The following is a 133,974-nucleotide window of genomic DNA, read 5'->3' as shown; positions in this document are numbered from 1 at the left end:
AGGAGACTAGTGAGACCGACTCATCTGTTTCATAGTTAGATCTATGCATAAAGATTCAAAGTGACAAAACACTCTTCACACGACTGTATGACAAGAGGGATGACTTCAACTTCCCAATATTCCAGCAGCTCCCGTCTTTGGTGTTTCGAGGCACAATCGAGTATGCTCTTTTTACCAACACGAAGATTCAAGTCCACTGCAAAGATTTCCAATTGTTTAATGGCAGACAAGTTGGGGACATCTTTCACAAAAATTATGTCCTATTCAATTCACTGTTTTGACTTGTACCACATGTTCCCGTGTTTTTTTCTGCAGAACAATTGACTTGCCTTGGCACCTTGTGTTTGTGACGGGTGCCACCGATGGTTCAGGATACGCTGACCTTTTCGCTAACACGTGGTGTCATAATAAACACATGCTCATGATACAGTCGGAATCGTACAACTGCCGCTGCGTTTTGCCGAAATTTCTTATGAATATGGAAAGTGTTTTGTCACTTAAATTTCTGCGCTCTTGGTACCCTGTTTGTTGTTTTACTATTCTACGGGTCTCTTTTCTTTTCCCGGGTCTTCTAATTGCCCAGTTTTGTCTTCATACTATTTTACGGGTCTTCCGACAGTACTCCGGCTCTTCTTATTGTGTGTTTTGTCTGCTTACTTTTTCCGGGGTCTTCTGACAGTGCTTCGGTTCCTCTAAGTGTCCATTGTGTCATCTTACTTACTTTTTCCGGGGTCTTCTGACAGTCCTCCGGCTCTTCAAAGTGTCCATTGTGTCTGCTTACTTTTTCCGGGGTCTTCTGACAGTGCTTCGGTTCTTCTAAGTGTCCATTGTGTCATCTTACTTACTATTACAGGGGTCTTCTGACAGTACTCCGGCTCTTCTAAGTGTCCATTGTGTTTTCTTACTACTTCAGGGGTTTTCTGACAGTCCACCTGCTCTTCTAAGTGTCTATTGTGTCTTCTTACTACTTCCGGGGTCTTCTGACAGTACTCCAGCTCTTCGAAGTGTCCACTGTGTTTTCTTACTACTTCCGGGGTCTTCTGACAGTCCACCTGCTCTTCTAAGTGTCCATTGTGTCTTCTTACTACTTCAGGGGTCTTCTGACAGTCATCGGGCTCTTCTAAGTGTCCATTGTGTCTTCTTACTACTTTAGGGGTCTTCTGACAGTCCCCCGGCTCTTCTAAGTGTCCATTGTGTCTTCTTACTACTTCAGGGGTCTTCTGACAGTCCTCCGGCTCTTCTAAGTGTCCATTGTGTCTTCTTACTACTTCAGGGGTCTTCTGACAGTCATCGGGCTCTTCTGAGTGTCCATTTTGTCTGCTTACTACTTCAGGCGTCTTCTGACAGTCATCGGGCTCTTCTAAGTGTCCATTTTGTCTTCTTACTATTCTACGCGTCTTCTGATTGTCCCGGAGAGAGAAGAGCCCCGTCGGCGAGAAATTAGAAACCGATCATTGAATATTTAGCTGTTTTTATATCCCGACGGCATTGACTGGTTGTAATCTGTCTCCAAGACCCCAGAAAATAAATTAAAAAAGGAGTCCCACTCGAACTAGAATGATTTGGTAAGTCTATATTGCCTCAGCTCTAGGAAATTAAGGATTATTCTGGGTTCCCTTTTGATAGCTTTGCTTTTTTTTAATTTTGTAGATATACATTTTTGAATAAGATAACTTGTTTCTGGGACTAAAAGTCAGTCTAGACTGTTTGGTTCGCACTCCGTTACCTACAGCCGCCGTGGTATAGCTATAGGCGTAAAACTATATTCACACACATATGTGAATGGCAAAGGGTAGTGACAATGGGTATGGGGAAAAACCTCAGGAATGTTGCACAATAGGATGTTGCACAATACTCGCGTTTGCTGACTGGGAAATTCAAGACAGGCAATTTCAATGATCCCACCCTAAGTGATACTGCAGTAATAGATCACCCGTTTAAGTGCAACACAGTTAAATAGTTAATGGGATGATTCATGCAAACACATAAATAAACCAGTCGTGTAACTGATAAATAACGCAGAGTTTAGTGTAATGAAAATGTTGTTGCGAATAATAAACCTCATGGAATATTTACAGTTAACTATTGACGACATTAGCTTGCGTCTATGCAAAACCCTTTCTGTAATTAAACGGATGTCACGAGAAAAGGTTGAAACGTTTTCCCAGTAAACATGTTATTCGGGAAGACTTAATCAGCTTGAATTGTCGGTGTTACAAACCTTTATCTATTACTTAAACCATCTCGACTTGAGCTGGGAGCATAAAGCAACCTGCTTATATTTATATAATTAATTACACTGAAGCATAAGAAGGCGATCTATTTTGGGACTTGGTCCTGTGTACAGTACACAGGACACACATCAGACGAAGTGAAGCAACGTTGGCAACGCGTAGGTCGACGGGTGACACCGGGTGCAAGACTCCGGAGGGCGTCCAGGACATCCTGAACATCCTCGATCTCGTATTGCTGCAATTTACGGCAACAATTATCAATCCGTAACAACCATTCCTAGTACGTGCAATTTTTTAAAATAATATTGACATATTTTGTCATAAACGGTTCGACGAAGTAATCAATTTAATTTTTGCAGTACGAAATGCTAAATTGATATATTAAGTGAGAATGACGAATCCGCATTTGTGTATGATAACTCTTTAGGTTTAACATAATATTATCACCTGTGGCGAGTGTTTGGAAGCTTTTATCTCTGGTACCCTTTAAGCCTCAGCTAAAAATAAACATCAGTTTCGTAACAGTTGCTTTTCACATAAATCACGTTTTCAGTCAATTTAGAAGGCGCAAAGCTCTTCATCCACGAGGCTGCCTACAGAACCAGTGGTGCGAGGCAGGCCACTGTACGGAGGGTAGAGAAGCGAGCCCTAGACCCTGTGGGGAAATGTCTACAGTCATTATCCAAGGAAAGTTTTGACATATTACGCTGAGTGAACACACGCGGTGCGAGGAGATAGCTCACCATCATCAACATGTTCAGATTCAAGATTAGAAAAATGTTTTCATAGTCTATTCTGTATCGAGAGCATATGTGCGTATGTGCCTCTTAAAATATCTGCCAACCGTTTATATTTAGGACTTGTCTTGCTTGGGTGTCACCCTCGACAATCAGGGTGTGTTTATCTGAGAGTTTATCCGCTCTGGAACCCATGATTCACAGTTGAGATTTGAAATCATTATAGAATCTATTTTGGTTGAATCTTAACAGTCGGTAGTTGTTAGCAAAGCCCACACAAACGAAGAATAAAATTCATAAAACATGTTCAAGTATTTATTTTTTGTCAACTGCTCACGCCCCTCTCATCAACAACGCCAGAAGTACCTTTCACTCAAGGTTCATAAACATTTGATAATATTGTTTATATGTGAATAATATATCATCGCTGTAAAATGTAGAGGTACGCGTGACTCATTTAACTATGAATATAGAGTTTTATATATTATGATACTTGTCATGCGGTCAATCGAATATTTGTGGGGTTATCCGTAGCTCGAGTCCCGTGAAGATCCGAGGTAGAATAGGTCTTCAGCAATCCATACTTGCTGTAAAAGGCAACTATAATTGTCGTAAGAGGTGACTAACGGAATCGGGTGGTCAGGCTCGCTGACTTGGTTGATGTATGTCATCGAACCCAATTGCGTGGATCGATGCTCATGATGTTAATCACTGGATTGTCTGGTGCAGACACGATTATTTACAGTGCTGAGTGCTGCGTTAAACAACAAACCAACCGTAGCTCGAGAAAAGCGGAGCGAAGATGGAAGGCCAACGGGACGATAAGGATTGTTTTGGCCATAAAGTTACATCATTTTTAAAGATGTCATTACAAAAACGGGGTTGGAGGTTTTACTCTACAGATATTCACTGCCAGACGTGGTAGGTTTACTGCTCACTGTAATTATCCACTGGTGGGTTCTTACATTTGCTTAGTGCAAATCGATGTTACAAATCAATTCGCACCATATATTAACCCCATTTAACCATGCAAGCATTCAAAGTTACTTTTACCATTCTATTTGTTATACTTACACAGCTTTGCCTATAGTCATTTTTTCAGTGTGATGTCAATGTAATTATACTCACTTGTTTTTTAAATAATGAACACGACCAATGTCTTCCCGAAGATGTAATTAAAACAAAATGAAACCTGAAACATTAAAAACTGAAAATGACTTTTATTGAGGAAAATAAACGTTGGAAATCTGATGGGTTCAAGCAAAAAGCTGTCTTTTGCAGAGACATTACAAATGCATACATTGTGAACAAAAAAACGATATATAAAAGGTTTGCCTTTCAGGTACTCAAATGTTACTGCAACTAAATTGGCGGGTCCCAGAAATGTCATTCCTAATGCCAAGATGAGTTCAGACTGACACTGCTCAGTAACGTGTATTGGATATGTGCAGAAATTACTGATTGGGCCCTCAGACATTGAATTGTAAGTTGTGGCACACGCTGTCACTCATGACGTAAAGCAGCATCCAGTTCTGCTACAGTCTGGACTGGGGGGTCTCTACGTCGGATTTGCCGCCAAGAATGTCCCACGGGTGCTCCATGGGATTAAGATCCGGGCTCCAAGGAGACCAAGGCCGAGTTGTAATGGCCTCCAGGCATAGAAACTCTACCGCGGCTCGTGACCTGTGTCACTATCGTCCATGTACACAGGTTGTGAAAGTGAGGAACCACGTATGAATACCTTTGTCCATCTAGGGTACCACGTACAGTGACCAGATCCAATTTACAGTCGTATGAAATGGCACCCAATATCATAATGGATCCACCAGTGAATGGAACTAGATTTTTAAAAAATTAATGTTTTTCTGTCTCCAAACTTTGACCCGTCCATCCACAACATGCAATAACACCCTGCACTCGTTCGAAAAATGAACTTTGCGCCAGAAAGCCAGATTCCAAAGTCTCCGTGCTCTACATGACTGACGACGTTCATTGATGTGTCGATCAGTTAATAGTGGCCGTTTAACTGGTCTGCGAGCATGGTGACCTGCCACCTTGAGACGGTTTCTTACCGTTCCTACAGATAGCCTCCTGTGGGTATTCCACTGATTTCTAAGACTTCTGGTCTTTTCAAAGGGAACACGTCGTACAAGTCTGAGAAATGCTCTGATTTCTCTTACTGATGTTACGATGGGTCTCGTTTTGTGGTCAAAGACTGATAACAGCATGGTGATACCCTAACTGTCTACCGATGGCCCTGTGAAACATCCAAATGTTTATAATGTCAACTGTGGTCCATCTTTCACCTACAGATACTCGCCGGCGAGACACTGGACAAACGTGTGTGTCAAACAACATGCATTGATGAAATCACCTGGAGAAAGTTGAATTTTGAGTGTGCCTCGCCTTGATCACCACGTGCACCGTGCAGCAAGCACTACACACTAGAGCTGTGGGATAACTATCGAAATCTAGGTATGGTAGACAGTTTTTTGTTTCACTTTTTAAATAGCATTGTTGGAGACTCTGGTGTAGATGGTGCATAACTGTTTGTTTTTGAGTGTGCCTGTGCTAAAATTCAAGGACTTTAAAATAAAAAAACATTTTAAGACTATGGACCGAAAAAATGGTTATTAATAAATGTTTTAGTATGCTGCACCGATATATCCTTATGTCTTGACACTAATAGCCAGGTATTATGCACATACAAAGGAAGCTCCTATCTGTGCAGTACACTGAACAGATATATAACCCATGCAAAAAATACTATCAGCTGTGCAGGTTTATCCAGCACCATCACCTGCACAGAAATTATTCAACGTACACTATGATGGCATGCCTTGCCTTATGCTATACACGCACGGCTCGTCTATAGCAATACCATTACTTCCAATAAAACAGAATCTTCATAACGCTTCTCTGTTTGGGTGGCCGTTATCAGTCCTCATCCAAACCTTCATGGACCGTAATCAGCAATAACTGCATTTGTGAGCGAGGACTTTTTGTTAACTCCGCTTGTACTGTAGTTATATCACGGCGTGTCAGCTTAACGTTGTGGTTGACCATTGGTTAAAACCAGAAATCTCGGGTATGGCCTTGACATAAAAAGGATTTTTATAAGGTCGAAAATAAAATTCAAACCCACGATTAATGGATCTTGATAGAAAATGTTTTTTGCATCTGATGGGATTATGATCTATATTTAAGTAAACTGACCTTGTCATATGCAGACACAGTGGCACCTCTTTAACTCGAACTGCATTATTATCATGGGAGTGAGTGAGTATGGTTTTACGCCGCTTTTAGCAATATTCCAGCAATATCACGGCGGGGGACACCTGAAATGGGCTTTACACATTGTACCCATGTGGGGAATCGAACCCGGGTCTTCGGCTTGACGAACGAACGAATGAGCCAATAGGCTACCCCGCCGCCCTTATTATCATGTAGATGATGTTACTGTATATTCACCTGCATCCTTATTAAACACTCATATCTGTATTCTACCGGTCTCGAACTAGCGATATTTATCCAGAGGTCCCCAGGAATACGGAATAAAGAGGTTTTATGTCAAGGTAGTATAGTAAATACTTCGTCAACCTGTAGCATAGACTAACATTTAGTCTCTGAAATCTTATATTACACAATATCCTTCTTGACTCTAAAAATAAAAAAAAATCCCTATGCTGTGGAATAGAGCTAGCTTGAGCTGGCTAGACTTGCTTTTGTATGCATTTCTAGATTATTATTTTTTCATAAAATAAATATATTCCATGGTCATGGTGCAGGACTACCTGTAGCACTACATCCAATTATACTGCAGTCAAAATCAAAGCCTTGTCTTGTCCATTTTGGTTAAGGAAATGACCACATGGGTTCGTGGGGTTAAATAGGGCTGATTAGTTGATGGTATCTTGTAACACGGTGCTGGTGGGCACACACGCCCTCGTCTAGTAGTTAATGAGGAGACTAAGTTATATGGCTTCCTGCCCCTCCTCCACACTGTGAATCGTTATGAGTGCTGACATGTGTACCAACTCCCTATCAGAGGGAGCAATAAACAACGTTAGGATCTCATCTACACTGGAATTGGTGTTACCATATTGAAGAAGGAAACTGACAATGTGGTGTGACTTTCTTTTTTACCCCATTATCCATTACTGCAGCATCAAGCTACCTTGGACTGTCTTCATTTATTACACGGTCAGGAGATTGTTACATCTGCAATTTCACATAGTTCATCATAATTAGGAAACACAGGGGGCCCAGTCGTCCAATTCACTTGTATCACTTTCAGGAATGACAGAAACATTTGACTGTAGGATCTAATACCAGATTCGCCCTCCTTTATTTCGAGATTTGTCAGCACCACCTACCCATGCTTGTCAGTTCACCAAAGTGCTTGACTCGTAAGACCTGCAGCAATTCCGGCTTTCCTCCAACAACAATATGGCATGCAGTGATATAACTTAAATAGAGTTCAAAGGTCAGATTTCCCTCACTCTATTTCTCATTATTCACGAAACGCGGTGTATATGTTGCAATTGTAAACAATATCGGAATGTATCGAGAACAACATCAGCCCCAGTGGAATGTTCCACACGTTGATTTAAGTGGCAGTAACAAGTACAGCTGAGTGTGGGTAAATAAACAGAATCTTTATAAATAATATTGTTTTCCTTATCAAAACAATATCATTAACCTGTAGGAAAAAAGAGATTTGTTTTCACTGGTTCCAGGATTCTTTCGGAACTCGATCTGTCATCGGTATGAATTGCCAGAATGATCTGACAGTTAATGCATTCGCAGGCATGTTTAAATGTTATGTTATTGAAATAACACAAAACATTTGCTCATTTGTCTGATCAGTGTTTCATCATAACCAATTCATTGACAAAACTCATGCCTGGTTACAGGAAACAGAGCAACCCTGACATATACTATGGGGGAGAGGTCTGGAGAAACAGGAAGGATGTGCTGCCTCAAAAGTATGACGTTACAACATGTGCAACCTGTGGGCAGGCAGTATGCTGCTGCAACGTGACATGGTCTCGAACATGTCCTCCCGGTAGCGTGAGCCATCCAAATTGCCATCAACAATTATATGTTGTGTTCTCTCGTGAGCTGTGATGCCATCCCATACCGTTACACTCTAACCCCAAAACTGACAGTTAAGAGTGTTCTACCGAACGAACGTGAATGCGGTCTGGGATGAGTCACTTCCCTTTATATTTCCTCACGGCACTGAATATTTCTATCTTGTTTGTGTTATTTAACAATTTCGCTCGTCATAGCGAAGGTTCTGGTTCTATTTCACGTGTGAAGCTGAATCTTTGTGTTGCGCGCCATGGTTTGGAATATCACTCACTCACTCACTCACTCACTCACTCACTCACTCACTCACTCACTCACTCAAGATCAGCAGTCTGACCCCACACTGTATAGATGTCCTGTAATCAACACAAACATTCTCCACTGTTTTCATCAAACTGTTATTCGAATGACTCAACAATCAGATTAGTCGTATCTGAAAATAACGTCTCAAAGCGTTTAGAGGTCTTTAAGGGGCGGCATATGTTTTGACAATTCTGAAGTGAGGATGGTGTATAAATACTTTGCAGGTGCATTTTACGACGGCGGGTTAATGGCACGAGAAGTGATTACATTCATTTCACCCACCAGTAGACCTGGCACATACAACCTGAGCTCGCTTTGCCCTTTGTTCAGCGGAATCACAGAGTTGACAATAGCTTCCTCCATCACATGAGATTATCGAATATTTTCTGAGCCATGTGTCGGGCAGTTACCAAAATGGAAGACAAATATAATTATGAGTATAAAGTCAACAATATCCCATTGGACATGTCAGTAAATAATTAATATCCATCTAAAAAGTGTTTTGCCCGAGATACCCAAAACAGATTATCTCGCTAAGCGTTCCAAAATGTTGAATGATTAGTTTATCCTCAAATGCAGAATATTAATGAGTATGTGTTATTGATGTGATTTCCAAATTAAAGGTTAATCCGGAAGTCGGTACATACAGAACACACTCAATCGTGATGTCAGTAAATGACCACAGAAGATCAATGAACAATCAAAATATTATTTGGGAACTCATTGTTTTAGGTTTACAATCGAACAAGGCAAAACAATGGGTATAATGAGTAAAATTAATGTGCACTCACGAATTTTTGGCACTGTCGAATGTCTTCTGACAGGCCTGTTAGTCCATTCTGGTAGTCGGTATTTTTAAATAGGTATTCAATCCGCATTTGGCAAGTAGATAACACACTTCAGGTCGATACAAGGCCCCGAATCGCCCCCGTGTCGCTCTTCTTTAAATTGGTTAAAGTCAGCCTTCTAGAAACAGTCCCATCCCGAAACATCTCGAATATCAAGCCAGTCATGTCTGTAAATAACCAGGGGTAGATAACTCTAAATTACGCTGCCGACAGCGCTTGACATTTTACCAGCACTTCAATCAGTTCCTGCCACCGACAATTAATACAGACATAGTTACAACAGCATCTACTGACACATAGCACAGCTACCAATTTTCAAACTAACCCGTAGGCATTCCCGGTCAGAAAAGGTTTCGTTTGATCAGTGTGGGTGTTTAACATAGGTTAGACATGTCAAACAACTACTAGTTACTTTTGAATTTGGCCATGGTTAGATTCCATAGGAAATTGGAAACCAGACACTATTTACAAGTAAAAACTAAAAGATTGTATTCAGCAGCATTGTAAAGGTAAAGCACCCGAATCTACCACGTAAGTCATGTGTAAAGAATAGGAATCACTGTTAGCTGTTGAATATTATTTGCAAGCATGTCGAGAATGAAGACGTTTATTGTGTTTGGTAAGAGTGGGAGGAGTGCGAATTATGTTAAATATAGGTGGACGACATGGTATGGAAAGATGAACAGACTCTGTATGTTATGTATCTGCAGGTAGTAGAAGATGACTTTCACTTTTTGTGAATGTGTCCATGTTTGAATGTATCGAGACAAAACTTCATACCACGCTATAATGTTAACTACCCAGATGTACAGAAACTCTCTATGGTTATGCCATAAAAAGTTGTTACTATAAAATATGTTAATATTTTCAGTACATTTCGTCTGTTACTGTCAGTATTTAAATGATAAAGTTGTACCTTAGCCAATAGCCTTTCTTGAATATAAAATCTGATTTAACCCAGTGGTATTACAATGAGGGTCGGGTGGTTACAACGTGTCAACTGGCTCTCAATAAAATAAGCTCTAGTTGAATCGTTTTCAATTGAACATGCACTCGTTACATCATCTCTCAAAGAACTAAACAATCGCCACGTCATCTCTCAAGGAATAAGCACTATTTACACTATCTCTCATTGAGCAAGCACGGGTTACATCAGCTCTCATGGAACTAAGCGCTATAATTACTTCAGCTCTCGTGGAATATGCACTAGTTCTGCCATCTGTCAATGGAACCAAGGACCCGTTACTTTATGTCGCGCCGTAAGTAGCCTTGTGCATTACTTTACACATAAAATGTCAATGTTATGTACCCAAGGTGTGTTTTGTATCTCAACATTTCCCGTGTTTGCAATTGTGTTCTGTCTGGTTGTTTTACCACCTGTCTAAAATGCAGGCAATGGTCTAATACTTTTTCGAATAGTGTCTTAAAAAAATGACCTTCTCCTGAGATTGTTACTCGCCGAAACACCTGAATCCTTCATGTTTAGTAAGTCCAATGATTCTGACAATTGTTCGAATATGGATGCCATTCAGTTGTCGATGAGCTGATGATAATATATCGATGTAGTAAAATAATATCACACTAGACTCATATTCATAACTTTATTTCAGACTTTCAGAGACAGCTCCTGAACAATATCCCCGGCAATCTATCGAATATGGGAAAAGGTGGACATAGTTAAGACGGATTGGTGGATTGCATATGACAGTAGGGACTCAATGGTAATATTGCAACATCGGTTAAAGTAGTAAGTGACAAAATGATTATCACATAGGAAAGGACCAAATACTGAACATCTGTTAAGGTATCAGTCAATATAAATATCAGTAGGACGGGACAGTTCTAATAATGGCGTTCTAAAACGTCAGGAACACTGTTCCAGGTCGGGGACAATGAGATAGATCCTCCCTGTGATAATGGTCTTCTGATACTGCAGGGACACTGATAACTGTACAAGTTCAGGGAACATGAGAGAGATACTCGCTGTGATAATGGTATTCTGATATGGAGGAACGCTGGTAACTGTACAAGTTTAGGGAACATGAGAGAGATAATCGCTGTGATTATGGTATTCTGATACTGCAGGGACACTGATAACTGTACAAGTTCAGGGAACATGAGAGAGATACTCGCTGTGATAATGGTCCCCTTATACTGGAGGAACGCTGGTAACTGTTCCGGTTAAGGGAAAATGAGAGAGATACTCGCTGTGATAATGGTCCTCTGATACTGGAGGAACGCTGGTAACTGTTCCGGTTTAGGGAAAATGCGAGAGATACTCGCTGTGACAGTGGTCTTCTGGAGGAACGCTGATAATTGTTTCAGTTCGGGGAAAATGATAGCGATCCTCACTGTGATAATGGTCTGTTGATACTGGAGGAACATTGATAACTGTTTCAGTTGAGGGAAAATGAGAGAGATCCTCCCTGTGATAATGGTATTCTGATACTGGAGGAACACTGATAACTGTTCCAGTTCAGGGAAAATGAGAGAGATCCTCACTGTGATAATGGATTTCTGATACTGGAGGAACATTGATAAATGTTTCAGTTGAGGAAAATTAAGAGAGATCCTCCCTGTGATAATGGTATTCTGATACTGGAGGAACATTGATAACTGTTTCAGTTCGGGGAAAATGATAGCGATCCTCACTGTGATAATGGTCTGTTGATACTGGAGGAACATTGATAACTGTTTCAGTTCAGGGAAAATGAGAGAGATCCTCACTGTGATAATGGTCTCCTGATACTGGAGGTACATTGATAAATGTTTCAGTTCAGGGAAAATGAGAGAGATCCTCACTGTGATAATGGTCTCCTGATACTGGAGGAACATTGATAAATGTTTCAGTTGAGGGAAAATGAGAGAGATCCTCGCTGTGATAATGGTATTCTGATACTGGAGGAACATTGATAACTGTTTCAGTTCGGGGGAAATGATAGCGATCCTCACTGTGATAATGGTCTGTTGATACTGGAGGAACATTGATAACTGTTTCAGTTCAGGGAAAATGAGATAGATCCTCACTGTGATAATGGTCTTCTGATACTGGAGGAACATTGATAACTGTTTCAGTTCAGGGACAATGAGATAGATCCTCACTGTGATAATGGTCCTCTGATACTGGAGGAAAACATTGATAAATGTTCCAGTTCAGGGAAACTGAGAGAGATCCTCCCTGTGATAATGGTATTCTGATACTGGAGGAACACTGATAACTGTTCCAGTTCAGGGAAAATGATAGCGATCCTCACTGTGATAATGGTCCTCTGATACTGGAGGAACATCGAAAACTGTTTCAGTTCAGGGGAAAATGATAGCGATCCTCACTGTGATAATGGTCTTCTGATACTGGAGGAACGCTGATAACTGTTTCAGTTCAGGGAACATGAGAGAGATACTCGCTGTGATAATGGTATTCTGATACTGGAGAAACACTGACATCAGTCTTCAAGTATATAGGAAGTTAATTCCTTATGCGCATGCCCAAGTTGATAGCTCTATCCGGTTCTTGTGACTCTTGTGTCACGTTAGATAAGCATACAAACTTTGAAGGAAGCAAGTTCTACTTAAATCTAAGAGGTAAATAAATGTCAGGTATTGGAAGTCTCATGCAAAGATTTTTAAAAAGAATATATGTACGCATATGAAATACCTTATGCAGTTTATTTTAATACAGTTCAATTTACTTTAGCAAGCGCTTAACTATGCTGAACAACAAAAGTTCCTGTGACATTGAATAAGATTTAATGCAAAGTTATGTTTTTTACCAAATCTGAAACAATTTCTTTTTTCAACAGATAAAAGACTCCTGTAAGTGTTCAAATGGTTTGATTTGCCATACTGACTTCAGAAAATGCGTGATTTCATAAAAAACACGAACATGCCAAAATGTCTCATCCCACATGTGTTCGATTGGTGAGAGATCAGGGGAGCGAGCCATGCCAGGGGATGACATTCACGTTGTTTTGTTGAAGAGAATCCTGAACAAGTCGAGCAATATGAGGCCGGGCGTTGTCATGAGGAAAGGTAATGCCTGGGCCATGACGACACAAAAACGGTAGAACAACAGGGCCGATGATCTCGTCGCGGTAGCGCTGTCCATTGAGATTTCCCTCTTCCACTATCAAACGAGTCCTCTGTCTTGCTGCAATCCCACCCCATATCATAACGCTGCCGCCGCCGAACCGATCTTCTTCCATGACACAATGGTTGACGTAACGTTCACCTCGACGTCTCGACACTCGAATCAGTCCATCGCTGTGGCTGAGGTGAAAACGAGACTCGTCAATGAATAGAACTTGTTCCCACTGCATGGCCGTCCAGCGTAGACTCTGTCTGCACCACTGTAGACGTGCTTGACGGTGGTTTCCTGTCAAAATGGGACGTCTGGCGGGTCTTCTGGCGACAATCCCTGCACATCTGAGGCGACGACGTACGGTTTGTGAAGATATTCTTCGAAGGCCAGGGATGCTTCTTGCAGTCACTGTTGCTGGCTGGAATCGATTTCGTAGGTGTGTTGTTCGAATCCAGTTGTCTTGTCGATTATTGGTTACGCATGGCCTGCCACTCCGAGGATGGTCTCTGACTGCATTCGTCTTTTGCCAACGTTGCCATTAACACCAAATGGTGTTTCTGTTGACGTTAAATTGTCTTGCAACATCACGTTGACTCAATCCTGCTTCAAGCATACCAATGGCTCGCAGACGCCCATTTTCGGACAGGCGTGGCATTTCGTAATGTTGAATAATTGCGTAATTTTGTTGTTTGTCTGAGTGGTTGTTGTCAGCACGATGCTAAACAATGCATAAATTATGGAATTTATACCCATTTTTGGGTAGTGAAATGCATGGGGCTTGCATAAAAGTCAACTTTTGCATGGAATGCATGCTTTTCTGTAGCAGTTGATTTTTATGACTTGATTCCATACATGTACTACAATATTGAAAACCAAACATTACTTGTTTGAAAAATACACTAAATATTGGTGTCACAGGAATTTTTGTTGTTGAGTGTATTTATCGCATGGTATAGGTAAGATAACGTAATAATACACCAGAAGTGACAAACTTATGGCAGCAAAAGCAACACGTATTGTTAATCCTATCGCCACCCCTCTTATTTGTGAGTATGGCGCTGTTCAGTCTTTGTAGCATCGCTGTTTCCAAGCTGCCTACATGGCCTTCGTGACACACACCGCTGTTTGCCGGAGCTTGACAAACCGATGTTGAGTATTATATGTTCATAGTTGGGGCCTATATACAATATAACCTTGCAGTGTATGAAGCGTAAATTTAATGAATTCACCCTCCCCTCTCCCCACCCACCACACCTTCATTCGAAACCGTGAAAGCTTTGGTTTCGTTCTTCATCGCAGCATCGTTTGACTGGAAGATCGTTGGCGAATCGGACAAAAACCAAGGAAAGTAATTATTCAGTATGTGTGTTGTATTTAGAATGTTTGGCTTATAAATATTGTCTAAATGATTAGAAAAATTCACCAAGACAACAGTATGTTTCGGCATGCAGGTATACAGTGTACCGGTATAGCATTCGTTGCTATCATATTCATATGTATGTATGTATGTATGTGTGTGTGTGTGTGTGTGTGTGTGTGTGTGTGTGTGTGTGTGTGTGTGTGTGTGTGTGTGTGTGTGTGTGTGTGTGTGTGTGTGTGTGTGTGTGTGTGTGTGTGTGTGTGTGTGTGTGTGTGTGTGTGTGTGTGTGTGTGTATGTATGTACTCATCTCACAGGGAATAGAGTATTCAGGTATTTTGTTGATGACATTCGGACATACCACATTTGCTCTGACCCTAGAACATTGTTTTATGTATCTTTATAATTCCCATTGTAGAGATTCCCAGGGACAATCAAGCGAAAATAGGGCATGCGCGCTCTCGGCCTTACCTGATATTCAAGCTTTGGTTACTTATACTAAACACACGTATCCGTCAGAACAATTCCAAGCAACCGCACTTAAATAAGAGTAGCAAATTTACAAAGTAATGTCACAATGAACATAAACAAATAAAAAAAGCAAAGGATAACAAAAGACCCAAACGGAAGAGAAAAGCTACCCAACATCCATTTCATGAGCATGGTTATTGTTTAAAAAATCAAACGCGATACAAAAGACGTGCAATGAAATTGAACACATCGGATGGTAATTTCATCAGTTTGGAATTTGAAACAAACTGTTTTGGCGATGTAGAAAAAGATAACCTCACGTACAATATGGACACTGATTTATCTATTTGCAGGAACTATATCTGTACAGACTAATGACACAAATTATATATGGTCGAAGTATACTGCAAGATCTTTCAAGAAATACACAATAACTGATAGGCCGACATTCCATTGCCAGTCTTGCAATACGTTTCTGTTTTCTGAAAATGGTCGATATTCTAAATACCAAACTAAGATAATAGATCTGTTTGAATTGACCATTGACGATAAACTATGCTATTATTGTCAAATCAAACAATATGGTATGTAAGAAAATTGATTTTTCCAAATACAACTACATCCCTGAGATGTTGTATAATGCTCCTTTAATTTGTTTTATAAAGTTTGGTTGTCATCGCATTATTACTATACGGACTCTAAACTAACATCACTGCTGCTACATTGTTCCATGATAGACTGACAGACTCAAGTAATTAATTGTTCATATATCCTTTTCTCCGTGTTGGTTAAAGAAGATGCCGATCTGGTCGACGTACAGCTGACACCTGATAACGAGACAGTGGTCTTCCATGGTGATAACACAGACTGCACATGGACCACTGGTGTCTTGAGTGTTGTCACTGCTACTTCGGATGTCACCGTGCCGTAAGTCATTCGGCAAAACTAAAACTGAACTAAATGGCCACAATACACCAGCTTCACTTCGTTTTGAAAGCTGAAGTAGATTAACAAGTACATTAATTCATTAATATTAATAGTTTTTCGTTCTAAAAATATATCCAGCACCCCAAAATAAGATGCTTCTCCACTAATGGTTCTTTTTGGAAAGGCAGCCACTCTTGTTTTCCTAAACACAGTTTTGTCCGAATAACACTAACACCTAATCATTGTATCTTTATTTCACTGTATTCACGCCTCATATTCGACATATACATATTTAATAGTTCTCTCTGTATGTTTATCCTGCAGACGAAATCCCACACACATCCATCAGCGATATGGATTAAGTCAACATAAATAATATCGCCACTGTCGGTGTCAGCTGTGTCTACCTCGGCGGGACGTCGCCCCCACGCTCCCTGTTGACTGATGGGATGTTTGTGTATCTGTTGGGTGAACATATATGAACTACGTCTGGTCGGAAGTTTGTTGAAAAACAGTTTTATCAGAGAGATTTGTCTTAAAGATCATCAAGCTGATATATGTGTTCCTAAAAACCATAATACACCAGAGGATAGTGTGTATTATCGCACTTTTGTTTCAGTTTTATAAGTGTGTGCTTGTTTTTGAATGTAGTTCACCACGGCCTGTAGATAATCCAGTTTGAGCTACGCAACCAGTGGTATATATAATGGCAAAATATTTTAAAGGCAAAGGCAGTATAGGAATTAGTTATTTTAACTGAAGAGGTATAATGTTGACGTATGTTTCTTTCAGAAAGGCGAAGGATACGCAATGTATTCATCGCGTTGTATACATTAACGTAAGAAATAATGACAGTCAAAACAACTTTGTTTTCAAAATAAGCACAAGTACATGTGGGTTACGTTTTCTATGCCTTGTTTACAGTTTACAAATGCGTTTATGAGCGGAATCATGTCATGCTTACTTCCCTGCTAAGTAGGGAACCGGTTGATGTTTCGCGCAATAATTGTTTCGCGGAGTGAAGGTTTTGCATACCAGCTGAAAGCTTCTAGCTACATGAAACAGACTCTATTGCATCTGTTAGCTGTTCTTCACCTGAAACGAAATCTCTCGGTCTTTTTTGCGCTTTTTCTTACGACAGAAAGCTTAAAAACAACTGTTGCACAAAAATGTTAAGGCGTAGTATGTCGGTATATTTATCTCATGCCTTTTGTTTGTGCAAAGAAAACACAAATAAATAGAATAAATTGAGAATAAGTTCATTGTTACAGTTGGTTTAACAGTAGCCGGTGTAAGATTCACTACAAAATAGGGTGTATACCAGGGGGACATTATAAACACAATAAATAATCATCATGCCTGTTACATATACTATACCGGTCATATGTTACGCTTACACATAGTCTGGGAGTCCATACTATACACACAGGCCGACATGTTTACTACTACTACTACTACTACTACTACTACTACTACTACTACTGCTGCTGCTGCTGCTGCTGCTGCTGCTGCTGCTACTACTACTACAATAATAATAACGATGCACCCAATAATCAAATGATTGCTCATGGTGTTACATACGCATGCCAGGTAGACATCACTAGACATGGTATTCCTGGAACAGAAATGTTTTACAATCGAGTGCAAACTTTAGATTCCTCTTGATGCGGAGAGGTGGACTTATATATCAAGATTTCTTAAAAATTGACTTTGTAGGACTAGTCTGCATTTTTTTTTTACCTCCTTGCTCAAATGTATTGTATTCCAATCCAATGTTTACAAGCACTGATGAGAGACAACAGTGTGATGTAGGTGGCATTATGAACTGTCACTGAATTATATTATCACAGCTAAATATCACGTGTTCGTGAATTGCGCGGTGAAGTTTTTGAGATATAGTCTTCATTCATTAGAATATGAATTTACACCAGGCGATCAAAGGGTGTGATTATTGAAAGACCCACCAACAAAAGTGCTTTTATTATATGGAGTGTGTTGATGGTATATGCTAGAATATATGTTGACCCTGATATTATTACTGACCCTCTGTTTCCGTGGGCACACAATGATAGACGGCTGTAAATGAACATTAATATAAAGGCCTTCTTTCCTGCACGATATCTGACTGCCAGAATTTATTTCGGAATCTCTATTGCCTGAACACAGTTTTGTCCGAATAACACTAAAACCAGATCACATTATCCTATTTCACTGTACAGCAAACTCTCCTCATATTCAACACACATACATATTAGTTCCCTCTGTGTATTTTTCCTGAAACTGAAGACAAAATCCCACACACATCCATCACCGATATGGATAAAGTCAACATAAATATTATCTGCACCGTCGGTATCAGCTGTCTACCTCGGCGGGTCGTCCCTGTTGACTGATGGGATGTTTGTGTTTCTGTGTTGGGTGTGGAACATGTATATGAACTTATGCGCCAAATAATTCCCCACTGCCTAGTGCGATTCATTATATTATCTTCAGAGTAGGGGTGGTTGTCCCACCTATAGTTAATATCATCTATATTATTGTCGGAGTAGGGTTCTGAGGAATAGATATATTGCCGATCGGAAGGTTAAAAAAACTAGTTTTACGAAAGAGAGAGTTGTCATAATGATCATCAAGTTTTGATATATATGTTTTAGAATATTCCTAAGAAACATAATACTCCAGAGCATGTATGTTTTATTTGATTTTTGTTTTAGTTTCATAAGTGTGTGATTGTGTGTGAATGTATTTCACCACGGCCTGTAGATAATCCAGTCTGAGCCGCGCAACCAGTGGTTGATACCACATGAAACGTCAGGGTACGATGAAACGCTGTCAACCAAGTCACCGAGTCTGAGACGTACCACCCGATCCATGGTAACCACGTCTTTATGACAACCAATAGGAGCATGGGGGTATGGGGCGCATGCCCAGTGACGAGGGGAATGCTATTTTCAGACACAGTCGTCAGTATTCCATCACACCTGCCTGTAAATAATGGAATCTTGGCAAAACAAGCTGGTGGGTGAAAGCATGAACAACGATCTACGCCGTCGGGGCACAATGACATGCACTCAGCCCAGACACTGACATGACCACCCGATCCTCTTTAGCCGACCTTTACAAGCAGAGGACACTGAGGCCATGTTTTCTCCTTATATCAGTATTCGTTCCATTAGTATTGGGAGTTCGACTCTGTAAGTCATCTGTTGGGTATCCAGAGGGTATTCTCACTTTCTTGACATAGTTTTCTAACCTAATTTTCCTATTCACAAAATTAGATGGAGATAGTATTTCGCAAGACTGTATGCATATGTTATTGAAAACATTTAAATAATATTTGACAGAGTAAAACATGCTTCAGAGAACATACTGTATATTATGACTGTTAGATGTTCATGTAAACATATGACGTCGTATTCACTCCAAAGTGAAGCCATTGCTTCTGCTGAAAGATATATCAGTTTATCATCACTCCGCAGTGATGCGAGATGTATTCCATGTATAGATTAGGTTATCTCACTGCCAGACATGTAATAAACTTTTGTTACAGTTTTATCATCCATCTAAGAGCTTTATCACTTTGAGCGTAAAATTAGTTTATCCAACTGACAAATACCCATCATCCTATTCTAATAAAGGGCGTACATTATTTGGGTAATGTTGCATGATGATATTCACCATTGCACAAATGATCCCTCCATATATTGTTTCTGTAGCATTTACAACTTTTATCACAATAGGGACGGTAGCGTAGCCTAGAGGTTAAAGCATTGGTTCGTCACATCGAATGACCGAGTTTGATTCCCGACATGGTTAAAATATGTGAAGCCCATTCTTGGCATCCCCACCTTATATTCGCTGAAATATTATCAATCAGTGGCACAAACTCCATTGTTACAGGCCGCTGTCATCGAGCTGGAGTAATGCAGAATGTGACGTAAAAACAAGAAAGAAAGATGAAGTATCTCTTAAAGCGACGAAAAGCATAGTTCATTAAAGAAATATACATTTTATTAAATGGACTTCGGTGTATACGCTGACTAGTTATTTCAGTACATAACTCACGCAGGAAATGCAGGACAAAAACGAGTTATTTTAACTGAAGAGGTACAATGTTGACGTATGTTTCTTTCAGAAAGGCGAAGGTTACGCAATCTATTCATCGTGTTGCATACATTAACGTAAGAAAATAAATACAAGTACATGTGGGTTACGTTTTCTATGCCTTGTTTACAGTTTACTAATGCGTTTATGAGCGGAATCATGTCATGCTTACTTCCCTGCTAAGTAGGGAACCGGTTGATGTTTCGCGCAATAATTGTTTCGCGGAGTGAAGGTTTTGCATACCAGCCGAAAGCTTCTAGCCACAGGAAACAGGCTTCCATTGCATCTGTTAGCTGCTCTTCATCTCAAACGAAATTTTATCTCTTGATCTTTTTCTTGCGCTTTTTCTGACAACAGAAAGTTAAAAAGAGGCACAAATAAGGTTAACGCGTAATAAGGTCGTCGGTATTTTTCTTTTGCATCTTTTTTTGAAAACACGAATAAATAAAATAGATTCCAAATACGTTCACCGTTACAGTTAATTACAATTAACTTGTCGGGTCCTTCGGCAACATTCTTCATCTGAAACGAGGCAAGGTAGAAGAGGGAGGATCTGTCAGTTTACTTGGGGGAGGAGTTATTGACCATCTCGTGGAAAGTCAGGCCTATACGTACTTAGGAATGCAGATTAGGGACAAACTCCAGAATGCCCATATCAAGGGAAAACTGCGGGCAGAGTACAAATGTAGACTTAAGAAAATATGGAGTTCAGAGCTGAACGCTCGCAAAAAAAGTTAAAGCCACAAATAATTATGCTGTACCCGCCCTTTCATATTCTTTTGGTGTTATTGATTGGACGAAATAAGAAATTCAGGGCATTGACACCCTCACACGAAGAATCATGTCAGACAATAGATCCCACCACCTTCGCTCTTCCCTCAAATTGCTTATACAGTAAAGTACGTTTATAACGAACACGCTTATAACGGACTGACGGATATAACGAACTGATTTTTTTGTCCCGACTATTTGCTATTGTTATAGTGTATATATGCTTATAACGAACTACGGTTATAACAAACTAAAGTTAGTGGTCCCTTTGAGTTCGTTGTAACCGTAGTTAACTGAATTTACCAAGTATAATGGGAGGGCGTGCTTTGATTAACGAGGAGGCTCTTCATGGTAGAATTATATAATGCACTTTTGCACATATTTATTTGTCTGATGATCTTCTTGTGAATCATGTCAAGACTCATGGTGAAAACAAGGCATTCCACAGTTTTCACATCTCATTACCAGCACACGATACCACACACTAGCTCACATCTCATTACCAGCACAAGGCATTCCCACTAGCTCACATCAAATTACCAGCACACGGCCTTCCCATTAGCTCACATCTCATTACCAGCACAAGGCATTCCCACTAGCTCACATCTCATTACCAGCACAAGGCATTCCCACTAGCTCACATCTCATTACCAGCACACGATATCACACACTCGCTCACATCTCATTACCAGCACACGATATCACACACTAGCTCACATCTCATTACCAGCACACGATATCACACACTAGCTCACATCTCATTACCAGCACAAGGCATTCCCACTAGCTCACATCTCATTACCAGCACACGATATCACACACTAGCTCACATCTCATTACCAGCACACGATATCATACACTAGCTCACATCTCATTACCAGCACACGATATCACACACTAGCTCACATCTCATTACCAGCATACGATATCACACACTAGCTCAAATCTCATAACCAGCACAAGGCATTCCCACTAGCTCACATCTCATTACCAGCACACGATATCACACACTAGCTCACATCTCATTACCAGCACATGATATCACACACTAGCTTAGATTATAGTTTTAATGAAAGTTTAACTTCGTGTAAAACTCCTGTGTAGCAGACTGAAGGAAAACAGTGAATGAATAGAGTAAGTGCAGTACCATGTTAGTTATTTTTTCCAAATTCAGCTTTTCCGTCACGATGTATTCCAGCTACGAATGGAATGTTTACGAACTTAGTCTGTCTGTCATACAGACTCTGAAACAAATATATCCAATACAGCCCACGCAAGTCTATAATATTTGGCATGTCTAGATTACTGCAGTTTCAGGAAAAAGGTCTAAAGGTTCCTTTTTTTTTTATTATGATAATTTAACAACTTCCCCCCCATCCCACCCCCCCCCCCCACCCCCCCCCCCCCCCCCCCCCCCTGTAAAATATGTTCCTTTCGGAGACTATCTGTTAGTCTAGCATACTTGATAAGGCAGTTTTAAATATACATAAAGAAAATACAGTTCATATATATTATATTTCACTCAGTTCAACTCAAATTGCATTGCATTTTCCTTCAGTGTTTAGAATCAGTGATGAGCAACAAGAATATGACGGCGACATCATGTCAATCTTCCATGATGTTACTCTGAGCTCAGCTAAATATCACGTTAACACGTTTAGTATGCGGCACCGCTTGATCAAGACCCTCCAATAAATGGGATTTAATTACAGGGAGTGCTTCAGATAGTATATGCTGGGTTCTTTGCGTGCATGTCGGCAAGTCATCTGCTATCACATTAGTGGTTCTGCTCGTGGCAGTTCGGACGTATCACAACTGTATTGCTGTGTGTTTCGGGTGCCATCTGCACCATTGAGGAAGTTAACTGGTTTACATAATGTCTCTGTTGTGTATAGTAAACACTGTATATATAAGAGGGACTTTTTGCACGTTCGTCATAATGTTCAACACTGCCGTACACAAAAAACAGTTTATAGAAGAGGGAGTGCGTGCATGTTCGTCATAATGTTCAACACTGCCGTATACAGTAAACAGTTTATATACGAGGGCGTGCATGCATGTTCGTTATGATGTTCAACGCTGCCGTATACAGTAAACGGTTAATATACGAGGGAGTGCATACATGTTCGTTATGATGTTCAACACTGCTGTATACAGTAAACAATTTATATAAGAGGGAGTGCATGCATGTTCGTCATTATGTTCAACACTGTCGTATACAGTAAACAATTTATAGAAGAGGGAGCGCATGCATGTTCGTCATGATGTTCAACACTGCTGTATATAGTAAACAGTTTATATACGAGGGAGCGCATGCATGTTCGTCATGATGTTCAACACTGCTGTATACAGTAAACAGTTTATATACGAGGGAGTGCATGCATGTTCGTCATGATGTTCAACACTGTCGTATACAGTAAACAGTTTATATACGAGGGAGTGCATGCATGTTCGTCATTAAGTTCAACACTGCCGTACAAGGTAAACAGTTTATATACGAGGGAGTGCATGCATTTTCGTCATTATGTTCAACACTGCCGTATACAGTAAACAATTTATAGAAGAGGGAGCGCATGCATGTCCATCATGATGTTCAACACTGCCGTATACAGTAAACAGTTTATATACGAGGGAGTGCGTGCATGTTCGTCATTATGTTCAACACTGCTGTATACTTTAAACAGTTTATATACGAGGGAGTGCATGCATGTTCGTCATTAAGTTCAACACTGCCGTACAAGGTAAACAGTTTATATACGAGGGAGTGCATGCATTTTCGTCATTATGTTCAACACTGCCGTATACAGTAAACAATTTATAGAAGAGGGAGCGCATGCATGTCCATCATGATGTTCAACACTGCCGTATACTGTAAACAGTTTATATACGAGGGAGTGCGTGCATGTTCGTCATTATGTTCAACACTGCTGTATACTTTAAACAGTTTATATACGAGGGAGTGCGTGCATGTTCGTCATTATGTTCAACACTGCTGTATACAGTAAACAGTTTATATACGAGGGAGTGCGTGCATGTTCGTCATTATGTTCAACACTGCCGTATACAGTAAACAGTTTATATAGGAGAGTGTGCATGCATGTTCGTCGTGATGTTCAGCACTGCTGTATACAGTAAACAGTTTATATGGGAGAGTGTGCATGCATGTTCGTTATGATGTTCAGCACTGCTGTATACAGTAAACAGTTTATATGGGAGAGTGTGCATGCATGTTCGTCGTAATGTACAACTTTTTTTGCTTTTCTTTACGCCACAGGGTTAAGCAAAAACGTCAGAAATGTCATTATACCCCACTAACACAGGATTGAGAGCCACCAGGCAGACAAACGCCTTTGTGAAATGTTTGTTTTCTAATATGTGGACAAGGTTTCTATGTTGAGAAGGTTTTTTTTAACCAGGCATGTGTGTGTAAAACGTTACTCGACATAATCGAACCGTGTTCAATCTGCTATTCTCCATAGGGGCGCGCCTCATCTTGACAGGCTTGAGTCGCACGAACAGGTCCAAATATGTTCCAGATTTTGACCAATGGCGTCACGCGCACCTCCTCGTGTGGGATCAGGGATCCAAGAACACTGCGCCAAATAATCTGCAATTTACACCCTTTTAAAATTAAGATAGGAAAAAACGGAAATGTTTCTTTTTTAGGAGTTTAGCTACATTTAGATGTGGTATTTTACCTTTGTATATCAAAAACGGCAGATATGCCAGCTCTTGATACCACTTGCCGAGAGACACTTAGTCCTGCACCATGACTGTGGAATATGTATATTTTATGAAAACAAAACTAATCTAGATTTATGTAAAAGCAATTAGGTCTAGCCAGCTTGAGTCAGAAATCAGCATCAGAAAAATTAATTTGTGGAGATAACTATATTGTGTAATTAAAAAGATATCATAGACTATATGTTAGTCTAAGAGGCACTGCATGTAATATGGCATTTTGGAAACATTATACACATTAATATGGTAGAGGATGCATGTCATTTCTTAATCCAATGTACCTTTTATGACAACTTGCATTTTAATCTTTATAATGTATACTCACGCGCAAAAGAAACGCAAGTCGAGTATGCAGTATACATGTTATTTATTTTCAACAGTAAAGACAAAAAATATTTATAGGGCAAGATTGACAAAAACTTGACTGAAGACAGTTTAATGGATTAAAAGGCAGATGACATAATTGTTTTTTCCAAATGTTAAGGGCTTACGCAGTTTCGGATCAATACCCAAAATGTCAGTCAATACCTGGTGTGACCATCATTAGCATTGATCACTGTCACACATCTCCTCTACATTGAGTGGATTAGGCGATCTGTGAACGCCCCAGGGATCCTCCTGCACACATCCAGAGCAGCTGTGCGTAGTTCATCGGCAGTTGTAGGGACTGGGCGCACATTGTGCAGACGCCTTTGAACCTCATCCCACAAGTGTTCGATGGGGTTCAGATCAGGGCTGAGGGCCGGCCACGGTAGAACACGGATGTTGTGTTGTTGCAGAAAGGCCATGGTAGCTCTGGCAACATGGGGACGAGCGTTGTCCTGCTGGAAAATGTGTTGTTGATATTGTGCAAAAAACGGAACAACGTGGGGTCTGATCACTTGGTCGATATACCGCTGAGCAGTGACGCCCTGTCCCCGACCTTGACCAACATTCAGAAGGCACATGGGTCCAAGTCTCGCACTAAGTCCAATCCCTGCCCATATCATGACGCTAGGTCCACCCCATGGATCCCTTTCCACAACGTTTCTGTCAGCGAAACGATCACCTAGACGCCGCCAAATTCTGACTCTTCCGTCTGCATGGGAGACACAAACGCGACTTTCATCAGAGAAGATGACACGCCTCCACTCACGATGACGCCAATTGCGATGACCCTGTGCCCACTGAAGTCGTGCTTGTCGATGCCGTGGTTGGAGAACAGGACGACGTGCTGGTCGGCGACATCTGAGGTTGTTGGAACGGAGACGTCGGATCACAGTGTCCCGGCTAATGTGTCGATTATGTGTTCCTATGGTCTGTCGAGCACTGTGGGTTGTGCGTTAGCTCGTCACGTACAAAGTTCGAGTTTGACATTATTGCCAGAGATTCCAATGTTATCCCCAAGAACACACCAAGAAATGGGCTTCACACATTGTACCCGCGTGGAGAAGTCACTCCTTTTAACGTTTAGCGTAAGGCTTAAAACGCTGTAATATTTAGTTACTCCCGAAATGGAGCAAAGTTAATATACATGTATTTTCACTATAATAAGATTATATGAAAGGTTCACACTAACAAATTTAGTTTGAGTCATGTCAAACGCCTTTATTTCATGAAAACGATGCAATGACAGTATTTATACTTAAGAAATAAACGACGAGTTGGAATTGTTTATTTCTTATAATATGAGATATCAACATTTTGTCCGGACTCTTTAAAATTAAGGATGATGATAAAATGAACAACCTTTAAAAATGTTTACCCGTGTTTGAATAATGATGACTCCCTCAATAGAATCCGACCTCGACAATGTCGGAAAAGTCCATGTTATGCACAGGTGGAAGTATACAAATGATACAAATGCACAAATATCAAATACAGCCCATGCAAGTCTATAACGTTTTGCAAGTCTAGATTACTGCATCTGAAAACGAAGTGAGTCTCTGGGTTCCCTTTTATTATATTTTATTAAGATAATTGAACAACTGTTTTTTTTTCTGTACGATATGTTCATTTCAAAGACTGGATGTTAGTCTACACAGGTGGGTATTTCCCGCATATTCCCGCAATATCCTCTCTTCAATAACCTGAACATTTTCTCCCAAACCGATTGTCATATCTCACCAAATTGTGGATGGTATCTAAATTCATGTCATTCATCACCACCGCACCACCCTGAAACTCTCATTGCTCACCCCTGAATCCCGAATACTATTAACACAAATATCAAAATTGTAAAGTACCTAGAAAATGGTGAGATGTGATAATATATCAGCAAAAAAATACATAAAGGAAATGTCTACCTTGACCAAACGGAAGGACTAATTACATTGTCAATTCTACACATTATTATTTTGTAAACGTTGAATCTGAATAACCAAATACGATCTTATTTACTTCCCGCGTACCACATGTACACTGATAGTTCCGAGGACCCTCTAAAATTGTTTGTTACTATTATTGTTAGTTACATGGTCCCGCGCCTCAATCCTACATTCACGACAGCTCCAACGCTTGAACAAAAAACAACATATACATTTCACTTTAACAATACACCGGATCGTCCAATCGAAAGATGCAAAGTTAGTTTATATTGACAACAGCACTATTTTTAGAATTATACGTTACCCTCATTTTTCTGGGTTTCTTCAACCAAAGCATATTTTACTTCCGAGAGTGTGTGATCTAAACTGCATTTGCAATCTTATTTAAATTCTACATTTATTGGGAAAAGCACATTTCGGCTGCTGTGGAATGATAAAAATTTACTTCCGATCATGCGCAGATGGAATATTGAAAAGAAAACACGGAAATATTAGACGGTGTAGGTTGGTTCGATGTAAGCAACTGTTTTCGTGTTTTTCTTTTGTTTATGTACCAGTTTTTGTTGATATTGTTATTATTTGGGCTATGTTGAATCATGCAGAAAGGATACCAGGAACCATATGTATGATATATATGTGATGGAAGGACAGAAACGTCACGGCTCAGTGCTTTCTCGTATCTAGGGAGTGACATGTCCGGTTTTCGTTATACAAGTTGGCTCAAAACTCCTACCATGTATCATTATATAAAGAATAATTCAGCCGTTTGACGTTTGAATATACTACCCTAATTCTGAAACAAAGGTGGACGTTTTATTTGGGAGGTTAGTATTCACTACCCGTAATATCTACATGCTGATGACCTGGAGGACTGACACGATTGTCTATCGAATGTCATAATCTTGCTGTCGTCAGGACTATAAAAGAAAAAAAACATATTTTCGTCTTTTGTACTTCCTGGTGATATTCTTGATATATTTCCTCCATTAAGTTGATGATGTTATAGCAATATTGCCATCCAATGTATATGATGGGCCAAGCCATGGATGCTCAGGGACCATTATCCATCAATGGCATGCACAGGAACTCGATGATAGAGTGTATAGCATAATATATTCGTATAGAAAAAAAATCACACCCGTACATATAGACAAGGAGTGACATCCGCCGTCTTGGTCCATATTCAAGATTTCGGACTCTGTTTGAATCACAGCTTGATATAGCATGAAATATGAAGTCACTTATTTCAACCCATTGGTACTTGCTAAACAAACCATAGGTTACATAATCATGTTTATCTGTGGTCACTTTACCTCGTATTTATTTTAAAACAACCATCAAATCTCAACCCTAAGCTTTGCCGCCGAGGTGAACAAGAAAAAGGTGGTCGGAAATTGAGGCGCTACACAAGCTTGAACTCAGCAAACGTTTCTGAAATATTAGGACATGGTGAAGGGAGGGAAATTAAAAACTGTCAATGGTAAGCCTGCTTTCAAAATGTTGGGGTTGATAACAGCATAATTAAACGTTTCGAAGCAGGTTTTCATTGACGGTCTTGAATTTCCCTCCCTTCACCATGTGCTAATATTATACTACAGATTTTAACCAATCAGAAACGTTTGCCGAGTTCAAGCCCATATAGCGCTGTAATTATTTTCTATACGAATATATTATGTTATACATGCTATCATCGAGTTCCTGGATGGCATGTCACTAGCTCTAGGAGTAACCAGCTCATAATGAGTTTCAGGGAAAAAACCACAAGCTTATCTCAAGAAATTGAAATGTGTACAGCATGTTAATCTATCAGTGACTCTCTGATGCCAGGGTCTGGTAATATTATTTGGATCCAGTATAAGATCATTTTATAATAGTCTATGTATTGAGGCTAAAATCTACTGAAAATAGTGCCAAAATAGATCTCAAGATGAGAAGATTCAAACATTTTATGCATCAAACTGGTATGAACTACAATAATGGTCTTGATACTGGTTTTTGTTTTCTGAGCAACCAGTTAACCCCGTAAGACCATCTGACAACATAGAGACATATTAGAGAAACTGGGCTCGTTGAGTGCCCTACCTAGTTTGATCTGCTTACTTTGTGTACAAGATAAAGTTTTCTGATGTATATTAATCTAGCGGTGACCTTGCCACTTTTATGTCATAAGAGGCAACTAACGGGATCGGGTGGTCAGACTAGCTGACTTGGTTGATGCATGTCATCATATCCAAATTGCGTGGATTGATGCTCATGATGTCAATCAATGGATTGTCTGGTCCAGACTCGATTATTTACAGACCGCCGTCATATAGCTGGAATATTGCTGAGTGCAGCGTTAAAACAACAAAGAAAAAATACCAAACAAATTCTTCCACTTTGCTGTATTTTGTTTGCTAACAATTCAATTTTCTTAATGAGGAAAGTCTAGGATAAACATATGATCATGATGATCAACAGTTCAACATAAGAACCATGATAACCTGGCTGTCCTGAGGTAGAATCCTCCATTTCTTGATGTGCGCAAACTCTGAACCATAAAAATAAATATAATAAATGAGTGTGCATGAGCTCCTTTCAGTTATCTATCATCTCTACACGCAATATCATTGAATAAGACATGGGATCTTGGGAGTTTTCAATATTTGTTTGTGAAACTTGTGCATAAGCACAGTTAGCATACGTTTTGGTATTACACAATGTGTAATACAGCTGTATGTTTATTAAACAGGTGATGTCTTCATGGACTAAGATTGATCATGTTGTTGGAGATGTACAACATGTTCAGTGATGTTAGTTGACCACATGGAGTTAACAGCATGCAATGCTGACGTATCCTGTTGCCTGAGACAGGCAGAAATTGAAAATGACTTATAAAATGCTCTGTTACAACTCTCTCAGCTACCTAGATAAACTTGTCATGGTCATTGATTTTATTGTATACTTTACACAAATTGACTATTTTCATCAAGTGTATGATCTACTCAGGTTTTAGTCACATTATCCATCAAAAACAAAAATTCAAAGTACACATTAGTAGCTTCTGGTTTTTAATGTTCAGTTAAATATTTTAGGTGCCAGTTCTGTTACGGTAGTTCCTCCAGACCGTATCCCATCTAGAGCTGTAACAATAGACCTATATTGCAGGATTATATGTATTTCAATAGTCAGGTTGCAATATCATACACAATATTATACTTAATATCATACACAGTATGATACTCAAAGCAAGTCATCTTCAAGTTCAAAGAAAATGCTAGCTATTTAGCCACAGTCATATGGAATAACAGTTTGAGAACTGTGATTGAAATTAACAATGAAAATGAAGGAATCCTTGTCATATCGCTATTGTTAAAAAAGAAACACTTAGCATGCTTAGTGGTTCCCTAGAGTTATATATTACCGAGAAACATCCCTAGGACCCCCTTAATTTCTAATATTGTTTGTGCATACTGTCATGAGATGTATTTCCATACTGTTTTTTATATACTCAGTTGTCATGCTTGGTCACTGCAGGACAAAGTATCACAATTCCCCAAATCTTTGAAACATGTTTACAGTATTCCCAGTATTTGCTTTTTTTTGGTGAAAAACTGTGGAAAGAAATGTGTTTACCATTTTCCAAAAGAGATATAAGCTGTCATTATCACTTTTAATCGTCTGTGATGTCATGGATAGAGGATAACGCCATCTTGTTTTATTCACCACAGCCTGTACAGTGAAGCAGTCACAATGTCGCACTACTGATTTGAAACAAAAGCAGAATGGGTTTTAATTAACCAGGCTGCTTGAAGCCAGAAATCATTTCCCAGTGAGAATAAAATAAAGCAATTCCAGTCAAGGGTTAAGAACTGTGTAAGTCCCAAGTCACCATGGAAACTCCTTCACAACACAGACAGCTGTACTCTGCTATGTGATCTACAATACATCCAGGATGTGTATGTTTTCAATCCCATCTACATGATCTAAGGCTAATAAAAGATAAGGTGACAAAATAATTTGAAAAGCACTTTTTTTATTATGTAAAATGCAAAGTTCTTCTCTGACTTATCTCTAAAAATTGTCTGCAACTTTAGCCACTTGCCTGAAGCCCTGATGTATCCAGTAAGCTTAACTAATAATATTATAGTCTGTATGATATTATAATAATAACACTAAAATCTATGGAAAATGAGGCTAAATTCCTTTATAGTAGTAAACTAGTAAAGTCAAAAGTGTTGGGTACAGACTGCTTACCATCTCACAGAGCATAAAAACGACTATTCACCCATGTCCATGATCCTGTGGTAGTATCCATGACAACAGACCACGTTTATATTTGATAACACAGCCTGAATGATGAGATGTTCGTGTCAAATTTCATGATGATGTTTTTTAAAACAGGTTGAAGGAATCCTAAGACAAACACAAGATGGACTACAATCGGCAGGTTTCCCGACTCACTACTGTCAGTGCCCCAGCCATGAGAATGAACAGTTCAATGGATCAAGGCGGCACTAAGATGCAGAGGTTTGGGAGGTAAGGCACACAGGTTGATATCCTCAGTAGAACTCCCCGGCATTTTGCCGTTTTTATGAGGATATCCTCTGGTCTATATTCAGAGTATGTAATGTTCTCTAAGGTAGTATAACATTTAGATGATTTAATGTCTAACTTTCAAACTGAGGAAAACCATGGGGTTAGTTTTCATTTTATTGCATTAGACACACTTATAAACTAAATTAACTTCAAATAACACTTTTGTGTAGAGACATATACATGATATAGGGAAAACACTCGAAGTCTTAACCATTTTGACAGTTTTGCATTAAAGTGTGATTAATAGTATAAGAAGTAACTTGAAAGATTTTGTAACTTGAAGAACAAATTTTAATCTTTTGTAGATAAACATATATCTAAAAGAAAACAATAATTTCTACTGGCTATTAGCATGATTAGTATTTTGCTAAATTTTTAGCAAATAAATAAATTTGTATGGTTTTATGAGGGGCTGTGGGGTAGTGTAGTCAAACTGAAGACCTAGGTTTTGTTGCTTCTGTACAATGTGACAGTGTGAAGCCAATGTTTGGGTGACCCCTACATTGTAAGCATATCAATCTCATTAAAATGAGATCTTGTTATCGATATTGCTAAACAAATATCTGATGACATCACTTTACGGGTCACGTCAGACCGACCTTTCGCTAACTTGCTAACTTTGGCCAACAAATGGAATGACTGACAAGAAGTTGACATTAGCCAACGGCACTAGTTTCAAAGTGGCAAAGTGCTTCGAAACATATTTCCACAAATTCTTGATTAAAAATTTGAAAACTGAACAAAGGAACATTCTGGAATGGCTAATAGATGGCCTAGATTGTATGAATTCTGTAATTAAACCTGTAACTGTGGTTTGAAATACCCTGAGTTAAATCTTTTGAGGTTGCATGATTAGAAAATATTTTCCGACTGTCACTTTCCTGATCTGGTAAGCGACACTATGATTAGTCGGATGAAAGGTCGTTCTGATGTGACCTGAACTGGGATGTCCTCAGTTCTTGTTTAGCTATAGTGAGAACTAGGATCTGATTTTAAGGCCATATGGTAAGGCTGCAATAAATGGAATGGAAATCAGATACCGTTTTGTATGACAACCTGTTCATCCCTGCACCATAATTCTTCTAGACAGGAGAGGGTGGCTGGGGAAAGGTGTTCAGCTCGTGTAGGTTGAAAGTGTACATGACCCAGGTGCTTGATGGGAGGTGCCCATGGTAATGTGAGATGTGTTCAGGTGTATTGTTTTAGAAGCTGGAAACCTTTATTTAGGCATGTTTCCATGCACTTAAGATCGAAAGAACAATGAGAAATGCATCGTGTGAGATAGGATAAGTATTATAAATACTGGAAATCTTGAAATTAACGTGAGTGGTCTTTGTTTGCATTAACTAAACTTCTCATTAATGTCTCCATAATGACTATCAACAATATGATGGCCTCATTTGCAGGTTTAGATAGCGTAAAACCAACTTGAATATAAACACAAACAACTATATATTCCACATCACGATTTATTGAGCAGCAGTTGCAACAAGTATAAAACAATGTCATTCAAAGAATAGAAATTACACAAGGGGCGTCCAGTGAGTAATCCCAGCTGGGGTCAAGAATTCTACTCACTTGTGTCCAGCAGTCCAGATACATTCTGCTCACTCGTGTCCAGCAGTCCAGGAAGACGCCACACACATAACACTGCGTCAAAGGCCAACCCAACCCAACGCACACCGATAGGCTACATCACACTTATCTACAGATCTACAGCCTTTGTCTTGTCGTCTGCCTTCAAGTGTGTTGACACCTTCTACACATGCCAATCAGTGAACTGTTGTTGGTTCAATTATTTTATTGCCTTTCAACTTCCTTAATGCCAGTCAACAGAATAAACCGTGTGTTGTTTTTAGGACAACACAGTTTATTGTTTTTACAAAAGTGCTCTACTAAGCACTAATAAACGGTGCTATTTTCTGTTTAATTGAATTAAGATGAGTTTGGATTAAGGTAACCATATATATCATTCCACTGTAGATGGGGGTTGGGGGGAGTAGCATTAATATCGAGACGCATTTTGGGTTTGGGTTTGGGGTCGGCAGTCATATTAATTTGGAGAAACATTAATTTCAAGATTTACAGTATACAATTTATTTATAAAATTTACAATTCATGCTTGACATGCTTGACAATTTCACTTATAATGAAACCAAACTGTCTTTTTAATAATATACTTTTTATGATATTGATTTACACCAGGTATATGAAATCAAGCATTGCTGATTTCTTTGGTGTTGGAGAGGATTCAGAGGAATCTAAAGTCAAGTGGGACAACCGCTGCAAGAGGTACGCTGGCTCTATAGGGAAGCTGAAGAAGACAGTGGAGGATGACGTTGATGGGTCACGAATTCCCCACATCATTGACCCCCTCCGACATCCGGACCGGGCATCTCGGCGCAGCACACCCATGTCCAGCATCAGTACCTACTATCGGAGTACTCAGGGACTGCCACGCAAGACGACAAGGAAAGACTCAGTCGTGAAGATGACACTGAAGGGCCTCACAACCCTAGCTGTAAGTATTGTAGCCTGTAAGGATGCCAGGTAGAAGTGATGCTTCATGCTTGTTGTAAGAGCCTTTGTCGTGAGGAGTGGGTAGTTACTAGGGATGGCTATTGGATGTTTAAAGTGTAGCACAATATTTTACAATGCACAAGGCTGTATTGCAATTCTATCACAATATATTGTATAATTCAAAATTTTGACCAGTCTAAGGCGCCGCAATTCGCTGTGCAGAGTTGCGTCCCTTGGGCACGCCAGAAACCTATGATTGTGGGTTCGAATCCTGGTTCGCCCCAATTATGTTTCTAGGTTTGTCAGCACCATACCCGTGCTCTTTGGTTTCACCGAAGTGGTAAACGTCTGAGACCTGCATCACTTGGGGCTTTCCTCCCACATTAAGTTGACACGCCACGATATAACTGGAATACTGTTAAAAGCGGCATTAAACCAAACTCACTCACTCACTCAAAATTTTGAATTCAGAAGCTATCTGAATCATCAATGCAGAAATTGAAGTTCATAAATGGAACAAAACAAGATGTTGGAACAGCATAATGTTTGCTCATTCAATAAATACGCAAGTATGCACACTCCGGGTGTTACACAACTGCCACAGAGGAACTTGCACTTTGGAATTATGGAAACCTTTTGAAGCTACATGTGTATAGCATTAAACACATGATAAAAATCACTATTTGAAATCACCCGATGTGCAGAGCTTTAAAACATGACATTGTGATATGTATCATGGATCAATTTACCGATATACCGGTAATATCGGGCACCCTTAGTAGGTACAATGTGTGATCAGGTTGAGTGTATGTTAGCATACACTGTTGTGTTTATCATTGCTCATGCTATCAATCACTGGTTTGCCTGCCCCAGGTTTTGGTATTTGCATGTAGTTTTGCCAGTTATAGGTGGAATGTTGCAGTGTTAAACATGTAATTGATGGCTTTGGGAAGGACAACTACCTCTACCAATTACAAAGTGACATGGCTTCTGAAACTGCTTCAGATTTGACAAACTCCAATCAAAGTAATTATGGACAAGTCTTTAAGATAAGTTTGTAGATAAAATATATGTCTAAATAGACAGTAAAACCTCAGACTTAACACTTTGTGTTTGATGCTTTTTCTGCGTCTCCAGCCTCATATTGCAGACTTCCTTGCTATGCTGAAGTAGTGCTAATCGAGTTATATCTCAAGTTGTTTTCGTCATACACATTGACTCGGTCAGTTCATTTCCTTTCCTTTAGGGAGCTCGCAGAAATCTCCGTACAAAGAAAGGCATGAAAAATCGAAGTTACGCCCCAGCAAGCATGGCTGAGGATATGATGGATGCGTCCAGCTACACCCCATCCCAGGTATATGTAGGTCATCAGTCTTTCTCTGCATGCTGTACAGGCCTGGAAATGCATGCAGGACCACAGACATAGCCTTGTGGTGACTGATGGGCAGATTAAGTCATACTTGTTGTTAGAACCGATAGAAATGATTTTTGGATGCTCACAATGTTTGACATTCTTCTGTTATGTGCTCTTGCTATCATCCACTGGTTTGCTGAACTTGATTATCAATACACCATGTATGCCATCATGATATAACTAGAATATTGCTGACTGTGGCGTAATATAACATTGACTTACCCCATGGGGACCCAGGTTAGAATAGGTCCCCAGTTTGCTCTCTGTTGCTTATCCTAAGGGCAACTAACATGGATCAGGTTGTACAGCTTGGTGAATGGGTTGATTCTGTGTTATACCCTGATGGCACTGGACTAGCTATTAATATCAGCCACTAGTCGGGTGTCCCAGTCTATTTATATGCAGCCGTATATACCATGTATACTGACGGTTTGTACAGGCTTGAAAAAGTTTTGAATTTTAAGGTCCCTCTTGAAAATACCTTGATTATTAATGTCAACCTTGAAAAGACTAGAAAGTCACCAAAATAGCTTGAAAAGCCTTGAATTTGTACAGAATGACATATAGTTGTTGATCAGAGAAATAAAGCACCCAAAAATATGTACAAAGATGTTTTAGTGAGATTTATCACAGACCTTATTTAATATTTCAGTTGGCTGAAAAATAAATCTTGTTGGAAAATGTGTGATGGTCATACTGCTTTTTAGCTACAGTAATACATAGTATGGTGGATTTAATAGAATATTGACAGACTAAGGCTAATAAACCCAACTTAAAAAACCTTGAAAATAACAGTTGGCAGCCTTGAAAAGCCTTAAAAAAGCCTTGAAGTGTTCCATATCTGTATGAACCTGTCACATGAGATCAACTTGCATGCCTATCAGTACCCACTCGTGCCATCCAGAGATTACCCAAGTTCTATGTCCTCTGCAGCCCATGACTGAGGACCACTTCAGCCTGGAGGACGATGTGTTCTATGACGAACCCCTGTCAGACATAGAGCCTTCCAAACTGGACCGAATTCGGGAGGAGTCAGATGTTGCTGATGCCAAAGCTGCCCGGGATATTGGGTAATGTTTGATGCATGGTAGCACTGTTCGTGATGAGCTGTAGCTGGTTAGCTCACCTGGACAGAATGGGAGTATATGTCATGGCTCGTTGTCGTCCATTGTCCAGCCTTGCATCCATCCATTAGCACTGAGCTTAAAATTTTCTTTGAAACATACTAAAACATTTTCACAAAACATGTTCTGCATCTCTCTGGCTATATCAAGGAAAGTGAATATTTCAAAATGGCCAACATATAAGCACATTTAAGTGAAAAATATTCTGAAATCTCACATAGGATATTTATTACTCATAGAGTTAGAAATAACAGTTCATAAAACGTGTATGTGCACTTGTGCAAATATTAATCACATTTAGTGTTTACGTCATCTGGACGGCATTGTTGACGACATTGGAATTTTATTGTGACGTATGGTCTGAATGACGTCACACTAGAAACGGTGTCAATGCTGAAGACTGTTCATGTCTTTCAACAATTGAGGTTTTCTAAGACGGCGGTCATGATCAGTGCAGGGGAACTCAAAAGAATTAAGAAATAATGGGTAATAAAGAAATTATTACACTCGCATGTGTGTGATACTGATTTTACAAAATTGGTGTAAGAAGTCATGTATTACCCTCACTTTCACTCGGGAAGTACAAGAAGTTTGACACTCGTTTCATAAAATCAGTTTGATACACATGCTTGTATAATAATTTACAAACATAAACTCAAGTTTTCCTATGACACGATGTTTTCCCCCATCTCAGAAAACATTATCAGCTGATCACCACGATCACATAACACCGGATATACCAATCAACAAATCCGAACTGAAGTACGCAATTTAATCCTTTTATTCCTGATAAAATAATAATTTCAGATACAATTTCTTCCGACCACTGCTTCAAAATTCTTTGAAGTTGTATCATTGGGTACTTTTTAACTGAATCACCGGTAGATTGGGAGGAAACGTGTGCACAGCTGATTGCTATTTCCGGCTTAGTTTACAAGAAAATACACACGGTAATCTTAATCTCTGCATATAAAAAAATGCCTTGGAGAGCAGGAAATACAATTTAAATGGTAAATCATCATGTCTAGTAATGTTTTATATCAAATTTCATACTTTTATTGACCAAGTTTGTTATACCTGTCTGTTCACCTGAATTTGCTGAAGGGATACGATGTGTTTTTTTGAAAGCGCATATTAATATATATAAATTTATTTTACACTATGAATCATAAACAACTTCTATTCTAAGCTTTTTTTAAACTCTGAAACTTCAACGTAGATTGTGTAAGGTAGGCATAGCATGTATACTGTTTTGTTAAATCACTGAACATCTATAATGCTCATCAATTATTTGGCCCCCGAAGGTAGCGTTGTAGCGAAGAATCACTGTACCATGATTCCATTTGTATGTGTTCTTAAATGCTGACCTGTAACTATACCAGTAGGATTTTATAAAGGTGTTGACAACAACTCTCCCTGGTGACACAACATTTACAACATCTTGACCTTCAGACCTGCTGCAGGGTGGCGTCGAACCCCGCCCCAAGCCTACCCCTCCACACCAGGGACGGGCATGGATGAGGTAGACTTTGGAATGGGTCAGATTACACAGAGGGTGATGGACTCAATACTGGAGAGGAACAAGCGTAATGTTGGGATGGGATTTGTGGGTCGCCTCATGAATCGGAGCTTCAGGAGTGACCGACAGACAGACGATGTCAAGCATCAGATCGATGAGATGGATGATCACAGGTAGGCAGCAGATTAGGCCACACATTCCCTTTCAGATTAAATCCTCCTTGGGGCACTTATTGCATTTTCCTTGCTCAAGAAAATCTACATGACATAGTTGTAATCATTTTTCCTTAATAAAAAATGTTACCACACAAAAAACTTTGTCTTTTTATGATGTACGACCACCTTTACAGTGCCTCACCCTCCACGGCGACCCGCGCCAGGGGGAGTAACTCTCACCCAAATCACTTTCCTTTATGTCATTCGACTGTCAAGACGTTTGAATTTTTCAAGAAAGATTGGAAGAGGAACCTTATCGTTCACTGAGAGACCATGACTGACCAAACTGTATGTATGTGTACTGGTGTTAAAATTATACTACGGACATTGGCTATTAGTATCACATTACAAATCGCATTCTACATTACGCCTTGGCTTCTGTTTTCACAATTTTGCATATTTTTTACTTATCCTGCATTACTCCTTAATGCATTCACTGCTTACTTACGACAACTAGAAGGACAGCGCTGCGAAGGTCCTGGGTGAAGAAATAAAGTTGTTGTTCTCAAGTCCCAATCAGTGGCCGTCCGTCGCTGTCCTGTGACCTTGATGACACCTAAGGTCATCTTCACATCACTGCTTGTCGCAGCACAGCTAGGACGTGTCCAAGCGGAGCTCTCCTTTTGGATTAATTTTAGACCTTCAGTTTGTCTACAATCTTAAAAATTGATCTGCGATGGGTGATGTATTCTTTTCATATTACTTTCACCATGTTGTGTAGTTTTATGTGAATTAATTAGGCGTGAAAAGACTGTCGTCTTTTTTCCCGCCAAAATATTGTTGTTCGCCGCCATTTTGAATTGTGTTACAATCGTTTGCCTGCCAAGGTAGTCATATTGTTTACAATTCTCAGCTACGTATGTATAACATATTCTTATGTTTTTAAATACTACTAGCTTTGGCGTAACAGTGAGTTGCGTATACTAAAATTATTGTATACTTTTTCAACTCGTTAAAAATATGGTTGCCGATAGATTAATATCAAATCTACGGCTTTCTTCCAGTCCCGCTTCATCAACAATTCTTTTATTGCGTACCTATGTTTATGTGATTAAATAGTTTTTTGTTGGTATTTTTGGTTTTACATTGAGTTGCGTATATGAACTTTGTATACTCTTGCAACTCGTAGTTTTTGCCGATAGATTATTGTTCAATTCTATGGCATTCTTCCAGTACCGCCCCATCAACAATGGCGTAATTGTGTAACTTATGATTGAGCGTGGTACTAATTATCGTGGGAAAAATCTTACAAAGATTATCATCCACGTTGTTTGGTTTGCGCGCAGATGTGCTCTCCAAACCCTAAATGAAAATATAAATACCCTTGGTTTACATTGAGTTGCGCATACAAAAATATTGTATACCCTTGCAACTCATAAATTTGCCGATAGATTAGTGTTCAAATTCTTCGGCACTCTTCCAGTATTGTCTCATCAACAAGGGTTTAATTGCGTAACATACCTTTGAGCATTGTACTAATTGTCGTGGAAAAAAACCTTACAAAGATTATCATCCACGTTGGTTGGTTTGCGTGCGGATGTGCTCTCCAATCTCTAAATGTAAATAGCCTTGGTTTACATTGAATTGCGTATATAAAAATATTGTATACCCTTGCAATTCGTATTTTTGCCGATAGATTACTGTTCAATGCTACGGCATTCTTTCAGTACCATTTCTTCAATGGGTTAAATGCGTAACTTATGTTTGCGTGGTGTACATATTGTCGTGGAATAATCGCCCAAAGCTCTTTATCCACGGTCATAGGCATGCACGTAGATGTGCTCGCCAAAATTCAAAATGTAATTTTTGTGTAAATCTCTAATCCAACGAGTTTACTATATAAAAGCAGATTACTCCAATCATATTTTGCAGTTATTCCGTCGTGAGACGAGAGGAATGTCATTATCGCAGAATAGCGAATGACATATGGTTCTGTCATTACCACCCAACCGTTATTATCGGCAGGTATTATGACGCCTGTGATTGCAGAAGTACACCATCCACCGAAATCAACAATACCAGAGGATTTTGTGAGTATCGTAACTGCTCCTATTTTTTCAGCCGCCGGACACTTCCAGATACATGTATGATAATCTGTGAAGTCGGCGACAGCACCAGCACCAGCACCAGCGTATCGAGATGCTATGATGGGGGTAGATTAGACGCAAGCCTTGATCCAGTCAATACTTTTGAGCTTTGTGTCTGATTTATCTGCGCCGAGCGCAGCACTTGACTACAACCCAAGCACTTCTATTACGCAAGCGGCGCACGATCAGCTTAGCGCTGTTCCAACATATCCAGCATAGACCTGCGCCGAGCGCAGCGTCTGACTGCTACCCAAAGCGCTCCTATTACGCAAACGTCGCACGATCAGCTTAGCGCTGTTCCAACATTCCAGACCTGCGCTGAGCGCAGCGTCTGCGTACCAATCAAGGTCTCTACAATGACGTTAGCCCAAGGCTTACAGTGTACTCGGTTACGTAACCGGCACATGATCAGCTTAGCACATGTACCCGATTGGGAAGCAGACCATCTCGTGTCAGTAACGCCTTCCCCTGATAACAGGGTAAATAAGAGGGACACCACGAGGTCATTGGAGGAAGACTTCTCCAAAACTCACATTTGCTCCGTGATTTAAGCGACCAATATCGTCAATGTTTGCAGTGGATCAGAATCTATTAGAGGATAACCCTATCTGATTAGATCACTTCCAAACTATGGTGTTTTTCCTACAGCGTCAGTTTGACCACAGGAAAATTCATCTTGAGACCGTTCTGACGGAGATTACCGTTACACCCAAGACTTTATAGCGTTTCCAACTGAGATGCTGGTTTCAAGGGCAGTCTTTTACTTCAACCTTGGTCATCTACTCCCCTGTTCAACGAAAAGATCGCAGACACGCACGTCAAACGCGGGCTGACAAGTCAGGGAATTATAAGCCTAGACGCGCGTTTCTCAGGGAAGACCAGCATTCCCTTACTGAGAAAGGGAGTGGCAGAGACAAGTCTCAAGGACGATTTCTTATTATCGCACTATATCATGGTGTCCGTATAAGGGTAGAGATAACCCTACCGTTGACCACAGTTTGAATGGGAAAATCCAACATAGTCATACTGTTGGTAAGAAGAGCTGTAGAGTGGGTTCACAACCCAGTCTTTACTCCGGGGTTTTATCCTCACACGTACCTGGTACTCATGAAGGACCCAGACAAGATGAGAATGATCCACAATTTCTGTGTTCAACGAACGTTTGATTCTTCATCAGTCTCGACTATCCATCCCAACCGTAGACTTTTCAGGTCCAGTTCATTGGGGTTCACTACCAGTGGTAGTATTTCCCATTTGACATGTCAGTGACACTTATGGCTATTTACAGGAGTAATGAAGCCAATAACTATCTACACGTGAAGAACACTTGGTTCGAGTCGTAGATGGAGGGCGATCTACTGTATCATCAACACATGTCAATAACTGGGATAGACAATCAACGAGGCGAAGTCGGGAGTATTCTCCTTCCTATTGACTTCAGTTCATAGGAGACCTGTTTAAGACAGACCAGGATATCCTATCTGTACCGAGGGACAGATGGCACAAGTTTCTACTTCTTTTGTCATCTACTCTACACCAACCACACACACTTCGCCAGTGGCAAGTGTTGCTAGGGTTAATCACCTCGGCACAGGTGTTAACTAGCATGGGCCGCTTACAACTGCGACCAATTCAATTTTTTCCTGAACCCTTACATCAGGAGTCAGGATCCACTCAAGGCCATCACTCTACCGACTAAGCTAGAGCCTTGCCTCAACTTGTGGCGCTGAATGTCTGCGGAGTCTGTTTATTCGGATTTTCCCTGAATACACACCTGTTTGTGGACGTCCCCTTTCAGGGGTGGAGTCTTCACTTACAAGACCAGATAAGCTCAGGGCTATGGCCCGGCGCACAATGGAAGTGGCACATAAACAACTTAGAGTTGGAAGTTTTAATTCTGGCTATATCACATTGGCAGAATCAACTACAGTTAGCCCGACTCGCTATATCCACAGACAACAGCACTGCGGTGTGGTGCCTGTGCAATCGGGGAACAACACACTCCCACTCTCCACTTCTAAGGACATTCAGATTTCTTCCATCTAGTGGATCGGCTGTGACTAAGGTTCATAGTTCAGCACATCCCCGGATGTAGAAACATACTGGCCGATACTTTATCACGTCCAGACAGGGTGGCTCCCACCGAGTGGAAATTTCTCACAGAAGCATTCCAGTTACTGCTTCAGGAATTCAGGCAACCAAACATTGACTTGTTTATTACTTGCCTAGGCCACCAACTCATGACGTATATCTCCCCGTTGCCGGATCCGCAGACTTGGGCGGTGGACGAGTTCAGTATCACTTGGGAAGGGCAAAGAACTAACACTCTTCTGCCACCACTTTTACTTCCCAAGGTGCTACAGGGGATCAAGGAGACAAGGTATCTCGATATCTCCTTTGGTCGCACCCTGGTAACCGGCGAGAGGGTAGTTCGTCAAGCTCGGAAAAACTAAAACGATTCACTTCCCCTCTCACAGTGGTCCAACCTACTCATCCACCCTCAACAGAAAATTGCCTCACCCAATGTCTACACGCATGGTTCGTCTTTAAAAGGCGTTTAAGTGCGAAGGGTTATTTCGACACGGGCAGCAAAGCTATAGCTTTAGTTCATCGTTACTCTCCCAGAGACGACGATGACAAGTGGGGATCACTTGAGACTTTTTACAGGGAAGAAAAGAATCAAGACCCTACGATTGCGTCACAAATCCTAGAGGAATACCTCCTACATTGCGTACCCAAAAACACTTGGAAGGTAGCACCATTACTACGTAATTGGCTGCAATTATCTTAGTGTTGGCCGTTTCCGGAAAATCACAGTGTGATTAAGGTCACGGAACTACAGGCCATATTATGCTCATTCAGGTTTGAGGATCAGAAGGCCAAGTTCCAGCCACCTGATTGGGACTTGAACGTGGTACTTCGAGGTTTGCGAGGGCCCCCTTCGAGCCCCTCATTGCATCCTCATTTTCAAGCTCCTTCCCAGCGCGTGACACCTTCGTTACACTCTCGGTATAGTAAAGAGAGCTCCGCGAACGTGCTATCGCTGTGAGGAGCTTGGACATCACCAAGGAAACAATGGTTTCTCTTGGCATTAGCAATGGCGGTACGGGTGAGCGAACTACATGTGATCGACTCAACCCGGATCCGTTTTGAGCATGGGACGCACGGAACGGGACATCTAGGGTTATGCTGGGATTTTATTGCTAAAATCTACTACCAGGCCAACCCGACCGTTCCTTCACCATCCCACCGATATCGACTATTGTGGGAATCGTACATGGTGAAGTTCTCCTGGGCTCGGTGCGAGCAGCTCGAGTTTTCATTCGACGCTCCAAGACTAGGCGTGGTTCGTCCACGACAGAAGTTAGTCGCATAATCGCAAACACCATATCTCTATGGTTACGCGCAGTAATCCTTCAGGCCTACGAGATCATCAAACGGAACTCACCGAGAGCGAATTACCCTCAAGATCTCAAGGTGTCAGCCTTACCAGGGCTCAACACGGCAATTGTGGTTTTGGAATAATCACGGAAGGATATTTCTGGAGATTCGACACATATTTTCGTTAGTCATAACCTTCGCGTTGGGGCTCTCGAGGATGTCGAAGACGTTCGAAGTTTGGCCCTCTGGTTGTTATCCTGCAGATTGCCAACCCCTGACGCAAATAATGAATTCGCCCTATACAGAGCCAGTCAACTTCCATGTGCAGTCACTCAGTCGCCACCAGTGGAAGAATATTAGACAATCTTGTTTGTCAGCGACGGCTCTATGACGCAGTAAGTAAAGAATTAGCTGAATAGCTATTATTTTCTTTATTACTAAGCGTGTATAGGGAATTTCTCTTTAATTCCTATGTTCAATCTTTTTGATTTTTGAACAACCCTACCGTAATGGCGTTTTTGTCTGAACTTTTCCACTTCACGGTTAATCGACCAACTGGTGTCGTATTGCAGGGTGTGAATTATTGAGGTTTCTGTATTCTGAAGGTTTACCCACCTCCAAACCGTCTGATACAGATGCATTAGGGAGTAATGCAGGATAAGTAAAAAATTTAGTAAAATCTAAATATTTTTTACATTTGTATACTTATCCTGCATTACTACGCTTAAGGCCCACCCGTCGTTAGACTTGCCTCCCCACTTTGGCTTCAGAAACCTCAAAAGTATGTTTTTCTAAGAGCTTGGGCGACAGGCAGTGATGTGAAGATGACCTTAGGTGTCATCAAGGTCACAGGACAGCGACGGACGGCCACTGATTGGGACTTGAGAACAACAACTTTATTTCTTCACCCAGGACCTTCGCAGCGCTGTCCTTCTAGTTGTCGTAAGTAAGCAGTGAATGCATTAAGGAGTAATGCAGGATAAGTATACAAATGTAAAAAATATTTAGATTTTACTAAGTATCTTTCCGATCTTTATATCGCACTGATACACTATTTTCCCCCCCCCAGCCCAACTCAGAATTATGGTCTTTTTTACGTCTAAAAAGGGTAAAAATAAGGCAAAATCTACGCCTTCTGCTACAGTCTCCTCCGCCCTCTCTCCGAGGGCCGGGGGAGAGGGCTCTAGGGTCCCCGAGGTTCCTACTCCTGCACCCTCTCCTGCACCCTCTCCTGCACCCTCTTTGGCAGTTTTCTGCTTTACTTAAGTCACAGATGGCATCGATGATGGAGGCGGTTTAGTCCCAACTCCGAGAGGAGCTGCGGGCTGGGCCTTCCCCGTTGTCGACACCGGACGCGGCCTCGAGGCCCTGTGGAATGCCCGGCGTCGGCCGAGGCAGGCCACTTTGCCTCGGGGACGATCCGAGACCGGGCTTCGGCTCCGGCTCGAGGTCGCTCCCCAGCGGAGGGGTGGCAGGCACTTGCTCGTTCACTTCCTCCGCACCTTTTCCCTAGCGGAGCCAGATGCCTTCCCCTAGGCCGAGGCTTCCACTAGTGGATCTGTGGCCCAGAGGCAGCCTTGAACCCTCAGGACTGGGACTCGGCTTCGGGCCCAGGCCTTCGGGCGTCCTCTTCCTATCTCGTCCGATTACTCTCTCGAGGATCGAGGAATCGAGAGAGGAGGAGTGGTTGGAGGAGGGAGGGGATGACTCGGAGGCTTCGGGGACATTCTCCTTTGTATCCTCGTTGAGGCACGTACGGGACAAGATCGTCCAGGTACTCCTCAGGTGGCTGCGCCCATGCCCGCATCGGATCCGACTGAGTTCCGCCTTCCGGGGGATGCCTTCGCTCCTAGCAAAGCGCCCCAGGTGCGGCTCCGTATTTTGTCCTCCTTGGCGCATGAGGTCATCGATCCTCTGCTTTCGGGTGCCCGTAGGAAGTTCGACCTGCCTGAACTTATTAAGCAGAGGACGGTGATTTCGAGGTTCCAGTGGTCGACGAATGCGACTGGACTTCTGTCACCCCCACCTTGGCTAAGGCCAAGCAGGGCCGGTGGTTGCCCCCCTTTCCCATGTGCGGTGCGGATCTGAGGGCTGCATACGTTTGCTTCGAGGAGCAACACCGTAATGCATGCCAACAGCTTCGCGTCTCCGTACACTCCGCCTCTCTGTCTGTAGTACACGGCCACCCACCTCCCCACATTCCGTCAGCATTAGACATATGGAAAGTGATTTGGGTGAGAGTAACTCCCCCTGGAGGGTGAGGCACTGTAAAGGTGGTCGTATATCATACAAAAACAAAGTTTTTTGTGTGGTAACATTTTTTATTAAGGAAAAATGGTTACAACTATGTCATGTAGATTTTCTTGAGCAAGGAAAATGCAATAAGTGCCCCAAGGAGGATTTCATCAGAGAATTCATAACAGTTAACCTCTACAGGTTTGTAAAAGTTTGTGTCATATTTCTGAAGGTTCTTGTTGAATGTGCAGTAAAGACAAAATTTAACATGTAACATGTTTTCAGAATTCCATTTTGGTTGAAAAAAAAGTTGGTTTTGAAGTTAAACAATAAGAAAAACAAATGGATAGTTATCAGCAAATTTTCCAAACAATCATGATTTTGTTTGTTTTGAATTTTTGTTTATTTTTCAAGACATCCACAAACAATGGAAAAAAGAAACTTTGTCTTCAGACAAATTTGTTGGGGATTTTTTTTTTTATCTCTGTACAGCTTATAGTTGTTACTTATTTGTAGAGATACAGTTAGATGACTTGTCTTCCTATTTATGAAAGTGTGTGGCTTGTGCAGCCTGAAGCTGGTGCTGAGATCTACAGCTTGTTTCAGACCCTACTTCACCTACTGGGTCACCTTCGTCCAGATTGTGGTCTTCATTGTGTCTGTTGCTGTCTATGGCATCGCTCCTATCGGCATCAGTGAGACTGTGTACTCTGAAACTGTAAGTTCAAGAAAATTATCTATTTAAGTAGAGATATTCCTCAGTAAGTCCTGAAACTGTTCACCAATGCACCTATTTATAAGCCTCAACAGTTTGATATGTTCCATTCTGTGTCTATGCCCATATTTCTGTCTTGCAATTACAACGCACGGCATGTAAGCATGGGCAGTACAACACAGAACATGTAAAGATTGGGACTACAAAAACATAGGCCATGCTTATATGCCCTTGTTGTACTACCCATACTTACATGCCCTATGTTGTACATGTTGTACTGTCCATGCTTATATGCCCTTGTTGTACTACCCATACTTACATGCCCTGTGTTGTACATGTTGTACTGTCCATGCTTATATGCCCTTGTTGTACTACCCATACTTACATGCCCTATGTTGTACATGTTGTACTGTCCATGCTTACATGCCCTGTATTGTACATGTTGTACTGCCCATACATGCCCTGTGTTGTACATGTTGTACTATCCATACTTACATGCCCTGTGTTGTACTGTCCATACTTACATGCCCTGTGTTGTACAGTCCATACTTACATGCCCTGTGTTCTACATGTTGTACTGCCCATACTTACATGCCCTGTGTGGTACTGCCCATACTTACATGCCCTGTGTTGTACTGTCCATACTTACATGCCCTGTGTTGTACAGTCCATACTTACATGCCCTGTGTTGTACATGTTGTACTGCCCATACTTACATGCCCTGTGTTGTACTGCCCATACTTACATGCCCTGTGTTGTACTGTCCATACTTACATGCCCTGTGTTGTACATGTTGTACTATCCATACTTACATGCCCTGTGTGGTACTGCCCATACTTACATGCCCTGTGTTGTACTGTCCATACTTACATGCCCTGTGTTGTACAGTCCATACTGACATGCCCTGTGTTGTACAGTCCATACTTACATGCCCTGTGTTGTACATGTTGTACTGTCCATACTTACATGCCCTGTGTTGTACTGTCCATACTTACATGCCATGTGTTGTACTGTCCATGCTTACATGCCTTGTGTGGTACATGTTGTACTGTCCATATTTACATGCCCTGTGTTGTACTGTCCATACTTACATGCCCTGTGTTGTACATGTTGTAATGTCCATGCTTACATGCCCTGTGTTGAAAATGTTGTACTGTCCATGCTTACATGCCCTGTGTTGCACATGTTGTACTGCCCATACTTACATGCCCTGTGTTGTACTGTACATTCTTACATGCCCTGTGATGAACATGTTGTACTGCCCATACATGCCCTGTGTTGTACATGTTGTACTGTCCATACTTACATGCCCTGTGTTGTACTGCCCATACTTACATGCCCTGTGTTGTACTGCCCATACTTACATGCCCTGTGTTGTACATGTTGTACTGTCCATTCTTACATTCCCTGTGTGGTACTGCCCATACTTACATGCCCTGTGTTGTACTGTCCATACTTACATGCCCTGTGTTGTACATTTTGTACTGCCTATACTTACATGCCCTGTGTGGTACTGCCCATACTTACATGCCCTGTGTTGTACAGTCCATACTTACACGCCCTGTGTTGTACATGTTGTACTGCCCATACTTACATGCCCTGTGTGGTACTGCCCATACTTACATGCCCTGTGTTGTACTGTCCATACTTACATGCCCTGTGTTGTACAGTCCATACTTACTTGCCCTGTGTTGTACATGTTGTACTGCCCATACTTACATGCCCTGTGTTGTACTGCCCATACTTACATGCCCTGTGTTGTACTGTCCATACTTACATGCCCTGTGTTGTACATGTTGTACTATCCATACTTACATGCCCTGTGTGGTACTGCCGATACTTACATGCCCTGTGTTGTACTGTCCATACTGACATGCCCTGTGTTGTACAGTCCATACTGACATGCCCTGTGTTGTACAGTCCATACTTACATGCCCTGTGTTGTACATGTTGTACTGTCCATACTTACATGCCCTGTGTTGTACTGTCCATACTTACATGCCCTGTGTTGTACATGTTGTACTGCCCATACTTACATGCCCTGTGTGGTACTTCCCATACTTACATGCCCTGCGTTGTACTGCCCATACTTACATGCCCTGTCCATACTTACATGCCCTGTGTTGTACATGTACTGTCCATGCCTACATGCCCTGTGTTGTAGCTCATACTCACATGCCCTGTGTTGTACTGCTCATGCCTACATGCCTTGTCTTATAGGTGTGCATGCCTACATGCCCTGTGTTGTACTGCTCATGCCTACATGCCTTGTGTTGTAGGTTCTCATGCCTACATGCCCTGTGTTGTACTGTTCATGCCTACATGCCCTGTGTTATAGGTGTGCATGCCTACATGCCCTGTGTTGTACTGCTCATGCCTACATGCCTTGTGTTATAGGTGTGCATGCCTACATGCCCTATGTTGTACTGCTCATGCCTACATGCCCTGTGTTGTACTGCTCATGCCTACATGCCTTGTTATAGGTGTGCATGCCTACATGCCCTGTGTTGTACTGCTCATGCCTACATGCCCTGTGTTGTACTGCTCATGCCTACATGCCTTGTGTTGTAGGTGCGCATGCCTACATGCCCTGTGTTGTACTGTCCATACTTACATGCCTTGTGTTGTAGGTTCTCATGCCTACATGCCCTGTGTTGTACTGTTCATGCCTACATGCCCTGTGTTATTGGTGTGCATGCCTACATGCCCTGTGTTGTACTGCTCATGCCTACATGCCTTGTGTTATAGGTGTGCATGCCTACATGCCCTATGTTGTACTGCTCATGCCTACATGCCCTGTGTTGTACTGCTCATGCCTACATGCCTTGTGTTGTAGGTGCGCATGCCTACATGCCCTGTGTTGTACTGCTCATGCCTACATGCCCTGTGTTGTACTGCTCATGCCTACATGCCTTGTGTTGTAGGTGCGCATGCCTACATGCCCTGTGTTGTACTGCTCATGCCTACATGCCCTGTGTTGTACTGCTCATGCCTACATGCCTTGTGTTGTAGGTGCGCATGCCTACATGCCCTGTGTTGTACTGCTCATGCCTACATGCCTTGTGTTGTAGGTGCGCATGCCTACATGCCCTGTGTTGTACTGCTCATGCCTACATGCCCTGTGTTGTACTGCTCATGCCTACATGCCTTGTGTTGTAGGTGCGCATGCCTACATGCCCTGTGTTGTACTGCTCATGCCTACATGCCCTGTGTTGTACTGCTCATGCCTACATGCCTTGTGTTGTAGGTGCGCATGCCTACATGCCCTGTGTTGTACTGCTCATGCCTACATGCCTTGTGTTGTACTGCTCATGCCTACATGCCTTGTGTTGTAGGTGCGCATGCCTACATGCCCTGTGTTGTAGGTGCGCATGCCTACATGCCCTGTGTTGTACTGCTCATGCCTACATGCCTTGTGTTGTAGGTGCGCATGCCCAACCTTGCCATGCAGCTGGAGCATCACCGGGAGAGAGACAACCTGTGGATTGGGCCCAGACAGGTCAGTAATGGATAAAGCAACTGCAATGTTATAATATAAAAATATAGACTGTTTTGTGTCAGGTTTCTGAATCAGTTGGACTTCTTTCTTTTACCGTGTTTGCCACCTTGTTTCAGAAATTTGATTCAGAAACACATGTACAGAATTCACATGTTATGTTCAACAAATGTAGCACAGCCTACCCTGTTCTTCATTCCAAACAGAACCTTTATGTTCCCGTTCAACTGTGAAGAAATCATACATTTAACCCCTAATGTTTCTCTTACTAATACCGAGAATGCCTCAACCGGTTCCTTGCAAAGTTCACCCCATGTTAACTTCTATAGATGGTTTGTCCGATCTTGACAGAGAAATGTATCGAATCAGAATAAGAGAGATGATGCTCGTCTTCACTGACCATAACTAATTTATCATATGTCAAGGTGTAATCTCTGTAGCATGAGCTGAGTGATTCTGGGAGATGTTTGGTTGTCACAGGTTTTATGGCCAGGCTACAGCAGTGTGGTTTCTTGATAACTTTGACAATATTGATGGATGCAGACCTTTTGTGTTCACTCAGTTGTGATGGTGCAGATACTGGCATGTTCATCAAGCAGGTTGAGTACAGTTCACCAATACTTCTGTAGTACCACTGATTGTGTGTTGCCTTCTACCAGGCTGACTTGATCCACCTGGGGGCCAAGTACGCTCCGTGTATGCGGTGGGACGAAACGCTGAACCGAGCCTTGGAGCTGGATACAGCAGAGGAGAAGACATCGGCCTGCTGTGTGAGGAACGACGGCTCAGGATGTGCTCAGATGACAGAGAAGAGATGCAGCGTATGTAGATATTTTGTGGATGTTCCCTTCATCAAGTAGAATTAGGTATTGATAGGACAAGTAGGAAATCCACTTATATATACATTGCAACATTATGCCTAGATTCTTGCTGTGATTTATTCCTCGTCTGATTTCAAAGTAGCAGTCACAGGGCATTCACATCCTCTCCGCCATCCACCATCCACCAACCCCCACCATCCATCCACCCCAACTCTTGCATCCTGCATCCTGTTGATGGCTGTATTTATTTTCCAGAGTTTATTATCTACATTCCTCAAGTGGGACAGCAACACCCCTGGGGCTGGCAACAGAACATCAGGATCAGTGTGTGGCCAGGACCCTCAGTAAGCACTGGAAATATTATATTAACCCCCGCAGTTCACTGTGAGTGCAAGAATCACATGGTCGTAGGTTCTAATGTTTCGCCATGGTGATCATTCTTGGTTTGCCAGTACAATACACATGCTCATGAGTTTCACCAACAGAACACTTACATCCCTTCAAGTGTTCCTCTCAGGTGAATTAACTTCAATCACTATTATAAACAGTGGTAGGGAAGCTGCTGCAAACCAAACTAAGCAGGAACTGATGACCTTTTAAGGTATAATTCAAGCCTTGTTGCATAGAAACCAGTGAGTAGAAGAAAATTATACTTTTGTTTGGGCTTGACTGCTTTTATTTCTCATCGTTTGCAAACAGATAACTAGAAGTAGAACATTTCCTTGGTCCAACAATTCATAAATCAGAAAGCTTCTTGGTAACTGGAGTTCACTAGATGGACAATATCTATGTGGTGGCCGCGCTACTGAAATACTGTTGAAAGCAATGTTGAGCCCAACTTATTGGTAATTTGATTTAGTTAATTCCATGTACATGACAAAGGCATGGGAAGTGTATGAATTAAACTCCCCCGTTAATTCCCTGTGTCTTCTTCCTGTAGACTCTGCACTGACCCTGCCTCTGTTCCTCCGTTTGAGTGGGAGGATGACATCACGAAGTGGCCGGTAAGCATATATCACATATGACAATTTCTAGTATTCTCAATATCAAAAAGACCAGCCTAAATGATATGTAGTTTTGAAATACTGCCATATGCACTATAACTTCGTTATGGACGCCATTAATCTGGAAATCCCTCATTCAGGACAATTTCTGCTGCAAATGCTTACATGTATACAAATTACATTATTCCATACCCATGGTCTGTATTCTGGAAATATGTTAATCAGGACAATTTCACTGGGACCATTATTGTCCAGATTTACAGTGTTGCACAGCATGTTTAAGTGTTCCCAATGAGGCAATTCAGTTGTTTAATTTACAGCTTTGCAAGACAACAACCCCATTGAACCAAACCAAAGCAAGTAGTGAAAATCGGCACATGACCTGTGAGTTGGTAGGTCATCCCTGTTGCCATGGTATCCAAGGAGAGTGTTTCATCACAACTAGAGAACATTGTAATCTGAAGCGAGGCTACTACCATGAGGAAGCATTCCTATGTTCACAGGTAACATGCTGGCTTGAACTTTGTAGCGGTATCATCTAGTGAATGGACCATGCACATATTCCATTTCATCTATAGCAGCTATGTTATTTAACAGTAGTTGTACTCTTAGTCAAAAATATGAGACAGGAGACATTTTTTTCTGTTGAAGGCATCTGTGTGTTTAAATTTCAGTGGATTGATTCACATGAAGCATGCAGGTTTGTCATTTTTTTATAGTCTGTCAGTTTATTGATTTTCAAGGCCATATGACCATGATGACCCATATTATTGTTTGTTGTTGAACGCCGCACTCAGCAATATTCCAGCCTTATGATGGCGGTCTGTAAATAATCCTGTCTGGATTTGACAATCCAGTGATTGATCATGAGCATCAATCCACGCAATTGGGATACGATGACATGCATCAACCAAGTCAGCGAGTGTGACCACCCGATCCCGTAATTCGCCTCTTACGACAAGCATAATCGCCTTTTACTGCAAGCATGGGTTGCTGAAGACTATTCTACCCCGGATCTTCTCGGATTGACCCATATTACATACCTGTATATCATACAGTTATATTACATTGCACATGCATCATGGTATTGCATTATATTTCCGTTCTAATTTTAAATACAATATACATATATTTTGACAGATGAAATATATTCTCAAGTATTTCACAAATAATTAAAGACATCATATTGTGGGCTTGGTTGTTTGTTAAGACTTGACAATGAGTATGTGCATCGGTATACAGAGGACATACCAAACAAACATGCTTTTCATCTTCTGGACATTTACAGTGCGAGCAGAGAGTCTTCATCACCTACATGACATTTACCTTTACGTATGGTGTGAACACCAAAGGTATTATATCCACTTCAAAATTTTTGTTAGGTTTGTTAGGACTATGTAATGCTATATAATGAATTTCTTTTGGACGTAGAGATATTCTTCATCTGTAGGTGAGTGGGGACAGTAGAATGATATGGGGCCGGATGTATGGTAGTGGGACGGGTGGGAATGAAATTCTCAATATTTAAACTTATCCTATCTCACACTTTGCATTTCGCCCCTCTTCTTCAATCCTATGTGGGGGAACGTGCTTGAATCATTTTTCCAGCTTCTGAAATAAGATAGCCGCCCAAGCCCCCCCTGCATCTCTATGGCTACATCCAAAAGCTAGGTCAATTACATGCCTCTCGTGTACACCGTGCCTGCTTGAACTGACCACATGTACACCTCTACCAAATCATTCTCTGTCTCATCGCCACCGTGTCGTGACGTGTTTGTAATATCAGAGAATATTGTTTGTCCTTCGCCAAGTTGTCAAGTATCCTACGGCCTATAAATATGGGAAAAAAGGACAAACAATGTCCTGCTTGTAAACAATGCAGACGTACTTATTCCACGTCGGATCCCCACTCATTATGTTGTGACATAAATGTAGTGTGATAATTAATAAGATGTATACATAGTTCCTTTCCATGCTTGTGTTTTAGGTGAAGTGTATGCAGCAGATCTGTGGAATGATCGTGTTCTCCGACCCCGACCACCCAGACCAGTTCTACAGACTCTGGACATCTCTCTTCCTCCATGGCGGGTCAGTCACATACATGCTACATCATATAGAATGTGTCCAGCAACATCAGTCACATCCTCCAACTCAAGACAGGGCTTGTATCAGTATACATATGGTCTGTTCCCATGTGTATCCTTGTATGCAGTGAGGCAGTGTCAGAAATAACTGCCTGCCTGCCCGTAGCTGGTAACTTTTCTGTCAGGCTGCATGAAATTTTCCTCCACCTGCCCGACTCTCTGGCAGATAATGTTAAGACTACTTACTCAGTATTCCGTTTTATAACTCCTTGTAGATTCTCAAGTAATTGTTTGCATTATTTCAACTGAATCAAGACGTTATTTGTCTCTTAGTTTTTGTGATTTTTCAATATTCATAATGTTTGAATGTGGGCATGTAACTTTGAAGATGGGCAGGCAACAGTTATAAGTCACCTGCCTGACTGTCTTGTTGGGTTTTGTAATTATTTCAAACACTACAGTGGGGTAGCGCCATGGTGAAGGTGATTCCCCACATGGATGCAATGTTCCTTGCTGTGATGTGGGAATATTGCTCAAAGCCATGTAAATCCCTACTCACAGTCACTTATGGATATCTTCTAGTCCTTCTTATGTCATGTGAATTCCAGGGATTGGTGGAGCCTGAGGGCTCTCAAGCGTTATTTCATTATTTGGGGAGGGTTGGGGGTGGTGGGGTCTGACATAAAAACATACTGGGGACATAAGGCACACTACACTTAACTTCCAAATCTCTTGATGACATAAACAGCAACATTTAGCATAGTGCTTGCCCTGAAACCTTACACAAATTGTAAACTTATGATAGATGAAGAAATTGGATGTTATATATAATGACTATTCACCTCTTCTTTCCAGGTTGATTCACCTGTGATATATACTGACTATTCACCGCTTTTCTCCAGGTTGATTCAACTGTAATATATACTGACTATTCACCTCTTCTCTCCAGGTTGATTCACCTGTAATATATACTGACTATTCACCTCTCCTCTCCAGGTTGATTCAACTGTAATATATACTGACTATTCACCTCTTCTCTCCAGGTTGATTCACCTGTAATATATACTGACTATTCACCGCTTCTCTCCAGGTTGATTCACCTGGTCATCACAGTGGGGTTCCAGGTCCTAGTGATGAGGGACATGGAGAAGCTGACGGGTGCTATACGTATGGCTATCATCTACCTAGGCACCGGCATCTGTGGCAACCTTGCCAGCAGTGTCTTCCTGCCGTATGTTGTAGAGGTGAGATCATCTTCCACAGCTCTCACTAAACAACCCCTACTTATTGCAGCCTGAGGAATAGGCCCTTTCCAAGATTTGAAAGCAAAATTCCAATGATTGACGATTAGTTTCAGTATCAGATGTGTGGGTCATTTTTGGTATAAGATGGACAAGACGATGGTATTTTCTGACCCTGGTAATATGTATTTGGCAAATTCCTTTTCAGTGAGTAGTTTCAGAGTTGAACAAAATTAAATTCAACTGAATGGAACTAAGAACCCCAATCAGAAAATAAAATAAAAATAGGTCAGATGTAGATACAGCAGAAACAGTCATATGAAACTATGAACGTTTTAAGCTATGATTAATCACATGTATTGTATGCAGCCTCTGGCCACTGCTGACCTCGAAAAACAGAACAAACCTTTCAGAAGTAGACATTGTGAATATATATGCATGTTGCTGTAATATACTTCACCTCTTCGCCTTGAACAGTATTTAGTATATATGTTTTCCCACTATGCTGACCGACCAAATGCCAAATGAAATAGGAAGACTATTGAGCTACACAAATGTTTTTTCTTATTTTTTTATCAACTAACACAATTTGGTTAAAAGTTTTTAGAAAAGTGCACCTTTGTTGTGAAAGTTTTCAATCCATGCATGCTGTTTCTATGGTAATCCTGTGCTGACAATGGTGTGTCTATTCCAGGCTGGCCCGTCAGGCTCCCAGTTCGGCATCCTGGCCTGCCTGCTGGTGGAGGTGCTACAGAGTTGGCCCAGGTACAAGAAGCCAGCCATTGCCGTGCTCAAACTCGTTGTTCCGATCATCATACTTTTCCTCCTGGGACTTTTACCGTGGTTCGACAACTGGGCTCACTTGTTTGGCTTCTTCTTCGGCTTTCTCCTCGCGTTTGCATTTTTGCCGTACGTGGCATTCGGAAAACTGGACCGGCGACGGAAGATTATCACTATTGTCATCACACTGTGCTTGTCTGTCGGCATCTTTGTCCTGCTCGTCATCTTGTTTTATGTCGTCCCACTCACAAACTGTCCTGGGTGCCAGTATTTCAACTGTATTCCTTTTACAGCCGATTTCTGTAAAAACATGGGCGTCACCATCAAGAGAAATTCTACTTATAGCACATTTTAGTTGAAACTGCCTGTAAGATCTATTTTTATTTGCTCAATATGAAAGAGATGTTACAGTTTTAAGCATGTTGTGATCAGACAAACCAGTGTTTGACTAATTAACTGCCACCAGTGTCTACTGTTGACATTGCATAATATGGTATGTGTTAGTTTCTAGGCAACACAGTTGGTTCTCAGGCAAAGGAATCATGGACAGATAGATGGTGTTTTGTGAGTGAAATTGGTTTCAATCTGGTGGCCTGTTTTTGTCTGATAGCAAACTAAACAAGGCACTGATAACTGAGAATTTATAGTACTTCCTTATTGTTTCTCACGGTCATCCAGACTCCCAAATGTAGTAACCTCCCTTAGATTGGGAGTTAAAGCAACTTAGGACATGTGGTATTATTTACAATTCTGTTTAAAAACTCAGAGGTAATTATCACATCAGATTAATATTTTGTTTTTTAATATATGATGATGATACTGGAAATGTGTTTTTAAACAAGTTTAGCATGTTTGTAATAAAAAACATGTACCGTAAGAAATAACATAAAGAACTCTTTTTAAGTTTCTTATAAGAAGGAACTTTACGTTCGAATTAACTTATTTTTGTATAAGATTGCAGTTTGTTATTAGATTAAGCCAGTTTAGGTAAGATGTTTGCCTGAGAATATCACAAAGATATATTGTTGACAAATTAGGTAATGAGAAAAGTATCTTCTCTTTAATAGATAATGCAGAAGACACAATTAACACTGTTTCACTGTACACTATCTATAAATGTTGGCGATTGTATTACCCAATCATGCAGCTTCATCTTTGGCAGCACTTCCTGACACAGATAACCAAAACAGACTACCAAGAGGAACATATTTCTGTAAAGCAGTGTGTTTGTGTAATGCATGTTTTGTCAATCCAAATATAAGATGTCATCATACAAGTATAACATTGCTTCCTTGATGTGATTTAAAGTGCTGTCCAATTCTTTAAATTGTTTCACATTCCTGATTAATGTATTTCAACATGGGTTACATCTATGATGTTGATTGATGGTTAAGATTATTTTGCCTCACTAATCAAGATACAATTCGAATACAATGTGCCTTTCTTTGTACCAATTATCTTTCTACTAGGACTAGAGAATCATTTCATTATTATTCAAAGTGGAGGCTGTCATCTCGCTAGTAGACTAGTGTGATTACTGATACACTAGTTTAATTACTGATATACTAATATGGTTACTGATGGACTGGTATAATTACTGATGGACTTGTTTGATTATTGATGGACTAGTGTGATTACTGATACACTAGTTTAATTACTGATATACTAATATGGTTACTGATGGACTGGTATAATTACTGATGGACTTGTTTGATTATTGATGGACTAGTGTGATTACTGATACACTAGTTTAATTACTGATATACTAATATGGTTACTGATTGACTGGTATAATTCAGATGGATTAATATAATTACTGATGGACTAGTATAATTACTGATAGATTTCTGTGATTACTGATAGATGAGTATGATTACCTATGGACTAGTGTAATTATTGATGGACTAGTGTGATTACTGATGGACTACCGATGGACTAGTGTGATTACTGATGGATTAATATGATTACTGATGGACTAGTATAATTACTGATGGACTAGTGTGATTACTGATGGATTAATATGGTTACTGATGGATTAATATGATTACTGATGGGCTAGTGTGATTATTGATGGACTAATATGATTGCCAATGGACTAGTGTGATTACTGACGGATTAATATGATTACTGATGTACTAGTGTGATTACTGATTGACTCGTATAATTACTGATGAATTAGTATGAATACCGATGGACTATTGTAATTACTAATGGACTATTGTGATTACTGATGGACTACTGATTTACTAGTGTGATTACTGATGGACTAGTATAATTAGTGATGGACTTGTGTGATTACTGATGGACTAGTGTGGTTATTGATGGATGAATATGATTACTGATGGACTAGTGTGATTACTGATGGACTAGTATAATTACTGATGGACTGGTATGAGTACTAGTAGGATATAACCTAATATCTCTGTCTCAGCTTGCCAGTCATTTACTATTCGCAAAAGTTTTTAAAATTGATTTAATAACATGAATATCCATAGGTAGTATTTTACTCTTCCTAACGAGTCTGTAACAAAGTTTGTTACAACAACAAAACTCTGAAGAAGAAAATCCATATGGGAAGGGAAGTAGCTCTTACTTTTGAATCAAAGAAATGCCTTTCTTTCATTGTTTTAAATCATTTCACCCTAGAATGTATAAATTTAAGATACCATTTAAAATCTTACTTCTACCACCATGCCCATGGTCTTTTTTTATTTAATATCTATTGCATCGCATGTAATTGGTTTATCAAAAACTTTTGTGGAGATTGTCTTCTCATACATATGCAACTTCATGCCCCATGTACAACTGTAGATTACCATTGGAGTTATTTATGTACCATTCCCACTTTATGCAGGCTATGTTACGACTTTCTTATAACACTCCTGTGTGCCTTCCACATGATCTACACTGATGCTGGTGCATCATCAAAGCAACATCATTTTGTAAGTATATTATTTTCAGTATGGTTTAAATATTTTTCTAAACTGCTGGTCATAGCATGATATGATAAGAGAATAGCTGTAGAGTATGAACGTAAGGAAAGGGTTTGGGAAATCTTTCATTCTATGCATAATTTTGTTCACTTTTGATATGGTATACATTTATTTCACACCAGACTTAGTAGTGTCTGTGTGTGTCTCCATCAACAGTCTCACAGATGAAGAATGGAGCATTGTACTGATACAACTCGAGTTTCAGTTTTTATATATTTATTACTACAAATACCTACTGATCATTATTCATAAGTCAGTATTTTTCATGAGGCAATATATTGCAAAAAGACCACAGAAACTGAGTATTACTATTTTCATGGTATTAAAAAATATTTATTTATATGCCTTGTCAAATAGTTTGCGATAATTGTCATGTTCTTCAGACTCAGGAGCTTATCACTATTGTACCCATTGCCTCAAACCATGCTGCAAGTCTGAGTGTTCTAAGTGCTTTAATTTATGCTTTAGGTCCAACTGTAACAGTTGTACTGGTTAACAATTGGGATATTGAATTATAATTGATTCTGACAATGAAAGTCCCTTCCTCAATATGTTTGGTTTTCATAGGATGTTAATCACGGGGAAGACTAGGTACCACGTGCTTGTCATTAAGGGCAGACAAATGAGAATCAGTTCGTCACAATGGCTGCTCATTATGCACAGTATTTGAATACATTGCCAAATGGCTGATATTTATTCATAGTCATGACCATTTTGTGCAGAATTGTCTCCCTTAGCTCTTTTAGGATCTGCTGGTCACAGGTTCCTAGATTTGCTGATTATGATCCTTGGTCTTGCAGCAACATGTCCAAAGTGTGTGACAGGTGTTCACTATTGTTTGTCACAGGTGTTCATATCCGTGAATCACCTGTCTTACAGTAGAAGTGGCATGTGCCCAGGTACTCATTTACACATGCCTGACTTGGTTGATGCATGTCATCGATCCCAATTGTGTGGATAGATGCTCATGATGTCAATCACTGGATTGTCTGGTCCAGACTCGATTATTTACAGACTGCCGTCATATAGCTGGAATATTGCTAGGCGGCGTTAAACATCAAACAAAACAAAACATTTGCACATGCAAACCGGTAGGTAACTGTTTAATAAGCATTCTAGTAGTTGGGGAGTAAATAAAAAAATGTACAACTTAATGTACAACTACTTCTGGTTTAGTGCATATAGCAACGTTTTGATGTAGATTCTTGTAGATTGTAAATTCCATTTAGATTCTTACACCGTTATTGCTCCAGCTTGACAACGGTGTCAGAATCTACATCGAAACATTGCTTCATGCAATAAACCTGAATTTGTTATCCACAAAGTTAAACGTTTTCCTTAGGTGTTCAAACAGATGAAACAATTTTGCATGTACTTCGTTCATCTAATATGAACCTCAAGGTGAAGGTTGCCTTGGTTCCCCTGCTCCAGACTTGACCCCTGCCCCACCTAATACTGATTATAGCGTACAAGGACAGGGAGCATGCTTGGCCCAGTTGTTTGAGGCACCATGATTCACTGCCCCTTATATACATAACAGGGACCTTGGACTGTTGCTTCTAATCCCAGTTTTTCCCCGATTATGTTTCTAGGTTTGTCAGCCCCATACCTGTGCTCATGGGTTTCGCCAAAGTGGTAAAAGGCTTAGATCCGCATCACTTTGGGCTTTCCTCCCACATCACATGCTGTGATTTAACTGAAATACTGTTCAAAACGGTGTTAAACCCAACTCACTCACTCACTCTACTTGACAGAAGTGTCACCGTGGAGGAACAGAGCACAGTATTCGTGAGCACATTTCTACGTGCTGATACCTTTGGAATGTTTCGTTGTAAATATCTACCAAAATACTGTCATACCCTCAATGAAGTTTCATGTCATTATACATTGGTTCTGTGATCTCTGTCAGAGATCTCTTCAATAATATTATCTTCATGCATTTCAGCTTGTTTTATCTGAGATCACTGATGCTTTGTTGTGGAATAATAGTGGAAGCTTAGCAATCAAAAGCCATTGCAGCCGTTGTTAATTTTGAAATACAATTGTTATATGGCATTTTGTTGGCATAATGCCTGTCTTAATAATAATTTTATTCAAAGTTGAATTTATATATCTCAAATGCCTTCACAACCAGACCTTTTTTCAATTTTACAAATGAACCTGCCCAAATTTTTAAAATCTTTTGAAATTGGTCTGGTCAAAGATGATTTCATTCAAACTATAATTGCTTTTAACATTTTTAATGAATTTTTATATTCAATTATTGCTTATAGAGTGTGTACATACTGTACTTTGTTATGTTGTTGATAGTTTATGAATGACTTGTAACAGTGGCGCTGAAGGGACATATAGTCTTGTCACTGTCATATACTGACTTACATGTGTTGTTCATTGAATGGATTTTATACTGATGTTTTACATACTAAATATTTATGTTTGCTTCAATGATTTGTAGAAAATAAACTTGATTTCCCAATGGAATTATTGTCCTTTAATATTTCACCTATGCTTGCAATAAGGATACAGATCTGTGTAAATTTATGGTGAGTTACAAAGCATTCAGCCCTAGCAGGTTGAACATGGAAACATTTCTTCACGTGTGTTTTAGTGTTTGTCAAAGCTATTTGGTCACTTGAGACAATCTGTCATATTCCTGTGGTCTGTGGGCTGTGGGGATGCCATGTTACAATATGTCCCCACTATCCCATGCTTGTCAAGAGTTTGTTTGTTTGTTTAACACTGCACTCTGAAAAATTCGAGCTATATGACGGCAGTCTGTAAATGATCGCATCTGGGCCAGCCAATCTAGTGATTGACATCATGAGCATCAATCGACTCAATAGGGATACGATGACATGCATCGACCAAGTCAGCAAGCCTGACTACCCGCCTCTAACAAGAAGCATAGTCACCTTTTACGACAAGCATGGGTTGCTATTATTTACAGCCTGCTGTGATAGAGGTGGAATGTTTGTGACTTGCATCAAACAAGAAACAAATCGTCAAATTCCAGGTCCTGCAGGTGGCATGTGTGCTCCACAACTGAAGACATTATTGGACCAAAGGAGCAGATCATAAACTGGAAGAATGACATGGGATACGTCACAATTCTTCTTGGCAGTGCCTGGATCAGTTTGTGTCGGTTGGCTGGAGGACGTGGTTTCTGTTAAACACCACCATCCATAACATTCCAGAGCTGTTCTATGGGGGACATGTCTGGGGAGCGTGCAGGCCACGGCAACACATTGACATTGTTTGCTGCAAGGAAGTTCTGTACCTTTCGGGCTGTATGGGGTCTGACGTTGTCATGCCGATAAAGGATACCACGTGGCAGCTGTTGTAGAAATGGTAGGACAATCGGACGAAGAATGTCTTCTATGTAACGCTGAGCTGCCAAATTTCCATTAACGATGACCATTGGTGTTCTCTCCTGCCCACAAATTCCTCCCCACACCATAACACCCCCTCCACCATTCGGCCAATCTCTTGAACGCAACATGCCACTGGTTGATGCATGTCATTGTGTCCCAACTGCGTAGATCGATGTTCATGATGTCAATCACTGGATTATTTGGTCAAGACCACCATCATAAAGCTGGAATATTGCTAAGTGCGGCATTAAACAACAAACAAAAAAAACCTACTCACTCATTGGCCTGTGTTATAGGGTGGGAACGAGGGAGGAAGCTGCGGTTATCTGTGAAGCTGGGCATTTCACTCAACGCAAAGTAACTTCAAGAACCACAAACAATTAACTACAACACAATCATCATTATCAACATATTTATTTGAAAATTGGTAGATAATTTCATAACCCATCATTATCAAAATATATACCACATAGTGTTTATTGTTGTGATATCACCACATAATAGCATCAACATGAAGATGTAGAATCCACATAATACATGCAGACACAGCTCTCATGTACATTACACAACTAGATGCAGAACATCAAACAGCTACAACACCAAGCACTATTAGATATAGGAAGTCACTCCTACTGCACAAAACATGTAATATGCACATAATACATGACCTTGGATCTTGCCTCAACATTCATTGTCTTCAATGATCCTAACATTCGACCTGGCAATATTTTCTTTGGTTTTATACAATGCATAATTGCTGTTCTACTTCCACAAAGAGATCTTAGCACTATGAATACCATATCACACTGAGAACTTAGCACTATGAAAACCATATCACCCAGATCTTAGCATTCTAAACATCACTGAAAGAGACAACGTTTATCGCTTGAACTCAAACATATATCTGACATAGACAAGACAAACATCCAAGTACCGTACTGATGAAATAAGCGCCCAGGCCGCTCTCAAAATGAGAAATAGGGGGCTCTTATTAGAATATATTTTTGGTGAAAGAGTTGAGAGATCGTAAATTTTGTGGTTTAAACCGACAGCCTGAAATGATACAAAAGAAAGGTTGATGCATATTTTCATGACAGATATATTTTTTCCAGAATTTAATTGCCCGTAATTAAGGGTGCATATAACACGCGAGTGCGTATTATACACGAATAAATATGTCCTGTGTACATTGATGAATCGGAAGGGTGCTAATTGGGATTGTTCACTAGCAAATATCATCACTTAACTTGAGGTGGCCACAAACAAGTCACCACGAGCTCACTTCACGTTCATTTCTGAAATCGGTTGGTTGAACAGTGATCTTGTCAAGGATTTTGTACCCTTTTCTACAGACAATATGAAGAGGAATTAAGAACATTTGAAAGAGGGATATATTACATCCTCTGAATCATCTGTAATCCCATGAACCACCCCCGGATCTGCCACTAAATCTGTGTCGACAGAGAGGAAAGATTGTGTTGTCCACGATAAAACATGGTGAAACAAAGCCTTTCACCAACATAGTATTATGAAGCAAAGCATCCACATCATATCAACAAACTATTCCTTTCATCTCATTGATCTGCCAAGAAGATAAGAGAAGAGATAAGCATTTATCAAGCAGACAAACAATTCCAATAAAAGACAATACCATAATCAATAGCAATGGAATTTCTACATACATAAATAGGAGAAACATTATACTCACACAATCAGATTCCAGTCTAGAACATAAACGTTATCACATCCACAGATAACACATTTCCATAGAAAAAAATCGAAAACATCACAGATGCATCTATCAGATAAACACAACATATGTCCAGTATTAGTAAAAAAACTGTTGTCTTTTGTTATCTACAGAGACAAAGTGCAACTTGGAGGTAACTGAATTCAAAGCTTATCTACATATGCTCCACCTTCCAGTGAGAAACAGTTAGTGATGGAACAAGAAGATATGATACACAATGCAAGACTGCTAATTTAACAGTGTTATGAAGAGCATCACCAAGTCAGTGAAATACACAAAGTCATATCATAGGCTACACCTCTCACATTGAGCACATTGCCTGGGAGATCTAAGTGAGTGAGTGAGTTGGGTTTAATGCCGCTTTTAACAGTATTCCAGTTATATCACGGCGTGTCAGCTTAATTTTGGAGGAAAGCCCGAAGTGATGCAGGTCTCAGGTGTTTACCACTTCTGTGCAACCCACGAGCACAGGTATGGTGCTGACAAACCTAGAAATATAATTGGGGCGAACTGTGATTTGAACCCACAATCAAAGATTTCTGGCGTGCCCAAGGGACGCAACACTGCAAAACGAATCGCGGCATCTTAGACGACTGGGTCCCCCGAGCGCCATGGGAGACTTGGAAATGTCTTTGTGCAACATACAAATAGCAAGGGCTGAAAAGATGGAGTCTTCTACCATGACAATCTATTTTTACATGTTGAATATTCAAAGGTGTGAGACCATTCTTTTACTTGGAAATACTCAATTTTGGACATTTTAAAGGTATTTTCAGAAATTAAGTAATATTTTGTTATTAATTCTTTAATTCTGAAATAGAGTTTTACATTATCATGAACCCTCTTTCACTCATGTATCCCAACAATGTTTGTGTCACATTTGTGTGTGTACATGCTGTTCCACATAGAAAATATCCCATTTAACTAGAAAAAGACAGTTGTGTCATGTGCTGCAATATAAGGACGTAATGGAGCCTTTATCTTGGAGATGCAACATATCTATAACAGAGTGATAAAATGTCATCTGTCGATGGCGTTTTCTGATAAATCTATTTTAGAGGATACTTACACAGGGAGTGCACTGAATATGTAAACGGGCAAGTGAATGTATTGGCAAGTTGACACACCTTATATTTCATACACCTATCTATGTATTTCAAGTCTTAATTTGGATCCTATTTGAAATGATTGGATGTGTCCTATAATTGCACCATAAGCACTACCGATACTTGCACCATACGCACTACCAATACCTGACTACCAGTAATAAAGTGAAGAAATATACAATCTAATAAAAATCAGATCTTAGTTCTCGCTACCGCTAAACAAAGATCTGAGGACATCCCATTACGGGTCATATCAGACGGACCTTTCACAAACTTTGAAAGACCAATGGAATGACGGGCAAGAGGTCGACAATAGCCAATCAGAAGGCAGCTTAATCAAGCTTTACGGCATGAGTTTCAAACAGGCGACCAATCTTCGAAACATATTTTGACATATTCTTGATTAAAAATTTAAAAAAATTAAAATTATTTCTACAGGGGTCTCTTTACACAACAGGCATTGATGCCCAGCTACAAAATAAAGAAACAGTTCAACCCGTGGTCTCCATACACAACAGGCATTGATGTCCAGCTACAAAGTGAGGAAACAGTTCTACAGGGGTCTCTATGTAGGACAGGCATTGATTCTCAGCCTCAAAGTGAGGAAACATTTCTACAGGGGGTCTCTATATAGGACAGGCATTGATTCCCAGCAAAAAAGTGAGGACACATTTCTACAGGGGGTCTCTATATAGGACAGGCATTGATTCCCAGCAAAAAAGTGAGGAAACAGTTCTACAGGGGATCTCTATACACGACAGGCATTGATGCCCACCTACAAAGTGAGGTAACAGTTCTACAGGGGGTCTCTATATAGGACAGGTATTGATTCCCAGCTACAAAGTGAGGAAACAGTTCTACAGGGGATCTCTATACACGACAGGCATTGATGCCCACCTACAAAGTGAGGAAACAGTTCTACAGGGGGTCTCTATATAGGACAGGCATTGATTCCCACCTACAAAGTGAGGAAAAAGTTCTACATGGGTCTCTATACACGACAGGCATTGATTCCCAGCTACAAAGTGAGGAAACAGTTCTACATGGGTCTCTATACATGACAGGCATTGATACCCAGCTACACTGTGAGGAAACAGTTCTACAGGGGTCTCTATGTAGGACAGGCATCGATTCTCAGCTACAAAGTGAGGAAACAGTTCTACAGGGGATCTCTATACACAACCGGCACTTATGCCCACCTACAAAGTGATGAAACAGTTCTACATAGGTCTCTATACATGACAGGCATTGATTCCCAGCTACAAAGTGAGGAAACATTTCTACAGGGGTCTCTATACATGACAGGCATTGATGCCCACCTACAAAGTGAGGAAACAGTTCTACAGGGGATCTCTATACACGACAGGCATTGATTCCCAGCTACAAAGTGAGGAAACAGTTCTACAGGGGTCTCTATACATGACAGGCATTGATTCCCAGCTACAAAGTGAGGAAACAGTTCTACATGGGCCTCTATACACAACCGGCACTTATGCCCAGCTACAAAGTGAGGAAACAGTTCAACCTGTGGTCTCCATACATGACAGGCATTGATGTCCAGCTACAAAGTGAGGACACATTTCTACAGGGGATCTCTATACACAACAGGCATTGATGCCCAGCTAAAAAAGTGAGGAAACATTTCTACAGGGGTCTCTATACACGACAGGCATTGATGCCCACCTACAAAGTGAGGAAACATTTCTACAGGGGCCTCTATACACAACAGGCATTGATGCCCAGCTAAAAAAGTGAGGAAACAGTTCTACAGGGGATCTCTATACACGACAGGCATTGATGCCCAGCTACAAAGTGAGGAAACATTTCTACAGGGGCCTCTATACACAACAGGCATTGATGCCCAGCTAAAAAAGTGAGGAAACAGTTCTACAGGGATCTCTATACACGACAGGCATTGATGCCCACCTACAAAGTGAGGAAACAGTTCTACATGGGCCTCTATACACAACCGGCACTTATGCCCAGCTACAAAGTGAGGAAACAGTTCAACCTGTGGTCTCCATACATGACAGGCATTGATGTCCAGCTACAAAGTGAGGACACATTTCTACAGGGGATCTCTATACACAACAGGCATTGATGCCCAGCTAAAAAAGTGAGGAAACAGTTCTACAGGGGTCTCTATACACAACAGGTACTGATGCCCAGCTACAAAGTTAGGAAACATTTCTACAGGGGATCTCTATACATAACAGGCATTGATGCCCACCTACAAAGTGAGGAAACATTTCTACAGGGGCCTCTATACACAACAGGCATTGATTCCCAGCTAAAAAAGTGAGGAAACAGTTCTACAGGGGATCTCTATACACGACAGGCATTGATGCCCAGCTACAAAGTGAGGAAACATTTCTACAGGGGCCTCTATACACAACAGGCATTGATGCCCAGCTAAAAAAGTGAGGAAACAGTTCTACAGGGGATCTCAATTATCAAATGGGATGGTAACAAAACATCATCACAATTACATATCTTTCATAATTCACAAAAATGGAAATGACTACATTTTCAAATCAGTGTCGTGGGCTGTTTTATTGACACTTTATTTCAACATTTGACAAAAATATATACAACAAACTTGATATGATGAATTGGCAGATACAAAAAAGTCCATGGATAAAGCATGCAACATGGAAAAAACATTAATACACAGATATAACATCCATCACTGTACACACACATATAACAGTTAACACTGTATACAAACACAAATATAACATTTGACACTGAATACACATAACATTTGACACAGTACACACATATATAACATTACTTTTATAACATTTATTGAAGGTTAAGGTCCTTAAAAACACCTCTTGAAAATAAATATTAGCAAAAAGTGAAACAACCGTTCTGTTAACACATTTTGAATCAAATCGCATTGATTATTATTATTTTGTTACTTTTGCCAAATCAGGAAAGGTTAGCCTGAGTAATGTGAAAACACAGAGACCTGTCCTGAACATGGGTAAGTGCATTCCGGGAGAACTCACCCACAACACATGTCAAATGAAGCAAGGGCAACATGTTATGTCCTCCTGGTAATGAATCTAGCTCTCCTGTATATGAAGTCAGTGAGTGGATACCCTGACCATGTGTCTGTCAGCAGCAGACTTCCCACAGATGACAACACTGTACAATGGACATACAGTCTGGTATTTAAAAACATCTTCATTTTAACACACTACACTCACACACAAAACATTTTGTACAGACTTCTTACAAGAAGTGATATACACATGTTTCTTGGAATGGTTCAGTAGCCTAGAGGTTATAAAGTTGGCCCCATACACCCGGAATCTTAAGTTGGAATACAATGTATGAAACCAGCTATTGGTGGTCCCTGCCATGATATGCCTGTACTATTGCTGTAAGTGGTGAAAGACTCAAACCTTTCTTCAACAGCAACTAAATCATGTAGCACCTTGACACTTGCCGTTCTACTGTCCTTGTCGCCGACACACTAAGACTATCAAACTATCTGGACAGTATTTTCAAAAGGGGTGGGGGTAGTCGAACACTATGAACCCTGACTCCCCAGGTCAGCCTTACTAAAGGTAAAGACTTTATTGACAAATGTTTGACTGAAAACAACACCTGCAGTTTCAACATGTATTGTTTAATGTGGGATGTCCTTTCTTGACAAACCCGGTACATCATGACATCACAGCTCAAGTGTTGAATCCCAGGATTGCTCATACACCTACCGGTAACACTGGATACATGGATCTATCCAATAACACCTTCAGAAACATACATATTAACCAGTGAATCAACAATAGTTCACATGGGTTTGGGTTTGGGTTTTTTTCTGGGCTGATAAATACTGTGGTCAATCAGGTCAAGTATGAACCAAGAAAACTATCCCTGTAAATGACCTGTTGACTCCCTCAGATCTCTGTCCTAGTTGGTGATGTAACTGAACACTGCCTGGAAATACTGCTGTGTTACAAGAAGCGTTGGTTGTTCCTCCAGGACATGTAGAAGTGTTTAGCCTGCTGTAATGGGGTGAAGTAGAGTGAAGCGTAGAAGAAGAAGTCACACACCAGCCTGGGAATAATGGGCCATACAATAGACGTCAGAAACACAGTCAATAGCGTCTTGCCAAAGTCCTTTACGTTCTTCAATGTGGAGCTGGAAAACAACATAATTATAAATTTTACTTTGCATTTCACATTTTACTTTTACAATGCATTTCTTCCTTTTTCTTTTGATTCTATGTCAAAAATGTGCTTGAACAAGGCCATAGTGACCGAGACTAACACATCCACCAAGTAACACAATTCAGCCATAGTGACACAGCTCAACATGTCCTACAAGTAACACAATGTCCACCAAGTAACACAATGTAGTCATAGTGAAAAAGTCCAACATGTCCAGCATGCCCCACAATGTAGCCATAGTAACAAAGCCCTATATGTCCACCAAGTAACACAATTCAGCCATAGTGACACAGCTCAACATGTCCTACAAGTAACACAATGTCCACCAAGTAACACAATGTCCACCAAGTAACACATTGTAGTCATAGTGAAAAAGTCCAACATGTCCAGCATGCCCCACAATGTAGCCATAGTAACAAAGCCCCATATGTCCACCAAGTAACACAATTCAGCCATAGTGACACAGCTCAACATGTCCACCAAGTAACACAATGTCCACCAAGTAACACAATGTAGTCATAGTGAAAAAGTCCAACATGTCCAGCATGCCCCACAATGTAGCCATAGTAACAAAGCCCTATATGTCAACCAAGTAACACAATTCAGCCATAGTGACACAGCTCAACATGTCCACCAAGTAACACAATGTAGTCATAGTGAAAAAGTCCAACATGTCCAGTATGCCCCACAATGTAGCCATAGTAACAAAGCCCTATATGGACACCAAGTAACACAATTCAGCCATAGTGACACAGCTCAACATGTCCACCAAGTAACACAATGTCCACCAAGTCCCACAATGTAGTCTTAGTGAAAAGTCCAACATGTCCAGCCAGTCCCACAATGTAGCTATAGTAACAAGGCCCTATATGTCCATCAAGTAACACAATGTAGTCAAACTGACAAAGTTCAACATGTCCAGCAAGTCCTACAATGTAACCATAGTGACAACATAGCTCACTCACACTCAACAACTTACCCACACAGAAACCAACACACTCATTAAGACACCTGTGCAGCTACTCTTTCACCTACTCAGCAACTCACCCATCCACACAGTAACTCTTTCAGCTACCCAGCAACTCACCCATCAAGACAGCTACTCTTTCACCCACCCAGCAACTCACCCATCCAGACAGCTACTCTTTCACCTACTCAGCAACTCACCCATCCAGACAGTAACTCTTTCACCCACCAAGCAACTCACCCATCCAGACAGTAACTCTTTCACCCACCCAGCAACTCACCCATCCAGACAGTAACTCTTTCAACTCTTTCTACCGGAGCAGGATTCACTGAATAAGTAAGGAAGCCTCTACCATTGAGCAACTTAACTGAACTGCCGGAGCAGGATCCAATGAATAAGTAAGGAAGCCTCTACCATTGAGCAACTTACCCGAACTGCCGGAGCAGGATCCAGTGAATAAGTAAGGAAGCCCCTAGCATTGAGCAACTTACCCAAACTACCGGAGAAGGACCCACTGAATAAGTAAGGAAGCCTCTCTCATTGAGCAACTCACCCGAACTGCTGCAGCAGGATCCACTGAATAAGTAAGGAAGCCCCTACTATTGAGCAACTCACCCAAACTACTGGAGAAGGAGTCACTGTTTAAGTAAGGAAGCCTCTACCATTGAGCAACTTACCCGAACTGCTGGAGCAGGATCCAATGAATAAGTAAGGAAGCCTCTACCATTGAGCAACATACCCGAACTGCCGGAGCAGGATCCAGTGAATAAGTAAGGAAGCCTCTACCATTGAGCAACATACCCGAACTGCCGGAGCAGGATCCAATGAATAAGTAAGGAAGCCTCTACCATTGAGCAACTCACCCGAACTGCCGCAGCAGGATCCAATGAATAAGTAAGGAAGCCTCTACCATTGAGCAACATACCCGAACTGCCGGAGCAGGATCCAATGAATAAGTAAGGAAGCCTCTACCATTGAGCAACTCACCCGAACTGCCGCAGCAGGATCCACTGTTTAAGTAAGGAAGCCTCTACCATTGAGCAACTCACCCGAACTGCCGCAGCAGGATCCACTGTTTAAGTAAGGAAGCCTCTTGCATGGAGAGGAAGGCACAGCTGAAGAGGACAAAAAAAGAGGTCCAGAACTGCCCACTGAACAGGGCCCACGTCAGCTTGGCAATTAGCCAGTAGGGGAGGAGAACTGCATTGCTCAGAAATACCACCCACTGCTGCTTAGTTGGGGGAGGAATCTGAAATCAGATGATCTTCTCATTACTTACAGGAAAGACTGGAACACATTTCAAGGAATGATGAAAAACACCTAAAAGCCTTACCATCAAGAACAGCAAAAAGGGTTGCCCTCATCTGGTATGGGAGCAAGACGTACCTGAGACCACCGGAAGGGGATGTCTTCGTCCTGTGCTGGTGTTGTGAGATGGAGGAAGGGCAGGAAGATTTCCTCATGGTAGAACAGGAACAGATACAGCAGTGTTGTACGAGGGAAGTCCTTCATGCCATACAGCAGGAACAGACAGCGACCGGGGTACAGCGCCTGGTAACAGTCACAATGTCAACATGACTTCTGCAAGCTTCATGAATATTCTTTATTCTCTGGCATTGGTGCATGTATTTTGCATTTTTCCAGTTTCGTGTGCACTGGAAACTTTGCATGTGCAGATATACTAGGGATATGTCGATCTTACTTGTGGGAAGGCTTGACAGGGGAGTGAGTGAACTTAGTGTAACCCATCAGTCACAATTGTCCCGACACAGTGGCCTGCAGGTAATCATGTCTGTTCCAGCAGATCAGTGACTATAAACAACAATACCATACCATAGGGCTATGATGACTAGTCAAGTCACAGAGACTGACTACCTGATCACAAGCATGAGCTCTGGGAACCTATTCCCAACCAGAATCCCCACTTGGGCCTCCGAGTAGAAGTAGTGCACTTCATCAGCAACTGCTGGTACACGACATAATGTGGCAACCTGCTGTCTACTCAGCCAGAATGTCTAAATTTGTAGTCTCTCCTCCATACCTTATATTCCCAGAGTGTCGAAGGCATCTTGACCCCTTTCAGGCGTACATCCGCTATAGCAATGACCAGTGCCCTCTCATGGAGGTGATTCGTCACATTCAGGACCTCACCAATATTCTCCTCGTCCAGGGAGAGCAGCACTGCACCATCTGTGGGAAGAGATGATATCATTTACACACACAGAAGTTCACATCAGAAGATGACTGCTGCAATAAGCTTGTAACTAACAGAATTCATAACCATCACAAACAAAACTAAGCTTAAGTAAAAATAAAATAACATCTAATCAGGATGACTGGGATATCATGGAAGATGTGGCCTGTCAAACTCTACATCTGCATAATATCTCAATACTGAACATGAAAACTTTCTCGCTATCATTGTGTATTTGCTTTGTTGGTGGCAAGCATTTAACTTGATTTGCCCCTAAATCATACATTATAATCAGCCAAATCAGCAATCATACCAACTACCCCCTGTACCCTGTACCAACTACCCCCTGTACCCTGTACCAACTACCCCCTGTACCCTGTACCAACTACCCCCAGTACCCTGTACCAACTACTCCCTGTACCCTGTACCAGCAACTCCCTGTACCCTGTACCAGCAACTCCCTGTATCCTGTACCAGCAACTCCCTGTACCCTGTACCAACTATCCCCTGTATCCTGTACCAGCAACTCCCTGTACCCTGTACCAGCAACTCCCTGTATCCTGTACCAACTACCCCCTGTACCCTGTACCAACTATCCCCTGTACCCTGTACCAGCAACTCCCTGTACCCTGTACCAGCAACTCCCTGTACCCTGTACCAGCAACTCCCTGTACCAACTACCCCCTGTACCCTGTACCAACTACCCCCTGTACCCTGTACCAACTATCCCCTGTATCCTGTACCAGCAACTCCCTGTACCCTGTACCAACTACCCCCTGTACCCCGTACCAGCAACTCCCTGTACCCTGTACCAAGTACCCCCTGTACCCTGAACCAACTACCCCCTGTATCCTGTACCAACTACCCCCTGTACCCTGTACCAACTACCCCCAGTACCCTGTACCAACTACTCCCTGTATCCTGTACCAACTACTCCCTGTATCCTGTACCAACTACCCCCTGTACCCTACACCAACTACTCCCTGTATCCTGTACCAACTACTCCCTGTATCCTGTACCAACTACTCCCTGTATCCTGTACCAACTACCCCCTGTACCCTGTACCAACTACTCCCTGTATCCTGTACCAACTACTCCCTGTAGCCTGTACCAACTACTCCCTGTACCCTACACCAACTTCTCCCTGTATCCTGTACCAACTACCCCCTGTACCCTGTACCAACTACCCCCTGTACCCTACACCAACTACTCCCTGTATCCTATAACAACTACCCCTGTACCAGCAACTCCCTGTACCCTGTACCAACTACCCCCTGTACCCTACACCAACTACTCCCTGTATCCTATACCAACTACCCCTCTACCAACTACCCCCTGTACCCTGTACCAACTACCCCCTGTACCCTACACCAACTACCCCCTGTATCCTGTACCAACTACTCCCTGTATCCTGTACCAACTACTCCCTGTATCCTGTACCAACTACTCCCTGTATCCTGTACCAACTACTCCCTGTACCCTACACCAACTACTCCCTGTATCCTGTACCAACTACCCCCTGTATCCTGTACCAACTACCCCCTGTATCCTGTACCAACTACTCCCTGTATCCTGTACCAACTACCCCCTGTATCCTGTACCAACTACCCCCTGTACCCTATACCAACTACTCCCTGTATCCTGTACCAACTACTCCCTGTATCCTGTACCAACTACTCCCTGTACCCTACACCAACTTCCCCTGTACCCTGTACCAGCAACTCCCTGTACCCTGTACCAACTACCCCCTGTACCCTATACCAACTACTCCCTGTATCCTGTACCAACTACCCCCTGTACCCTATACCAACTACCCCCTGTACCCTGTACCAACTACCCCCTGTACCCTATACCAACTACTCCCTGTATCCTGTACCAACTACCCCCTGTACCCTATACCAACTACCCCCTGTACCCTATACCAACTACCCCCTGTACCCTGTACCAACTACCCCCTGTACCCGATACCAACTACTCCCTGTACCCTGTACCAACTACCCCCTGTACCCGATACCAACTACTCCCTGTACCCTGTACCAACTGAATGTGTGTGAGTTGATGAATTCTGCAACCAGAACTTTGAACCAATCAACTTGATATCATGGATAATTAAAAAGTACAGCTACTAAGATACAGGCCTGATTACCTTATCACTGACATCTATCATTGTTTCTTTGTTTGAATTAGATCAAAATGCAGCAAAACAATGATCTGAAAATACTTCCTTCACTATTAAATTCAGTTTGGTATTGAAGGTCATTTCAAGGCAGTCATACATATATATTCTTGGACCTTGATAAGATGTCAGCCTTATCACTGACTGCAGGGATAGCAATGAGATGGGTTAGTGTAACAGGACACAGACCTACAGCCCATGTGGATAGTGCTACTAACTCTCCCACCTACCAATGCCCTTCTGGTGGACGGCATCAGCATAGCCCTCTGCCCAGCCCATGTGTGTCAGCCATGCTGCCACGTCGTCCGGCTTCCACCTCACAACAGGCTTGTGTATCAGGAGATCGTCGTCACTGTGCCTCCAAAACCAAACCAAGTATGCTATCTAGACAAACACATACAAAGTGTAAGTTGCCCATATCTTTTGCCACTGTTTTATTATGCGTTCAGAATTTAATTCATACAAAAATATACCAAAATTCATGGTAGCCATATTGAAAGTCAAAAGGGGATAATATAAGCAGACTTAATTTAAGCAACCTAACTGATCAATGTAGACTCTGTGGGGCCCAGTGGTAATTTGTTTATCAGATTTACATCCCTTAGCTGTGCCAGGATCTGCTGATAGTGAGTTCTAATCCCAATTTTGTTCTGATTATGGTCATGGATGTCAATTCAGTGGTAAACTTCTACAACCTTATTCACACTGGACTAAGTACTACTGTACTTAGAATATCCCTCACCAGAATAACCCCTAGGGTCATGACGATCCCCTTACAGAACTCCCCCGGGTTTACTCTCTGTAGGTGGCACCCTGTGCCGGAAAGACGCCGGTCAAATTCCTGCACCTTGCCTACATTCTCTAAATTCAATACTTCCTCTTCTCTTTCCATCATTCTGTCTTTGTACATCTTCTTCATCATATTTCTGAAAACATTCAGATGATTGTCATGATCATAAAACTGATCATTATTTTCATAGAAGAAACATTCTTGATCAGTAAATGGTTGGTCATGAGCATGGGTGCTGTATTATTCCACAGTCAGTAATATTCCAGCTATTTCACAGCCAGTGTTTGAAATCATTATAAAACCCAACAAGACAGTCAGGCAGGTGACCCATAAATATTGCCTGCCCATCTTCAAACTTACCTGCCCATGTTCCGACATTATAAATATCGAAAATTTGCGAAAAATAAGAGACAAATAACGTCGTTATTCAGTTGAAATAATACAAACAATTACTTGAGCATCTACGAGGAGTTATGATAAAACTGAAAACGTAAGTAGTCTTAAAATTCTCTGCCAGAGAGTCGGGCAGGTGGAGGAAAATTTCATGCAGCCAGACTGGAAAGTTACCAGCCATTTACAGGCAGGCAGGCAGTTATTTCTTACACTGTTCACAGCAGCCTGTAAATAAATCAAATCTGTACACGACAAATCCTAAGTATAACACCCATCATTTCAGATGACTCTTACACCACTGAAAGAGTGAGTAATTCCAATATTCCAATGACATAACGGAAGGCTGTAAACAATAAGTCTGGACCAGGCAAACCAGTGACTGAAAGCATGAGCAACAATCAAAGCCATCGTGATACGATGACACGCAAGAAGTCATATCACCTGATCCTCATTAGATGACTCTTACAACAAACATAGAATACTGGGGACCATGTTGTTTCAAGGTGCTGGAGCCAGGTCTAACCCTTCTAATCATCCCACCTGAGTGCTGTGTTAATCTTGGGGTGTCCCTGCCACTCCTGGCGACACGTAGGGCACTCTTTCTTGTTGGATGTGAGGAACCAGCGTGCCAGGCACACCCGGCAGAAGTTGTGGCCGCACACTAGTGTCGTAGGATCCACCATCAGCTCATAGCAGCAGCTGCACATAAAGTCACTATCCGAGTCAGTCCTAGACATTGTAGCCATCATTCAGATGCTCAAGAACAAGAGGAAACTTGATTTGGAGTTCAAACAGTGATGAGAGTAGGTCTGTGGTGGTGGAGTCTCCTCACAGCTGGCATCAACATCCGAACTGCAGTCCCATCCATTCACAGTCACTGCATAAAGATGTTTTTCAATCAATATAAGGCGGCTACGCGATACATTGCAAAGAACAAAGAAGAACGAAGCATGGTTTATTTCACAATAAAACATTGTTCTATCAAGACGTCATTTCTGTAGATTCGAATTTGATGACGTCGTAAATTGGATGATGTTTTTTTTGAGAGGGAAGTGTCTAGTGAGTTCTTCCCCGTAGATGTAGCTGGGCAACGTAGATAAACGCAATGGCCTAATGATCGCATCCAAAAGTGGGAGCGATATGACAATCGGCATTGGGAGAAAATATACAGATAATCGACGTGCAAATTGTGAGAATATGCAGGAAATACCAAATTAAATGTCCTGTTCGTAAAAAAGACTTGTCCAGCATTGACAAGGCTGGAGTCCATTCAGGGAGTCATCATTATTTAAATACGGGTGAATATTTTTAAAGCTTGTACATTTTATTAACATCCTTAAAGAAGCTGTACATAATGTTGATATCTCAAATAAGAAATAAATGACTTGTTGTCGTTGTTTATCTTACAAAACAACACTGCAGGCAGAAAAAAAAATTGAGGCGACCCTGATGGTTTATTCTCCCTGCAGTGTTTAATTGTATAATAAACAACGACCATGAGTCATTCATTTCTTTATTAAAATCAGACAAGACACACTGAGTCTAAGTTGACCAAACTATAAGGCTTTTCAAAGCCAACATATCCTAACAAGTTAACTACCTATTTCACACTGTAGTATGGGAATTAGGGCTGGGACGAGTCCAAATTTACTACACAGGTACCCAACCCCCTATTGGTCCACCTTACTCTGGTATTTGCTGTAGTTCTCAAGAGTTCTGAGATGGGTACAAAATGTCCAATTGGGAATAGTTTAACTGTAGCCTTGGCAAAATGTATTTAGATACACTCATAAAACGATCATGCATTCACTGAAGTTGCTATATCTTTATTCAAACATAAAAAAGTCAGAAGGAATGCGTTCATAGTAAAAAAGAATTGCGAATATTAGTGACTTGTAGTGTAACCATGGAGTTCTGGATCATTTTTGTCATTAAACAATATATCACATGACTAACCACAGGTCACGGTAATCCTGTGGGTACCCGGGTCCTACTCAGTACCCACCCGACCTGAGTACCCGAGTTACCAATCCCAGCTCAAATAGGAATAATTTCTTTCATAATAAGATTCACAAGTTGCTGACCCATATGTTCATAGGGTTGATTGTTACTGGAGGGGTGCCAATGCTTTGATTACAGTAGTCAGCTTTACATTTCAGTAACAGATGGACCTACTGTATTCGACATACAAAACACCCTGCACTTATAAAGGTCTCACCATTTTGAAAGTATAAGTATAGTGTTCTATGCCTTTATAAAGATAAGATGTTGAGAATTCCTTCCTTGTACAATATCTATATTGTAATCATGTCTTCATTACAACAGTTGAATAGGTTAAGAGCCCATCCTTGGAAACTTTTACTGTACTGCTGTAATAATTTAAACATAAATAAAACACAGTATGATGGTGCAGCTGTTAAAACATCTCACTTTCAGTTTCACTTTGCGGGGACAATCCTCACATGCCGGATACAGGTTCCATGACCAGTGAGAGAGTTATTTTGGATTGGGTAAGGATGTACCTACCTGGTATGACATGAACAATAAATGCTGACTGAAATTTTATGGTATTTATAAATCTATGATGAAGAAAGTTACTCTGTGTTTGACAAATTGACAATACTATACGTTACTATATGTGCCAAGAGCATATCATTTTACCTGGGTTCCAGGTAATGACATCATATTACATATATGCCATTGCGTCATAGTAACCTATGCACGGTTTAAAGTCGAACCTACATCATTAATAAATGGAACGAGATATTGCACATACCTGTAACTAGATAAGTAATATTTTCATATTGACATAATTTCAAAACAAAACCTTATTCTTAGTTGAATTCCGGTGCTGCTGATTATAAATTCCCACTGACAATATGTCTGTGAGATAGATTTGACACCCACAGTTCGGTATCTCTAAATTCTGATGGGTATGTACCTTCTTTCACTGTCCTGTCAAGCCCCTGGACGATAATCTGAATGTAATCTGTGACGTGAACATGCAGTTGTTTTCTTTCCCATGATTGGTCGCGTGCTACAAAGATAAAAAAAAAAATTATTTTTTTTCTGAACCATTTTTAACCATACTTAGTTTCGGTCATCGTCATCTATTATAACGGTGTGATTGTTGGCACAAAATACCGTAAATCTCTGTAGCTGATATTTGTATACATCGTAAGAGACACCCAATTTAATAGTTAACCGTGCAAGCCTTTAATCCAATCGAACAGGCCATCGAGGTAAATAATGCATACCGACGACAATCAATGTATGTATGTGGTGGTGGCAACATACACTTCATGTGAGCTTCACTATTTAACATCTTTTCTTTCCGTGTATGTTATAAGTGGTCAGTCTAACATGGATATGTTGTATAAAACAACCGCGTATCTACCCTTTAAAACGAACACACTCTTTCTTGATAGCAATTGTGGATGCAGTTGAGGACTGGAGAATCTCATATCGGACTGACTGTTAGATATTCTGGAGGGCGTGTGAGCTATCTGTCTGGTGAGGGGTTGGGATGGAATGGCCTCTGATTGTTACAGCCGGGTGACAGTCCAAGCATATACCAACATGACCACAGATTGTATAGGTTGATTACAGTCCAAGCATATACCAACATGGCCACTGGTTGTATGGGTGGGTTACAGTCCAAGCATATACCAACATGGCCACTGGTTGTATTTCTGGCTGACAGTCCAAGCATATACCAACATGGTCTCTGATTGTATTGGTGGCTGACAGTCCAAGCATATACCAACATGGCCACTGGTTGTATTGGTGGGTTACAGTCCAAGCATATACCAACATGGCCACTGGTTGTATTGGTGGGTTACAGTCCAAGCATATACCAACATGGCCTCTGATTGTATTGGTGGTTTACAGTCCAAGCATATACCAACATGGCCTCTGATTGTATTGGTGGGTGACAGTCCAAGCATATACCAACATTGCCACTGGTTGTATTGCTGGCTGACAGTCCAAGCATATACCAACATGGCCACTGGTTGTATTGGTGGGTTACAGTCCAAGCATATACCAACATGGCCACTGGTTGTATTTCTGGCTGACAGTCCAAGCATATACCAACATGGCCACTGATTGAATTGCTGGCTGACAGTCCAAGCATATACCAACATGGCCTCTGATTGTATTGGTGGGTTACAGTCCAAGCATATACCAACATTGCCACTGGTTGTATTGCTGGCTGACAGTCCAAGCATATACCAACATGGCCACTGATTGTATTGGTGGGTGACAGTCCAAGCATATACCAACATGGCCTCTGATTGTATTGGTGGGTGACAGTCCAAGCATATACCAACATGGCCTCTGGTTGTATTGCTGGCTGACAGTCCAAGCATATACCAACATGGCCACTGGTTGTATTGCTGGCTGACAGTCCAAGCATATACCAACATGGCCACTGATTGTATTGCTGGCTGACAGTCCAGGCATATACCAACATGGCCACTGATTGTATTGCTGGCTGACAGTCCAAGCATATACCAACATGGCCACTGATTGTATTGCTGGCTGACAGTCCAAGCATATACCAACATGGCCTCTGATTGTATTGGTGGGTTACAGTCCAAGCATATACCAACATGGCCTCTGGTTGTATTGGTGGGTTACAGTCCAAGCATATACCAACATGGCCTCTGATTGTATTGGTGGGTTACAGTCCAAGCATATACCAACATGGCCTCTGATTGTATTGGTGGGTGACAGTGCAAGCATATACCAACATGGCCTCTGGTTGTATTGCTGGCTGACAGTCCAAGCATATACCAACATGGCCTCTGGTTGTATTGCTGGCTGACAGTCCAAGCATATACCAACATGGCCAGTGGTTGTATTGGTGGCTGACAGTCCAAGCATATACCAACATGGCCACTGATTGTATTGGTGGCTGACAGTCCAAGCATATACCAACATGGCCTCTGGTTGTATTGCTGGCTGACAGTCCAAGCATATACCAACATGGCCTCTGGTTGTATTGCTGGCTGACAGTCCAAGCATATACCAACATGGCCACTGATTGAATTGCTGGCTGACAGTCCAAGCATATACCAACATGGCCACTGATTGTATTGCTGGCTGACAGTCCAAGCATATACCAACATGGCCACTGATTGTATTGCTGGCTGACAGTCCAAGCATATACCAACATGGCCTCTGATTGTATTAATGGGTTACAGTCCAAGCATATACCAACATGGCCACTGATTGTATTGCTGGCTGACAGTCCAAGCATATACCAACATGGCCACTGATTGTATTGCTGGCTGACAGTCCAAGCATATACCAACATGGCCTCTGGTTGTATTGGTGGGTTACAGTCCAAGCATATACCAACATGGCCTCTTGTTGTATTGCTTGATGACAGTCCAAGCATATACCAACATGGCCTCTGGTTGTATTGCTGGCTGACAGTCCAAGCATATACCAACATGGCCACTGGTTGTATTGTTTTGTGACAGATCAAGTAGATACCATATTACATATGGTTGTGAGTTGCAAAAATATTTGCGTTACGAAGTTTCACGATATCAGTTTTTCAAAGGACAACAATGTCATCTTTATCACATATTATTTTGCATCAATATGAAGATGGTATTTTCAGGACTGATCGTATTCGAGATGAGGGCGATTAGGTAAATGTTCTGGCTGTATGTGGGTAGTGTTGTTGGCCGATTCTGTCTGAATTCACATCATCGTTATAATTTAATTTACACTTTTAGCCGCTTATATTCCACCTAGTACTGAGGGCATTTGATGCTTTAATAATGTCAAAATGTTAACTGATCAATGTAGTCATTATTTCGATCGATTGTTTACATGATAAAAGGAACAATGGATTGAGAAACGAGGTTGATCTATCGCTTAAAACATCTTTACGAATGTACACATATTTATAAAGAAAACAAACGGTTTTGAGTGAGCGATATTAATGTACTAGACATACGTTTCTCTACTTCACTTTATTTTCCCTTCTGTCATTTACTGTATTAATTGTAAATATGCACACGTGAAAAACTATGAGAAAGGATGATCTAAGGTGTGACACTCGAATTGAGACTTGTGTTTATCGAGATGTGTTGTTCTACAGTAGTATCATTTAGTTTCCCCTTACAACAACAAAAATGGTTAGACCAGGAGGCAACGTGACATCTAAGTTACAAAAAAAATATCCTTTATATTTGTTTTTACAATTTAGTATAATATGACAGAAATAGATTGATAATTATCACGAGTTCCTTGTTTGTGTTTGCTATAAGCGTCTACACCAAAACAAGATGGAGGTCACCAAAACGAGTGAGAGCTTGATTTTTACTTTCGCTTTTACGAAACTTATTTCAAAAATACATTTAGTTCATCATAATTTGGTTGTTAATGTCATGTTAATTGTTTGGTATCTTGGACATTTTTTCGTTCGGTGTCAACCTCTGATATCCGTTACACATCATACATTTCGGAAGAGAAATCAAATTTCGCGGCATCTTACTTCGAATAATATACCACTGGGCCTATTGTACATTTTGGCACATCATGATAGTGTCCTGGTATCATACCTGCCCCTCATACCGCTATACTTTGGCTATTACATCAAAATGTTACGTTTTTATCATCCATTACAAAACTAATCACCACCATGACGAGAATACATGGAAGTTGAACGGGCAGTGGTAAATCTATACTACTTTTGTTCTAGATATATACTCATGTCACTATGACACTGGATTACACATTAGGCACATTAGTGCACATTTCTACCAGGGACCACTTATTATTTAAAAAAAAAATCCTCTGTGGATACTTTATAACACTGCAGTTTACTGGGTGCACCTCAGAGCGAGTGATAATTGGCTCACGCTGCAGGGTGTGACTATAGCATGTCTTACTTCACTGATCTTTCATGCCTTTATAATCCATAGGGTTAGCTGTGAGTTAGTGTGTTTATTAGCTAGCTCTTTTAACAAATTAATACAATGTAATTGGAGTAAAATCAGTCATATGTTATCAAGTTTCAAGTTTCATAGAGAAAATGGCTACTGTGCATGTGCATAAAGGTATACAAACGGGTGCTGATGACTTAGTAAACATGCACTAATTATTTGCACAGGGTAGAGTGTGGGCTAATTAGGTACTTATTAGCCCAGCTTAGCTTCAAGCTGGCAATAGTAGTTTGTTCCTCAGCATGATGGTAACTGTGTACCCAGTAAAGCGCAGTATTATGATATATAAGCTTAAAATACAAAGTTTGGTTGAAGCATGTTTAGAATGTGAATGTTGCCCATGGTTAACTCTAAATAGACAAAGTTCTCATTATCATCGTTTTGCAGTGGAATGAAAATAAATGCTAAAGTTTTCTATTCACCTTTTAATTACATATAAAAAGACAGGACAATTGAAGGCAGAACACTACACAAAAATAGTAGTATTTCCCTTACAAAATTATTCTGAATATGACTGAAAGTTAAACTATACAAACAATGATGTCATGCTGACTATGATGAGCACTGTCAGTCTAAGTAACAATACATTCTTATGTCTAGTCACCACTATGGTTGAAGTTAGACTTCTTTAAAAACCAGCCGACATGCTTATATAACACAAACATTCAGGCAAAAGCATGTGCATTTTAATGTTCTCTCCGCCAAACTGAATGTGTTTGCGACAAAGTCCATTTCCTGAAAACAAATATATAAACAAACAGTCACTGAACAGTTATCCTTAACATTCCTCCGATACACATTGAAATCATGTGCACCGTAAAATTCAATCCGCAAAGTGGGTTACTATGTTCTTGTATTTTAACTAAACACACCAGACAATCCATGAACAGTTCTTCAGTCCAATCATAGTAGCATTAGATGACATCAGGAGTTAATTTCACTCATGTAGAATTAGGTTCCAAGTTTCATTACCATTTCCCGTGTATGGAAAAGTCAAAAGTTGTCAAGGGGACAAACAACCAATGTTGAACCATTGTGAAAACATGAACAGAGCCACTATTATGAGATTACACACAGAGTATTAGTTCAATCTCATTAAAATCAGATCTTAATTCTTGCTACCGCTAAACAAAGATCAGAGGGCACCCTATTGTGGGTCACGTCAGACCGACCTTGCGCAAACTTTGACTGACCAATGGAATGACTGACAAGAAGTCGACATTATCCAATCAGAAGGTAGCTTTCTCATGCTTTATGGCACTAGTTTCAAATTGGTGACTACGCTTCAAAACATATTTTGACAAATTCTCGATTACAAATTTGAAACCTAAACAAAATAACATTCTGGAATGGCTAATAGATAGTCTAAATTGTATGGATTCAGTCGTTAAGCCCGTAACTAACATTCGGAATACCCCGTGTTTAAGTTTTTGAGGTTGCATGATCAGAAATCACATTCCGACTGTCACTTTCATGATCCGGTAAGCGACGCTCTGATTGGTCGGATATAAGGTCATTCTAACGTGACCCCTAATGGGATGTCCTCAGACTTTTGTTTAGCGGTAGCGAGAACTAAGATCTGATTTTAATGAGATTGTGTATTAGTTAAGCCAGTGATGAGGTAAAGTACACATTTGGTCGGGATATTGATAAAATGTTGAACTCTGCATGAAATTGTTTAATTCTACATTCAGTGCGCATTAACATGATTATACAGGTGTAGTACAGTATTTCTGCTGAGTGCAAATTTGTATACCACAGTGTAAACATGGTAAAGTTACACTGGAAACAGGTGAGATTGATCTTTGTTGCCATGGGATGAAATGCTGAACTATGTACAGAGATATATCCAGGTGGTTTCAGAGACTTATCTTCGTCCCCATGTCTGCAGTAAATTTTGGTGAAAATCAAAACATTGAAATTAAATATTTCCCAATTCAAGTTATTATGATTACATCTAATGTTAAATTTTTGACAAGGTACTTTTTATTTCACTGATAAGTGGACCAATAAATAGTAAGATTTTGAAATCATCTTCACAACATTGCTACTGGGCAATGTCAACATGCTTGAATTACATCTGAATGCAGCTGAAAGAAACTCTGGGCCTTCCACATGTTCCAAAACCTGTCATTTGGGGGGAATACTGTTTCTTCCATATTTACCAGCCACGGGCAGAGGTGCTTTGTCTTATATCTTAGATAATGCTTGAGCTAATCATGAAGCTCTATATTATGATGATTGTTGTTATTTTATTACTTGTATGTATTCATTGTGTTCATGTTATTTTTATGAATTTGGCAAATTACAGACTTTAAGGAATGTCTCAGTCAAATCGAGGAAGCTATCAAAGAAGCAGACTTCCTTGCGATTGATGGGGAATTTACAGGTAGGAAACATCATATGTATTATCAGCTGACCTTTGGCACATGTTGTAAAACTATTCTTTCTGGAACCTTTCAGCATTTGTTCAGCCTTCAAAATATTTACTTAATATCAGTTAATTTTTGGTGTAGTTCTGCAGTGAAGACTAAAGTCTACACAGTAGAGTGACATCAGAATATAGAGACATCAGCATGATCAGAATAAAGCGACATCAGAATAGAGTGACATGAGAACAGAGCGACATGAGAACAGAGCGATATCAGAAAAGAGTGACATCAAAATAGAGCGACATCATAAAAGAACAGCGTCGGAATAGAGTAACATCAGCAGGATCAGAATGATCATAGCCCCAAGTGCCTACATCATCATGATCATAGCCCCAAGTGCCTACATCATCATGATCATAGCCCCAAGTGCCTACATCATCATGATCATAGCCCCAAGTGCCTACATCATCATGATCATAGCCCCAAGTGCCTACATCATCATGATCATAGCCCCAAGTGCTTACATCATCATGATCATAGCCCCAAGTGCCTACATCATTATGATCATATGGAAATTGGTTTAATGGAAAAGACAAATTAAAACGTTAGCTTATAACAGATGATATTAATTGTGTTTAATATGTTTAACATATTTTATTTGGAATGCAAATATTGATTGTCAGGACTTCATGCCAAGGATGCTGAGTCAATCGGATCATTTGATACCCCCGAAGAGAGATACCACAAGTTGAGGAAGGCAAGTGAAATGGACCAGTATCTTGCCTGCATTGCAAATTTATGTCATGAGCATTAAAGGGATTATTTCAACTGCCGGTTTCCATGGTTCCTTGAAAATGATATCATCTGGAACAAGCATCCTAAAGTTTTAACTTTAAAACTTTAAACATACAGATTAATTTGCTTGTAGACTAAGTTGCACAATTTATGATGGCAACATCGCTGCACGTTCAGTACATGAAATGTAACTTTTCAAATCTCAGTTTCAGGGCAAGCATGGCAAGTTTATGTTCAATGTTTGCATGTCCTGCATATAATCTGTAGTTTTTTGTTTCAGGGTGCAGCACATTTTTTACTTGTACAGTTTGGCCTAGCAGCTTTTAAATATGATCCAGAGAAAAAAAGGTATGCATGCATGATATATGCATGTACTGCATCAACATTTAATGTCACTGATAGCCTTTCTAACATAAAGTCTTTTACGTTTTAACACAAGATGTACAAAGCAGTAACTCAGATTGGTGACCTGCTTGAGCGGCAAATTTTGGTTATGTAATGGGATTGAAGAGAGAGGGAATTTGCAGCGGTTGTATTAGGATAGGTATGACATGTATACATATATAATAAATATTATAATTTATATAACATAACTGCATCTCTGATCCTGTCCTCTAAAGCATATGTCATGTGCAATTGACAGTCATGTCCTGGTGTATTGTTTCAGTTACACATCCCGACCATTCAACATGTACATATTCCCACGTCCATTCAGTCGCCAGGCTCCAGATCTACGATTTCTCTGTCAGGTCAGTACCTAGGAACAGTCACACGACTTTCCTCTCTTTGGAAATGTCTCCCACGAATCACTTTAGAGAGTACTATTGCTTGGATTCTTGAATGTAGGCTCTTGATTCTCTACCTCCAATTGTGTTTGGGCTACGATACCGTTTAGACCTTGACGTCATCAACGGCATGACTGTGAGCAGCTCTCCAAGTCCCGTGTCAATGACAGTGAAATGCAAACCTCTTGTACACATGTATACTTGAGCGAAATTAATCAGCAGGTGTACACAGTTTGAGTAGCGAGTGGTTTCATTCTGAAATAATCGTCAATACTTTATGGATTTGTACATACTATGTTTCTCAAATCTTATTAAATTCAGATCTTATACACTGATCTGTTGCCTCTCTCCATCAACATCTGACAAACCCTTTGTAGCAGGGCGTGTCAGCTGAACCCTGAACGACATATGACCACCCAATCCACAGGAAGAAAGCATGGGGTTTTGAGATGTCTACTTTCGGTAACGGTTCACCTGCATTCTGATACTAGCAGCCTGGAACAACACTCTATGGGCAGATTTAGTCATGTTCTAAGTAGCAGAAATGAAACAGAAAAAAAGATTAAAAAACATGACTGGTACGACATGATATAAAATATTTGCAGCACAGCACAGCACAAACATTTTTATTCATCATTAGGAAGTGTCCATTTATGACGATTTTAAAGATGCAAAGTAATGAGGTATGCTGTTGTGAAATGGTGAAGCTTCGCTGACTTGTATAGAGACATGAGGAGTCCCCACACTAATTGGGTGTTGCGATCTGATGTAGAGGGTTTGTCAGATATTGCTGGAGAGAGGCATCAAATTGAAGTCTTATTGATATAAATGAGATTGTGTATCCCTCCATCACACATGAATATGTTTGACTGCCATGGTAATGTAAATCTTTAGTCAGCTGATACAATGAAGCATTGTCTAAATCACTGAAGTTAAATTCATTCTGTCTCAAATCTGTGAATATTTAAAAGAAACTTACTGATATAATCTGAGCATCCATTGGCCAGAGCACTCCCTGGCACACATCATAGTGGAAGCACTTATTCATGTGTACGAACTACACTTCAAGCATAGCCCAATGTATGCACAGGGAGAAGGATGTAGTGTAAAGACAGCAGCCCAATGTATGCACAGGGAGAAAGATGCAGTGTAAAGACAGCAGCCCAATGTATGCACAGGGAGAAGGATGCAGTGTAAAGACAGCAGCCCAATGTATGCACAGGGAGAAGGATGCAGTGTAAAGACAGCAGCCCAATGTATGCACAGGGAGAAGGATGCAGTGTAAAGACAGCAGCCCAATGTATGCACAGGGAGAAGGATGCAGTGTAAAGACAGCAGCCCAATGTATGCACAGGGAGAAGGATGCAGTGTAAAGACCGCAGCCCAATGTATGCACAGGGAGAAGGATGCAGTGTAAAGACAGCAGCCCAATGTATGCACAGGGAGAAGGATGCAGTGTAAAGACAGCAGCCCAATGTATGCACAGGGAGAAGGATGTAGTGTAAAGACAGCAGCCCAATGTATGCACAGGGAGAAGGATGTAGTGTAAAGACAGCAGCCCAATGTATGCACAGGGAGAAGGATGCAGTGTAAAGACAGCAGCCCAATGTATGCACAGGGAGAAGGATGTAGTGTAAAGACAGCAGCCCAATGTATGCACAGGGAGAAGGATGCAGTGTAAAGACAGCAGCCCAATGTATGCACAGGGAGAAGGATGCAGTGTAAAGACAGCAGCCCAATGTATGCACAGGGAGAAGGATGTAGTGTAAAGACAGCAGCCCAATGTATGCACAGGGAGAAGGATGTAGTGTAAAGACAGCAGCCCAATGTATGCACAGGGAGAAGGATGCAGTGTAAAGACAGCAGCCCAATGTATGCACAGGGAGAAGGATGCAGTGTAAAGACCGCAGCCCAATGTATGCACAGAGAGAAGGATGCAGTGTAAAGACAGCAGCCCAATGTATGCACAGGGAGAAGCATGCAGTGTAAAGACAGCAGCCCAATGTATGCACAGGGAGAAAGATGTAGTGTAAAGACAGCAGCCCAATGTATGCACAGGGAGAAGGATGCAGTGTAAAGACAGCAGCCCAATGTATGCACAGGGAGAAGGATGCAGTGTAAAGACCGCAGCCCAATGTATGCACAGGGAGAAGGATGTAGTGTAAAGACAGCAGCCCAATGTATGCACAGGGAGAAGGATGTAGTGTAAAGACAGCAGCCCAATGTATGCACAGGGAGAAGGATGCAGTGTAAAGACAGCAGCCCAATGTATGCACAGGGAGAAGGATGCAGTGTAAAGACAGCAGCCCAATGTATGCACAGGGAGAAGGATGTAGTGTAAAGACAGCAGCCCAATGTATGCACAGGGAGAAGGATGTAGTGTAAAGACCGCAGCCCAATGTATGCACAGGGAGAAGGATGTAGTGTAAAGACAGCAGCCCAATGTATGCACAGGGAGAAGGATGTAGTGTAAAGACAGCAGCCCAATGTATGCACAGGGAGAAGGATGTAGTGTAAAGACAGCAGCCCAATGTATGCACAGGGAGAAGGATGTAGTGTAAAGACAGCAGCCCAATGTATGCACAGGGAGAAGGATGTAGTGTAAAGACAGCAGCCCAATGTATGCACAGGGAGAAGGATGTAGTGTAAAGACAGCAGCCCAATGTATGCACAGGGAGAAGGATGTAGTGTAAAGACAGCAGCCCAATGTATGCACAGGGAGAAGGATGTAGTGTAAAGACAGCAGCCCAATGTATGCACAGGGAGAAGGATGCAGTGTAAAGACAGCAGCCCAATGTATGCACAGGGAGAAGGATGCAGTGTAAAGACCGCAGCCCAATGTATGCACAGGGAGAAGGATGCAGTGTAAAGACAGCAGCCCAATGTATGCACAGGGAGAAGCATGCAGTGTAAAGACAGCAGCCCAATGTATGCACAGGGAGAAAGATGTAGTGTAAAGACAGCAGCCCAATGTATGCACAGGGAGAAGGATGTAGTGTAAAGACAGCAGCCCAATGTATGCACAGGGAGAAGGATGTAGTGTAAAGACAGCAGCCCAATGTATGCACAGGGAGAAGGATGTAGTGTAAAGACAGCAGCCCAATGTATGCACAGGGAGAAGGATGTAGTGTAAAGACAGCAGCCCAATGTATGCACAGGGAGAAGGATGTAGTGTAAAGACAGCAGCCCAATGTATGCACAGGGAGAAGGATGTAGTGTAAAGACAGCAGCCCAATGTATGCACAGGGAGAAGGATGTAGTGTAAAGACAGCAGCCCAATGTATGCACAGGGAGAAGGATGTAGTGTAAAGACAGCAGCCCAATGTATGCACAGGGAGAAGGATGTAGTGTAAAGACAGCAGCCCAATGTATGCACAGGGAGAAGGATGCAGTGTAAAGACAGCAGCCCAATGTATGCACAGGGAGAAGGATGTAGTGTAAAGACAGCAGCCCAATGTATGCACAGGGAGAAGGATGTAGTGTAAAGACAGCAGCCCAATGTATGCACAGGGAGAAGGATGCAGTGTAAAGACAGCAGCCCAATGTATGCACAGGGAGAAGGATGCAGTGTAAAGACAGCAGCCCAATGTATGCACAGGGAGAAGGATGTAGTGTAAAGACAGCAGCCCAATGTATGCACAGGGAGAAGGATGCAGTGTAAAGACAGCAGCCCAATGTATGCACAGGGAGAAGGATGCAGTGTAAAGACAGCAGCCCAATGTATGCACAGAGAGAAGGATGCAGTGTAAAGACAGCAGCCCAATGTATGCACAGGGAGAAGGATGCAGTGTAAAGACAGCAGCCCAATGTATGCACAGGGAGAAGGATGCAGTGTAAAGACAGCAGCCCAATGTATGCACAGGGAGAAGGATGCAGTGTAAAGACAGCAGCCCAATGTATGCACAGGGAGAAGGATGCAGTGTAAAGACAGCAGCCCAATGTATGCACAGGGAGAAGGATGCAGTGTAAAGACAGCAGCCCAATGTATGCACAGGGAGAAGGATGCAGTGTAAAGACAGCAGCCCAATGTATGCACAGGGAGAAGGATGCAGTGTAAAGACAGCAGCCCAATGTATGCACAGGGAGAAGGATGCAGTGTAAAGACAGCAGCCCAATGTATGCACAGGGAGAAGGATGCAGTGTAAAGACAGCAGCCCAATGTATGCACAGGGAGAAGGATGCAGTGTAAAGACAGCAGCCCAATGTATGCACAGGGAGAAGGATGTAGTGTAAAGACAGCAGCCCAATGTATGCACAGGGAGAAGGATGCAGTGTAAAGACAGCAGCCCAATGTATGCACAGGGAGAAGGATGTAGTGTAAAGACAGCAGCCCAATGTATGCACAGGGAGAAGGATGCAGTGTAAAGACAGCAGCCCAATGTATGCACAGGGAGAAGGATGCAGTGTAAAGACAGCAGCCCAATGTATGCACAGGGAGAAGGATGCAGTGTAAAGACAGCAGCCCAATGTATGCACAGGGAGAAGGATGCAGTGTAAAGACAGCAGCCCAATGTATGCACAGGGAGAAGGATGTAGTGTAAAGACAGCAGCCCAATGTATGCACAGGGAGAAGGATGCAGTGTAAAGACAGCAGCCCAATGTATGCACAGGGAGAAGGATGTAGTGTAAAGACAGCAGCCCAATGTATGCACAGGGAGAAGGATGCAGTGTAAAGACAGCAGCCCAATGTATGCACAGGGAGAAGGATGTAGTGTAAAGACAGCAGCCCAATGTATGCACAGGGAGAAGGATGTAGTGTAAAGACCGCAGCCCAATGTATGCACAGGGAGAAGGATGCAGTGTAAAGACAGCAGCCCAATGTATGCACAGGGAGAAGGATGCAGTGTAAAGACAGCAGCCCAATGTATGCACAGGGAGAAGGATGTAGTGTAAAGACAGCAGCCCAATGTATGCACAGGGAGAAGGATGTAGTGTAAAGACAGCAGCCCAATGTATGCACAGGGAGAAGGATGTAGTGTAAAGACAGCAGCCCAATGTATGCACAGGGAGAAGGATGTAGTGTAAAGACAGCAGCCCAATGTATGCACAGGGAGAAGGATGCAGTGTAAAGACAGCAGCCCAATGTATGCACAGGGAGAAGGATGTAGTGTAAAGACAGCAGCCCAATGTATGCACAGGGAGAAGGATGCAGTGTAAAGACAGCAGCCCAATGTATGCACAGGGAGAAGGATGCAGTGTAAAGACAGCAGCCCAATGTATGCACAGGGAGAAGGATGCAGTGTAAAGACAGCAGCCCAATGTATGCACAGGGAGAAGGATGCAGTGTAAAGACAGCAGCCCAATGTATGCACAGGGAGAAGGATGCAGTGTAAAGACAGCAGCCCAATGTATGCACAGGGAGAAGGATGCAGTGTAAAGACAGCAGCCCAATGTATGCACAGGGAGAAGGATGTAGTGTAAAGACAGCAGCCCAATGTATGCACAGGGAGAAGGATGTAGTGTAAAGACAGCAGCCCAATGTATGCACAGGGAGAAGGATGCAGTGTAAAGACAGCAGCCCAATGTATGCACAGGGAGAAGGATGTAGTGTAAAGACAGCAGCCCAATGTATGCACAGGGAGAAGGATGCAGTGTAAAGACAGCAGCCCAATGTATGCACAGGGAGAAGGATGCAGTGTATACATTCCCAGGATACTGATGATCCGGAGTGTGAGTGGATGTTATGAATTTGTGTAGCTATGAAGTTTTACTCATGACATGAATCAGTTAATCACCTCCCCTTGCCTGTCCCGACTGTTGCAGGCTTCAAGTATTGACTTCCTCGTGTCACAGAATTTTGATTTCAACAAAGTGTTTAGAGACGGTAAGTGACCGTGTGATCAAGTGAATTAGGTGTATGGTTGTTTTGAGCAGTATCATGTATATATCACATTCCTGCTCCCAATGTTGACCTGGGTTAAACTAGTTTCTCACCTCTCTATTGCTTGTAATGGGCAGTAGACTACATTGGATCAGGTGTCAGGCATGGTGCCTTCATGCTTCAGGCTGCCATGACGTAGAGTGACTTTTGCTGTCTGCAGCATTAAACAACATTCACTCATGCATCTGGACAATGTTCCGGTGAATGTGTTCCAACAAGACACTGACTGAGCAAGTGCCTCCACATGAGATCAGGAAACCTGTGCTTCTACATTTTCTACTTTCTACAAATGTAATAAAGAGAATAACCTACTCTCAACTTATCTGACCCTCATGAAGTTATGTTGAAAGTCCCTCGCCAAGCATGCAGGTTTATTCTCTAAATACACAACTGTCCTGGTTACATCAATGTCTTCATCTAGGGCACTCATAGAGATTTTGGTATGTAGGTGGTTTCATTCTGTGACAGTCAGTATCTATCCTGCTGTGTGACATATGTTGAAACTGTCCAGGAATCCCATACTTGACCCCACCACAAGAAGAACGCCTGAAGGAGTCGATCAAGAAGAGGAATGCTGAACATGCCCAGTTGTCATCTCCAGCTTTCACGAGTCCCCACGGGGCCAGTGCTGGGCCCTACAAGGGGCCAGTAGAGGTCCCAGATGATCAGAAAGACTTCATTGACAATATCTGGTGAGCTGGCAGGTCTGCTAGGTAGTTGGAAGATGTGACCTTTACTAATCAGGTCTCTATTGTAATCAGAAATGTAGACTAAATCTTTTTAATTGGTGAAGCATTTTTCATACCATGAGGAATTAGATGGACTGTGATGTTGTTAAAAGGTGATGAGGCTTCCAGTTTGATACTTTAAGACCCAGTCGGAAGCCAGATTTTAGGTTCCTTCTAAGCTCAGGTGTAAGATGCAATATATTAACATTAAAATCTTCTGATAATGATGCCAGTTCAGATGAGTGGACTGAAACATTTTTTGCACAAATGGCTGTTGACTTCCTAAAGCATTCAACAGCAGAAATAGTATAATTCCACAGGTTTTATAAGTTGTACAGGAACTGATTGTTGTTTTTGTGTACGGACAGTGAACAAATCAAGGACTACATCGCCAAGGCAACCAAGGAGCCCTTACAGCTGCCCCAGTGTTCCGCTTTCCAGAGGAAACTCATCTACCAGACAGCCAGGCTCAAGTGAGTCAACTGCTAACCAAACTACACATGGTCTGATGGTCCACAAGGGAGGAGTGGAAAGGACTTTCTGTCCATCAATGTCCATATCATTAATAAATATCTTGTTGGTGTAAAATATGATCCTGTCATGTGGAGATGTTTTACGAACACAGGCACCTCAGAATTTTGTACAAGTGGATAGGTGTGTAAGAATGTGTGACCTGGCTGATTGTGTTTCATTGGCCCCAGGTTTGCCATGTGATGAAAGTGTTGTCTTGTCCACACTGAAGGCCAAGGTTTGATATCCACTTTGGTTCATCTGCAGTGACCATTCTGGGTGTATAGTGCTAGAATAGAATCCCTCATGCATTCATTGTACCCCAATGGCATTGAAGAGTAATGCAGGATATAAAGTAACAAATATTAGATTTTACTAGGATTGTTGCACATGATATCACCACGCTGAATTACTTACAGTCTGCCATGGTGTAGCTGTAATATTGTTGACTCTGGCTCAAAATAACATTCACCCCCTGTGTTCAATGGATGTTTATAGATCACCTAGCCAGTGACTTGTGCTGCTCTCTGTCAGGTACTCCCAACATCCACTCATTCACCCCCCGTGTTCAGTGGATGTGTATAGATCACCTAGCCAGTGACTTGTGCTGCTCTCTGTCAGGTACTCCCAACATCCACTCATTCACCCCCTGTGTTCAATGGATGTGTATAGATCACCTAGCCAGTGACTTGCGCTGCTCTCTGTCAGGTACTCCAACATCCACTCATTCACCCCCTGTGTTCAATGGATGTTTATAGATCACCTAGCCAGTGACTTGTGCTGCTCTCTGTCAGGTACTCCCAACACCCACTCATTCACCCCCTGTGTTCAATGGATGTTTATAGATCACCTAGCCAGTGACTTGTGCTGCTCTCTGTCAGGTACTCCCAACATCCACTCATTCACCCCCTGTGTTCAATGGATGTGTATAGATCACCTAGCCAGTGACTTGTGCTGCTCTCTGTCAGGTACTCCCAACACCCACTCATTCACCCCCTGTGTTCAATGGATGTTTATAGATCACCTAGCCAGTGACTTGTGCTGCTCTCTGTCAGGTACTCCAACATCCACTCATTCACCCCCCGTGTTCAATGGATGTGTATAGATCACCTAGCCAGTGACTTGTGCTGCTCTCTGTCAGGTACTCCAACATCCACTCATTCACCCCCTGTGTTCAATGGATGTTTATAGATCACCTAGCCAGTGACTTGTGCTGCTCTCTGTCAGGTACTCCAACATCCACCTGGAGACAAAGATCGGGGAGAAGAAGGAGCGCTACATCGTGGTGTCGGCTGTGCAGAGTGAGGAGGACCTGAAGGCCAGAGAGAAGGCCAAGATGGATGCTGAGATGGTAAAGCTACTTAACACTTCAACTCAGTCAGTCCCAGACCAACGCGACTATTTGTAGATATTGACCATATTTTGTTTAATATTAGTGTAGTGGGATATCCAGACTGATCAATCAGCTCTGAATACGCTGAAGATCACATGACCAGGTACAAACTGGCCTGTGAGTGATTTCTTGTAAATGATGTAGAGGAATAATGATCTTTGTTTCCAGGCCGAGGTGGACGAAGCTGTTGGTTTCTGTAAAGTCACACAGATGCTGTCACAGTCTGTGAGTAATCTGTTTTCTGACATTCAGATGCAATTATATTGAAAAGAATACATTGTAGGTAGAGGTAGCCTATATTTTCCACAAGACCACTGTCACAAATTATGATGTATATGGTTTTGCTCTTTACTTTTTTCAATGTTTTGTAAAATAATGTCTGAAACATATGTAGCACATGTGGTGTCTTGTGACTGTTCGAGACATGCCTCTGTTCACCCAGCTGTGAATGGGTACCCAGTAGGATGAGATGGTAATGTGACCTAACCTTCTAGAGCCTCATGGGCAGCTTGCATGGTATACTCCCCAGGGAACTGAGAATGAAATCGAGTGCACACCGATCCAGTGACTGGAGTAAAAATAGTGTAGTGCTTTGAGCATGCAATGTGCCACTGTTAGTCGCTGGCTTGCCTAACTTTGTATGAAGACATGATACTTTTATGAATAACAACTTCTTTAATGTTTGTAACAATGTTTCAGGGCAACTTCTTGCCTCTTCATCAGGGCCGCCTTTGTAGACCCCCATTGTTACAGTGTAATATTGGTGTCTGACTGTCTGACTGTCTGACTGTCTGCAGGGCAAGCTGGTCGTGGGGCACAACATGCTGTTGGATCTCATCCATGTCATCAACCAGTTCAACTTCCCCCTGCCTGAGGTAGTAACCTTACCATAGCATACACCAAGTAGGAAACAGGTGGTTGAAAGTCACAATGTCACCAAAATCTAACAAAATCTGTCAGTGATATATGCATATGAGTATCACACTAGAAGATAAACGTACTGTGTTTTCAATGTAGAGCTTGGTTATCCGTAGACTGGGGTGGTGGGGCAGCCTAGTGGTTCGCTTGTCATGCTGACGACCCGGGTTCGATTCCCCACGTGGGTACAATGTGTGAAGCCCATTTCTGGTGTCCCCCACCGTGATATTGCTGGAATATTGCTAAAAGTGGCGTAAAACAATACTCACTATCTGTAGACTTGTCCTCGGCGAATTGAATGTAGAACCAGCATTAGGTTTCAAATGTTTACTTTAGCATGGTTAAGTCTACAGGTAACCAAGCTCTACCTTGAAAACACAGTACCCCCGGTATGCTTATCTCCATTCAACCATGACAACACTAAACAGGAATCATTGTCCTTTGTGAAAATATTGAGTGAAGTCCCCTGTTTTGAGGACCCATGAAGATTCCGGGGTAGAATAGGTCTTCAGCAACCCATGCTTGCCGTAAAAGGCGAGTGTGCTTGTCGTAAGAGGCGACTAACGGGATCGGGTGGTCTGGCTCGCTGACTTGGTTGATGCATGTCATCGTATCCCAAATGCATGGATCGATGCTCATGATATTAATCACTGGATTGTCTGGTCCAGACTCGATTATTTACAGACCGTCGTCATATAGCTGGAATATTGCTGAGTGCGGCGTTAAACAACAAACCAACCAACCCCTGTTTTGAGTGGGAGTCCATCTGAGTTCAGGAAAGCCTGATTATAGCATGTAGCCAGTATGGTGCTGTATATTGTCTAGCATTGTTCTTCACGTCATCCTACACAGGAAGTGTAGCAGAGCTACTTCGTCAGCCAGCAAGAAGTCAGCACTCCTCAAGATAATTAAGCCTGCCTTGCAAAGTTTACTTCTACACTGAATAAAACTGTATGAAGTCAAATCAATTAATGGAATTTAGAAGTGATACGCATAAGAGAGAGGATTTGTGGATGACAACTTCTTTATTATGAGGAACACATATTTCGGTGTATATGCTTACTCCTTCATCAGGTGTTATGAAGCCATCGTGATGCAAAAAGTATGACACCATGGTCAGATAGAATAGCACTCAATTTTAGGCTTGCTGTTCTTCAAAAAAATTGAAATACACTCTTATTCCATTTGCATCATGTTTACTGCAACTCTGCATTTTGCGATCTAATATCATACATCATTACTTCAAAATTCTTAATGAGATTGAAGTAGTTTTCTGTAAATATTAGCTTCTACGGTGATGCAGCCATTAAATCAGCTGTTTCATTCAGAGGTGGTTATTGTAATTTATAACCCCTGATTGACCAATCAGGATTGACTTTTTTAAATCATGGTAGGATATGGTGTAATGGAGGTTTTGGTTACACAGAACTTCAATTCCATGACAGAAAACTACAGAGTTGACACACAATACAATCCAGGACCAAGACACACCAAGTGATTGTTGTACAGTTGCTTTTAGCAGTTTGTTGTAATAGGACCCGTGAAGATCCGGGGTAGAATAGGTCTTCAGCAACCCATGCTTGCCATAACAGGCGACAATGCATGTCGAAAGAGGCGACTAACGGGATCGGGTGGTCAGACTCACTGACTTGGTAGATGCATGTCATCGATCCCAACTGTGTGGATCAATGCATGTGATGTCAATCACAGGATCATCTGGTCCAGCCTCGATTATTTACAGACCGCTGTCATATAGCTGGAATATTGCTGAGTGTTGCGTAAAACAATAAACAAACAAACTGTTGTAATATAGATGATACAGATAGCTGTAAACATGAACAAGTTGTGTCTTTGTGTTATCAGTGTTTGGTGATTTCTCTTTCAGGAATATGAAGATTTCAAGGCAATGGTGAAGTGTTGCCTTCCCCGGTCAGTGATGGAATAGTGTTACTTCCACTACGTGCATTTCTCAAACAACTATCACAGCAGTTCATGATCCTTAGTATTAGGTTCATATTGTTTTCAAAGGAAGTGATATATTATTTGCTTGAGCCCTTAAGCATGTTGTGTATGTGATGTCATACTCTTTTAAGTGACTTTGCATGTTTCTCTGTTTATCCACTAAGTAATCCTACATGTGTTAATTCAGGGACAGGCTTGGCCCATAATGCAGTGCCAGGGCCCTACGAAGTGGGTATTAGGTTGTTACAATGGCGGCTGAGTATACATAGTACAGTCAGCTCCACCTAGGTCCAACTCCAGATCATCTCAAAAGTATTTTATGAAGTTGAATGGATAATGAATGATAATGCCAATTTCCAGCCTTTGGAGTTTTTTACGTTTTTTGTTTTGGCTTGGTTTAAGGATCCAATTTAGATTAAGGTGGTTTTATTTATACCATTGCTTTGAAATATATAATGATATCCATCCATCCATCCATCCATCCATCCATCCATATACCCAAACCAGGACAAGATTTGTGAAAAGAATTGTCAGCTACCAATCCATATGAAAGTTTGAGGTGATTAAAAACAATCCAATGTATGTTATGTTTGTTTGGACCTTCTACCGACCTTTTTCATTATCAAAGTCAATAAAAGCAGAACAAAAAAAAGATCTGGCTCCAGAAGGTACGAGGGGTGTTCGTTAAAGATTTCCCCTGACCCACTTCCAATGGACCTAGTGGAATGAAACTTGGCATAGGTATTAGTCTTTCTCCACATAGGAACCACCAAGAGTTACACACTTCTCCCATCATTTTATGCAACTATGGAGACCTCGCTTGTAAAAGCCCTCATTTTGCGTCTCAAACCAGGACTTGTCTTCAGAAATCAGTGTTACATCATCAGTGAAACGTTTTCCCTCCAAAAAATACTTCATGGTTGGAAAGAGGTGGAAGTCAGATGGTGCAAGGTCAGGAGAGTAAGGAGGATGTGGAAGGATTTCATAGGCACAGGACCGCGCTTCTGTCTGGGCAACATGAGATATATATACGTCGGTCTGCCAAAATGGCGGTCTCAACTTGATGGATAGTGTCCTCATCAATGGCTGAATGGGGGCGACCAGGAATGGCAGCTGTTTCCACAGATGTCCGACCACACTTAAACTGGCGATGCCAGTGTTTAACAACGTCATATGATGGGGCATCTTCCCCATAAGTTGCTTTCATTTCATCGAAAGTTTCTCTTGGTGTGCGACCTTTCAAATATAAAAACCTTATCACTGCTCGGTATTCTACTGGCTCCATTGTCACACCCTACTCGATCATAACACCTGTAAAAGTGGTAAGATTAATAGTTCGGTGCTGCAAATTCAGACATAACCCATAGATACATGTATCATTACACATGTGAAATTTCAACCAAATATGATATCCCTAAGAGGGTCAGGGGAAATCTTTAATGAACACCCCTCGTATTTGTCTCTACTGTGAAACCTGTATTAAAAATTGTGTTGGTATGTTCTTCTTCAGATTGCTGGATACAAAACTGATGGCTAGCACTGCTCCATTCAAGGTAAATATGACATGGATTATATTATTCTTCAACTCTCCGATGATTTATGTTCACTACGTAACTGTACTATGTAAATCGGTGTGTTCTAATGATGTGATATACTGATATAACTCCCTTGTCACCAGGTTAATAATGTTAAGATCAGAAGTATAAGGAGTTTAAAAATATTCAATTTTGGCAAAATTAGATACTATGAATACAGCCCACGTTTTTTTTATCTATGACTCAGTCCCCAAACCTGAACACTGTGACTGAATCAACATGTACATTCTATACTGCTATACTGGTTCAACTTCACTCGCTCAGCAGACAGTTTAATTAACAGGATTTGCATTCTTTACTTTGATTGTTTCATCAACTATGGACGAATGACAGTTTATATGGATGTTTATTTCTAACTACTTTCTCTCCCCCCAGGACCTCATCATCAACACAACATTAGGAGATTTACGCAGGACTGTTGAAGCTAAACCTTTTGTAAAGCCCCAGGTTGGTAGGTAAACCTATAACCATGGTAACAGCTGGGAGGATGCTGCAGTCAGTGTATCAGATGCTGATGTCGAGGTATACTAGTGCTGGGCAGAGTGAGTGAGTGAATGGGTTTAATGCTACTTTGAACAGTTGTATCATAGCATGGGTGTATGGACTGAGGTGCCTTTGTTGAAGACATTATAGTATTGCCCATGATTGTTGAATTAAGTCATTTTGAGAAACTTGAAAGGTACAAAGTAGTGGATGTGCATTGGTCTTGCGTAGACAAAGAAAGGACAGTTCATGAATACACATGAATTCATCAAGATTTTTTTCTCTCTCTCTCCTTTCTTCAACTTAATTAAAATAAAATCAGTTTCTTTATCATGAATCAAATTGTAATCAAATTGTAATCATGTTAATTAGGCCATGACACATTTGCTATTGTTTGTTTGTTATGTATTTTTTATCTGGCTCAAATTAACCTTTTTTCCCACAGAATTACTCCTGGTGATGAATAAGAAACCAATTCTTCTTGTGGCATTGATAAATATAATATCCGTATTCGATGTAAAAAGCGCTCAGGGCGCTCTCAAATTTTGAAATAGGGGGCTCTTATTAGAATAAAGTTTTTGAGAAAAAACACCAGAGTTGAAAGATTGAAAATTTTGTGGTTTATGCTGACAACCTGAAATGATACAAAATAAAAGTCTGTGTGTATTATACACGACAGATATATTTATCCCAAAATTAATTGCCCATAATTAAGGTGCATATAACACACGAGTGCGTATTATACACGAATAAATAAGTCTTGTGTACATTGATCAATCGGAAGGGGTGCTAATTGGGATTGTTCACTTGCCAATATATTGGCAAATATCACCGTGGGCGCGTATAAGAGCGGGGCGCTTATTACGTCGAATACAGTAATCAGAAATAGGAAGAGTTAATGATTTTGATACAAACTCAGTGCAGCCTTATTGTTAGGTTTCCCCTGTTCATCAGGGAAGAGGGGCCCAGGTGGCCCAGGTGTCTAAGCCCCTGTAGTGTGCTGTGCAGAGTTGCATCCCTTTTGCATGCCAGAAACTTATGATCCTGGTTCGAATCCCGGTTCGCCCCGATTATGTTTCTAGGTTTATCAGCACCATACCCGTGCTCGTGGCTTCACCAAAGTGGTAAAGATCTGAGATCTTCATTACTCCAGTCTTTCCACCCACACTAAGCTGACACGCCGTGATATAACTGGAATACTGTTCCAAGTGTCATTAAACGCAACTCACTCACTCACTCACTCACTCACTCACTCACTCACTCACTCACTCACTCATGTCATATCATATACTTCATTTCAGAAATTAGAAATGAACATAGTGATGTGGTTGCCATGGTTACTGTGTGTATTCCAGATCTCCCTGAGGAGTATTCCAGCTATGGTACATCGACAGAGTTTCTGCATGAGGCAGGCTACGATGCATACATCACAGGGGTTGCATTCATAGGCATGGCCAACTTTCTTGGTGAGGACCAACTATATTCATTAACTTGGACAATATCACAATCATATAATAGCAGGACAGTGCATGCATCCAGGAAATTAAGAGGATGTTTCTTTTCTAATCCACATAAGTTGCTGTACCTAACCCACCCACCATGTTGTGGACAGTGAGTGTTTATGAGTAGATGTCAACAATATTAGACAAAGTGCCTCTGAGACAGGGCAGATCAGGAGCGAGAGATAATGATACAAAGAGAACTTGGACAAACACTTGGTTGTGAAATCACGCAAGAGAATATTTATTATTCATTGTAGTTGATGCTGTTGTGGTGATATACAGTACTACTGGTTGTATCCCATCTGTGTAACTTTTGTTAGGAATTATTTTTTCATGTGGTTTAGATTTCATAAATTAGTTCTTTTCCCTGACATGTTTGATGTGTATGTTATGTAAATTTGATAAAAGTCGTCACTTTTATTTAAACCCATTTAAATTTAGTTATAAGATCTAAGGTAGGAGTTGTAATAAAATAGGTGTAAACTTTTTCAGGTAAATATAGGTCTTATGTATTAAAGCAATTCCTGTTTTCACCAGGTACATATCAGCAGCCTCCAAAAGACTGGATCTCTCCAGAGTCTCCTCTCATCGAGCCTTTTGTCAACAAGTGAGTAGACCCACTTTCATAAACCCTCCATCCTATGGGGATTTGAGGTCAGGACCTAGGTCCCCAGCAATCATGCTTGTCTTAAGAGGTAACAAAATGGATTGGATGTTGAGGCTGAGTAAATTGGTTGATTGCATGTCATAATATCGATGCTCATGGTGTCAATTACTGGACAAGGTAACTGCCACTTATTTCTCAGATTTTTGAATCGCATTACAGGGTTCTTCTTCTGCTCAACTGTTCAGTTACCGTGTCCACAACTTATGTCAATTTATGCTTAGATCTATAACAACAGTGATGCCTTCAGTGGTCTACCCAGGGGATTAGTCCCTGACAGCCATTCATTGTGTAACTTGGTTTATCCAAACAGGATGTTAGGCATGAAAAGCTAGTTTCAGACATTGTTATTTTGATTTTCACAATGTCAGGATGAATCGTTGTTTCACACGCTCAAGAATGTATGCAATATTTGTGTAGGATTAACAGAAATAGCCACCCATTTACACCTTTTATCTGATATTTGATTGTGGTGGTTCTTTAGAACCACGCCCCTAAATAAGTTTTAAAAATTGTTTTTTCTTTAAGCCAATTACGGAGCGTATGATTTCAGCACTTTCTCTTGGACATTTAAAGACTCTCTACGAATGTTATGAATTGTTTTCTCTCAGAAAATGGCAATGTATCTAGGAAAACTGATAATCGCAACAAATTCCAATAATGCTTTTCACTTTACTTGCCCTATAATTTATAGACAGTAATCTACAGCATTCTGTTAATATGAAACCTCATGATTGTTTATGCTCAGCTGTGATAACACATGTGCTTACTGTAAGGAGATAATCCCTACTTGGAAAGGTTCTCCCCAGTGGACAGCCTGATCTACACAGGTTTCATATATCAAGCTTTCACCACCTCACAGACACCATTTAGGTTCTTACAGGAAATTGGGACCATCCTGAAAACATTTTTTTTCTTTTCTTTTTATGATTCATTCCTTGAGCATAACTGCCATGTGATATTGTGTTATAGATTGTTCATGATGAGGGTCTATGACATCCCCTATCTCAATCTGACTGGACCCGATGGTAAGTACTTCCATCAAGTGAGTACACTCTGCACCCTCTTTACCTCCACCCCACACAGCTGGATATATCACTCAAGACAGTGTTACCTACCACCTCATTAACACCACCCCACACAGCTGGATATATCACTCAAGACAGTGTTACCTACCACCTCATTAACACCACCCCACACAGCTGGATATATCACTCAAGACAGTGTTACCTACCACCTCATTAACACCACCCCACACAGCTGGATATATCACTCAAGACAGTGTTACCTACCACCTCATTAACACCACCCCACACAGCTGGATATATCACTCAAGACAGTGTTACCTACCACCTCATTAACACCACCCCACACAGCTGGATATATCACTCAAGACAGTGTTACCTACCACCTCATTAACACCACCCCACACAGCTGGATATATCACTCAAGACAGTGTTACCTACCACCTCATTAACACCACCCCACACAGCTGGATATATCACTCAAGACAGTGTTACCTACCACCTCATTAACACCACCCCACACAGCTGGATATATCACTCAAGACAGTGTTACCTACCACCTCATTAACACCACCCCACACAGCTGGATATATCACTCAAGACAGTGTTACCTACCACCTCATTAACACCACCCCACACAGCTGGATATATCACTCAAGACAGTGTTACCTACCACCTCATTAACACCACCCCACACAGCTGGATATATCACTCAAGACAGTGTTACCTACCACCTCATTAACACCACCCCACACAGCTGGATATATCACTCAAGACAGTGTTACCTACCACCTCATCAACACCACCCCACACAGCTGGATATATCACTCAAGACAGTGTTACCTACCACCTCATTAACACCACCCCACACAGCTGGATATATCACTCAAGACAGTGTAACCTACCACCTCATTAACACCACCCCACACAGCTGGATATATCACTCAAGACAGTGTTACCTACCACCTCATCAACACCACCCCACACAGCTGGATATATCACTCAAGACAGTGTTACCTACCACCTCATTAACACCACCCCACACAGCTGGATATATCACTCAAGACAGTGTTACCTACCACCTCATTAACACCACCCCACACAGCTGGATATATCACTCAAGACAGTGTTACCTACCACCTCATTAACACCACCCCACACAGCTGGATATATCACTCAAGACAGTGTTACCTACCACCTCATTAACACCACCCCACACAGCTGGATATATCACTCAAGACAGTGTTACCTACCACCTCATTAACACCACCCCACACAGCTGGATATATCACTCAAGACAGTGTTACCTACCACCTCATTAACACCACCCCACACAGCTGGATATATCACTCAAGACAGTGTTACCTACCACCTCATTAACACCACCCCACACAGCTGGATATATCACTCAAGACAGTGTTACCTACCACCTCATTAACACCACCCCACACAGCTGGATATATCACTCAAGACAGTGTCACCTACCAACTCATTAACACCACCCCACACAGCTGGATATATCACTCAAGACAGTGTCACCTACCAACTCATTAACACCACCCCACACAGCTGGATATATCACTCAAGACAGTGTTACCTACCACCTCATTAACACCACCCCACACAGCTGGATATATCACTCAAGACAGTGTTACCTACCACCTCATTAACACCACCCCACACAGCTGGATATATCACTCAAGACAGTGTTACCTACCACCTCATTAACACCACCCCACCGACTGGATATATCACTCAAGACAGTGTTACCTACCACCTCATTAACACCACCCCACACAGCTGGATATATCACTCAAGACAGTGTCACCTACCAACTCATTAACACCACCCCACACAGCTGGATATATCACTCAAGACAGTGTCACCTACCAACTCATTAACACCACCCCACACAGCTGGATATATCACTCAAGACAGTGTCACCTACCAACTCATTAACACCACCCCACACAGCTGGATATATCACCCTAGACAGTGTTACCTACCACCTCATTAACACCACCCCACACAGCTGGATATATCACCCTAGACAGTATTACCTACCACCTCATTACCTATACCCCACATAACTGGATTTATCACTCAAGACAGTGTCACCTACCAACTCATTAACACCACCCTACACAACTGGATATATCACCCTAGATAGTGTAACCTACCACCTCATTATGTCTCCCCCAGAATGGAGGGAGACATATTGTTTTTGGCACGGTTCCCGTCGGCGTCGGCGTCGGCGTCGGCATTCCCACCGTTTCCGGACCATAACTCAGAAACCGTTTAATATTTTTTCGCGAAACTTTGAATACACATTAACCCAGCACTGAAGTGGTACCTTTTGCTATTTAGAGATTTTTGACATTTTTATTTCTTCTCGTTTCCATGGAGATAACTTGAACATAGACTCTGAATGGGGGTAAGCTTGGTTTCCGGACCATAACTGGGAAACCGTTTAATATTTTTTCGCGAAACTTTGTATACACATTAACCCAGCACTGAAGTGGTGCCTTTTGCTATTTAGAGATTTTTGACATTTTAATTTTTTCTCGTTTCCATGGAGATAACTTGAACATAGACTCTGAATGGGGGTAAGCTTGGTTTCCGGACCATAACTCGGAAACCGTTTAATATTTTTTCGCGAAACTTTGTATACACATTAACCCAGCACTGAAGTGGTGCCTTTTGCTATTTAGAGATTTTTGACATTTTTATTTTTTCTCGTTTCCATGGAGATAAGTTGAACATAGGCTCTGAATGGGGGTAAGCTTTGTTTCCTGACCATAACTCAGAAACCGTTTAATATTTTTTCGCGAAACTTTGTATACACATTAACCCAGCACTGAAGTGGTGCCTTTTGCTATTTAGAGATTTTTGACATTTTAATTTTTTCTCGTTTCCATGGAGTTAACTTGAACATAGACTCTGAATGGGGGTAAGCTTGGTTTCCGGACCATAACTCAGAAACTGTTTAATATTTTTTCGCGAAACTTTGTATACACATTAACCCAGCACTGAAGTGGTGCCCATTAGTTGTTTGAAATTTCTAGGAGTTCTATTTTTGTCTCTGTTATTTAGTAATGGAGGGTGGGAATGAAGAGATGGGGTTTAACGTGAAGTAAACGAATGAATGGGGCTTAGGGGAGTGGGGGGAGACATATGTTTTTACGAGTAAAAACACTTTCTAGTTACCTATACCCCACATAACTGGATTTATCACTCAAGACAGTGTTACCTACCACCTCATTAACTCCATCCCATGTGACTGGATGTAGCACTATTATCTATAACTGGCTGTATGCTGGTCTCAATACTTAATGAGGTCATCACAGATTATAAACGTTGTTTGACAGATTCCCCACTTTCTTGCAGTGATCCCGCCTAGGGAGCATGTGTTCCATGTCACCTTCCCTAAGGAGTGGAAGTCACATGATATCGTCCACCTCTTTGCTCCATATGGTGAGTGTTCTGGACCTGTCACTGTCAGAGTAACTGTCATGTGATTCCCACACTTTTAAACTGAACCTGAGGTGCTAGGGCCACCTTAATCTTGATAAAATACTGTGTATCCCACCTGGGATGGAAATACATTTATAAATCTCTTATACCCCACCATGAAGAGGACATGCTGTATGTGGATTTCTGAGCAGGAGAATAAATCCCTTATAACCCGCATCAAAGCAAAAAGCTGCACGCTTTTTCTGAGTCAATGATCGTCACGAGACATAGCAAAAGTTAACCTCAGCTCAATACCTCTTGCCTTCTGCTCATGGTATAAACCTTACGAGGAGGCATTAAACCCCATGTACCCTGAATGATACTGCTACACCTTATGTTGTAATATTACAACACAATGCACAGATATATCATACCAGGGTATATGGAAGTATGTCAAAGTTTGAACATCATCATCATCATCATCATCATCATCATGATAATAATAATCCTTGACATCACACTACTACAGGCAGATAGAGCTGTAACACTCCTGATTGTAGTGAAAAACTACATTCCTTCACTTGCTGCGGAAGCTGACTTCATCACAGAGAGTGCATGTTATGTGTGTCTATATCTTCATCACATCATCTGTGTACATTGTAGGTGGTGTGTCCCTGTCGTGGATCAACGAAACATCAGCCTTGGCCGCCCTGTTCAGGAAAGAAAATGCTCCTGCAGGTTGGTTAACAGTGTTTTAGACAATAACTTACTAGCTGCTACAAAGCCTGGGGATCTAACCAATAGGAATTAATTTTAAGCCCTGACTGAATTAAAAATAAATCATGTGCCTTATTAGTTCCCAAGGGACAAATATTTCATGTTTTTAAGCATTCTCAGTTCTTCGAGGTCTCGTATTACACTATGTCCCTCATATCACCTGTGACTGCACAGGGTCACTTTGCTGTGTGGCTGCTATATGTAACCAATGACAGAAGCGTAGCCCTGGCTCCAGCGAGAGGATAACCAGGGAGCGGTGACACCAGGCTTAGATTGTTTCTTGCTTGACAATGTGTGCAATATGTGCGCCTTGCTGCTGTCCGGGCATGGAAGGTTTGCACAATCTTCCTGCATGGGGTAGGCTCATTTGATGTATAGTACACTACGTTTATAACGAACACGCTTATGACAAACCGACAGATATAACGGAGTGTTTTTTTGGTCCAAATCATATGTTGTATATTTTTTATCATATCAAATTGATGGATATAACGTACATGCTTGTAACGGATATAGTTAACTCACTTTGGGGTCCCATGTGTACTGTGTGAATGACAATCTTCATGTTTATAACCACGCGTGGCTGTTCAAAGCAGCAATAAAGAATTGAACGCTGGTGATGAACTGGATTAAGTACTGGCACCTTGCCTTCAATTTGCACCCTCTACTAACAATTGACTGTAGTGTCTGTATGTCAATGAAACTGTCAATAATTCATTTATAATATGCAGTTACTTATGTTATGTATTTTATGTCATTTATGGGATGTCTGGCAGTCGAAATACTTACAACAAGCTATGGTTATATTAGTTATACCACAGTTACATTAGTGGTCCCTTTGAGTTTGTTATAACCGTACTTTACTGTACATGAGTATGTGGTCCCTTTGAGTTTGTTATAACCGTACTTTACTGTATATGAGTATGTGATCCCTTTGAGTTTGTTATAACCGTACTTTACTGTACATGAGTATGTGTTCCCTTTGAGTTTGTTATAACAATACTTTACTGTACATGAGTATGTGGTCCCTTTGAGTTTGTTATAACCATACTTTACTATGAGTATGTGGTCCCTTTGAGTTTGTTATAACCGTACTTTACTGTACATGAGTATGTGACCCCTTTAAGTTTGTTATAACCATACTTTACTGTACATGAGTATGTGATCCCTTGAGTTTGTTATAACAATACTTTACTGTACATGAGTATGTGATCCCTTTGAGTTTGTTATAACCGTACTTCATGTTTTCGCGTGTGATAGAGGAACACAGTGCATACTCTCCAGTGAAGTGTTGATCATGGATACTGAGTTGAGAATAGTCGTCCACATGTTCCCCATGGTCTTTTTGTGTACGAAATGAGGGGAAGATGCTGGTTGCTGATCGCATAGCGAGAAATCAGCTCTTTTCTTAAACCATCATCTACAATGGACATCCTGTTATTATTTACTAATAGCCATTTTGCAGAAAATATTAACCTTTTATGGGCTTAGCCTGAATTATTTGCCAGTGAGGTCTACCATATGACTGTCCCGATGTCAGTTCTCCATGGAGGCAGTGGGGTAGCCTAGTGGTTAAAGCATTCGCTCATCACACCGAAAGCCTGGGTTTGATTCCCCACATGGGTACAATGTGTGAAGCCCATTTCTGGTGTCTCTGCTACAACATTGCTGGAATATTGCTAAAAGTGGCGTAAAACAAAACTCACTCACCATGGGTAATATTGATGTGTCCATCTCGTCCCATGTGATATTGTCACTAACTGCCAGATCTAATGTGTAGTGTCATTTGTATTGGCATTTTCTTCTCATCCCAATTAATCAGCTGACACGCTACTCAAAATTTAGTCTTTGTTCTTCAGATGATTATTTTTCTAAATGACATCATGAATTTGTTTTTGAAAGATTTAAAGATTTGGACATATGCTCATCAGAAGGAATGGAATGTTTTGAGACAGTAGTATAAAACACTTAACACTACCGTCATCCCTCTCTTTGGAAAAAGGGGCGGTCGGGTAGCCTAGTGGTTAAAGCGTTCGCTTGTCATGACGAAGACCCGGGTTCGATTCCTGACATGGGTACAATGTGTGAAGCCCATTTCTGGTGTCCCCTGCCGTGATATTGCTGGAATATTGCTTAAAGCGGCATAAAACAATACTCACTCACTCACTCTATGGAAAAGTCCATTGATCTGATGGCTGTCATCTTTTTTACATGTCAGCTATCAAAGGTCTGGTCAAGGGAGATGACTCTGTGAAGGTAATCACATACGAGGACTTTAAGAAACAAGCAGCACCATCACAATCTTCTCTGTTGCCACGGAAACGCAAACATACTTCCGATGATGCAGAAAATTCAAAGAAACCAAGGATATCTCCAGTTGCAGAGTAAGTATGTCACCGTGGGTGTATTTGAAATAGTTGAATCTACATTCAGTCATTTTTGGAGGGGAAAAAAGTGATAACAGGAAAAAATACCATTGAAAATGAAAATGACTACCTTTTGTAAAGTGACAAAAGTTATTCCTGCATCATAAACATTGAAAAGAAATACTGGTAAGTCCACTGTGGGAAATTCTCATTCAAATCAAATATTTTGTCGGAACATTTGACAACTCTCCCATTGCATGTCTCATCAGGTGAAGCCTGAGTGAACTTTAATTGAAGGATGCATGCATTCTTTAACCAATCAGATGAATTTCATTTTAGCAAAAGAAAACCGACACACAAATATTCCCTTTAGGATACAGATCCTGGGATGCTCAGAAAGGTTGAGGTTAATACCAAATAAAAACAATATAATGCAGCTTTTATTATTATTTACAACTGTCCATATAGGTTTGTTTACAAGACATACAAATCAGTTATGCTGATCTGAATATTTTGCTTACTTGTACAGAGAATTTAGAAGATTCGACACTGATTTGTAGTTCACCTGACACAACCTCATATATATAGGAGTTGTCACTGCTTCATGCAGAGAGATATCGTATGACAGTAAAAGATCTGATTGTCTTAAGGGTTCTAGGTGATGAAAGTGTGGATCCGGTGCTCACTGTTTGGTGAGTTGGACAGATAGCGGACCTGACTTACGTATTTTGTCCAACCTCCATCACAGCTATCAATCATATGTTTGCTTCTGCTGGCAAGACATAGAGTATTTCAATGTGGGAGTTGATAATATGTTGTAATGTATACAACACTCTGTTCTGCCTAACATTGCATGTTGAACATGTATGGACGAGGTGGAGGATCATAATGATAAATGCATCTTGTCTTTAGATGTTGAGGTTCTCAATCAACATATGTTGGATTTTACAACGACACATTATTTGATATAAGAACATCATCCTATTTTGGAAATAAAAGCAAGAAATGTTGTTTGTCTTTCATACAATACACATTTCTTGTAATATATGTGCCTAAACCTCAAATTGACCTCATTGTCTGGTTTCCAATAATCAGTACTGATTTTGAAGTTTGACGCATTGATAGCTGAGAATAACGTGGATTTGTCTTGAATTTGACAAAAGAAATTCAGGAAAGAAAAAGTGTCCTATTCAAATTGTCAATTTTATGTCTGTGATAAAAGGAAAAAATGTGAAGAAAAATAAATGTTGCATGAGTTAAGTGGCAAAATATTAATCTGAAGATTATAAACCAAATTCATGTTTGAGATTAATATCGTACCAAAGGATGGCAGTGTTATCAAACCAGCAATGACATTACAGTTGCTCGTTGTGCTTGCGTTTTCTGTTCTATACAAATATCCTTAGAGACACTAAGACATTTATCTCTTCGTTCGTATAAAGAAGTAAACATGAGTTGGAAAAATCTGTTTTCTGCTAAACATTGCAAACCTCAAACGTACATTTTATGCTTTGGTGTTTAAAAGATATTGATAAGAAACACATTGTTACACTTTGGGAAACTTGACTCATTTAGGAGATCTATCTGTGGTCAAGCAAATATTTTTTATGGATTTTTAATGAACTTTTCAAGCTTAATATTCCAAAGGATAGCCCAGTGGTCCAGCTCTTGGCTCCCCACCGGGTTGTGTAGAGTTGCCTCCCTTAGCATCTGCTGGTCTCAGGTTTATATCCCAGATTTGTCTCCATTATGAAACATGGACTTCTTCAAAGCAGAAAATGTCAACAACCTTTGACAGTGTGGGTTTCCTACCACGTGAAGCTGACATGCTGTTGTACAACTCAAATATACTGTTAAAAGGGATTTTAAACCACTTGTATGGGCGGCCATTGAAAGTTGAAAAAAAGGACAAAAGTACGCAATTAAGGTCAAATATTACGAATAAAGAACTAAATGTTACTACTAAAGGTCAAAATACAATATTAATAGTCAAATGTTACGAAAAGACGTCATAAGAAAAGAAAGAAAAATGTGTGCGAAAGAACGTCAGTGAGCACGAAAGGACGTTTTCAATAAAGAACGTCAGTGAGCATGAAAGGACGTTTTCAATAAAGAACGTCAGTGAGCACGAAAGGACGTTGACAATAAAGAATGCCAGATGGCGCTGCAATTTGTAAAACATTCCGAGTTTAATCGGCTTGTTCTGCTGTGTATATGATAACTGCATGCCGAGGTGCACAATGTATTACGTCATCCTCGTGCACTCACCGTCTGACGTCACACATATAAATGTGGATGTAAACAAGCGAAATAAATATGGTTTGAAAACGAACGCTGGCGTCATAGATGCAACTCGATTTTCTTTATTTATGGCGCGCTATTTTTCCTAACGAATGTGTAAGTTATACATATGCATGCAAATCTATTTGGTATATATATTTGTTGTTCAGATATTAGGCAGCATTTTGTTCGCACACAGTTTCTGAAAAGCTGTTAAAGAAAACAAACTCTCGCACAACATTCACTTTTCAGATGAAAAAGTGCGTCTGAAACAAAACTCGGCATCATAGCACCCTCGTGTTGCACCAAGCATGAACAGTTTTTGGATCACTGTAGATGAATCCTAGTTTAGAGTTAAGTGAGTGTTTTTTTTAAGGTTGTATACAAAATACATGTACCAATGTTAGGCAGATGTTGGATTTCACAGTATACTGTATTTATGACAAGGCCCTTTAGCGGTGAAAAAGCTTAACGCAACATGTTTATACACAATGTGTTCATTATACATTATAAATACATGTATATATATGTGTGACGTCAGACAGTGAGTGCATGAGGAATGACGTAATACATTGTGCACCTCGGCATGCAGTTAGCATATACACGGCGGAACAAGCCGATTAAACTCGGAATGTTTTACAAATTGCAGCGCCATCTGGCGTTCTTTATTGTCAACGTCCTTTCATGCTCACTGACATTCTTTATTGAAAACGCCCTTTCGTGCTCACTGACGTTCTTTCGTACACATTTTTCTTTCTTTTCTTATGACGTCTTTTCATTTAGTTCTTTATTCGTAATATTTGACCTTAATTGCGTACTTTTTCCTTTTTTTCAAATTTGTATTTTTGGACCGAATGGCCACCCATACCACTTGCCTTCCATGGACTCAAAAAGAACAAAAGACAATATACATGTACCAGTCATGTTTCTGGCCATTTTCTTGACTGTTTGGCTCATTTGTTGTGTATTCATTATGTTTCAATGTGTAATTTATTCAACATTCAATTAGGAGTTTTCTTGTGTAGACAGTCTGTTGTGCAGATTATATCTACAGTGTTTTACCATTATGATAAAAGTACTCCTGAGTAGAGGAGCATGACTGAGCCTCATGACAAACAGGAACCAAAAGTAGGACGTACAGTGACAGACGGATGATGACAACTGTTTCCAGGTCGACGACAGGACCGGAGGAGTGTGAAGTGAGGGAGGAGGATGCTGGGAAGGAGAAGATGGAGACCAACCTTGGATGCGAGTCACCAGGTAACCATGGAGCTTAGTGAAGACTTAGTAAGCTTGGAGGATGGCACTTGGATATCAGTACTTTCATTTAGTTATACTGATGAGTGAGTATGGTTCACATGGCTTTTACCATTATTCAGCAATATCGGGCCGGGGACACCAGTGAAGACTTAACTCATTGTACCTATGTGGGGAATCCTGTCCTTTGGCATAATGAGTGACCCCTTGATCCACGATGCTACCACCACCACCCTTTAACTGAGGATGGTGATGAAACGCATTGCTATTCCTTGGCCAAACAAATATACCCTGTGTTTTAACATGTCAATATGGAGTGGCATGTCACTCAAAATTTTCAAAACAAATTTTAATATGAATGCTTGACAACTAGTTAAAGCTGTGATAAAGATGTGTGATTGGCAAGTACTTTGTTTATAGTTTTGCATGATCTGTTTGTGAACAGAAACCATCAGCAAGCTTGAATGTTGATGCAGGGCATGTAGCTTTGTGTGTTGTGCTGCTGCAGATTCCTGCTCCGACAAGAAGGCCAAGAAGATGTTTGACGAGCCTGAGGTGTGGTAGACAGGGACTCTGCCACAGTTGTCAGCTGGAGACGTTCTCATACAATGGGCAGCTCACTTCAACAGACACAGACATTTGAGGACTGAGTTCAGAGACCATTCCACAGTGCTAACAGTGTGGCTCCTTTGTGCACGATGGACACACTACAAGACTCTACTGTATAGTGCTTAATGTTCAAATAGAGTAAACACAGGTTTCTGAATACAAAAATAAACGTTTAGTATTATATGGACTTTTTGTGTCAGTGTAATTGGAAAGGTTTCACAGGAATTAAAAGAAGAAAAGTGAAGGTTGTTGTAGGTGAGGGATTGTCACTGGATTATGACAGGGAGCATGGACACCAAAAGCCCTACAAAGGCAATACTGTTATCACCAGGAATCTCAGTACTGTAACTAATGCTGATGGGAATAATGGCATGTTTTTTACCCCAATTTTATTCCTGTATTTATGATAAAGATGTTTATCCAGCGTGTCTACAATTTTGCCAGTTTTACAAACGTTAGGTATCTGTCTTGTTTTTTAACCGCAAAAGCAAAAGCAAGGAAGCTCAGCACCAGATTTAGTATTTCATAATTAATTCACATATTGGTATATATTTTCATGGATGTGTAATATGAACTACTTTCCTAAAGGTGTTTTTTTTATAATGCTTTGTCTGTAGAACATGACCATTGTACTGACTCTGTCATGTGAGTAGCATTGACCTCATGAATCATATTTGTGCATCATCCGGTGATCTTTCATGACCACTTTATCGGACCATTTCGAATTAAATCAATAGATTTGTCCTCCTGTGCCTCTTGTTATGGAATATTAGGATGTGTTGGTGGACCATGATCCTCCTGCCACAGGAAGTGGACACACTGTGATATAACTGAAATACTGTTCAAACCTTCCAGACTCACTCACTGTTGACGAGGATTGGTGTTTCTGTACCAACATACTGAAACTATTATGTGACTTAGTGTACCAAATTGGATGATTGATCAAATTACATATGGGTTGATTATATTTTCTTGGTTTAATTTAAAAGACGCCCCCAGACACGTCCACGCCTATCCTGAAAGTCAAGAATGTATCTGGACTCATCTAAAAACATTACACGAGACTATCGGCATAGTTTGTACACTTTAAACACCATTGGCATATGGCTACAATATGTCGACTTGTTAACGTGGTACAACACTGGTCCCCGAGCATGCAGATTACAGCTTAAGATTTCTAATCGCCTGGTCAGTAAACTGAACGCTAGTAGCCTGGCACAGTTGAACAGAGATTTGAAACATTTCTTAGGGCATCAGTAAGAATAATTACAATATACCACCAACAGTAGGAGTGGGTACCTACAATTCAAACAATAGATGTTTCTTGCCTGTGTGTGCGTATGTGTCTCCACACACACACACACACACACACACACACACACACACACACACACACACACACACCAATATATAGTCTTTAAAGAGATGTCACCTACACCTTTTGATATAGGAGAAAATAGGAAAACAAGTTCAAACAGGCTCAAACTTTCCATGCAGGGTGGGCCAGCGTTTTTGGCCAATTTGCAATTGTGTCAGTTACTCCCTGGCTGGTCAAAGTCTAAACTGCCATTGCTTCTGTGGTCAAGGGAGGGGTCTGTTTCTTGGGATGGGCTTTTTAGAGGTTTACGACCCTGTGACTCTAGTAAACGGGACACCTGCCTTTGCATTTGAACACCCTTGGCGCGTTTACCCTGCATTTACATATCTTCTATTTGTTAAAAACAGTTTACTAATCTCATTTTACAAACAGTTTTAAAATCTTTTTCTTAAACAATAAGACAAAAAGAAAGTCCAAGACATCACTCATTATCCCTGTTACCTTTTCATGGAATCTTTTGTGCCAGTCTTTTCTTCAACTTTCTGGAGGTGTTTGAATCAAATATGGGTGAAGTGTCTTACATTATTTCTTTTAAAAACATCAGGTGAGTTACATAGCCCTGCGAATATATTTTGTAAATAGAAATAATATATTAGCCTCTTACACTATAATTAAAACGTGCGTTAGACCTTGTATATTCAATTGAGTAATAAGGTAAGCTTCTGTACCCAAGTAGTTTCATCGACTGTTCAAAAATCAGATGTATCAGGCTAGAGAGCATTGCTATGATCGGTCAATCTACAGAATATTTGGAAGCTAACGCTCTTCAAACTAAAACCTTAGATAACAATTCTTCGTTACCAGGTACGCTAGCACACACCCTAAACACCGGTTAATATTTCTGCTACACAGAGATCATGTTTTAAGTTTGCAAGATAATGTTGGAAATTAAATGTAATGCAAAGAATGTGAGTTACTGGCTCCACCTTTGTCCTGGACGTCAGTCGGTTTATATTACAAGTTTTCTGTGGTTGAAATATATCCAGATTAACCTTAGAGCACAACTGACACCCCCGACATTCGCGGGGGGGGGGGGGGGGGGTTTGATGGGATGGGGGGGTTTGATGGGATGGAGGGGGGTGATCTAGTCTGGTGTTTTAAGCCCTTCGTTCCTCACACCGCTGACCAGGGTTCGAGCCTCTGTATGTGTGCAATCTGTAAAAAATTCTTTGTTTCTTGGAGGTGAGGAAAAATGGGGTTTAACGTCGCGTTTAAGATTGTGTGTGTGCGTGTGTGCGCGTGTGTGCGCGCGCGTGCGTGCGTGTGTGCTTGTACTAGTGCGGACTAATGCCGATTTTATAGTGCTAACCCACTGAGATACCATGCCGCAGTTTAAGATGAATACCCAACTTAAACACAGTATACTGACTCCGAGCCGACAAGTCCTTGTTTTAGCCCCTTAATGCCGAGCGCCATGCAGGGTAACAACAAGTACCATATTGTAACGGCTTTTGGTATGACGCGAACCCCCGACATTCCGCTTTACCTCTAAGACCACGGAGGCGGTCATTGTTGGTTCCCTGTGGTTCTGCGTGTGAATGTGTTCCTTCTGAAGATATACTTACCTCCCTATTGCCGGCCAGAAACCTATGATCGAGGGTTCGAATATCCTGATAATGTTTCAAGGTTTGTCAGCACTATACCCGTGCTCGTGGGTTTCACAAAAGTGGTTAACGTCTGAAACCCGCATCACCAGTTTTCCTCACACACGAATCTGACTAGCCGTGATATAACTGGAATACCGTTCAAAGCTACTTTAAACCGAAGTCGTTCACTCACTCACTCATGATTACCTGCTATTCATTTGACGCGTCCATCTTTTGAGTGTATATTCATTATTATCATAAGAAATATAGATTAATAAATGTACAAAAGCAGAGTGGACACATGTCTATAGTTCATAGAGAAACAAAGTGAGGTGCTTCCACTTCTATATGATTGAACATGGATGTTTTCACGTTCCTATGGCGGTTTCTTGAAGGACAGCCAAGGAGCGGAAAAGCCATGAGTCAGTAACAGAGGCAGTAATTCGATATTTTTCATTAAATGTATGAAATCCCTTCAAGTCAAAGCCATCAATAAATGCATTGAATAAAAGCATAATAAAATTTATTAATTAAAAGAGACAAAAATGAAATAATCTCTATTAAAACCAGAGCCCATTGTACAATTCCGACTATATATTATAAGCCTCTGTTTATGAATCACTATCAAGTGGTGATGATCCCAGGTGTTCGCAAGCACATCTTCACCCCTCTGAACAAATGTCACTTGATTGTTTTCTTGATCGTACGCCTTTTGGCTAGTCCTCGTTTCAAGGATTAAGCAGTAACCAACAACAAGGTCACCTTGACCTTGCGCCGACCAGGTCACAATGACCTAGCGCCGTTTTTCTATGTCAGTGTGGTTCATTGATTATATATTTCTTCTTCTCAAACTACATTTAAGGTGTTGATGAATCTTTAATGTCTTGGTGTACATTAACGTTCCAGGTCGAGATGTTAAGTATTCGTGAGTATCCTGGCCACTGACATGTCGATGCCTATCACACCCTATGTTAAATTCAGTGTTCAGTTGACGATATGTCAATACATTGTCCAGAATATATGACTAATATGTTTAGTATTATCATTTCAAAGCAAACCAAAATTCTAAAAAATATATTCACCAACGTGAAAACATTCATGTATTATTCTTTTGAAAACAGACAAATTCAATGTAAGGAAATCAGATTATCATTTGCATAAAGCATGTGCATTATTAGTAGCGTGCTGCCTACAAAACAGCCTCTGTAAGCAATACAGTCGATGAAACGTCCATACCTTGTTGGTTGTGAATGATTAGATTATTTGTATGTGGAATGAAAGCAGTATTGATTTCTATTGGCACGAGTGACGGGTTTACGGGCATATTTGAATACACCATTACAACATGCAGGATCTAGGTCACGGCTGTTGTACACACTGTGTCATTTTCCTGGAAATAGCTATTCAAGGGAATACGAAATACTTCAGGTAGTTGTAGTTTTATACCAGCGCTTGAGGTGACTATCACTGCTGGTTTAGTGCTGGGGTTCAAATGATATATTTAGGACTAATGTGTGTTGAAGGATTTTGTTGTGTTTTTGCATTTTGATTCAAATACTGATAGTATAGTGAATCAGAATCAAACAGAAGAACGAAATGTTATTTATTTACAAAAACAACAACATATTTACATTTGTATCATAATAAATTTGTTAAGCCTGATGACGTAGGTCGATATCAGTAATAGTGGTGACTGGTCAGAGTCCTCCAGTTTGGGCTCAACGAGGCCGTCGTGACCTGTTTAAGCTGTTGCTTTCTATGCCGTAACTTTATCGAATAACTCGCCTATGCAGTATCGATCAACAGATACATATTCACATAGTATTGATTTCGCACATGTCTTGAATAAGATGCCCATATTGTAGCCATGGGCGTCAACCAGCACATAGAATTAGGGACGCATGTGTCCCCTGACCACTCTCTCTCTCTCTATATATATTACAGCACCAGCAGGTGGGTAGACTATATCAACACGTTATGTTGGAGATGAGGCATAGACGCTGTACATAAGTACGAAAACCTAACGGTGCTAATTTTGTAGAATAATTATTATTGTTCTAAATCGGAATTTCTCGTTATTTCAGTTATTTTCTCGAAATTTCGTGTTCTTTCTCTTTACTTCGAGTTTTTCTCTCGTTTCTTTGATTATTTTCTCGTTATTTCAAGTTTATTTCAAAAACTCGAGATTTCAAATTTTATCTCGTTATTTCTCTTATTTTCTCGAAATTTCGAGTTCTTTCTCATTACTTCGAGTTTTTGCTCTTGTTACTTTGATTATTTTCTCGTTATTTCAAGTTTATTTAAAAAAATCGAAATTTCAAATTTTATCTCGTTATTTCTCTTATCTTCTCGAAATTTCGATTTTATTTCTCGTTTCTTCGATTATTTTCTCGAAATTTCGATTATTTTCTCTTTGCTTCGATATTTTTCTCGTTACTTCCATTATTTCCTCGTAATTTCGATTATTTTCTCGTTATTTCAAGTTTAATTAAAGTTTTGGAGAGAGGAAAAAACTCAAACCAATGAGAATATAATTAAAGCAACGAGGAAAAAAAATCGAAATTTCGAAAAATAATTGAAATAACGAAAAGAAATTCGTACTTTCGATTCTTGGAGATAAACTTGAAATAACAAGAAAAACAATCAAAATTACGAGAAAGAAACTAGGATTTTCGAGAAAATAATTGAAATGAAAAATAATCGAAGCAACAATAAAATCGAAATGGCGATTTTTTAAAAATATACTTGAAATAATAGGAAATACTTGTAATCGATATTACGAGACAATAATCCAAGTAAGAAAAAAACCTCGAAATTTGGAAAAATAAACAAATAATTGAAATTTTAAAAAATCGATTTGAAATAAAATTATGCACTATTAGGCTTTCGTAAGCAGATGGTAAATGCTGACGATCGAATAGATTGTATTCCTAGTGTTCGGGGACACGACAACATAACTGACATATTGACACATGATATTCTTATTGACAAACACAGAATGCATATAAAATAATTATGTTGACACATACTTATTACAGTTATTTATTCAAGTTTTCTTAGTCAAGTGAAAGTCAAAACTGACATATTCTTATCACCTATGCGATTATACACTCCTGTTAGAATATACCAACTACCATTACCTATCCGATTGCACAATCTTTTTATTGAAGTCATTGAATTAGCAATAAAGACAAGTTGTAAAGCCATATTTCCAGTATTTGCAAACCTCCGTGATTATATACATATTTCGATGTAAAATTATGTTTGGGTATTTTTTACCAAAACAATGAACTACTTTTATCCTTCAGCGACAGAACAATATTTCTGATCAAATAATCCACCTGTCACAGATATGTTTATTTAATTTACATCGCCAGACAGGTGACAGTCCTTGTATTGCCTCCGACTACCGGGTAATTTTGTAAATGGAACCAAATTAGTTAATTCCATTCATAAGCCAGCCTGAATATTCTTCCGCATCTTAAGCTTAAACCATCACCTCCTTGCAGCTGTTGTTTACCTGAATGTTAGCATGACGTAAGCTTGGTCCAAGTCATTAGCCCACCATCAGTAATATTGTTTAAACATATTTACACACCTTTAACGAAACTATGAACGTTATTTTCTGAAGTATATATACCCGAAATACTTTTAAAAACGTACTCCTTTAAACTCATTCGAAACTCATGTCTGGCTTCTCTGAAATTAACCAAGGACCTACATGTATTCGGTGTTCCTCGCGTTCACGTTTTGGATGTGTTGGCACAGACATAAGGAGATATGACTTGTCGCGTAAGGTGAATACTTCGACCCTATTAGCACACTGGATAATGGAAATGCATGCAGCTGAATCCAATAGTATACTACTATACATACTCGTAATACGTTATCCTAAATGATCAAATCTTATAAAGTCAAAACTCCTTAATCAAACCTCAGTGAAATCAAACAATCAGTTGAAGCAAAATTAACATCTTTCGTGGCACATTAGTCAAATAGACCAGGAGAAAACTTCTCAATAAAATATATACACGGCACATTTACATAAGAGTTTTGTCTTTCATTAATAATATAAATACAAAAATCAATAAAAAAAATTCAACAAGTTAATGAATTTGCATTATTCGAAAGACAGGTCACTATTTATACTCATGGAAATTTGTTGCCCTGAGATATCATATGTATAAGGTTTCCCTGAGATATCATATGTATAAGGTTTCCCTGAGATATATGTATAAGGTTTCCCTGAGATATCATATGTATAAGGTTTCCCTGAGATATCATATGTATAAGGTTTCCCTGAGATATCATATGTATAAGGTTGCCCTGAGATATCATATGTATAAGGTTTAATCGAAATAGTGAGAACTGAAGACATCCATGGGAACATGACAAGTTACAAGGAAAGAGCGGCTACACCAGTCAGAGGTATGTAGATGTTAGGGAGCGGTTCAATGCAGAGAACGTAATTCCTGTTGCTGTGGGATTGGTTTCTCTCATCTCGAGGCTGATAAAGTTGCCATTTTCAATGTCACTAAAAGTTGAATATTTAAAAATACGTAATATAATTAATTATACATAAAACTGTATTTTTCAAATGTATTGGACAGGTGTAACTTGAACTAGAGGCAACCCTTGGTTTTTAAACCTCCGTTGTGTGGCGGATAGAGCGTCTGCCTATAGAGCGGAAGATCGGTGGTTCGATCCCCTCACAGCGTCATACCAAAAGACGTTAAAGGATGGTACTTGTTGTTACCCTGCCTGGTGCTCAGCACGTAATCATTATACTTGTCTTGAATTGGGCATCCATGTTAAAACTGCTGTATTGTACATCAGTGTGCTAACACTATAAATCCGAATGACCGGACTAGCACAAGTAGCCTCACACACACGTGCATGTACACCGCTATATCAGTTTAAAAAATCTTGAACGTGACGTTAAACCCCATTTCACCTCTATCAACTATTTTTTATGTTTTTTAAGTGTTCATTAATGTGTATACCCACAGAAAGTATCAATCGTTGCTTCCGTTATAATGACATGATGAATAGTCTTACCTTAATAGACGACACCTAGTATGTTCGTTATGTTGCTGACAAGGAAACAGTGGAGATGTGGAAACTGAAACTTTTGGCATCTATACCATCAAAGCTTAACTTTCAGTCAGGTGAGCTAACAATGAAAGAACGCACTAACGAGTATGTAAAAAGAAAAGAAATGTATTAGTGTACTGGGGTTCTGTCGCCACTGTTTGTTGTGATTAAAAACATCCCATTCACGCCTTTACAATTCAGACAATAAAACATCCGGATATATCCAATGTTATTAATACAGGTCCACCCTGTTGTGTTACACCATTTCTGTCTCTACATGTATACCACCGACACAACGTTCGCAGAATTCAGAACGCCAAACATGTCTGGATACAACAGCAAATGCAGTCATTCCCACCGCTTGTCACTCAATCCCGACACGCACGAACATGTCACCCTATTTCCCTTCCCCCCACGACTGATAAAGAGGTGGCCCAGCGGGGACATCCTTCACGACCAAAGACCAGGTTCCATTCCCATTCGCGTCGGTTCACTGAGAAGTGAGAAGTGCACAACACACACTTAGGTCGTCTTTTCATAAAACAACATTATGGCAACATATTAAACATTACAACGCATAGTCATCTGCATATGTGCGTAAGTCGTTAGCATAATGAAGTTGGTAGCTCGTCACGCGGAGGACTTAGATTCGACTCTTGATATGGATACATAATGTGAGACAAATTCATACGTTCCCTGACTAAATATCGCTACAATAGTGCTGAACAGTGTCAATGCGAATTTATACAACCCTTTTTTCTACGGTATGCTACTAAACAAGTACCGTAGATTCACACCATCATCGCTTATCTGTAAGTCAATAGACAATACCCGTCAGTTCATACTGCAAACCAATGGGAACTGATGCTGTCCCGTCAGCTCATGCTGCAAACCAATGGGAATTGATGCTGTCCCGTCAGCTCATGCTGCAAACCAATGGGAATTGATGCTGTCCCGTCAGCTCATGCTGCAAACCAATGGGAATTGATGCTGTCCCGTCAGCTCATGCTGCAAACCAATGGGAATTAATGCTGTCCCGTCAGCTCATGCTGCAAACCAATGGGAACTGATGCTGTCCCGTCAGCTCATGCTGCAAACCAATGGGAACTAATGCTGTCCCGTCAGCTCATCCTGAAACTAATGGGAACTAATGTTGTCTCGTCAACTCGTGCTGCAAACCATATTGACTGTCCCATCAGTTGACCCTGAAAACAAATGTATATTGTCTGTCCCCTCAGCTTATCCTGCGAACGAAGGGTCGCTACCCTGCAAACAACATTTCCTTTAACTATGGACTGACCAGGTATTATCGTGGTCCCCAGCACCCCACTGCCAGTCTGAGTGGTTCCATCTTCTGGTCGTGAGTGGCTCCTTGGTCCCCGGCACCCCACTGCTGGCCGTGAGTGGCTCCATGGTCTAGTCATGAGTGGCTCCATGGTCCTCAGCACCTCACTGCTAGTCGTGAGTGGCCCCATGGTCCTAGGCATCTCACTTCTGGTCGTGAGTGGATCCATGGTCCTCAGCACCTCACTGCTAGTCGTGAGTGTCTCCTTGGTCCTCAGCACCTCACTGCTGGTCGTCAGTGGCTCCATGGTCCCCAACTCCTCACTGCTGGTCGTCAGTGGCTCCATGGTCCCCAACTCCTCAAGGCTAGTCGTGAGTGGCTCCATGGTCCCCAGCACCTCAAGGCTAGTCGTGAGTGGCTCCATGGTCCTAGGCGCCTCACTGCTAGTCGTGAGTGGCTCCATGGTCCTAGGCGCCTCACTGCTGGTCGTGAGTGGCTCCATGGTCCCCAGCACCTCACTGCTAGTCGTGAGTGGCTCCATGGTCCTAGGCACCTCACTGCTGGTCCTGAGTGGCTCCATGGTCCCCAGCACCTCAAGGCTAGTCGTGAGTGGCTCCATGGTCCTAGGCACCTCACTGCTGGTCGTGAGTGGCTCCATGGTCCCCAACTCCTCAAGGCTAGTCGTGAGTGGCTCCATGGTCCCCAGCACCTCAAGGCTAGTCGTGAGTGGCTCCATGGTCCTAGGCACCTCACTGCTGGTCCTGAGTGGCTCCATGGTCCTAGGCGCCTCACTGCTGGTCGTGAGTGGCTCCATGGTCCTAGGCACCTCACTGCTGGTCGTGAGTGGCTCCATGGTCCTCAGCACCTCACTGCTAGTCGTGAGTGGCTCCATGGTCCCCAGCACCTCACTGCTAGTCGTGAGTGGCTCCATGGTCCTAGGCGCCTCACTGCTGGTCGTGAGTGGCTCCATGGTCCCCAGCACCTCACTGCTAGTCGTGAGTGGCTCCATGGTCCTAGGCACCTCACTGCTGGTCGTGAGTGGCTCCATGGTCCCCAACTCCTCAAGGCTAGTCGTGAGTGGCTCCATGGTCCCCAGCACCTCAAGGCTAGTCGTGAGTGGCTCCATGGTCCTAGGCACCTCACTGCTGGTCGTGAGTGGCTCCATGGTCCTCAGCACCTCACTGCTAGTCGTGAGTGGCTCCATGGTCCCCAGCACCTCACTGCTAGTCGTGAGTGGCTCCATGGTCCTAGGCACCTCACTGCTGGTCGTGAGTGGCTCCATGGTCCTCAGCAACTCACTGCTAGTCGTGAGTGGCTCCATGGTCCCCAGCACCTCACTGCTGGTCGTGAGTGGCTCCATGGTCCTCAGCACCTCACTGCTAGTCGTGAGTGGCTCCATGGTCCTCAGCACCTCACTGCTAGTCGTGAGTGGCTCCATGGTCCTAGGCACCTCACTGCTAGTCGTGAGTGGCTCCATGGTCCTAGGCACCTCACTGCTAGTCGTGAGTGGCTCCATGGTCCTAGGCACCTCACTGCTGGTCGTGAGTGGCTCCATGGTCCCCAACTCCTCAATGCTGGTCGTGAGTGGCTCCATGGTCCTAGGCACCTCACTGCTAGTCGTGAGTGGCTCCATGGTCCTAGGCACCTCACTGCTAGTCGTGAGTGGCTCCATGGTCCCCAACTCCTCACTGCTAGTCGTGAGTGGCTCCATGGTCCTAGGCACCTCACTGCTAGTCGTGAGTGGCTCCATGGTCCTAGGCACCTCACTGCTAGTCGTGAGTGGCTCCATGGTCCCCAACTCCTCACTGCTGGTCGTGAGTGGCTCCATGGTCCTAGGCACCTCACTGCTAGTCGTGAGTGGCTCCATGGTCCTAGGCACCTCACTGCTGGTCGTCAGTGGCTCCATGGTCCTCAGCACCTCACTGCTGGTCGTCAGTGGCTCCATCTTCTGGTCTTGAGTGGTTCCATGGTCCCCAAACACCTCACCGCTGGGCATGATTGGCTCCAGCTTCTGGTCATGAGTGGTTCCATCTCTTTTGGTCGTGAGTGGCTCCAATTGCTGTTCATGAGTTGCTCCATTATCCTAAGCATCCCACTGCTGGTCGTCAGTGGCTCCATGGACCCGGCACCCAACTGCTGTTCGTGAGTGGTTCCATGGTTCCCATTGACTCACTGCTGGTTGTGAGAGGCTCCATGGTCCCCAGCACCCTACCACTGGTCGTGAGTGGCTCCATCTTCTGGTCTTGGGTGGTTCCATCTTCTGGTCGTGAGTGGCTCCATCTTCTGGTCTTGAGTGGTTCCATCTTCTGGTCGTGAGAGGCTCCATCTTCTGGTCTTGAGTGGCTCCATGGTCCCCAGCACTTCACTGCTCGTCGTGAGAGGCTCCATCTTCTGGTCGTGAGTGGCTCCATCTTCTGGTCGTGAGTGGCTCCATCTTCTGGTCCTGAGTGGCTCCATGGTCCCCGACACCCATCTGCTTTTCGTGAGTGGCTCCATGGTCCCAGCACCTTACTGCTGTTCGTGAGTGGTTCCATGGACCCCAACACCTCACTGCTGGTCGTGAGTGGCTCCATCTTCTGGTCGTGAGTTGCTCCATGGTCCCCGACACCCCACTGCTTTTCGTGAGTGGTTCCATGGACCCCAACACCTCATTGCTGGTCGTGAGTGGATCCATCTTCTGGTCGTGAGTGGCTCTATGGTTCCCGATTCCCCACTGCTGTTCACTGGCTCCATGTTTCCCGTCGTGAGTGGCTCCCTCCATCTTCTGGTCGTGAGTGGCACCATCTTCTGGTCGCGAGTGGTTCCATCTTCTGGTCGTGAGTGGCTCCATGGTCCCCAGCACCTCACTGCTGGTTGTGAGTCACTCCATCTTCTGGTCGTGAGTGGCTCCAGGGTCCGCGGCACCCCACTGCTGTCGAGAGTGGCCCCATCTTCTGGTCGTGAGTGGTTCCATCTACTGGTCGTGAGTGGCTCCATGGTCCCCAACACCTCACTGTTGGTCGTGAGTGGTTCTTAGGATGGCGTGATCAGACTGTGATGGCGCGTCACTCCAATGGCGTTGTTCATGTATTCAGTCAGCGGTTTGCAAGTGATTTAGCGATAAGACGATCGTAACTGCCAGTGGCAACACTGAGCTATGTAGAAATGCCTTCTGTTGATAAGTTAAGTTTAGTCTTAAAATGTACTCTACAGAGTTCGTGTTATATTTCATGTTGCTGATGCTTTTGGTTGTTTATCACAAATCGTTGTTCAATGCCACCGCAATGGATGTCAGAACCAAACTATTATCCATTGAACGGCGAGTTGTAAGTAGACACTAAACCGGCTATGATTTGGTAGATATATAAATATAAAACTAGCAAAAGCAACATGCACATAGATAATCTCCTCAAACACACAAAAATCTCATCTGTATCGTTTCGATTATGTGACATTTCATTTGTTTAAGGATAGACACTGATGCTTCCAGCATATGTTTGTGTTTAGGTGTACCTGAGTAAGGTACGGTTAATACAAACCTCGCAGTTTCAACCACCTACACAAACCACCGCATCAACAACGGATCTATAGTCATCCTCGGTCACGCGCAGTTTAACGGAAGCGACAAACTAACAAAAACAACGCCTTCATCGACGATGTGCAAAGACTGACGTTTCCTGTCACACCGGACGTTTCCGTAATGAGTGAAAGTGTATTGTGGCGAATGTTGTTGGTCACTTGTTACAACGATCAGTGTGGCTAGGGCAGGAACTATTGTTCTATATTTAGCTTCTCGTGATTATATTGAAAGATAACAACATTGTTGAAGTCCAGGACATACACAAATCAGGTCGACATGATGGTACTTGATACCTTCACGCAGGTCCCCGGGCCTTCTGCTTTCTGTGCAGCAGATTTATAAAATCAGCATATGAAATGAAAACATGCACTATTAAATTGTAAATCTGGACTTGTTAAACAGATATGAATTTGTTGGATAACATGTTTTTGAAGAAGCTGAGGTTTTCCTGTTGTTTTTCCGTCTCTCCATCATGGGTGCTGGGGTATTTGTATCGTCACACACTCACGTGATTGCGTGGCCTTAAATATATATACACGTGGCCATATATATCGTCGATGATTCACAATTAAGTTATTTTACCTATTGCCTGTCTAGAACTCCTAAATGACAGTGCCGTAGTCTAGGGCCATTAAGTTCCCTTGACCCTGCATTGCACCGACACCCCCACACAGCTGCTCAACAAAGGAGCTCACACTCACCCCTGTAGTGATCTCCGTCGTTAGCTATTACAGCGCACGTCTGTTTCAGACCGGTGGGTATGATTTGGCAATCATATCAAAATTCACTCAAGTCACCTCAACCCCACTATTTTTTTACATGTATCTCAGTGTAATGATTCCCTTGATCACACCTAACAATATGTAGGCAGTTCCACTCTGGGCTTAGTTACGCCATCATTACCTTTTTGACTCCAGATGGTGGAGCACAGCCCCTCTTTATGAATAGGAATGAAGTGTCTGTTCAAAATGTTGACTACAGAAATGAAAAATATCAAATAAAATGTTCTCTAAATAATATATCATAAAATGTTCTCGTGCAGAGCACCCGTCTCTAATAACTGAAACAGAAGTCTGAAGAGTTTTTCGGTTGTCAATGAAATTACCACTAACCGGTGATGTACAGGAAATGACAAAAACATAAAACTCTATCTCGTACATGTGGTCAGTTATATATTAGTACTGTGTATTTTAGAGAACACGTTCAGTCATGACTTGTCTTGTATTTTACACAATGAACCCATGTTTTGTATTTGTTGAATCTGAAGGTTTAGATAATGGATCAGTTTTCTCTATTTGACTGCACATGGAGCTTCATTGTGGTTCGCATAGCCCAGTAACGTTTCTTTGGTTCATTGCGAGGGGTTGTTGTAATGTTTTGAGCCTAAATACGAGGGATGTGTAGTTCACCCTCAACAGGTTGCATGCATTAAGTACAGCCTGCATTTGAATCAAGCAGAATATTTCTGCAGGCATCGAAGTGATTAGGTATTCTCTGTGATGAAAATGAACAAAATTGGTCATCGCGCTATCATCAAGAATCTCAAACTGATGGGGCTTATTCGAACAGCCATCCATGAGGACATGGTGTCAGTGTTGGGGTATGATGCACCTTCCTTTGCCACAGTAAAATGTGGGCAGCAGAATTCAAGAGGGGAAGTGACAGCCTGGATGGTGGTCCAGTATCAGGAAGACCTACAACTAGCACCACTGACGGTAAACGTTCATACAATAATTGCTATGATGATGTATGTTACGAGTTTTAACACATTTGTTGAGATACGTTAGCTGGTGCGTGCGTTCACATATCACGGGAATTCACGGGTTCGAATCAGGGACATAATCCTGGTGATAATGCTGATTATTACTTTTATTAAAGATCGGGTTAGGTCGGTTTGACCTGCTATAAATATTCCACTGAATACGTCGTAAAATTCCATATCGACATAATTCAAAGACGAACGCCTATTGAATGAAGGCATAGACAGATAAATAGAGGCATTCAAAGCAATAGTGTTATGTACTAAGGAAACATATACAATATATCCATATCGTTCTTGCTCATGCATGGGCAAAAAACACGCGTTCAGTTGTTTGGTATATAAAATGCTTTTTAATCCCTTTCAGTTTATTTCAATCCTAACCAAGGTGTGTGAGCAGATTGTACCCAACCTTTGAACGTGCATTCAAAAGTCCTGGTTGTCATTGGATTCCCAGATGTATGGACATTTCTGTGAGAAATGTCTATTATCTTGTGATCATTCAGGCGGTTTTTATATTACTTGAAATGGTCAAGTAGGAAGATGACAGTCGAATTAAAGTGGACAACACTTAAGATTATAATTCATGAGCTTGTCAAGTACTGCACTTGTGGCTTCAAGAGTCCACCATGTGCGGGAAAGTCTCCATTGCTTAACCTTAGAAGTCCTTGATTAGAGTGAGTGTGTTTGGTTTTATGCCGCTTTTAGCAATATTCCACCAATTTTCCATGGCGGGGGACACCAGAAATGGGCTTCACACATTGTAACCATGTGGGGAATCGAACCCGGGTCTTCGGCGTGACGAGCAAACGCTATAAGCACCAGGCTACCCCAACATCACCCTTGGTTAGACAAGCAATAGGAGGGACAACGAAGAAACACTGGATGTGAACCCTGCAGTCGCCATACAATTAACAGTTACAGTATCTTTATACATTTGTCAGACCATATAATTTATCGTTGTCACCAATTATTTTGTCAACCATGCAACGGGGACACGGTCGGCCCAGTTGTTACTTTAAAGCACGGCAGAATCCCTACCGGCTCTCTGCTTGTCTCGAACACCGGGGGCACGGGTGGCCCAATCGCCTAAGGTGCCGAGATTCGCTGTGCAGAATTGCGTCCCTTGGGCACGCCAGAAATCTATGTTGGATATGGTGTTTCTAGGTTTGTCAGCACCATACCCGTGCTCGTTGGTTTCACCGAAGTGGTAAACGTCTGAGGCCGGCATCACTTCGGGCTTTCCTCCAACATTAAGCCTACACGCCATGATATAACTTGAATACTGTTAAAAGCGTCGACTCACTCGACTATGCAACCCGCTTTTAGGGAGCACCAATCAAAGCAAGTACATCTTCAGTCACATAACATACATCCGGAGTTTAAAAGGTCCGTATTAGACAGATGTTCTCATGTCTGGGGATCATAAAATGATATATTTGTTTATTTGTCCATGTTTCTAATTTTTCAATAGTATTTTTTTTATCTCAAATGAAACAATATGACTTGAAGCGATTCCTTCCAAATGTCAACATATCTACCAGTGAAGGATCCTTAAGCATAGTGTCTTATATAACAGTCAATACTAACAATATGTGACGAAAAAGTGTTCTCTGTGACCTACAAGCATAGTGTCTTATATAACAGTCAATTCTAACAATATGTGACGAAACAGTGTTCTCTGTGACCTTCAAGCATAGTGTCTTATATAACAGTCAATACTAACAATATGTGGCCTACAAGCATAGTGTCTTATATAACAGTCAATACTAACAATATGTGACGAAAAAGGGGTCTCTGTGACCTACAAGCATAGTGTCTTATATAACAGTCAATACTAACAATATGTGACGAAAAAGTGTTCTCTGTGACCTATGAGCATAGTGTCTTATATAACAGTCAATACTAACAATATATGACGAAAAAGTGTTCTCTGTGACCTACAAGCATAGTGTCTTATATATCAGTCAATACTAGCAATATGTGACGAAAAAGTGTTCTCTGTGACCTACAAGCATAGTGTCTTATATATCAGTCAATACTAACAATATGTGACCTACAAGCATAGTGTCTTATATAACAGTCAATACTAACAATATTTGGCCTACAAGCATAGTGTCTTATATAACAGTCAATACTAACAATATGTGACGAAAAAGTGTTCTCTGTGACCTACAAGCATAGTGTCTTATATAACAGTCAATACTAACAATATGTGACGAAAAAGTGTTCTCTGTGACCTATAAGCATAGTGTCTTATATAACAGTCAATACTAACAATATGTGACGAAAAAGTGTTCTCTGTGACCTACAAGCATAGTGTCTTATATATCAGTCAATACTAGCAATATGTGACGAAAAAGTGTTCTCTGTGACCTACAAGCATAGTGTCTTATATCACAGTCAATACTTACAATATGTGACCTACAAGCATAGTGTCTTATATAACAGTCAATACTAACAATATGTGGCCTACAAGCATAGTGTCTTATATAACAGTCAATACTAACAATATGTGACGAAAAAGTGTTCTCTGTGACCTACAAGCATAGTGTCTTATATAACAGTCAATACTAAAAATATGTGACGAAAAAGTGTTCTCTGTGACCTACAAGCATATTGTCTTATATATCAGTCAATACTTACAATATGTGACGAAAAGGTTTTCTCTGTGACCTACAAGCATAGTGTCTTATATATCTGTCAATACTAACAATATGTGACGAAAAAGTGTTCTCTGTGACCTACAAGCATAGTGTCTTATATAACAGTCAATACTAACAATATGTGACGAAAAAGTGTTCTCTGTGACCTACAAGCATAGTGTCTTATATAACAGTCAATACTAACAATATGTGACGAAAAAGTTTTTCTCTGTGACCTACAAGCATAGTGTCTTATATAACAGTCAATACTAACAATATGTGACCTACAAGCATAGTGTCTTATATAACAGTCAATACTAACAATATGTGACGAAAAAGGGGTCTCTGTGACCTACAAGCATAGTGTCTTATATAACAGTCAATACTAACAATATGTGACGAAAAAGTGTTCTCTGTGACCTACAAGCATAGTGTCTTATGTAACAGTCAATACTAACAATATGTGACGAAAAGGTGTTCTCTGTGACCTACAAGCATAGTGTCTTATATCACAGTCAATTCTTACAATATGAGACGAAAAAGTGTTCTCTGTGACCTACAAGCATAGTGTCTTATATAACAGTCAATACCAACAATATGTGACGAAAAAGTGTTCTCTGTGACCTACAAGCATAGTGTCTTATATAACAGTCAATACTAACAATATGTGACCTACAAGCATAGTGTCTTATATAACAGTCAATACCAACAATATGTGACGAAAATGTGTTCTCTGTGACCTATAAGCATAGTGTCTTATATAACAGTCAATACTAAGAATATGTGACCTACAAGCATAGTGTCTTATATAACAGTCAATTCTAGCAATATGAGACGAAAAAGTGTTCTCTGTGACCTACAAGCATAGTGTCTTATATAACAGTCAATACCAACAATATGTGACGAAACAGTGTTCTTCTCTGTGACCTACAAGCATAGCTGTATCTGATGCTCTCAATATATTTCAGATAAAAAATATACCACATTCCAGTTTTGACGGATATTGACGAATAGGTTCTGTTTGGCATAAAGCTGCGAGTTCTTATTTTCCACAATTCTATTTAGTCCGGTTTGCACCCAACCCACCGACCTTGTTTGATCAACGTGTTACTTGAACATTCAGTATATCTAAATAATCTAAACCTACTCATGCAGATACGGGTAAAAACTTCTTTAATATCAATTTACATGTCGCATACCACACATTCCTCTCTGAAATGCTGCAGGCACAGATAGAACAACTTTATACAATGTCAGGGTGAAACCTATGAGAACTTGTCGTAGTCGCCAAATGACACAGATAGGTATACTTTCAGCCATGCAAGTTCCTGGTACACATGCATGTAACTGAAACCCGTTCATGGCCTCCCATCCTCCGGGGCAGTAGAATGACTGGACCCACTGAGTACTATTTGCGGTAACAATAGATTACTTTCAGTAACTGGCCACAGTTCATATATATATATATATATAGACTGACACGTTTAGTCATCCCAGTAGGCTATGTAACGTATCATGTATTATGGCGTTGTTTCATTTAGATTGTTATTGGAAACTACTTTGATCAGAGATTCCCTTGCTTCCTAGTCCGCCCTGACTATGTATGATATTTCGTTCACGTGAGGCATTCATACTTATCCTAGATCAGGGCGTTATCGTTGACTTAATACACCCTAACCGACACATGTTCTCACATATCCTCAACATGGGCTGTGCATTCTTCATAACATGCCCTGTCGGAGTATAACGTTGAATATATACTGACGGAAATGAATAAGGGAATACCTAGTTTTAGACACAGTAAAATGATATGCTGTCATGGATTCCCAGCTTTGTCTACCAAATACGCATTGAAATCAATGCACTCAAACACATCTCAACATTTGATTCTGACTTGTTGAATTTGTATTCGGGCTATTTCAAATGTACTGACAGTGTATCTTATTTCCCTATATGCTCCCTCTTCGTTTCCACGAGTAATGGTTATATACGATTATCATATTACTATACAATACCCGCAACACGCCACTGAACACAGTGAATGCTTTCATATATTACGCTGTCTGACATGTTGATATATATATGTACAGGCGTTTCTTCATACATGCTGCGTTTATAATACCACAATGATTTTTTTAACTACGCCAATAGGTGACTTGTATGTTACAGCACGCTCTTGCTTGTACGAAATTAGGCGGAGATGCGTAAAGAACTAAACGTATTTGACTGTTCGACAAA

At 41.2% G+C, this 133,974-nt stretch overlaps 4 protein-coding genes across 10 annotated transcripts; 2 read left to right on the top strand and 2 right to left on the bottom strand.

Moving 5' to 3' along the window:
- The first annotated feature begins 27,416 nt into the window (after positions 1-27,416).
- On the top strand, positions 27,417-61,660 carry LOC124144579 (inactive rhomboid protein 2-like). Of its 3 annotated transcripts, none has more exons than XM_048392114.1 (15): positions 27,417-27,487; positions 31,356-31,490; positions 33,756-34,071; positions 35,317-35,424; positions 36,418-36,554; positions 38,061-38,300; positions 46,652-46,763; positions 50,185-50,259; positions 50,916-51,077; positions 51,333-51,421; positions 52,018-52,081; positions 52,402-52,584; positions 54,069-54,169; positions 55,256-55,409; positions 56,101-61,660. In XM_048392114.1, exons 2-15 carry the CDS (start codon positions 31,384-31,386, stop codon positions 56,539-56,541), a joined length of 2,289 nt encoding a protein of 762 aa, XP_048248071.1. In that variant the 5' UTR covers positions 27,417-27,487; positions 31,356-31,383; the 3' UTR covers positions 56,542-61,660. The 3 variants fall into 3 exon arrangements, with proteins under 3 accessions (XP_048248071.1, XP_048248069.1, XP_048248070.1); XM_048392112.1 differs by having other exon boundaries at positions 35,317-35,430; XM_048392113.1 differs by lacking the exon at positions 27,417-27,487 and adding an exon at positions 27,692-27,796 and having other exon boundaries at positions 35,317-35,430.
- Positions 61,661-62,948: 1,288 nt separating this feature from the next.
- Positions 62,949-79,317, bottom strand: LOC124144580 (bifunctional apoptosis regulator-like). Of its 5 annotated transcripts, XM_046514065.2 has the most exons (9): positions 79,255-79,317; positions 79,052-79,147; positions 76,651-76,987; positions 75,670-75,853; positions 75,158-75,311; positions 72,599-72,747; positions 71,944-72,108; positions 71,607-71,806; positions 62,949-69,561 (listed from the first exon to the last, which is right to left on the bottom strand). In XM_046514065.2, the coding sequence occupies exons 3-9, from the start codon at positions 76,857-76,859 to the stop codon at positions 69,375-69,377; spliced, it is 1,248 nt and encodes a 415-aa protein (XP_046370021.2). In that variant the 5' UTR covers positions 76,860-76,987; positions 79,052-79,147; positions 79,255-79,317; the 3' UTR covers positions 62,949-69,374. The 5 variants fall into 5 exon arrangements, with proteins under 5 accessions (XP_046370021.2, XP_046370020.2, XP_046370023.2 ...); XM_046514064.2 differs by having other exon boundaries at positions 79,052-79,306; XM_046514067.2 differs by lacking the exons at positions 79,052-79,147; positions 79,255-79,317 and adding an exon at positions 78,938-78,959.
- A 3,056-nt stretch (positions 79,318-82,373) lies between these two features.
- On the top strand, positions 82,374-115,174 carry LOC124144582 (poly(A)-specific ribonuclease PARN-like). The gene is made up of 22 exons (XM_046514071.2): positions 82,374-82,434; positions 85,387-85,464; positions 86,131-86,204; positions 86,523-86,590; positions 86,910-86,991; positions 92,791-92,851; positions 93,420-93,600; positions 94,005-94,109; positions 95,374-95,497; positions 95,708-95,764; positions 96,337-96,414; positions 98,343-98,386; positions 99,930-99,972; positions 100,390-100,465; positions 101,853-101,963; positions 102,537-102,606; positions 103,636-103,691; positions 107,076-107,162; positions 107,805-107,879; positions 110,137-110,302; positions 113,736-113,824; positions 114,330-115,174. Exons 1-22 carry the CDS (start codon positions 82,416-82,418, stop codon positions 114,383-114,385), a joined length of 1,800 nt encoding a protein of 599 aa, XP_046370027.1. The 5' UTR covers positions 82,374-82,415; the 3' UTR covers positions 114,386-115,174.
- Positions 115,175-123,287: 8,113 nt separating this feature from the next.
- LOC125378045 (probable GPI-anchored adhesin-like protein PGA55) lies at positions 123,288-125,769 on the bottom strand. Its single transcript, XM_048392845.1, has 2 exons — positions 123,789-125,769; positions 123,288-123,298 (listed from the first exon to the last, which is right to left on the bottom strand). The coding sequence occupies exons 1-2, from the start codon at positions 125,767-125,769 to the stop codon at positions 123,288-123,290; spliced, it is 1,992 nt and encodes a 663-aa protein (XP_048248802.1).
- Positions 125,770-133,974: the final 8,205 nt, after the last annotated feature.

This window comes from Haliotis rufescens, unplaced genomic scaffold, assembly GCF_023055435.1.
Source record: "Haliotis rufescens isolate VD_foot unplaced genomic scaffold, xgHalRufe1.0.p SCAF_11, whole genome shotgun sequence".
NCBI classification, from domain to species: Eukaryota; Metazoa; Mollusca; class Gastropoda; order Lepetellida; family Haliotidae; genus Haliotis; species Haliotis rufescens.
This window is presented reverse-complemented; position numbering and strand designations above follow the sequence as displayed.

What these genes read in the sequence shown, in the direction of transcription:
- LOC124144579 (XM_048392112.1), top strand. Translation starts at nt 31,384, where the DNA reads ATGGACTACAATCGGCAGGTTTCCCGACTCACTACTGTCAGTGCCCCA. An exon ending in GATGAGATGGATGATCACAG is followed by an intron (nt 38,301 to 46,651) that starts GTAGGCAGCAGA and finishes AGCTTGTTTCAG; the next exon opens with ACCCTACTTCACCTACTGGG. An exon ending in GTGTGTGGCCAGGACCCTCA is followed by an intron (nt 51,422 to 52,017) that starts GTAAGCACTGGA and finishes TTCTTCCTGTAG; the next exon opens with ACTCTGCACTGACCCTGCCT.
- LOC124144580 (XM_046514065.2), bottom strand. Translation starts at nt 76,859, where the DNA reads ATGATGGCTACAATGTCTAGGACTGACTCGGATAGTGACTTTATGTGC. An exon ending in AAGATTAACACAGCACTCAG is followed by an intron (nt 75,854 to 76,650) that starts GTGGGATGATTA and finishes GAATGTTTTCAG; the next exon opens with AAATATGATGAAGAAGATGT. An exon ending in ATCCTGCTGCGGCAGTTCGG is followed by an intron (nt 69,562 to 71,606) that starts GTGAGTTGCTCA and finishes GTTGTTTTCCAG; the next exon opens with CTCCACATTGAAGAACGTAA.
- LOC124144582 (XM_046514071.2), top strand. An exon ending in GATTGATGGGGAATTTACAG is followed by an intron (nt 85,465 to 86,130) that starts GTAGGAAACATC and finishes ATTGATTGTCAG; the next exon opens with GACTTCATGCCAAGGATGCT. An exon ending in CAATCTGACTGGACCCGATG is followed by an intron (nt 103,692 to 107,075) that starts GTAAGTACTTCC and finishes ACTTTCTTGCAG; the next exon opens with TGATCCCGCCTAGGGAGCAT.
- LOC125378045 (XM_048392845.1), bottom strand. Translation starts at nt 125,769, where the DNA reads ATGCCCAGCGGTGAGGTGTTTGGGGACCATGGAACCACTCAAGACCAG.